At 55.7% G+C, this 138,617-nt stretch overlaps 5 protein-coding genes, 1 non-coding gene and 1 pseudogene across 12 annotated transcripts; 3 read left to right on the forward strand and 4 right to left on the reverse strand.

Moving 5' to 3' along the window:
- Positions 1–10,477: 10,477 nt before the first annotated feature.
- NRTN (neurturin) lies at positions 10,478–13,874 on the forward strand. The gene is made up of 2 exons (XM_075535661.1): positions 10,478–10,646; positions 13,450–13,874. The coding sequence occupies exons 1-2, from the start codon at positions 10,478–10,480 to the stop codon at positions 13,872–13,874; spliced, it is 594 nt and encodes a 197-aa protein (XP_075391776.1).
- A 21,044-nt stretch (positions 13,875–34,918) lies between these two features.
- On the reverse strand, positions 34,919–35,412 carry LOC142437336 (small ribosomal subunit protein uS12-like; annotated as a pseudogene).
- Positions 35,413–53,791: 18,379 nt separating this feature from the next.
- On the reverse strand, positions 53,792–58,963 carry NDUFA11 (NADH:ubiquinone oxidoreductase subunit A11). The gene is made up of 4 exons (XM_075545419.1): positions 58,792–58,963; positions 55,290–55,382; positions 54,932–55,054; positions 53,792–53,955 (listed from the first exon to the last, which is right to left on the reverse strand). The coding sequence occupies exons 1-4, from the start codon at positions 58,886–58,888 to the stop codon at positions 53,843–53,845; spliced, it is 426 nt and encodes a 141-aa protein (XP_075401534.1). The 5' UTR covers positions 58,889–58,963; the 3' UTR covers positions 53,792–53,842.
- A 2,230-nt stretch (positions 58,964–61,193) lies between these two features.
- On the forward strand, positions 61,194–65,170 carry VMAC (vimentin type intermediate filament associated coiled-coil protein). Of its 4 annotated transcripts, none has more exons than XM_075545433.1 (3): positions 61,194–61,471; positions 63,061–63,314; positions 64,770–65,170. In XM_075545433.1, the coding sequence occupies exons 1-3, from the start codon at positions 61,281–61,283 to the stop codon at positions 65,153–65,155; spliced, it is 831 nt and encodes a 276-aa protein (XP_075401548.1). In that variant the 5' UTR covers positions 61,194–61,280; the 3' UTR covers positions 65,156–65,170. The 4 variants fall into 4 exon arrangements, 3 of the variants coding, with proteins under 3 accessions (XP_075401548.1, XP_075401564.1, XP_075401555.1); XR_012783921.1 differs by having other exon boundaries at positions 61,199–61,471; positions 63,061–63,805; positions 64,770–65,077; XM_075545440.1 differs by having other exon boundaries at positions 61,200–61,471; positions 63,061–63,355; positions 64,770–65,077.
- LOC142438160 (U6 spliceosomal RNA) lies at positions 61,943–62,049 on the reverse strand. The gene has a single exon (XR_012782589.1). It is a non-coding gene; the product is annotated as a U6 spliceosomal RNA (small nuclear RNA).
- A 1,010-nt stretch (positions 65,171–66,180) lies between the features above and the next one.
- Positions 66,181–68,230, forward strand: CAPS (calcyphosine). Its single transcript, XM_075545512.1, has 4 exons — positions 66,181–66,448; positions 66,524–66,701; positions 66,838–67,044; positions 67,121–68,230. The coding sequence occupies exons 1-4, from the start codon at positions 66,366–66,368 to the stop codon at positions 67,220–67,222; spliced, it is 570 nt and encodes a 189-aa protein (XP_075401627.1). The 5' UTR covers positions 66,181–66,365; the 3' UTR covers positions 67,223–68,230.
- On the reverse strand, positions 67,565–119,687 carry RANBP3 (RAN binding protein 3). Of its 4 annotated transcripts, none has more exons than XM_075545465.1 (18): positions 119,546–119,687; positions 96,476–96,531; positions 91,376–91,561; positions 86,094–86,130; positions 85,927–86,013; positions 84,787–84,861; positions 79,654–79,719; positions 79,213–79,305; positions 78,137–78,249; positions 75,723–75,839; positions 74,700–74,806; positions 74,111–74,189; positions 73,352–73,448; positions 72,526–72,635; positions 71,201–71,321; positions 68,998–69,140; positions 68,698–68,881; positions 67,565–68,614 (listed from the first exon to the last, which is right to left on the reverse strand). In XM_075545465.1, exons 1-18 carry the CDS (start codon positions 119,565–119,567, stop codon positions 68,571–68,573), a joined length of 1,737 nt encoding a protein of 578 aa, XP_075401580.1. In that variant the 5' UTR covers positions 119,568–119,687; the 3' UTR covers positions 67,565–68,570. The 4 variants fall into 4 exon arrangements, with proteins under 4 accessions (XP_075401580.1, XP_075401590.1, XP_075401611.1 ...); XM_075545475.1 differs by having other exon boundaries at positions 84,787–84,858; positions 119,546–119,686; XM_075545496.1 differs by lacking the exon at positions 91,376–91,561 and having other exon boundaries at positions 84,787–84,858; positions 119,546–119,686.
- Positions 119,688–138,617: the final 18,930 nt, after the last annotated feature.

Below are 138,617 nucleotides of genomic sequence, written 5' to 3' on the forward strand. Positions count from 1 at the left end.
ACCATCCGCGCGTCTTCCCTGCCAGGGACCTCTGTTTTCAGGGACCGGGTACAGGGTCCCGCTTTCAAGAGTCCGGGACAGGAAAAGGGACCAAAATATTTGCAGCCAGGCACAAGGACACAATCCAGAAATTGTCTCAGCAAATGCTTGTCAAACAAACCTGGTGTGGCCTATTCTTTGGGCCTTCTGGGCTCTGTCCTTCCTGGGAGCCACAAAGACAGGAAGCTGGGGGTGTGGGCCCAGGGAAGAGCAAGGGTTCTTCTACCTGAGAACAGAGAACTAACTCAAGGAAAGTTTTCTGGAGGAAGGGCACTGGAGCTGGGGTTGTGCAGCATGAGTAGCAGTTTTCTAAGCGGGCGAAGAAAGAACCGGCATTCTTAAGGAAGGAACCGCACATACCAGTCTAGTGGCAGGAAGAAGCATGGTCAGCTTTTGAATCTTAAAGGTAAGCCCAGGGGTGGGGAGAGAAAAGTTGGTCTCAAAGGCGGAGAGAGAGTGTGCAGGGCTGGGGCAATCAAGGAAGGCTCCCTGGAGGTGGAGATTAGTAATAGAGGACACAAGAGCAAGTTAATGCTCCTGGTGTCACTGGACCCAGCTAGCTGCTTGACTGAGGGAATTTCATGGGAGGACCTTCCCTGGTCCCTCCAGGTAGGCTGGGAGGAGGCTTCAAGGGAGCACCTACAAGTGTTGGCCTGACCCCGCAGACCTGCTCATTGCTATTTGCAGCTGAGAAAAGCAAGGCTGAGGGAGGTTTCTTGCCCTTGCGTAGTTACGTTGCTGTGCCCCCCTCTGTTAGGGTGCAGCAAATGATGACGTGAAGGGATATTGATGGGACAAAGCGGGGCAGTAGAGACAGACAAGAGGCCCCCAAACCAGCCCATCAGCCTCCCACTTTCGAAGATGTTGAAATGGAAAGATGACCTGCTCCCAATTAGTGTAATTAGGCTGTGTGCAGGCCCTGGAAGAGATCCGAAGAATGGTCACAAGTAAACCCATCTCAGGTAGGCGGGGATGGCAGAGACCGGCTCCCCAGGACACCTGGGGCCCATGCCTCTGTTTCCCCTCTGTCCTGGCTGATGGCCGGCCTCTCCCTCAGGACCCACGTGCCCCCCTCGCCACCTGCCGGGCCCCATGCCAGCAGCTCGGCTGTGCCAGGCCTCATTAGGCTGATCTGATCCCATCATCCTCTGGGGAGCATCCCCCCCCCACTTCATCCTGTTGGCCCCAGAGGCCCAGTTGGCTTCCTCCTGCGCCAACCCAGCACGGTCAAGGTGGAAATTTTATGGGACAGCCGCAGAGGGCTGGCCGGAAATGGCGGGTTTGAAAAGCTGGCTGCCGGACAGCCCACACGCTCCCCAACCCAGCCAGCTCATACGCTCCCCAACCCTGCCTGCCTATTCTGCCCCAGAATTTGTCTGGTGGGAAAGGCCCGGGAAGAACCGGTGGGACTCCCTAAGCCCTTGTCTCCCCTCACAGTCCTCTTCCAGCCCCACGCGTGGTCTGGGTCAGGTCCAGCCTTTGCTCGGACACATCCTTCTTTCTGCCTGGAATATTCTCCCTCCTGCATGAGGCGCCTTCCTCCCCATCCTGCTGGTCTCGGCATGAATGCCACCTCCACTGAGAAGCCTTTCTTGATTGCCCAATCCCCAGACACGCCTGTTTCACTTGTTTGTTTTTGTGGTCCCTCTTGTCAACAGTGTCATTACCTCATCTCTCTCCTACTTTTGACTCCTCTCTCCCACCAGAGGGTGAGCTTGGTGAGGTGTGTGTGGTGGTGGTGGTGGTGGAGGGGGGCTATGGTGACCACTGAGCCCTCTCCCACCCCATTTCCAGCTCCCAGCAAAAACCCTGGTACCCAGAACTACCTGGCACCCTTGCTCTTCACCACGCGAACCCTTGACAGGACTCCCTGGTGGCGTACGCTGTGAACACGGTTGGCTGCTCACCGAAAGGTTCAGGTCGGTGCCTCAGAAGAAAGGCCTGGCAATCACCTTGGAGGGAAAAGCAGCCAGTGGAAAACCCTAGGAAGACCAGTTCAGTTCCCCTCTGACACACACGGGGGCGCGATGAGATGGGGTTGATGCACTGGCAACATATTTTGGGGTTTTCCTTTGAGGGGAGGGCGCCAGGGAAAGTTTTACTTGCTAATTCTCCCCTGCTGTGTGTCTTTGCAAATCCCTCTCTGAGTCTTAGCCCTTCTGTTTTCCCCAATCAGCGAGGAGGCTCACACTGCCCCAGCCCCTTTCTCCCCCCCTTCTCCTCAACCTGACCCTGGTCACCAAGAGCCAGAGCTATTTCAGCAGTGGTCAGGGTCACATCTGAGCTCAGTGCCTTCTTGGCTGTGTGACCTGGGGCAGTCACCTGCTTGTTCAGAGCCTAGGTTTGCCCACGTGGAAGAGAGGTGCTGACTGCGTTGGTTCGGATACCCTCCAGTCACATATGATGGAAGGAAAGAGCCATCCTCACCCCTGCTATGTCTGAACCCATGTTTGCAGCCACTGTGTCCACCCACCTCGCCAACGGGCTGCTCCCTCTTTTTCGCTGCCCCACTCTTTTGCCGAGCGGCATGCCCTTCTCCAGGGCCCAGTCTCTCCTGGTAACGTGCCTCGAGTACATGCGATGAAGTCTTGCCCTCCGTACGTCTTCCAAGACGGATCTGTCGGTTCTTTGGGCCATCCGTGGTACTTTGCGCATTCTTCGCCAGCACCGCCGTTCAAAGGCATCGATTCTTCCCAGGCCCTTCCCTCGTCAATGTCCAACTCACATGTGGTGGGAATTAGATGTACGGAAAGCACGGAGCTCATGCCTAGCACGGGACAGCCAACAGGGGTGATGGTTGACATTGCTGCTGTCGTTTGAGGCAGCTCCCTGTGGCGCCCATCGCTGCCCAGTCGATTCCAACTCACTACCACCCTGTAGGGCAAACGGGAGAACTGTCCTGTAGGTAGGACTGCCTCGCAGTCCTGCTCCAGAGTGGGATCTTTGATGGACGCAGACGGCCACATCTTTTTCCCGCAGAGAAGTCGGTGGATCTGCACTGCCAGCTGTTCAGTTTGCAGCCAAACTCTTAACCACGGGGGCCAGCATGGCTCCGTGTATTCCGATCCATGCTGCCCCGGTAGCACGGGGTGGAGCTGCCCCTGGGGGTTTCCTAGACTGACATCTTTATAGAGACTGCCAGATCTTTCTCCCTCTGCGGAGCCTGCTAACCTCTTTGCAACCCAGCCCTTAACCATTGCACCACTAGGGCTCCTGGCTACACACAATAGTCATTGAGAATGTGGACGAGCGGGTGTTGGGGCTGGGACTTTGAAGGATGGGTGGGAGTCTTCCTCGGTTCAAAGTCAAGTTCCGCCACGTACACAGTGCGAGTGACCCTGAACACAACCCCGCACTTCTCGGGGTTCACAGAGCAGTGTCACTTTGCTTTCTGTTTGTTTGTTTTTTTCCTGGCGGGGGCGGGGGGAGAGAGGAGGGAAGCCACATTTTCTGTCTCTGCTGGAAGCAGCCATCACAGACCCCTGGCTCCGAAGTCTCTAGAGGTCACTCCCTTGTCTCTGTCTGCTGAATCTTCCAGTTCAAATTGGCAAAGACAGACCCAGACATGCCCAGGACTTGGACTTGAAGCCCAGAAGTAACGGGGAGCCACCGCTGACTCTCCTGCTTGTGCAGCAGGTAGCTTCCAGAGTAGGGGGAACAGAAGAGGGGGTGCCCCCTCCCTTGCCGCCCCTGCTGTCAGGCGTGGAAAGGTCTTTGGTGGGGTGTGTCTCCGTCTGCATCCCCCCCACCCTTGCCCATGCCACACACACCAATGGAGCCACCCCACAGGCTGGCCCCGGCCCCTGCAGACGAAGCAGCATCGGAACCAGCTGCGCTCACCAGATGTTCCTGGTTTGCCCCCAGATGTGCGTCGTCACTGGCTGGTCGAGGCTGCCCCGGCCTCCCTGTCCCCCCATGGGGTGGGGCCTGGCCCTGGGGCCCTCCGAGGGAGGGGCACATTTTTGTGGGTTTCGGGATTCGTTTCTTGTTTGCACCGCCAGTGAATCCTGCCTTTAGAGAGGCCCAGGCCCCTGGCCGAGGCCTGCCTCTCGGGGCCTCAGTTTCCCCATCTGTGGGAGCCCCAGGGGTTCATGGGGCACCAGGAAGGGCGGAGGGCAGGGCTCCGTCTGCGCAGCGCAGCCTATCGGGAATCTGGGTGCCTCATTCTCAGAAGCAAGAGCGGTCAATACCTGGGTGCAGTCGCCACCGCTTCGGGGCCCATCGCCTGCGGGGCGATGAAATAGTGCCCCTCCCCCCGCCCGATACTGGACTGCTGGCCTTTTGGTAAATGCACCCACCTGTTCCACGAGAAAAAGACCTGGCGCTCTGCTCAGGCAAACGTGGCAATGGGAGGAAACTGGAGCGGGGAGGAGGGCGCACTGGGATTCTATAGCTCTGGAGCTACAATGATTCAAAACTACGACTCCACGTCACCCAGCCACGAAAACAACCGAATGCTGCCAGGTGCCTTGTATACAGATGGGGAAACTGAGGCGTGGAGAGAGCCCCAAAGAGGTCTAGCAGGGGGAGCTCAGCTTGGCCACCATGAGCCATGGATGTGACTGCATCCTGGATACGTGGGCCTTCCTCCAGAGGCAGATGGATCCTGCCTGCGTAATAAGCCTGTCCAGCTGGGGGGTAGAAACGTCGATAGCCAATAGAAGCTGCTCTTTGGTGCCCCACCCTCCCTTGACCTCCAGGACTGGAGGGCCATACCTGAGATACCCCTCCGCCTTTCTTGCACATCCGCAGGCACCTGCCTCGCACCCTCGCGCATGCCCTCTGGGTCCGGTGCCCACAAGCACAGCGGCAGCCCCAAGAGCCGCGCTCAAACTCCCCAGAGCCTCCCCAGCCTTCCCTGAGCTCCCCTGGGGCATGAGGCACCGTGCCCAGGAGTGAGGTGGAGAGGAAGGAGGGGGTGCACGACGGAAGGTGCCACATGGGAACCCATTCCTCTGGGAGCCGAGTTGTCAAAGTTGGTCCTGAACTTTGAGAAGACAGCCTAGACCAACCTTCTAGAAACCTCCAGCCCTTTCAAGACAGATGCGACCCAGGCACCACACCATCAGGGGCTGAACAAGAGAGAGAACCTGGGGCTGATGATCCGAGCTGGGGAGCAGGAAAGGCTTCCTGGAGGAGGGGCTGTGACCACTGGGGCTTTGAAGTATGAATAGGAGTTTGCCTGATGGTGAAGAGCCTGGATTCCAGGCCTCAGCCAGAGTGGAAGAGATGACTAGTGGGAATGGGCAGGGAGCCTTTCGAAGGCCTGGAGCTCTGGGAACGGAGGTCGCTGACCCCAGACCCAGGTATGCCTGGCAAGTGTCCCCTGGGAAGCCTGGTGGGAGGGGGGAGCCCAGGGTGCTGCCTGGGCATGAGACTGATGAGTAGCATTTCCTGGCACTGCCAAGGAAGCTGCCAGAAAGACCCCCATCCCCCACCCCAGCTCTCTGCTCCTGGGATCAGAAGGACCAGCCCAGCTGTGACACTTTGGGCTGCCCCCTCACCTCTCCAAGCCTGTTTCCCCCTCTGCCCCAGCACTGTGGAGTCTCTGCTCCTAGGGTCATTTTGCTGCAGTTCAGGTGCCTTACTGCACACCCCAAGGAAGGGATGTTGGTCCCTGGCTGGCAGGGAGGGCTCTCCAGGGCCACAGCATTCTCCCCCAAACTGGGGTGCCGGGGAAACCGCTGGTCAGGCCCCTGCCAGGCAGTGTAGGTGACATTGGAGATGCTGCCCCGAGGCAGGGGTCGGTGGTTGGACCTGGCAGTTCCCTCCTGAGTCACACTGCCTTCGCACACTTCATCTGTTCTGCTCTCCGTCATGGGGAAGTGTCTGCTGCTTTTGTGCCTGGACCCTGCCACCTCCCTACCCTTGCTTCTGCTCTTTCCTGTGAGCCCTTGTGCCTTATTTAGGGGCCTATGCCCAGGAGCGGTGTGTGTGTGTGTGTGTGTGTGTGTGTGTGTGTGTGTGTGTGTGTGAGAGAGAGAGAGAGAGAGAGAGAGAGAGAGAAGGGCTGCCCTGTGCACTGTCAGCATGCTGAGACAGAGAAACACCTGAGGAGATGCCTTAAGGTGTGTGAGTGTAACACACACACCCCCAAGGCATGAGTGTGACACTGTGTGAACGCTCCAGTGTGTGATGGTGGCTGAGTGTTAGCGTGAAAATGTCCAAGACAAAAGTGTGGTGCTGTGTGTGTATGTGCCAGAGGGTGAAAAAGGATGAGTGTGGAAAGGGCTGTGGGTCTGAGAATGATTGTGTGAAAGAGTATTGGCACTGTGTGGATGAGTGGGGCAAGTGTGTGAGCAGGCATCTGCACACGTGAGTGTGAAATGGCCACATGTCCAAGTGTGATGCGGTGTGGGTGAGTGTGCAATAGTGTGAGTGTGTGATAGTACTTCCAGGTGAAATTGTGGAAGGGATCATATTGCAATGGGAGTGTGATGTGTGCAAGTATGAGACTGCTCAAGTGCATGAGTGTGATAACATGAGCATGAGTGTGTGTTCTGTGTGTGTGAAAATGCTCCTAAGTGTACAAATCTGATGCTGGAGTGTGTGAAGCACAGAGCGTGTGTGTGTTCAAATGTGAGTGTGGAAGTACCCTGGTGTGCGGATGTGCTAGTCTGTGAGTAAACATCCCTACTGTATGTATGTGTGCAAAGACCTGAGTGTGGGAGTGTTTGAACCTGTGGGTGTGGGGACGTCTACATGCATGCCGTGCTGGTGTTTGAGCATGGACCACCGAGTGTGCAAACGTCCTAGCGTGTGAGTGTGATCCTGTCTGTGTATGTGGGCATATTGAAGCATGAGGGTGATTGTGTTTGGGTGGATGGATGTAAGCAGGTCCACATATGTGAGTGTGAGTGTGAACATCTGGATGTGCATGTATAATAGGTGTGGAGGTGTGAGTCTGGTCATGTCTGAGTATACAGTCTGAATGTGTCTGAGGATGAAAAAGCCAAAGTGGGGTGTGAAGCATGAGTGTGAAAATAGCCCCTCGTGTGAGTGTCCGTGTGTATGTGTGTGTACACATGAGAGTGCCCAAGAATGTGTGTGGAAGGGGTCAAATATGTGCAAGCCCATGAGTGCTGTGTGTGTGAGCCACCCCCAGCATCAGGAGCCTTGGCAACACACACACACACACACACACACACACACACATTGTGCACACCGGTATCAAGCTCCACCTTTCTGGTCAGTAGGTGCCAGAGACAAACCAGTCCGGTGACCCCCTGCATAGAAAGGGCCCATTGTTAGCAGATGCTTATCAGTGCTGGTGCTGGGCCCCTCCACAGATGGCCCCTGCCTTCCTGCCTGCACCATCTCTCCAGGGGGTCTGTGCCTCCCAAGGCCATCAGGGCCCCCTCCAGCCAGACCATCCCGGGCTGGGCACCTCCTCCACCTTTCCTGTGCTGTTGAGCCCTGGTAGCAGCCAAGAACCAGAGCCGCAGGCTGCATGTGCAGAACCAGAGCCGCAGGCTGCATGTGCAGAACCAGAGCCCCAGGCTGCATGTGCCGGTGACACTCACTATAACCCAGCTGGAAAACTGAAACATGCTTCTCTAAGAGTTGACGGAGGGCAGGTGGGGAGCTGGGAGGTGTTAGCGTCCCTGCGCTCTTTCCCTTCCCTGAATGGTGGCCAGGCTGCCTGGGCTCAACTCGACCCCCACTTCCGTGACCGTGAGCAAGTCCTTCTACCCCTTCGTGGCCTCAGTTTTCCTCATCTATAAAATGGGTGAAGGCCATGACCTGCCTCGTTAGCTCTCCTGGGAGTGTGGAATGACTCCGTACATGTGGCATGGGTGGAACAGAGCAGAGTCCTGGCTCGTTAAAAGGTAATAGGGGTGGATTTGGGCTCCTAGCAGGTCCCAGGCCTGACTTCTGCTTGCTGGTTAGCCTTCAGGAGCCTTCAGCTCTGAACACCCTGTCCCATCCTCTCCCTTCCCTCCCTTCCTCCTCACCTACCTCTCCCACTCTGCTCCAGCCACACAGGCCTCCTTGCTGTTCCCCCACCTTGCCAGGCCCGGTCCTGCTCCAGGGCTGTGCCCTCTGCCTGGGAAGCTGTCCCCACACCCTCCTTCCATCATCCATCATTTTTGTGACAAATACTTGACTTGAAGTCATTTTCTTCGGGTCTCTGTGCACAGGATCTGTTTCCCCACCAGGTAGCCCTGGTCTGTCCTGACTGGCGCCGTCTGCGGAGCCCAGCCCACCGTGGGTGCTCCTCAGAGGAGCGAGCAAACAGATGGGTGTGCTGATTGGGTGGATTTAAAAGGACAGATGACAACTGAGACCACAGGGTTTAGGATTCAGTCAGTGCTTAATCAGCAGGGGTGAGTTTCTTGAGAGGGGTGGTAGGAAGCTGGACCCCCCCCCCACTTTGGGATCTGAGTTACTAGTTGCCTCACTTCTGTGTGTCTGTCCATCCATTGCTAAGGAGCCCGACAACGCTTCATTAAGCGCTCAGCTGCTAACCCATAAGTCAGTGGTTCAAGACCACCAGCCGCCCCCCAGGGATAGCCTTCTTTTGTCCAGATGACCAACAACAAACCAAACTTGGGGCGGCAGAGTGGATTTGGATCTGCAGAGCCACACTGCAGAACCGCCCGAGGGGGTTCCACATCTGCCCGTCTTTATGACAGAAGCAGCCGGCCACGTCTCTCGTCCCTGGGGTTACCGGCTGGTTCCAAGCTCTAAGCCAAATTCTCCCAAGGCTGACTTTGATCAGAACCACCCCTACTCCCAGAGTTGGTTTGCAGCCCTCCCCCGTTCTCAATTCAGGGGACCCACTTCCTATGGACACCACAGGTTATCAGGGACCCCGTGAGTGCCCACCAACTCCACAGCTCCTGGAGACAGAGTGGGTCAGGGGGCAGAGGTAGTGTTGTCAGATGCCATCGAGTCAGTAGAGCAAAACACTGCCCTGTCCGACCCCATCCTCACAGTCGCTCTTATGCCGAGCCCGTGATTGCGGGCACTGTCAGTCCATCTCCTCCTGGCCTTCCTCCTTTCCACTGGCCCCCCACTAGGCCTAGCACGATGTCCTCCTGCGGGGACTGGTCTCTCCTGACAACGTGTGTAGAGTACCGGAGACCAGGGGGCAGAGAGCCTGAGCTCAAATCTCAGTTCTATTTAGTTTTTAGGTGCCCGTGGACAAGGCCTTATGCTCTTGGAGCCTCAGTTTCCCCAGGGGCAAAGTAAGAATACTACTGCCTCCCTAGGGGCCCTCTGGATGGAATCAAATGGTTAAGCAATCAGTGGGCTGTGCCCATACACCCAGCAGCGCCACCGAAGAACTGGCCAGTTTCTGAGATTTCGGTGGAGCAGTGCGTTCTGCGCTGCAGTCGTGGCGCGGCTGTGAGTCGCTGTGCAAACGATGACAAGACCAACTGCTTCCCTCCCATCCCAGCATCTGACCAAACCGGGCCATCACTAAGTCCCTGGTTTGGCTTGGTGGGGGGTGGCTGCTGGGCCCCGGTGGAGGCAGGGAGAGCGGCCAAGCAGGGAGAGCGGCCTGGCTCATGGAAATCGCATGCAAATGCAATGCAAACCCCACGCAAACGCGGGCCCATCGCCGGCGTGGGGGGGCGCTCGCTGACCCCGCGGGCTGTGTCTTGGCGGAGGCTGGTCGGGCGCTGACCAGCAGGAGAGGCGTCCGCTGGCCTGCAGTGCCGTGTCCATGTTTACAGCCGGCCGCCCGCCAGGCGCCCCGCGGCCGCCGCTGGGCGGGGAATGGAGACGCGGCTCGGGCGGGGCTGCGAGCGCTGGGTTATTAGGCGCCTACTGTGTGCGGGGAGCCCCACGCGGCCCAGCAGAGGGCTTCGGGGGCCCCTCGCCTGCGCGCGCCCGGGGAGGTTTCCTGCAGGAGCTGAGCGGGGAGAAAGGGAGGGGGAGGGGATGGACGGAGAGCGGCGTCGCGGTGGAAAGGCCTGGAGGTGGGACGCGAGGTCCGGGCAGCTTCACTCCAACGCGGCCCACTGCTGGTCATTAGTTTACCCATCCGGAGGGGAAGCCGGGGCCCCGGAGGGGCAGGCAGTCACCCGAGGACATCAGTAACTAAGCGACAGCGGTCCCGCCGCCAGACGCAGCTCAAGCACCGGCCCTGCCCCGAACCTTTGTCCCGCAGCGCCTCCTGCCGGTATGGCCTCGCCTCCCCGCACTGCGACCTGCTGCTGGCGGTTCCCTGCCTCCTGCCTCCGGGCCTTTGCACTGGTGGGCCATCCTGCCCATTCTAAAAGTCTCGGCTCCATGATCCGCGTCTCTCCCGCCGGGATTTTCCCGATCGTGTCGAGTGGTTCCTTGGTGAATCGTGTCTGCGTTATTTTTGACCATTAACCAGGAGTTGTTCCAGGTCAGGTTCCCCCATACACACGCCCACCCCCAGCTGTGTGCCCAGAGCCCCGCTTGCTGATGGACTGACCGTGCCCGCGCCCACAGGCCGAGGATGCAGCGCTGGAAGGCGGCGGCCTTGGCCTCGGTGCTTTGCAGCTCCGTGCTCTCTGTCTGGATGTGTCGAGATGGCCTATTCCTTAGCCAGCGCCTGGCACCCGCCCGGACCCCACTGCGCCGGCCGCCTCGCACCCTGGACGCCCGGATCGCCCGCCTGGCCCAGTGTAAGCTCCTCCCGTTCTCATTTAGGGTGGACATGAAGGAGTCTTGCTAGTGCAGTGGGTTTCACGTGGGCTGCTAACAGTCCAGTTAGCAATTGGATCCCACCAGCGGCTCCTGGGTTTAAAAAAAAGAGGCTTTTTATTCTAGTCAAGATATACAGCCTGGGAAGCCCACGATTCTACTCGTCCTGTAGGGCCTCTATGAATCAGCTCAACTGGTCAGCAGGGAGAAAGGGGTTTATGTATGTATGCATGTATGTATGTATGTGGATGGCCCAGCAGCATGGTGCTAACCAAGATTGTATGAACCCACTCAGCTCTAGGCAGAAAGCCCTGGCCCTCTATTCCCATGTAGATTCCAGAACCCCCTCGGGGCTGTTCCATTGGACACGGGAACTTGTAACATCAACACCAGTCATGGTGGAACTTGAGTTTGTGGAGTGGGGTGACCAGGCTTTCTTTAGCAGGAGGAGGGAGGGTGCAAATCCCCCCCAACGGCCTGGCACGTAGTATGGTGTGTGTGTGGGGCGGGGGTGCTGGGAACTGTGGTCTCTTGGCTCAACTGTCAGAAGGAATTAGGCTCTGAAGTTGAGGGGGGCCAGATGGAGATTAGCTCCGGGCAGTCTGTCTGGGTGCCCCCCCCACAGCCCCGCGGGAGGTGGGTGATGGGGGGTTGGGAGGTTTAAGTCCATGATGCACCAGGGTGGACAGGGACCAAGTGGAGTGAGGACAGAGAAAGATCTAGAGGCAGAGAGCGAAATCTGAGAGATGGTGGGGAGAGACACAGACCCGCACGCACCCTAAGGTGTGGCTCAGGCAGGGATCCGCCCAACACCTCACTCACCCCTGCCCCTGCCCAGCAGCAGGTTCCTTGGGGAGGCCTGATGCATAGGCCCAATGGGTGCGCGCGCGTGCACACACACGTGTCCCCGCGAGCGCGCTGGCGCAGGACTGGGCGTGAAGCAGGCAGACGCGTGCGGGGCGCCTGCAGGCGCGGGCCGCTGGAGCCTGCACGTCCACACCCGTCCTGGCGGCCCACACAATCCCTCTTTCTTGTCTTCACAATGGACAAGGGTGGCCCCCGGCGCGGGTTCCACTTCCGCCCCGCCCCCTACAGACAGAGCAGTTCTCCCCAGGACACTGGGACCCAAGGACCCAGGCGGGGCCCCCCCTCCCCAACCACCCTGAGCCCGTGTGTTGTGTGTTCCAGGACCCCAGGCGAAGCACGAGGGTGGAATTCCAGGCGGCTGGGAGGGTCTCGGCCCAGGGCGGGTGCCTGCCTGTCTGGTTTCCTGTCCTGGGCCAGCCCTGCTTCGGAGTGTGTGGGGGGGGGGCTGATCCCCAAAGCTGCTGGAGGGTGGCATTGCATCCTGTCCCTTTGCATCCCAGACCCCGTGCATGCAGCCAGCCCACTTTTGGAAGGGGCAGAGGACTGGGGCTCTGTTGTCTCTATCAACCCACCAGTGACCCCCAGACACACACCTCTGGGGTGGGAGCTCTGGGAATGATCTAGGTTGGCATCTACTTGCCAGAGGGCACTCCTGGTCAGCCCAGCCTAGTGGTCCTCCTTCTCCAGCTATGGCAGGTACTGTAAAAACCGCATGTACTGTCAGGAAAACTGAGGCACTGAGCAGGGCCAGCTCCTGTCTGCAGCTGCAGCCAGCCTCAAAGCCTGCATCTGTCTGGCTTCTGCGTCCAGCCTTAGAAACGATTCAACCCACTCCTGCATAGCGGGGAGCCCCTTCCCTTAGGCCCCTCAGGAAGCTCCCTCTGTGACAGCCAGGTGCAGTACCCCTGGGGCAGGTGGGGACCTCACTGAGGATTTCCTCTCCAAACCACAAGCATGACTGCCACCTGCCTGGTGGCTGGGAAGCCCTGTCTGCCTGGCGGTCTACCTTCAGTGCTGTCACCACCATTCCATTTCTCTTTCTCTCTCTCTCTTTCTCTCTCTCTCCCTCCCTCCCTCCCTCCCTCCCTCCTTCCCCTGGGTCTGTGTTGCTCCAGTCAGGGCTGCAAATAGACTGGGGCTTCTCTGGGAACCAGAGGGGAGCGGGGCTTTAGGCACAACATAGACTCAGGCTGGAGCCTTGGGAGGCCGCCTGCTGGTAGCATGGCCTTGGACTCTTCTTTCCTCACACAGGACCCTAGAGGCACAATGGTTACGCGTTCACCTTCAAACCACAAGGTTGTCCGTTCGACCCCATCCAGCAGCTCAGAGGGAGAAAGATCAATGTAGGAAGCCTTACAGAGCAGTTCTAGTCTGTCACATAGGGTTTGTAGCAACATGGAATTCTCTGAGATTAACTGCTGTCCCCTCCAGGGGGTGTCCCATCGCCACTCTGTATTCTCAGAGGCCCAACTCTGATTTGGTTGGATGGGGAAACTGCTAAGTGGTGGACAACCCAGGGTGAGGTGGGGGGCACTACAGAGAAAGTGAGTTAACGACTGACTTGGTACCTGGGGCAGGGCAGCACAGGGATGGGGTCCAGAGCGAGTAGTGGGGATCAGTGGGGAGGGGAAAGTGGGTCCCAGCTCAAAGGAGAGCATGAGGGAAAGTAGCTCCCCGACCCCCGGCGCTGAGAAAAGGCTAGTAGGGTGTGAGCAGCCATCAGGGTCCAGTGTCGGGGCTAGATCCGAACCCCAGGTCGGTGTATAAAGCCCTGGGAGACAGAGCAGCAGGGATCAAAGACGGTGCCGCAGCGTCCAGGGCGCCCCAGAAAGGCTCTGGTTTTGCAGATGAGCCTGGGAGGGTGGGGGGAACCCCCTGCTGACCCTGTCCCCCTTTTCTCTCTCTCCATCCCCGCAGACCGAGCACTGCTGCAGGGCGCCCCAGATGCGGTGGAACTGCGCGACCTGGCGCCCTGGGCCGGGAGGCCCCCAGGTGCACGCCGTCGGGCGGGGCCTCGGCGGCGGCGCGCGCGCGCGCGCTCCAGCACGCGGCCGTGCGGGCTGCGCGAGCTCGAGGTGCGCGTGAGCGACTTGGGCCTGGGCTACACGTCGGACGAGACGGTGCTGTTCCGCTACTGCGCAGGCGCGTGCGAGGCGGCCGCGCGCTTCTACGACCTGGGGTTGCGGCGCCTGCGCCAGCAGCGGCGCGTGCGGCGGGAGCGGGTGCGCGCGCAGCCCTGCTGCCGCCCGACGGCCTACGAGGACGAGGTGTCCTTCCTGGACACGCACAGCCGCTACCACACGGTGCACGAGCTGTCGGCGCGCGAGTGCGCCTGCGTGTGACCCTACCTCACCCGGCCGGGCGGGACGGCCCGCGGCAGACTGACCGCGCGCAAACGAGGCCGTCGAGGCCCGCCCTGGAGACGGACTCTCGGGAGGAGAGGATTGTCCCGACATAAAGTGTGGGAAAATGAAGCCAGGCTCGTGCTTCCGCGCTCCCCAGGGCTCCCCAGCGTCAAAGGAGCCGGTGGGGGAGAGGGGGTGATGGGTGTCATCTGCAGCGGGGTGAGGCTTTGGGGAGAGGGGAGGAAAACATGCATAGAGCAGGATCATGGAAAAGTGGGGGCAGTGTTTGGGGGAGAAGTGTTCCCACCTGCCCCTCCCCGCTAGGTGGGCTTGTGAGGAGGAAGCGCGAGGCTTGCCGGGGCAGAGGGAGATGAGACTGAGGTCTGCGTGGACCCAAGCTGCTTTGCCTGATGGCCCGTCCCATCAGGGTGAACTCCCAGCCGCTATCTTCTTTCACAGCTAAAAATACCCGCGCAGCCCACCTCCGGGGTGGGGGTGGGGGGAGGAGGCTGAGCCAACGCTTGTTGGAGCAGAGCTGAATCCCCAGGGACCTGGGTCCTGGACCCATAAAAGCCTTGGCTGGGCCAGAGGGGGGATTTACGACGCCCCCCAGGAGAACTGAAAGTACGCTGAGCTGTGTTTATATTCGCCTGCGGTGTCACCTTGATGCTTGACAGGCCGGCTGAAGGGCTGGGCTCTGGTGGGTCTCATAGTCTGGGAAGGGGGAAGGGTCCAAGTGTGTGTGTGTGTGTGTGTGTGTGTGTGTGTGTGTGTGTGTGTGTGTGTGTGTGTGTGTGTGTGTGTGTGTGTGTGTGTGTGTGTGTGTGTGTTAGAAGAGGGCCATCACGAGGAAGTCTCATCCTGATTCACGCCCCAGACTGGGAGCTCTGTAGGTTACCCCTAACCACCCTCTCGAAGGCATTCTCCTAAGGCCTGGCTCCACCCCTCCTCCCTGGTCCTGCCCCTTCCACTGACCAGGCTCCCACATCTTCCCACACGTCTGAGCTCAGGGCCACCCTTCCAGACCGGTCCTCATTCCAAAGCTGAAACTGTCCTCAGGGGTCCACCAGCCAGAATCCCTCCCCCAGGACTCTGGCTGCACCTGGAGACACTTGAAGGCAGCTAACAAGCAGGACTTCCAGGGAGCTGGGAACTCAGGGTTTGGAGTCAGGGCTGAGCCGGAACCTGTGGGTGGTCTGCTCAGAAAGCAGTTCCCGGGCCTTGGCTGGCTGGGGTCCCTGTCCACCCCCACTGCCTCTGACTGTGAGGTTTGAGGCAGGGGTGGAGGGGTAGGGGGGTGGCTTTCTCACCATCTTGGCTGGGTCGGTCCAGCCATGCAGAATGATCCGAGTCTCCAGAAGCTGGGCAAGCCCAGGTGACATTTGCTCAGAGCCTGAGTTTCCCTACCAGGAAGGACCCTGGGTGTCCTGGGGAGGCCTCTAGTTCCAACCTGTTGTGTCCAGGATGCAGAGCAGGGAAGCTGGTGCCTAGCCCAGTCAGGGGCCCCCTGAAGCTGAGCTGCCTCTGTGTATATGTGTGTGTGTGTGTGTGTGTGTGTGTGTATGTGTGAACTCAGCCTCCTTGTCTCCCACCCAGATCCAACATCCCAACCACAGGGCGCTGGCTCAGCCGCAGAGAATCGCAGTGTAAACAGAGCAGCCCCCGCAGACCCGAGGCTCGGGTTCCTGGCAACGCACACCACACACAGGATCCCGGTCCCCACTGCCACACACACACACACACACACACACACACACACACGTGTATACACACACAGTACACACCCTCAGTGCAGCCACACACATACAGTACAAATCATACATGTACACCCCAGGCACACACTTCTGTTCACACACAGTGCTCAGAGATGACCACTCCCACGGGGATCACACAGTTACGTGTGACTCACGCACAGCCTCAGCCCCAGACACGCACAGCATCATGTCCCTACCAGCCTACTTCTGTTCACACCCAGTCACAGTGTGTCCTCACCAAGCCTCGCTGCTGCCCTTTCAGGCTGACACGCTCAAGGGTCACATGCTGAGTGGGGCGGCCACGCAGTCACAGCGCAGCCCCGCACAGGGACACACAGCTACACCGGCAGCCACAGGCCATCACAGCTACCCTCACACAGTCACAAGCCACAGCGCACCCCACACAGCATGCACATGGATGGTAGCAACTACACAATCAGAGTCCTCGGCACTCACACCCAGCCCCGCGTCCTGCACACTGACCCTCACACACGCACTTAGCATCCCAACAGCCCCCACGCCCTCACACTGACCCTCCTCTCACACACGCAGTCACAGGAGCTGGACCCAGCCGTACACGCACCTTCGCTGACACACACAAACACAACCACACACTTGGCCAACAGCCGCACCCCTCACACACTGCCCTTGCCTTGCACACACTCAGACATGCTCCCAGTGACACACACACACACTCAGCTAACACTGCACACTGGTGGTCTTGCTCACCCCCATAACCCCCCACAAGACACCACCGCCCTCCACAGAGCATCCCCTGCCCTTCTCAGTGTCCCCGCCCCACCCCAGCATCTCAGTCAGGCACGCTCAGCAGCCCCCCCCTCACACACACACACATCCTCATGTTTAAGCCCTGCTCTGTGGGACCCGCAGAGGCAGGTAAGGCTCCAGCAGGTGAGGTCCCTGATAGATACACATCACAAATGTAGCATCCCAGCAGCCCCACCCCCCCACACTGCTCCTCTGTTACCAAGCGCTCCCCACCACCATACATACTCCCTTGCTGATACACAAACACAATCACCTTGATCCACAGCAGGCCCCCAACAGCCTCCAAGGTGAGATTCTGGCCGGGGAAGGCCTGGCAGGTGAAGCACCAGTAGGTGAAGTCCTGAAGGTATGCTCTCCAGCAGACGAGCTCCCCCAAAGTGAGGTTGCCCCTGGCAGGTGTAGTTCCAACAGGTTGGTCCCTCCAAGCCGGGAGGCCTCTCTTAGAGATGGAGTCTCCAGCAGGTGAGCCCTCCTGGCAGGGACCGGCTCATGTGAACCAGGATGCACTATGCACTACCTTGTACCTGCTGCCCCTCTCAGCTTCCAGCAAGCCTGTGCCTCCTGTAGCCAGCCAGGTCCCCGTCCAGAGCCTGCACGTGGCAGGCTGGAGCCTGGGGAGTCAGCCGTGGGCATGAAGGCATAGTGGGACCTGCGGGGACCCAGCACCACCAGCCTGTCCCCGGCCTGCAGTACGGTCTTCCCTCTGGTAGGCCAGGGAGAATTTGTGCAGGGTCTGCCCTTCCAGCAAGGCCGCTGGAGGCAGCACCCAGTGGGAGCAGTCATGCAGGTCCCCCTGGAGGTGGGGCCACAGCTGCTGGTCATCACACACCTGGGCCTGGGCCTCCTGCCAGGTGAACACCACCCAGCTCACCAGCTTGGTCTCTGCTGAGCCCTGGCTCCAGCCGTAGTGTGCGCAATGATGTCGGAGTAGCTGCAGTGGGCCAAGATCAGGTGCAGGTAGCCGTCCAGGGTCTGCCTGCCCAGGGTGTGTAACTGCCGGCAGTTGGAGCGGGACTGCAGGCTGAACCAGCCCAGTGCTGGCCTGGGGGTCGTGGGGAGGGCGGGGCTGTTCCCTCCAGCGGACGGCCTGGGGGTCCACACTGCAGTCAGCCATCGGTCCTCCAGACCATAAACAGGGACAGGTCCACTGGGATATGGAAGGGCCATGCCTGCAGCAGGATGACCAGGTCAGAGATGGGAGGTGCTGCTTCCCAGGGCTTCCCAGGCCAGATGGTGGATTTAATCAGTGGCATGGGGGTGGGGCCCGGAGCCACGTGCAGGTAAGAGAGGATGCCGCAGCAGCAGCAGCAGGCTCAGGAGCAGTGAGGTCCAAGCTCAGAAGCTGGGGGAGGGAGTAGGGTGGAGGCCTCACTGACAGAATAACAGCTCCAAGGCAGATGGAGGGGCACCCCTAGTCCTGGGGTCACAGTGGCTTGATGCCCTTCAGTTGGCCCCAGAGGACAAGCCCACCCCTACCCCATCAAGGGCTCAAACTGCTCCCTCAGGTGTTCTTGGAAGGAGTGCTGGAGGTATGCAGACGGTGATGCCCTTGGCTGCTACCCAAAGGTTAGTGGTTCCAGCCCACCCATCGGGGCTGAGGGAGCAAGGCCTGAGGCTTGAACTGTAAAGGCCACAATAAAACAAAACCACAGAGTTATTTCATGCTGTCTCAGGGGGCTGTCCACGGTGATTCAATAGCCCTGAACAACAATCATCTTTACGGAAGCAGACTGCCTGGCTTTTTTCCCCTCTGAGCCGGAGGTGGCGGGGGGGGGGGGGGGCCTTTAAACCGACACCTCGCTGGCCAGCCACCAAGTGCTCGCATTGTCCATATAATTTTCCAAATGGGAAAGCTGAGGCCAAGAGACTCGCCGCAAGGAATCTGCAGAGCTGGGATTTGGCCAAGGTGGCCGGCCCCAGACTTCATTCTTTCCCAGCCCAAGTCACTGGGAAGGGGGAGCAGGTGCCAAGGACTCTCAAGTCCCCCCACCCAGCCCCGCCAGGTCCCAGCTCCTCTGGACTCCTATCTAGACCAAACCAAACCAAAACCTAACTCCCTGCCATTGAGTCGACCCCACCTCACAGCGACCCTCTAGCACAGGGCAGAGCTGCCCCTGTGGGCTTCCCGGGCTCTGACTACTGGAGTAGACAGCCTAGTCTTTCTTCCCTGAATGGCTGGTTCTTTCAAAGTGCCAACCCTGCAGTGAGCAGCCTGTGCTGGCCTAGGTAGACTAGAGAATCAAGTTCATAGACCTTCATATGGGTATAAGAAAGAGCTTTGTATACAAGAGCAATTGTATATTAAGAAAACATCACAGCCAAGCCCAGACCAAGTCCATAAATCCCATATTAGTCCACATGTCCGATACCTCTCTGTAAATTCATCTTCAGACTCATGCAGCACATTCAATGATGCTGAGTGCAGGAAGATCACAGGCCAGTAGGTGGAAAGTCTTGTGGGTCCAGTGGCAATGGAAGCATCTCAACACTGGCGTGGGTCTCCCCGTGGCTCCTCCAGCTCCAGGGCTCTGGCTCCTTCAGCATAACTCCATGTGTCTTGTCAACAGGAATGTCTCCAGGGGGACAGCCTATGTCTGGTCTCCAGTGAGCTTTTTATCTCCTTTGAGCTTCCAAATAAGGTCACCAAGCTGCAACCTGACTGACGGGCTAGACTCACCTTCAAAAACCAATAGATTATGTAACTGTCACACAGCACCACATAACCATTACAGCGCCAGGACACCATCTCATCTGGACAGCCTGTTACAGAAGCGTCCAACCCCAGGAGGGGAGGTTGGAATCCAGGACTGTCTCTCCTTGGGAGGGGGAACAAAGCATTTGGGTTATGGAGGTTATGTAGGAGCCTGCCAGATAGAGTTGGGGCTTGGGGAGGGGCATCCTAGCAGAGGGAACAGCCATTGCAAAGCTCTGACCAAAGGATGGGGCGAGAGGCAGGACAAAAGGAGCTCTGCAGGCTCCACACTGAAACTTAACTGCTCGTCTGGAGAATGGGTGCAGTCAATGAAAGCGTGCAGGCTCAGGCTCACTTCGAGGCACCTCAGAAGAAAGGCCTGGTGATCTGACTTTCCTAAAGACAACAAGCAGGGAAACCCAGTGGAGCCATTCTGCTCGGTACCCAGGGGGTGGGGGATCAGGAGTGGGGTCTGCCGCATGGTTCTGGGGTTCTGGACACCAGGAAGACTTCGGACATGTTGTCGGGAGAGGCCAGCCCCTGGAAGAGGACATCACGTCCGGGACAGCAGAGGGGCAGGGAACGAGAAGGCCTGAGACAAGATGGATGGGCACAGTGGCCGCAACAATGGGTTCAGGCACAGGGACAGTGGCGAGGACAGTGCAGGACTGGGCAGGGTTCGCTCCGTTGGTCGCAGTCGGATTGCAATGTGTCAGAACCAACACAAAGGCCTTGGTCTGCCACCAAACCGTGGACAAGCTGAAGAAGAACCAAAACCAACCGCTGTGATCAGCCGAGTCCACGCCTGCCAGCCTGGGGGACAGAGGAGAGCCGTGCATGTGGGTGTCTCCCGCTGTCCTCACACAGGAGGAAGCAGACTGCCACCACCACCCCACCCCACCCCGCTCCCGCCGAGCGGCTCCCGGGTCCCAACTGTTGCCCTTTCCATGCTGAAGCTAGTGCTTAACCACTATGCCACCAGGACCCCTTTAAGCCACTGTGACCTCAAAGCCAAACCAGATCACCTGCCCTGGGGCCCGTTCCCACTCACAGCGACCTCCTCTAGAATTTTCTGGCTGCCACCCTTTACAGGGGCAGGCAGCCTCACTTTTCCCCCGAGGAGCAGCTGGGGGGCTTGAACCACCAACCTTGCGGTGAGCAACCCGATATTTACCTGACACCAAAGAAAACCAAACTCACTGCCTTGGTGTCAATGCCAATGCACAGCGACCCCACAGGACAGGGTGGAACTGCCCCTGTGGGTTTCCAAGATCATCACTCTTGACGGGAGTGGAAAGCCTGGTCTTTCTCCCAAGGGGCAGCTGGAGGTTTCAAACTGCCGACCTTGAGGCTAGCAGCCCAACATGTAACCACGAGGCCACCAGGGCACCAGGCAGCTCTGGTAGTGCAGTGGTTAAGCCCCACAGGCTCTGTCCCCACACAGTGGCCCTGAGACCTTCCAGCTCAGCTGTAATTAATACCCTCAATGGTGCATGCACAGGACTCGCCGGGTGCGACAAACAAAAGTTTGGAAGCCCAGGTCCACTGAGAGACACCTGTGAAGAAAGGCCTGGTGATCTGGCGCCGAAAGCTCTGCCCTTGAAAACCCTTTGGAGCGAAGTTTCCCCTCGGACCCCCATGGGGCCGCCATGGGGCCAAGTCGACTCCACAGCAACCAGATTTTAAAAGCCTCGAAGGGGAAGCAATGTGATAAGCAATCGTGATTTCAGACCTACTGACCCTGGGGCTTGGCCCAAATGCTCATACGCATGTGTATACCAGAGCACTTGGGACCAAGCCACCTTCCCATCCTTGGGAGGCTGGTTCAATCTCTGCAGTGGAATACTACACAGCTGGGGAAAATGAACCAGGGAGCCCTTGCCAGGCGCCGAAATCCACAGGCCCCGGGGGGCGTCCAGACCAGACCTTGACGTTCCCTCAAGTTGGGGGACCTTCTTTAGAAGAAGCAATCAGAGCTGAAATGTAAAAATAACACTGCCATCAAGTCGATGCTAACTCACAGCGACCTTACGGGCTGGGTCAACCTGCTCCTGTGTGTTTCCAACACGAGCCCTTTGGAGGAGCAGAAAACCCCGGCATTCTTCCCGCAAACAGCGGTGGTTTCGAACTGCTGGCCTTGCAGTTGGTGGCTGAACACGTAACCACTATGCCACCAGGGCTCCTTAAGAAGCAAACATTATTTTTTTAAAAAAGCACAGCTAAACTCCTTGCCATTGAGTTGACCCTGACTCACGGCAACTCTGTAGGATAGAGAAAAGCTGCCCCTGCGCACTTTGAGACGGAGCAGACAGCCTCGTCTTTCTCTGAAGGAGCAGCGGCGAGTGTTGAACTGCTGACCTTGTGTTTAGCAGCCCAGCCCGATGTCTTCCCCACAACGCCACCAGGGCTCCGTAATCTCTGTTATGAATCCAGAATCAGGGAAGACATCAAAGCCCTGAAGCTTAAGGGAGAAGCCCTGGATGGGACACCCTTGTGATCAGCTGCTAACCGAAGAAAGGTTGGGGGTGTCTGAACCCACCTGGCTGTGCAGCGGAAGAAAGGCCTGGTGATCTGCCATTAGAGGACAGTCAGAACACCCCGTGGAGCAGCTCTATGACACCAGGAGTCGGAACCGATGCCACAGCCACGCACTTGCTGCTAACATGACCTTGGTCTGATAAGAAACCGTTTACAAGGGAGAAAAGCCCCATCGCAACCAGTCAGTGGGTTGGAGCTGCTCCTGTGGGTTTCTAAGGCTGTCGTCTTTTTAGGAACGAGACTGGTCCACCTTTCTCCCCCAAAACAGCCCCTAGGTTCCGACTGCCGAAGCCCCCCCTTACCAGCCCACTGCACGACTTAACAGCAACACCAAAAACCCCTCAAACTCCCTGCCATCGAGTTAGTGCCGACTCCCAGGGGCCCTAGAGGGCAGGGTAGACCTGTCCCTGCGGGTTCCCAGACTGGGACTCTTAGAGGAAGAGAGAGCTTCCTCTGTCTCCCGGGGAGCAGCTGGTGGGTTTGAACTGGTGACCTTGCAGTTAGCAGCCCAACGCTCACCACCACGCCACCAGGGCGCCTCGTTGTACCGCTGGGGTTCCTTTAAGCCACGCCCACTTCAGTGGAATAGATTCCAACTCACAGTGTCCTTAATTCAGTCCTGCCCTGCCCTCGGGAGCCTGGTGGTGCGGTGCTTAAGCGTGTGGCTACTAACCGTGAGGTTGACACCTTGGGACCCCGCAGAGGTCCCGAGGGAGGAAGCTCAGTTGCTCTGACCTTGAATTGGGAACACCTGGTTCGCAGGAGTCTGCGGATGATAGTGGGGCCCCCAAATCCATTTGCAGGTTCCCCACGTGGATGAGGCCTCTGGTGAACCCCCTCTGGCCATCGCTGAAGGATGTGAACATCCCAGCTATGGGACAGAGCATCGTGAAGTCGATTACGGCAGACATAATTAGATTAAACTGTCATGCTGGGTCATTTGATCTCCCTTTTGATCCATGTTAAAGTCGTTTCAGTTGGGAAAAGAAAGTGAAGGAGAAATAAGCATGGCTTAAGCTTCTGATGAATTCCCCGTGACCGCGGCCCGGGACACGAGCAGCCTCACTACCACGCCGGCGCACTGGGAAGCGGGCGACGCAGATACAGTTAGGCTAAAATCAAACACCGTATCGCTTGATCTCCCCTTGGACCCATTTTACATTTATTCTAGTTTTTTTTTTTAATGTTTTCTGCTTTCTTTTCCATTGAGGTTTTTATCTGCTTTATCGTTGTCGAGGTTTTTTGTCTGTTTTTTTTTAACATGTTTTTTTCCAAATGGTTCTTTTGGGGGATGGCAGGGAGGTTGTGGGGGGAGTGGGGAGCTCATAGCATTGCGTGCAGAAGGAAGGAAATGGTCTAGAATGGTTGTGGCGATGGTTGTGCCACTCTTTCCTGGTGTGCCCTGTGGGTTCCATGTTCATACAGTGGTTTACAATAAAACCAGGACAACAAGAAGAAAAGCTTTCTACCTTTACCGGGACAGTTCTCCCCAACACGTGGGCTTGCTGAACACGCCATGGGCGACAACCTTGTACTGCTCCTGAGGGACCTCAAGACTCAGTTACAGAGGGCCTTCAAATGCTGTTTGGCTGTAAATACACATTTAGACAGGAGATGGCATGGGTGTGTGTGGCTTGTATGTGTGTGTGGAGGGGGCATGCATTGACAAGGGGAGAGTGGGTTTCTGTGGACGGCGGTAGCATCCTCTGGAAATGGATGCTTATGTCCTCAATGCCACTGGCTTGTCTGTGTTGGAAAACAAGCAAACAAACAAAAGTTGAGTTGGCCAATGTGGGACTTTCTCACCCGAAGGTGGTTAGAAAGTCAGAGAACCCGTTGCTTCTTGGCCGAGCTGCCATCTCGGTCCATGCCCTGCTCAAGGCTGTGTTTCCACCACCCTGCCTCCTCCTTGGAGAATCCTGTGCTCTCCGACTGGCGTCCCACGGGGAGGGACGTCTGGACATCTTTGAGGCACTCAAACCGGGTTCCTTGTCAGTGTCTGTGTCCGTCCGGGTGGACTAGAGAAACAAATCCAGAGACATGCATGTGTGTCTGAGAAGGAGCTTGATATCAAAGAATCATTGTCTATTAAGAAAACATCCCGGCCCAGTCCAGATCACAGTCTGTAAGTCCGATATTAGTCCGATACCAGTCTGTAAATTCCCCCTCCAGACCCATGCAGCCATGCCATGATGCCGAGTGCCGGAAGCTCACAGGTCTGTGGGTGGAAAGTCTTGTGGATTCAGTGGCAGTGGAAGCATCTCAGTGCTGGCGTGGGTCTCCACGTGGCTCCATCAGCGTAACTCCATGTGGCTTGTCAGCAGGAATGCCCCACAGGTAGACGAAGCAGAGTGGGTCTGACCTCCAGTGAGCTATTTATCGCCTCAGCACTTCCGAATGACGTCATCAAGCTGCGACCTGATTGACAGGCTAGACTCCACCCCTCCCCTCTTCATAGTCACAGGTTGACACCAGAAGATGTAAGGACCACATAGTCTCAGTGTTTGAGGAACAAAAAGACATTGGGAGGGACAAAAGCAGGGCTGGGAAGTGAATGGGGCTGGACTTCCCAAAGCAACTCCGGTAGCACAGCCTCCGTCCGTGTCCTCAGAGAACGAGCAGGTGTGTCACCACAATGGAAAAGAATTGTTCAGTGCAACTGCCCTGGTCTTTGTGCCCACCAATGTCCTTTCCAAGTATCTTAGAATTTCTTCATCATTAATTGCTGTGACCATGCTGTGTCACTGAGGAAACTCTGTCAAGGTGACTCCTTCAGAGAGCAAACGTGAAGATGTGTCTGATGGTGCACGTATAGCCCTGCTGACAAAGCCGGGCAAAGACATCCTCAGCACAGAGCATTGCAAATCACTATCCCTCGTGAACATCGGTGCAGCAATTCTCAACAAACTTCTAGCTAAGAGAATCCCACAACAGCATGACACGGTCACCGAGCGGGGCTCCTCCTGGACATACAAGGATGGCTCAGCACCAGAAGGAGAATCACTGCAAGCTGTCGTAGAACTAAGACAAAGATCTGCGTGATCATAGTAATCGGTGGAGAAGAGGCATTTGACAAAATCCAACACCCACTTCTGACCAAAATACTCAACTAAATAGAAATAGAAGAGAAGTTCCTTAACCTAATCAAGGCCCTACCTGCAAAACGAAAGGCCAGCATCTCACTCAGCGGGGAGAGACACGGGAGCGGTCCCCTGGTGAACGGGACCCAGACCAGGACGCCCCCCGCCATCACACTTCTTCAATATCCTGCTGGAAGTCTTCGAGCCATTAGACAGCAAAAAGAAAACAAACGCCTCCAAGTTGGTACAAAGAAAAGTAAAACGTTCTCTATTTGCAGAGAAGGCCTTGTGCGTCCAGTGGCGGTGGAGGCATCGCAGTGCTGGCGTGGGTCTCCACGTGGCTCCTGCAGCTCCAGGGCTCGGGCTCCATCAGCGTGGCTAATGCCCCACCGGGACATGAAGCAGAGAGAGTGGGTCTGGCCTCCAGTGAGCTATTTACCTCCTCAGCGCCTCTAAATGAGGTCATCTGCATCCACAAAACGTTCTCTGATGCTGTACGTAGAAAACCCCAAAGACGTGGGGAGAACACTTTTGGAACTAAGTGAAAGATCGCGCGAAGCGGCAAAGTCCAAGACCAACGCACAGATATCCACTGGATTCCTGCATCCAATGCAGACTCGTCGGAAGTACCACGGAGTGCTGAAAGGACAGACTGGTGTGTCTTGGGAGAAGAAGTGCCGCTGGAATCCCCCTTAGAGAGGAGGATGGGGAGACTGCGTGTCACGTGGTACTCTGGGCATGTTGTCCGGAGAGACCAGTGCTTGGGGGAAGGCATCATGCTTGGTGGCGTGGAGGACTGATGATGAAGAGGAAGGCGCTCAGCAAGATGGACGGACACAGCGGTGCAGCAGCGGGCTGGGGCTCGGGCACGGTGGCGAGGAAGGCGCAGACTGTGCGGTGTTTGGTTCTGTGGTGCACGGGGTTCCTGTGGGCCGGAACCGGCTCGACAGCATCCACCAGCAACATGCTCATGAAGCGAGCTCTGAAAGGAAAATCGGTAAAACAAGACCATTGACAACAGCCATCAAACTGTGAAATACTTGGAATAAACCTCACCAGGGGAACCAGAGACTCGTATAAAGAAAACTACAAAACTGTAAAACCGAAGGATATGCCATTGTTATCCCAATCCCAGCACAATGCCTCAAAGAAACGGAAACACTTACCACCAAGTTTATGTGGAAAGGGAGGAAACCCAGGCTAAACAAGACACTATTAAAAGACAAAAACAAAGCAGGGGCCCTTTTATTCCCAGATTTAAAATCGATTATACAGTCACAGTAATCAGCCATAGACATGAAGACCAATGGATTAGATTTGAGGCCCCCAAATACAACCCACAACTATAGGCACCTGATCTTTGATAAAGGACTAAACCATATTAAGGAGGGAAAAGCGATTCTTTTCAATAAGTGGTGCTGGAAAAATGGAATCTGCAAAGGAATGGAAACAGGTCCCATAACTCATATTAAAAAATGAAGTCAGGATAGATTAAAGACCTAAATTTAAATCCTAGAACCAAAAAGACCATCCATGAAAAACAGAGAGAAAGTTAAGGGATGTAATACAAAACATAAATACACTACCAAGCATAATGAAAAATATACACACTGTAAAAGACAAACTAGAGGACTGGGGCCTTCTAAAAATACATTTGTGCGCATCAAAAGATTTCATCCAAAGGGTTCAAAAAGAATTCACAGATCAGGGAAAAGCATTTAGCGATGATATATCAGATAAAGGGCTAATGTTTAAAACCTGGTGGTTTAGTGGCTACGCATCGGGGTACTAATCACAAGGTCAGCAGTTTGAAACCACCAGCTGCTCTGCAGGAGAAAGACCAGGCGTTTTACCTCCATGAACAATTACAGTCTGAGCAACTCCCAGGAGCAGTTCCGCCCTGTCCTGTACGGTTGCTACGAGCTGGAGTTGACTCGCTGGCAGTGAGCTTGGTTTTTGGTTTATAAAACACTATAACACCTTCATTACAAATATATAGATAACCCAGTTTTTAAAATGGGCACAAGACATGAGTGGACAGTTGACTAAAGATGATATCCACATGGCTCATAATCATATGAATTCATGTTCATTAGCCATAAGAGAAACAAACGAAGACAATAATGAGATACCATCTCACACCAACACTCTTAGCAGGATTAAAACAAAAAGAAATGTCGGCAAGCCACTCATACACGGCTGATGGGATTGTAGAATTGTACGGCCACTTGGAAGTCACTATGGCACGTCCTTAAACAAATGCAAGTGCAATACCGTGACCGTAGAGGAATGGATAGACAACTGGTCATTTGTACAATGGAATATTATGCAGCCTTCAAAAATAACGACAAGTCTGTTAAACATCTGAAGACACGGGCAGAATTAGAGAACACTATGCTCAGCAAAGTCAGTCAATCTCGTAGAAACAAACATTTCACGAGACTATTCTAGAAAGGGGGAGGGGAAAGAAAATATGTGTTTCACACTAAACGATAAGGTTTTAACGACTATGATGAAGCCAGGGTCTTGGCGTGAGAAGGGGAGAGGGAAGGGACACGAAAGTGAGGAGGGAGGGGGGCTGAGAAAAGGGGAAAATAAGAACTCCATATATGGGGGTGTGTGAATGGGGTACTGTTACCAATTTGGGAGAAAGACAGGGCTTTTGAATCCCATGAAGAGTTACTGTATTAGTCTGGGGAATTTAGAGAAACAAATCCACAGAAAAGCATGTATAAGAGAGAGTTTTATATCAAGGTTAAGTGTGCATCAAGAAAACATCCCAACCCAGTGCTGCCCAAACCCACAAGTCCAACACTAACCCATATGTCCAACACCCATCCACAAAGTCCTCCTCCATCTCACAAAACAGATGCAATGATGCCCACTGCAGGAGGAAAGCTGAGTCAGTGAATGTGTAAACATCTCAGCACTGGCAGGGGTCTCCAGCACTCAGGGCTTCATCGGGGTAAGTCCATGTGGCTTCTCCTTAGGGATGTCTTGCAGAAAGTGAGCCTTGCCAGCTGAACTGGCTAAGGCTGCTGCACCCTGGTCCGACCATCAGAGAGCAAGAGACCTGAGAACTAGAAAGGTGAGGCTCTCTGAGCCATTTATCCCTCTGCCCTTCAATTAACCTCCCATGTGTTTATCGGCCAGGTTGGCACAAGAAACTAACTCCATCAGTCACATTCTCAGAAACTCCCCTGGACAGTTCTACCCTGTCCTGTAGGGTGAGTGTGAATTGGCACTGACTCAGTGGTGGTGAGTGTTTGGGTTTGCTTCCTTGTAACAGATTTGATTAGATGAGGTGCATGACTGCGTAGACTGTGCCTTTCTTTGAATATAGTGTAGTCCACAAACAGAAGGAGACGTGTCTCTGTGTGTGTGTGTGTGTGTGTGTGTGTGTGTGTGTGTGTGTGTCTAGGTGTACATTTGAGAGAGAGGTCATGGTCTTTAAGATCCTCCAGGTTCCTTGCCCGTCAGATCTAAATAAAAGGAGGAAAAGTAAAAATGAAAGCAGACTTGGATTCTTTTGTGACATCCAAGTTGATTTCAAACAAACTCACAAGAATCCAAAGGAGAGCCACATACATGGGGCAAGATACCGCACATGTAGATAGGATAGATTGTGAACATGTCAATATTACCCACATGATCTATGAATACAATGCAACCCCAATCCAGATCCCAGCACCCTTCTTTAAGGACCCTTTAAGGCCAGGTCCCTTTTTAACCTCTTGACTGCTGCTTCCAAGAGCACTGATTGTGGGTCCAAGCAAGACAAAATCCTTGACAATGTCAATCTTTTCTCCATTGATCATGACGGTACCTCTTGGTCCAGTCATGACAGTCTGGGTTTTCTTTGGATCGAGTTGCAATCCACACTGAAGGCCGCCATCCTTGATGGTCACCTGCAAGTGCTTCAAGTCGTCCCCATTTTCAGGGAGCAAGGTTGTGTCCTATCTCGGGTGGTTGATAAGCCGGCCTCCGATTGTGATGCTACATCTGTCTTCACATAATCCGGCTTCTCTGATGATTTAGTCAACACCCAGATTGCACACCTTTCCTGATTTTACACCATGCTCTTGTTCTGTTTGCACGCCTGCCTCTTGATCCACGTGTGAGTGTCACATCCCCACAACGCAGTGTTCTGAAATTCCCGTTCCTCTCAAGGCTGTCCACAGCTCCCTGTCCGTGTCCTGCTGTAACCGTTGTTGGATGATCTTCAGCAAAATTCTTCTTGCATGTGGTCTATCCATGGTATTGTTCTATAATTTCAGCATTCTCCTGGGTCACCTTTTTTGGAAAGGGCACAAATATGGGTCTCTTCCAGCGAGTTGGCCAAGTCTTCCAAAGGTCCTGGCACAGAAGAGTGGGTGCTTTCAGCGCTTCGTCAGCTTGTGGAAACATTTCCACTGGGCATTCCATCCATGCCTGGAGCTTGGCTTTTGGCTAATGCTTTCAATGGAGCTGGGGCTTTTGTCCTTCAGCAACACGTTATTTTTCTTCTCCCCGCCCCCCCCCACAGTCTTATGGGCATATAGTTGACAGCCCATAAATTCCACAGTTCAGTCACATCGGGAAGAGGTGTACAATCATCACCACAATTGACTTTAGGACATTTCCTTCGTTCTAGTGCTCATCGTTCTCAGCCCCCATTCCCCTGCTACCTGCCCTGCCCTGCTCCTCCCCTCCCCGCCGCCGCCCCCCAGAAACCATTCATGCAGCTACTGTTACCTATCCTGGATTTCACATCAGGGAAACATTAAAATAAACAACCAAAAGACCTAATGATAAAAACAAAATGAAACAAATGAAAAACCTCAATGGAAGAGAAAACAATAAAAACTAGGACCAATTTATATGGATCACAAAAGGAGGTGAAACAATAAGATGTTGATTTTTCTTTTAAATCATTGGGGCTCTTAAAATTTTAAAATATTGGGGGCTCTCACAGCTCTTATAACATTTCATACATTGATTGTATCAATTCCATATATCAAATTGTATCATATTTGTACGTATGTTGCAATCATCTTTTCCAAACCATTTAAGGTGTTGATTTTTAACCTGACTGCTTTCTGCTGTTCACAACCCTTGTCCATGAGCACCACTGGTTCTTGCTCATCTGCTGCCTCCTTGTGGCAGTTACATCATCTCCTGTCAACTTGCGAAGGGGTGGAGTCTAGCCTGTCAATCAGGTCACAGCTTGATGACCATTTTTGGAGGCACCAGAGAGATAAATAGCTCACTGGAGGCCAGACCCATTCTCGCTCTCTGCAAGACATTCCTGTTGACAAGCCACATGGAGCTACTCTGCTACAGCCAGAGCCCTGGAGCTGGAGGAGCCACGTGGAGCCCCACGCCAGCCCCGAGATGCTTCCACTGCCACTGGATCCACAAGACTCCCCACCCACTGGTCTGTGATCTTCCTGCATTCGGTGTCTTGCATGTGTTGCGTGAGTCTGAAGAGGAACTTGTAGACTGGTATTGGACATAGGGGCTACTGTTGGCTTTATGGACTTCATCTGGACGGGGCTGGGATGTTTTCTTAAAATACAATGACTCTTAATGTAAAGCTCTTTCTTATACCCATATGCGTGTCTACGATTTTGTTTCTCTAGTCCACCCGGACTAACTCACCAAGACATGTGTGTGACGGAGAGAAATTGTCTGCAGCCTTCAGCTGCTCACAGAGACTTGTCTAGACATGTGTTTGGAATAAGGCTGTGTGTGGATGGAATTGTCTTCGTATTCCACAATCAAAACCCCACAGACAAACCCACGGCCATTGAGTGCATCCGGCTCACAGCAACCTTACGGGACAAGGTAGAACTGCCCCTGGGGGCTTCTGAGACTGTCACTGTTTATGGGAATAGAAAGCCTTCTCTTTCTCCCTTGGAGGGGCTGGTGGTTTCGAACTGCCGACCTTGTGATTAGCAGCCCAACAACTATGCCACCAGGGCTCCTTGATGTTCTTCCAAGGAGCCCCAGTGGGTTTGAACCATCAGCCTTGTGATTGGCTGTCCAGCGCTCACCCCAGCGTGCCACCAGGGTACCTCCGTATTAATTCCGTCTGCACAAATGCGTTTCGGCTCTCTCGGATGACATCACAGATATTGTCCAAATCGGTTTCCCTTGGATCTTTTTGTTCTTTTTAATGCGCCTGTCGGGACATTCGACATTATGCATTTTTAAGATTTTATTTTATTGTTGTAAACGTTCAAATAGCACAATGGCTGCCTATTCCACCCTTGGCAGGCACACAGTTCTGGAGGGAGGGCTCTGAAGGGGCACTGGGCCAACCTGGAAGGAGGGGCTGGGGGTGGGGGGTCTCTGTGCCCTGGACAAGGGGCTGGGTGAGGATCAGCGTTCACGCCCAGGTTTCTGCATAAAGACACCCTTTGTCACCCGTTACGTCTGGCAATGAGCTCACCCATGGGTCTGTTTTCAGACCAACGACAGTCAGGTCTCTAGAGGACCTGTTGGACTCTGCTCTGCGTGAACAGCCCCTTGCTGGCAGCGCGTGGATAGGGACCACAGCCGTGGGGAGGGTCCCACGACCTGAAACGATCAACCCTTTGGCAGCACGGACCCCAGGACGGAGCTGCAGATGGGCAAGCAGAGGCGCAGGAATGGACACGGGAGAGCCGGGGCGGACGCGAGAGGAGGCACGCTGCGCTGTGGCCAGGACCGCCCAGGCCAGGAGGCACGAGGTGTAGACCTGCCGGGGCGTGGCCGCGGTGGGCGTGGTGACCGGGAGCTGACCGCGCCCCCTCGGACTGCACCTAGATTTTGGCTCCTGTGAGCCCAGCGCCCAGAGCGGCCCGCCTGGAGCCCACGGGGCGGGCTAGTGGTCAGACGGGCGAGGCAGATGGTCCTGCAGGACGGGTGTGGAGCGCTGGTGGCGTCCGCAGTTAAGCGCCGCGCTTAGGCAGTTCGAAACCACCAGCAGCTAGCTCCACGGGCGAAAGACAGGCTTTCTACTCCCGTAGACACTCACCTTCTCGGAGACCCGCAGGGGATCACTATGAGTCCGCCTTGATGCGTTGGCGGTGAACTTTGAGTTGTAGGACAGGGTGGAACGGGCCCCTTGGATTTCCAGAGGGGCCCCTCTTTCTCCAGTGGAGCGGCTGGTGATTTCGAACTGCTGGCCTTGTGGTTAGCAGCCTCATGTGTAGCCTCTGTGCCACCAGGTCCTCAGTCCAATGCTTAGGACGCGGACTGTTAAGGAGGTCCGTCCTAGTAGTGCAACTGTTAGACGCTTGGCTGCCCCTGCACGCTCCCACCCAGCCATTCCTGGCAAGAAAGGGCTGCCCATCTGCTTCCATAAGGATGACAGCCCGGTGGGCCATCCCCTCTGCCTCCCGGGTCGCTGAGGACCTACGGGACTCCAGGTCACCCCCACCACCCAGAGGCAGGGGGAGAACCCAACCCTCAGCCACTTTTGCAGCAAATCAGTCTGAACCTCCCAGCACCCCTGCCCCAGCCCGGAGAGACCCTTGCCTGTGGCCAAGGGCAAGACTCGAGGCCACTCCAAAACCTGGTGGACGTGGACGGTCACCTCCCTGTCCCTGCCTGCCGCCACAGCTGGCTGTAAGAATGGAACCAGCAGGTGGGTGTGGGGAGGAGAGGCTGGGGAAGAGGGAGTGGCCAGAGGTGCTGGGGATGGGGGGAAGGTCCTGGGTAAGGGAGGGGCCTCACCTTGGGGTCAGCCGGCAGGAGCAGCGGGCTACGAAGCGGGGAGCAGGCAGAGCTGGCCTCCGGGGCGAGTGTCCCTACAACTTGAGCACATACAGCCTGGGCACAAAGCCCAAGTCAGGTGACCCATGCCACCTCCGGAGCTGGAAGACATTCCCGGGCCACGTGTGACTCCAGGCTGCTTGGCCTTGGACCCGGGGGCCCCCACCCTGGGTGTGGGGTGCTTGTGCCACCTCTGTTCTTAGCCACCGGGCCTGTGTCATCATCCACGCTGTCTGCTCCGGAGGGTTTCTGGGGGGCTGAGTTTCCTGGAAGCAGATTGCCAGGCCTTCCTTCCGGAGGAGCCCCTAAAGTGAAAGCCCCCACTGCCCTCCTCCACTTTGAGGGACCCCAGAGGACACAAGCAGAACTGTCGCCCACCTCCAGGCTTCCCTCCACCTCACCCCGCACCCCGGGCAGGGTTCTGAGACCGCTCCTCTTTCCAGAGCAGCTGGTGGGTTCTGACCTCTGACCTTTAGTTTAGTAGCTGTGTGCTTAAGTGGGGGAAGGAAGGTGGGCCTCTGGATTCCCTAAAGGGGTTCTTTGGGGGGCGGGGGTGGGAGCTGGGGGCTGGGGGGAGCACACCAGGGGTCCTTTATGGCGGGGCAGGACAGGTAAGTTTTCCAACTTCCCCCTCCCCTCTCTGCCTCTCCCCTTTTCTTTTTTCTTTTTTTTAACTTTTTATTTTTAACATTTTATTAGGGACTCATACAACTCTTATCAAAATCCATACAATCAATTGTATAAAGCATATCTGTACATGCCTTGCCCTCATCATTTTCAAAGCATTTGCTCTCCACTTAAGCCCTTTGCACCAGGTCCTATTTTTCCCCTCCCTCCCCACTCCCCCCTCCCTCATGAGCCCTTGATAATTTATAAATTATTATTTTGTCATATCTTCCCTATCCGGCATCTCCCTTCACCCCTTTTCTGTTGTCCATCCCCCAGGGAGGAGGTCACATGTAGATCCTTGTAATCAGTTCCCTCTTTCCAACCCACTCACCCTCTGCCCTCCCAGTATCGCCCCTCACACCCCTGGTCCTGAAGGGATCATCCACCCTGGATTCCCTGTGCCTCCAGCTCCTATCTGCACCAGTATACATCCTCTGCCCTATCCAGACTTGCAAGGTAGAATTCGGATCATGGTAGTGGGTGGGCTGGGGGAGGAAGCATTTAGGAACTGGAGGAAAGCTGTATTCTTCATTGGTGCTACATCGCACCCTGACTGACTCATCTCCTCCTCTAGATCCCTCTGTGAGGGGATTTCCAGTGGCCGACAAATGGCTTTGGGTCTCCACTCTGCACTTCCCCCTTCATTCACTATGGTAAGATCTTTTTTTTTCCTGAGGATGCCTGATACCTGATCCCTTCGACACCTCGTGATTGCACAGGCTGGTGTGCTTCTTCCATGTGGGCTTTGTTGTTTCTGAGCTAGATGGCTGCTTGTTTACTTTCAAGCCTTTAAGACCCCAGATGCTGTCTCTCTTTTTTTAAACATTTTATTAGGGGCTCATACAATTCTTATCACAATCCATACATATACATACATCAATTGTATAAAGCACATCCATACATTCCCTGCCCCAATCATTCTCAAAGCATTTGCTCTCCACTTAAGCCCTTTGCATCAGGTCCTCTTTTTTTTTCCCCTCCCTCCCTGCTCCCCCCTCCCTCATGTGCCCTTGGTAATTTATACATTGTTATTTTGTCATATCTTGCCCTATCCGGAGTCTCCCTTCCCCCCCTTCTCTGCCGTCCCTCTCCCAGGGAGGAGGTCACATGTGGATGACGCTATCTCTTTTGATAGCCAGGCACCATCAGCTTTCTTCACTACATTTAGTTGTTCACCCACTTTGTCTTCAGCAAAGTGGGAAGGTGAGCATCACAGAATGCCAACTTAATAGAAGAGAGTATTCTTGCACTGAGGGAGTACTTGTGTGGAGGTCCAATGTCCCTCTGCTACCTTAATACTAACCCTATAAATATATGTACATAGATCTATTTCCCCATCCTCAGGTATAAATATATTTTCATATGTACATGTCTTTATCTAGACTCTATAAATGCCCCTGCCTCCTAGCTCTTTCCTCTATTTCCTTTGACTTCCCTCCTGTCCCACTATCATGCTCAGTCCCCACCAGGGTTTCAGCCATTCCTCTTGGTTACATTACCCTTGATCATGCCCAAAGAGGAGGCCCACACCCTCCTCACCACCGATTTGGATCGCTTGTTGTTCCCTTGTCATTGAGTTTATTAACACCACTACCTTTCCCCCACCTCCCTCTCTCTCTCCCATGTCCCCACAGAACTATCGGTCCCGTTGTTTTCTCCTCCAATTGTTCAACCAGCCTATCTTATCTATCTATCTATCTATCTATCTATCTATCTATCTATCTATCTATCTATTTATTTCTGGCAAAGAACATTTATATTACGTATTCACCATCAAACTTATGATCTTGACCTTTCCTCCTTGCCTTTGTATAAGGCCAGGAGGGACACATTGGCTGCTTTGACAACCTTAAAGCGGGCTCCAGGAATGTCACCGCTGGCATGACCTTTGCGACCAAATCCAGCCACCAGAACTTCATCGTTTTCCTCAATAAAATTCAAGCACCCATCGTTGGGCACAAAAGCTGTGATTTTCTTGCCGTTCTTGATCAGCTGGACACAGGCACACTTGCGAATGGCGGAATTTGGCTGTTTGGCTTCCACTCCCACTTTTTCCAACACAATTCCCTTTGCATGGGAAGCGCCTCCAAAGGGGTTGGCTTTCAGAGCCGTGCCCAAGCGGGCCTTTGTGAACTGTTGATCGTGCCATTTCTGGTCCCGTCGTGGCTGCGGAGCTTCCTAGCAGTACGAAGACCCCGACACTTGCCCACGTTGGCGATGTTGCCACTCCCCCAGCCTGTCTTATTTAGACAGACCTGCGGCGATGGTAACATGCCCCAAAACAAGACAGCACAACCAAGCAACACTATACAACAAAACAACAAACCAATGCCAAAAACACAACACAACAAGAAAGAAAAGCTTGTAGTTAGTTCAAGGATTGTTTGTTGGCCTTTAGGAGTGTTTTCCAGTCCAGTCTGTTGGGGCACCACGTCCTGGCCCCAAAGTCCACCTTCAGCATTCCCTGGGGACCTTGCAGCTCCATTCCCTTGTTGTTCTGTTGCACCCTCCCCTTTTCACCCCACAAGTCAGACTACACACCCCCAGTGGGCAGCTCCCCTGGCCCCAGAGCCTCCCCTCCATAGAAGGCCAGCAGCACAGGGAGATTAGCAGGGGGAGGAGGCAGGCCTGGCCCCCCCACGAGCAGAGCTACAGGCCCCCAAGGCTTCTTGGAGTAAACAAGGGGAAAACACTGACAACAAACACCCACAAAATCTCTAACCCATAGGGGACCACACAGGCCAAAGGAGACCTGCCCCTGGTGAGACACCAATGCTGCCAGTCTTCCCGGGAGCAGACAGCCCTGTCCTTCTCCTTCAGAACGGCTGGTGGATTCGAACTGCCAACCCTGCAGTGAGCAGCAGCCCAGGGCTCCCTCCCTAGCAAAAGGTCACAGGAAATCCCAAAGGCATCCCTTTGCTTTCTGGTTGATTTCCTACACAAAGAGGACATGCCACTGATGTCAGGGTTCCCTCGCTTATTTGGCATCAACCAAACTCTTGGCCATCGAGCGGATGTCGATTCAGAGCGAGCCTGTGCCAGAGTACACTGTCCTTGTGAGTTACCCACGTGGGGACTGTTAACCGGAGTAGATGCCCACCTTGCCCACTGGGAGCAGTTGGTGGTTTCAAGCCCAATGCATAACCACTATGCCACCAGGGCATCTACCGTCCCCCTTTTTAGAAACAACCAAAAAATACCCTCAAGCTCAAGCACGCCCCCCAGCAACTCAAAACTTGCACTGCGGCCCTTGTGCTACACCACTTGGTGGTCAGCCATTGCCCTGGGGTGGCCTGTGTGCCTCCATGAGGCCGTAAGTTCTGTCACTGGTATTTTCAACACCGGCAGAGTCACCCAGAGTGATCAGGGCTGTGTTCGCCTGGGAACTTTAGAGAAACAAATCCACAGAAACTCACATATAAGAGAGAGTTTTATGTACAGGTTCAGTGCGCATCAAGAAAACACCCCAACCCAGTGCTGCCCGAGCTCACAAGTCCAACATGAACCCATTAACCCATATGTCCAACACCAGTCCACAAGTCTTCCTCCATCTCACAAAACAGACACAACGATGCCGACTGCAGGAGGAAAGTCGAGTCAGTGAATGTAAACATCTCAGCGCTGGCAGGGGTCCCCACATGGGTGCTCCAGCACCCAGGGCTGCATCGGGGTAGGTCCATGTGGCTTCTCCTTGGGGATGTCTTGCAGGAAGTCAGCCTTGCCAGCTGAAGCAGGAAACTGACTAAGGCAGCTGCACCCTAGTGTGACCATCACAAAATCAGAGACCCGAGAACTAGAAAGACGAGGCTCACAGAGCCATTTATCCCCCTGCCCTTCAATTAACCCCACCTGTGTTTATCGCCCAGGTTGGCTCAATAAACTAACTCAAGGTCTCAGCGGAGCTTCCAGACTGAGAACAGACAACAAGGAAGGAATCAGATGCCCACTTCTGAGGAAGGAGCTACTGAGAACCTGATGCCGGGGCGTGGAACGAGAGAGGAAGCAGATGGATGGACCTGTGGCTGCAACAATAGGCTCAAGCCCGGGAACCACTGTGAGGGCGGCCCAGGAACGGGCAGTGTTTCCGTCTGCTGTGCACGGGGTCGCTGTGGGTCGGAAGGGACTCAGTGGCCGCTCAAAACAACAGGGATTGCTGCCACAGCCCATCGTCCAGGCTAACAGATCGGGACCTGCTTCTGCAGCCCGCCTGGATCGTGCCATCAGCCCCCTCCCCAGCGGGCAGTGTCGCCTACTTTGCGAAACCCTACCCTAGGACAGTCCGATGGGAACCTAAACCTCACTGCCGCTGCTCACAGCAGCTCTACAGGACAGGGCGGAATTGTCCCCGTGGGTGTTACAAGACTGACACTCGCCGTCGTTAGGAGCCATCAAGTCAGCTCCGACCCATAGCGACCGTCCGCACCAGAGAACAAAACCCTGCACAATCCCACTGGCACTGGTCCCTGTGGCTGAGCCACAGTCGCGGTCACTGTGTCCATCCATCTCGTGAGGACCTCCTTCTCCGCTGCCCCTCCACGGTACCAAGCACGAGGTCCTTCTCCACGGACTGGTTTCACCTGACAACGTGTCTAAAGCGTGTAAGGCAAGATCTTGCCATCCTTGCCTCTAAGGAGCACTCTGGCCTGGCCGTACTTCCTTCCCAGACCGATGGGTTTGTCCTGCGAGCAGTCCATGGTACTTTCAGAATTCGTGTCCAGTGCCGCCGTCCAACTGCAGTGATTCCTCTACAGTCAGAGTTCCACGTCCACATGCAAATGATGCGATGGAGAAGACCAGGGCTTGGGTCCGGCTCACCTTCATCCTCAAAGTCACGTTCTTGCTTTTCAACTCTCTAAAGGCAGCAGATGGACCTAAGGCGATCTGACTTTGGGTCCCTTGATGGCTGCTTCCAGGAGCACTGGTGTGGACCCGGGCAAGACCGCACCCTTGACAATTTCTGCCTTCTCTCCATCATCGTGATGGAACCTCCTGGCCCAGTGGCGAGGCTGTTGGTGCTCTTGACACTGAGAGAGTCCTCATCCACACTGAACGCTAAAACCCTTCCTCGTCATCCGCACCAGGTTCAGGTCCTCACTTTCCGCAAGCAAGGTTGTGTCGCCCTCCCATCTCGGTTGCTAATTAGCCTTCCTCCAAGCCCGATGCCGCCCTCTCCTTCCTCTCACCCATGATTTGCTCCGCATACAGATTGAATCCCATGGTGAGAGGACACAGGCCTGGCGCACACCTCTCCTGATTTTCGACCATGCAGCGTGGCCTTGTTCTGTTCACCCACTGCCTCTCGATCCGGGTACGAATTCCCCGTGAGCACCATCGAAGCGCCCCGGAATTCCCATCCTGCGCAAGGTGACCCACAGTTTATTCTGCTCCTCGCTGTCCAGTGCCTTGGCATAGCCACTGACACACAAGCAGACATCTCGGAGTATCCTCTGCTGTGAGCCAAGATCCAGCTGACATCGGGAATGGCATTCCCTGCTCCCTATCTTCTTTTGAAGCCAGCCTGCATGCCGGGCGGTTCCCTGTCCATGTCCAGCGGCAGCAGTTGTTGATCTTCAGCAAAAATGTACCTGTGTGCCATGTCTCTCTGGCATTGTGTAAGCTGAGCATTCTGCTGGGTCACCTTTCTTTGGAATGGGCATGAGGATGTACCCCTTCCAGTCAGCTGTCCAGGTGGCTGTGTCCCACATGTCCTGACACAGATGAGGGAGTGCTCCGGGGGGGTCTTCTTCAGCTCTCTGAAACATTCCCGGGGGTATTCCACTTCGGGGAACTCTTGGGGCGGGGGAGTAGAAAGCCTCGTCTTTCTTCCACGGAGCAGCTGGGTGGTTCTGAACGGTTGACTTCATGGCTAGGACCTCAGCCCCTAGCCGCTGGGCCAGCAGGGTTTCTTACATTCTGACTTATCTAGGGAGTTTGAGGCTGTCCGTCTTTGGGGGACCAGGCAGCTTCATCTTTTTAGGAGGAAGGGCTGGGACGTGTGAACCACCGACTGGGCTGAGGCTAGCAGCCACTGCAGCACCCGCAGCTCGATGTTTGGTGTGGTGTTTTGGGGGGATGCTGTTGGGTGAGCATCCAGGAGCCCTGGAGGCGGCGTGGTTACGAGTTGGGCTGCAATCTGAATGGCTGGCAGTTCGAAACCACCAGCAGGTCCTCTGGAGGCCGACTGAGCTTTCTACTGCCGCCAACAGTGACTGTCTCAGAAACCCATGGGGGGGAGGGGGGCGTGAGTCACGTGGATGCCGTGGCTGAATGAGTTAGTTTTGGGCTCGGGAAGCACTGGGTTGCTAATGCGTGGTATGGTCAGTGGCTCCGACTTACCAGGTGTTCCCAGAAAGAGAGGAGGCAGCTGCTCCCATGAAGACTGGCAGCCGGGAAAGCCTGTGCAGGTTGCTGTGTGTCAGACGTGCTCCTGGCAGTGGGGTTTTAGGCTTGGCAGATTGGACTAAACCTGTTTCCCTAAGTGGGTGATACCATCCTCTGTGGGGTGTCTGGGGAGACACTGGAATGATCCAGGGGGTCTACAGAAACAAACAACCAGAAGCCTAACAACTCCCTGCCATGGAGTCGGCTCTGACCCACCGGGACCTTGTAGGACAGGGCAGAACCGCCCCCGTGGGCATCTGAGACTGTGACTCTTCATGGGAGTAGACAGCCTCGCCTTTCTCCCGAACAGCGGCTGATGGTTTCAAACTGCTGGCCTTGGGGATTGCAGCCTGAAAGGCAGCGGGTTTCTCGGGTCAAAGGCTACACTGAGTTCTCTCTGGCTGCTGTGGAGCAGGCTACTGGCGCAGAGCAGAAGCAGTGAGGCCTGAGGAGTGGGCTGCAAAAGGTATCTGCACAGAGGTAGGGCTGGAGACTCGAGTCCTGGGGGGTGACTGGGAACCAGCTCCTCTCTCTGCTGGGTCCTCTGTCCCCTTGGAGGCCTCTGGGGAGCCAGCAGGCCTCCTGCAGTGGAGGAGAGGAATGTTCTAGAATAGAAGGCTGGTTGTGCCTTGCTAATCCCACTCTGGGCACGCACGCTGCAGAGCCTCAGCTCTGGGTCCCGCCTCCGGGATCCAACCGATTTGTGCCTTCGCTGGGCCTGGCACCACCCCTCGCTCCCAGTGGGGGCCTGGAGGCAGGGCTGACCCCAGAGGGTGGGGTCCTCACCCTCAGCAGGGCACAGGCAGTCCAGGGAGACCTGTGCTAACTCATCATACCTGCCTGCGTCGGACAGGGGTGGGTGGGGGTGTCTGCCTGGTTGACTTGCCCAAAACCTCCTTCCGGAGGCTGAAGATCTTAGAGTCACAGAGTTCTGGGCCCAGGGCCAACCTTGGCAGCAAGTCTCACGGGACACCAGGGCCCAGGATGAGCAGTCCCTTGGAAACTTGGAGCGCCCACGCCCTGGTGGTATAGCGGCAGTGCGGTGTCCAGTCAAGGTCGGCAGTCAACAACCACTCGGTCGCTGTCCGGGAACACCCACCTGGTCATCTGCCATCTGCAGGGCGGAATCCACTGGACAGCACCACCACAGACTCCTCTCCTCCCCACATCCTGGACTGGCCAGCAACACCCTTCCCTCCTACTGCCCTCAAGCAGGCGCCTCCTCCAGAAAGCCTCCCTGGCTCTCCCCTGCCCACCATGCTGGCTCCCATCCTCCCTGGGGCTCCCAAGTCCGGCCACTCCACTTCCCTCCCAGAGGAAGGAGGAGGTGGGAACAGGGTCAAGGACTCGAAGCCCCCAGATCGGTCTCTCTCTCTCTCTCTCTCTCTCTCTCTCTCTCTCTCTCTCTCTCTCTCTCTCTCTCTCTCTCTCTCGATCACAAGGCCTCCCCCATCAAGTATCCATTTGTGATCCAAGTTAGGCTACAGACGCCTGGAGCTGGGCCAGCAGGTGGGCAGGGTGGGGACCATAATCCTGTCTTAATCACAGAGAGTTTGGGGTGGGAAGAACTAGGGACTGCCCCTCTCTTAGCCTCACTTTCCCTCCTCTGTAAAATGGGGCAAGGATCCCTGGTGGTGCCGTAGCTACAAGCTGAACCTACCAAGCTCCTCCTTAGGAGAAAACCGAGGCTTTCTGCTGCCTTTAGAAACTTATCGCCAAAAACACACGGACCGCGTCAGATACGCACAGGGGCAGTTCTACTGTGTTCTAGGAGGGCGACAGAGTTGGAGATGACTCAACGACAATGCATTTTGGGTTGTTTTTAATTTGTTTGTTTGCTTAGTCAAATCAGGTTGTGACTGCCAAGGGGAGCGTGCAAACCAAGTGGCTCTGTTGTGAACACAGCGTGGCTGGTCACAGCTGCTCCCAGAGGCCCCTGAGGAGCCAGGAGTGGCCTGACCCGCCCCAGGCTGGTCAAGAAGGTGCCAAAGAGACCTCTCTACCTGGCAGGGCCTGACAGGCTGGGACTGGAGCCAGAGCCCGAGGTGGCTGGCGGGGAGGCTTCCAGGAACTGCCCCCTTGGGCTGGCTTTCGGCTCCATGTCCAGGCCCGTGTGCCAGATGGGGGTGGGGTAGCGTTTCCCACAAGAGGTCCCCACACACTCACCACTTGGGAGGCCAAGACCCTGCAGTTCCCCGGAGCACCAGCCATCTGTCACCAGGTATGGGGCAGGCAGGGACTGGACTGCAGGGCTGGCCTGTAGGGGGTGCACCTGGGGGCCATTACTGCAACAGGCCAAGACCACCCATGAAGAAGCCCCTGGTCCCAGGCTGGGCCCCACCCCCCCGGGCTGAGCACTTGAACCCCCAGACTGAGCTAAGCCCAGTTTACAACAAAGGGGGGGTTGGTGATTAGGGCCCATGGCCCCCAGCCCTCTGCTCACACACCCCCTCCTTGGCAGCCCTTTCCCTCCACGGTGATCGGAAGAGAAACTCACCCCCAGCCCCCACACCATCTTGTCAGGACAGGAACCAGTGGCTAGAGGCTCAAGTCACTTCCCGCCATCCCCAATGTCCCCACTGCCTCCCAGCTCTGTCCAATATCAATATCTAGTCCTTACTGAGAACCCAACCACCCTGGCCGGAACCACGCTCAGGTCCCCTCTGTTCCCTCCCTGCCTGGGGACATCAAGTACTCCTCCTCTTCCCCAAGTGCCCACTGCTCAAGGAAGCGGGCTCTCCGACACTGGGCTTTTCTGGCCACTTCCCTTTACAGTTTCATGAACATTTCCTGTGTCCACCTCCCTGGATGTGGTGCTGCCTGCTGGGGGTTGAACCCTGGCCTCCAGCCTTAGACATGGACAGCTGAGCCAAATGCTGCTTCTACACACACACACACACACACACACACACCACCCCCTCCCCAGTGCTTGAGGAAGCTGCTCCTGAATTTGCTGTGTGACATGAGCTACTTCCTGGCCCTCTCTGGGCACAGTTCCTGGCCACGCCAGACAAGGCCTACCTGGAAGGCACTGAGCCCAGAGCCCAGAGTGAGGAACCTGAAGTCCCTCTCTGGGGCTCAGGACGAGCTGGGACCAGCTTTCGGAATGGGGTGGGACTTCTCCACCCCTAGCCCCAGCCAGGGTCTCTGCCCCCATCGGACCCCTGGCGCCTTGGCCTGGGCTGGGTAGGTGGGAAGCTGCCAGGCTGATGGAAAAATTTCCCCCCTAGGCCCCATGGGCTCAGTGCCAAGGGGCGTCTGTCAGGGGAGGTGGGTGGGGAGTCAGCCACAGGTGTGATTCCTGGCACATTGGAGGGGGTGAGGGTCCAGTGAGGAAGCCCCCACCCATCAGCATTGGTCATGCCCCCACCTCCATGGACCCCAGGAAGGTCCATACTGAGCAGGGACAAAGGACTGTGTCACTACCTCCATCCGGCCGGAGGTAACCGTGGTGGTTATCACCTTGGGGACCAGTCCAGACCCCCCTCCCCACCTGCACTGCAGCGTGGGCTGCCCCTCACCCAGGGGGGGTTGACCACCTCCCTGGACCCCTGGCTTGCAGCCAGGTGGGGGAGGAGACCCCAGGTGTGTGGTGTGGGTGGTGGGTGAAGGATGGCTTAGTAAAACCAGCTCATTCTGAGGTTGGCAGCTGAGTAAACTCACGCCAGGGCCCCCCTAGACCTGGGGCAGGGAGCCCTGACAGCCTGGCCTTGCCGGGAACTCAGCTGCTAATGGAAGCCCACATCGCTGCTTCCAGGGGAAGCCCTGGTGCTGTAGGGGCTAGGAGTTGGGCTGTTCACCACAAGGTCAGCAGTTCAAAACCCCTGGTCGCTTTCTGTCCCTGTAAAGAGCTACCGTCTCAGAAACCCACAGGGGGCAGTTCTACCCTGTCCTGTAGGGTCACTCTGAGTCAGCATCGACTCTACATCGGGGAGTTTGGTTTGGGTTTGAGCTACCTTCAGGGAGAAAGACGTGGCGACCTATCCCCCTGCAGGGAAACCCACCGGGCAGCTCACCTGCGTTCTGCAGGGTCTCTGTGAGCGGCCAGGCTGCACCGGGGCTCTGAGGTCAAATGGAGAGTAAGAGCAACAGGAGCTTCCCTTTACAGCACTTTTGAAGGCGGCTGGTATTCAGATAGTGTAGCTTTCATTTGTAAAAACATCTGGATGGCGCTCCAATAGCTTCTAAATTCCTGCGAGGGTCAGCATTGACTATTTTGTCTTAAAAGTTTGCTTTCCTCTGGGTGACACATCCTTCCCTGTCCCCCCCTCCATCTCCCCAGCCCGGGGACTTCAGACTGTTTCGGACCACCTGCTGTCCCTACAAGGCATGGTGCTGACTTTGAACCTGGGTGGGGGGTGGGGTGTCTCTTGTTCAGCAGAGTTCCCTAGGGTACTTTACCCTTGTGGGTGCTGTGTCGCCCCAGGGGAGTGCCCCTTCCTCTCTGGGCCTTGGTCAGCTCACCCACCAAATGGAGCCAGCGCCCACCCCACCCCACCCCACCCACGGATCCTTCACGGGTCTTCTCCCACAGCTGGCCAAAGGGCACAACTGTGGCACCAGGGCTCGCAGACCCCGCCAGGCCTTGCTTTCCCCTCCCATCCCCTTTAAGCACCTCTTCTCTCCCTTCCCCTGTCTCCGTGTGGATGAGGAGGGGGGGCTCAGGGTGACAGAAAGCTGGCACCCCGCGCGGGCGCCTGCCCCAGGCCTTTCCTCACCCCAGCCCCCCAGCACGTTGGGGTCTGCCTGCCTGTCCCGCCACCCCAGCTTGACCCGGTTCACGGGGCTTAAATTTCAGCCGGCGGTGGGTGAGGAGGCGGGGGCTGGACACGCTTCATTTTCCGATTTTTGGAAATAAAAGGCTGCGGAGGCCACCTATTGTTGAGTGGGGGTGGGGTGGGGGGAGAGCTAGTTGCAAAACGATGTGTGGAAAAGCACAATAAAACTAGGTGCACTGCTGCTGGGAGAGAATTCCAGGGCAGACAGGGGTCCCGAGAACAAAGGGGCCTTTCTCTCGCCTGGAAGGGGCGGGTGGACAGTGCGCCCCCCCCCCACACACACACACCCCACTGCCGCTGCTGCTTCCGCGGAGCACGCGCGGATATTGACAAGGGAGGATATTGATGCGGAAGAGATCCGGGCTCAAAGGTCTTTTTGTTGTTGTTTTGAGACAAGGACCTAAAAAGCTGGGGTGCAGGAGGCGGGGTCTTGTTTGTTTGCTTGCCGTGGGGGAAGGGGCGCCCTCAAAGACACCTGTGTCTCCATCAGCAACTACGCCAGTCCGGTCACCTGGGCACCAGGCCCGGCCCCGCGGGGAGCAGGTGGTGCTGCCACGTGCAGCAGCCGTGCCCGGAACCTACCCCCCGGAACCTCCTCTGGAGCCCGGGCTCGCCGGAAGCCCTCCCCTGGAATCAGGAGCCACCTGCAGCCTATGGAACGCTAGAAGAGCCTTTGCCTCGGGAGGCCTGGCAGCCTGGCATGAGTCTGTCCATGCCCAGCAGCGCCCCTTGCCCTCCGAGGCTGGGGACCCCCGCCCCCTAAGACCCTGCCTCAGCTGCACAGTCCAGCCACCCCTCCCCACTCCCTCTTCCTCTCCCAAGGAAGGCCTTTGCACATGCGGTTCCCTCTGCTTGGGAATACCTGTCCCTCAGGTACACCGCCCCCAAACGGGGGTCCCCCAAATGGTCCCCTCTCGGGTCACCTTACTTCTCACTGCACCCACCCCCAACGCCTCATCTCTCTGCCTTAATATTTCTCCAAGGCAACAGAAAACCAACCAATCAACAAACAAAAAACCGCGTGTGTCTAGAACTGCGTTTCTTTGGTGGTGTCGCTGGCTGGCAGGCTTTTGGGAGTAGATGGCCAGGTCTCTCTTCCTCCTCCGCCCCTCCGCCTGGACTTGCACCCCCAGGCTTGGCGGTAGCAGCCAAGCACAGTAAACTCGCCCCCCTGGGCGCGCAGTCAGCGGCAGCCGGGAGTCCACAGCCGGCCCGCTGACGCTTCGAAACTTGGAACGTTGGACAACTGCCTTGGAGATTCCTAAAGGCTGGGGCACGGGACGGGGGCGCCGAGCGGAGGCGCAGCCGTCAGCTGGTCCCTTCCCTCCCTATGCCCCACCCTGGCCCCCTTGGCCGTGAGGGCTCTGTGAGGCCGACCACCCTCACCTCCGGGGCGGTTGGGGTGCGGGGCGCAGGGTGCCGGCCGACCAGGAACACTGGCAACAGCAATTAATAAACAGGCTCTTCAGATGGCGGAGGTTGGGGGGGTGGGGGGAGGCCTTGAACCTCACGCTCGGCTGGGGATGTTTGGACAAGGCAGGCAGCCAGGGGGTGTCATCAGTGCTAAAATTAGACTCTGGTTCCCGCTCAGTCCCACCCCCGGGGCCGCGAGGGAGGCCGCGCGCAGTCTTGCGAGCGCGAACTAAGTGCCAAGCCAGTCCCTTCCACGCCTTGCGGCCTCTCAACAACCCCGACGACCGGGACTGTTACTCTTCTGATGGCGGGGCCCCCGGACTCCACCTGAGCCGTGGTGACCCCGAGTCAGCCGACAGGACCGGTCACCAGGCCTTTCCTCCGAGGAGCCTCCGGTGGGTTTGCACTACCTGTCGGAGGAGCGCTGTCCCTGGGGTTTTCCATGTGCCCTGGAGCAGAGCCTACATGTGGGCACTAGGTTTGCAGAAGGGCTGGCACTCCCTCCTTGCCATCCAGGGCATCCCCACTCACAGCGACTGTCACCCAACAGAGCTGACCTGCAGCCCTGGGCCTTCTTGATGGAAGCCAGGCCTTTCCGACAGCAGGGGAAACGCCTCTGCTCAGACACCCAGGCCTTCTGTCCACGAACAGGCCTTCCAGCGAGCCCTGGCAGTATCTGGGACACATTTACACGGAGACACGAGTCCTTGTTTATTGGACATTCCACGGGAACTGGACATGCCGTATTTTTCCCTGCTCCAGCTTGGGCCGTGGGGGTAGGGGAGTCTTCCGGAGGATGGGTGCTGGGAGCAGAGGTAGGTGATGAGGTGGCGGGATAGCCTTGCAGTCAGGGGTGGTGGTGGGCTCCTGATGAGCTTCCCAGGTGTGGGGGACCAGCCGAGGGGTTAGAGAGGAGGGTGGGGGTGGGGAACCTCAATCCCTCTCCCCCACCAGCCACCCTCTAGGCAGGCCCTGCTGGCTCTGTCTCATTTTTCATCTTAATAGTGGCCACTGGGGCAGACAGAGGGCTGGGAACACCTGCCCCCTCGACAGAAGGCTTCACTAATGGGGGTCAGAGAAGGAGGAGGGGGGGGAGGGGAGAGGTCCCGTCCACCGAGGGGCTACCTCCCAGTAAAAGGAAGTGTCCAAATTTGGGCAGAGGTGGGAGCCAGACCTGCCTGCCCTGCCCCACCTGGCCCTGTAACTTCCTTTCCGGGGACTTCACCTCTGACCCATTTGGACAGGGACCACTCCCACTCTGGCTTTATGAACCTTGAGGCCACAAGTAGCAGTAAGCACTGGCTGCTAACCAGAAGGGAAGGCTGGCTGTTCGAACCCAATGGCAAGATGCCAGGGAGAAAGGACTGGCAGTCAGCTCCCTTAAAGTTTTATTCTGCACCTAGCAATGCCAGATATTCCTAGAGCCCCCACCCCACCTCACCCCGTCCCTGTCCATCCCATGAGGAAGAGGGGACACACACACACACACACACACACACACACACACACACACACCAGACAGCACAGGAATCCCACAATTGACCCTCCAGCTCCCAATGCGCCCGGCTCAGCCGAGCATATGACCTAGATGAGCTTGCTGCATGCAGGTGGGCAAAGTGTGGGGCCGGGCTGCTCTTAGGACCCTGGTCCCCACAGGGGTAAACCGAGCCTCAGCGAAGGGACCGGCTTGCTGCTCCTTGTCGCTCACCTCTGAGCCATCACCCATGCCTTTCCTTCCCATGCCTGGGCCACTGGTCTCCCTTGCCCCTGGCAAACTCCTGTTCAGGAAACTCTCTGGGCTTCCAGGCTGAGCCAGGCTCCTGCTCTGGCCTTCCTCTGTCCATAGCGTTGCCGCAGGCCCGGTCAGCCTGGTTGGGTGTCCGTCTTCCCGCCTCGATCATGGGCTTTGGGAGAGTGATCCCCGCCCCCGCCATGGTGACGCTGTGTCCCCTGCGATGCAGTCGGTGGACCTGCCCTGCTGTCAGTCCCAGGGCTCTGGATCTACCTGTACCTTGGCTGCTGGAGGAGCTCTGATGGGGTAGTGATTACGTGCTGGGCTGCTAAACTCATGGTGAACAGTTAGTTCGAAACTGCCAGCCGCTCCTCCGAAGAAAGACGAGGCTTTCTGCTCTTGTGAAGTGTGAGAATCTCTGAAGTCCACATGGGCGTTCTACCCACAGCTGCGTTGCTCTGAGAGCCAATGCTGATTGTGCACCTGTCCCCGGGAGGGCTGCCACCCATGTCTGCTGCTCAACATAGGCAGACCACAGCCACAATGTGACTGTACTACACGCCGGTTAGAAAGTGGCTACAATCCAAGCTCTGACAGTGGCAAGTGTGGACGCAGCGGGGAGCAGCAGGATATCTCATTCACGCCTGGGGAGAATGAGCCAGGGTGCAGCTGCGTGGGAGGACAGTCCGCTCGCTTCTCACTGAGCTAAACAGACACTGTAGGGGCCAGCCTTCGAGCCCCTACGAGGTATGCACCCAAACGAGCCAGCTGGTCGATGGGTTCTGTTGGTTCTCTCAGCGATTCAGTGTGCGACCCGACAGAACACTCCCTGCCCTGCACCAGCCTCACGACTGTTCCCAGGTTTTCTACGGGAATCCATTCCTAAGGGATAGGACTTGGATCCCACCATGATGCGCTTCAGTCCCTCCCTGCAGAAGGACCTCACGCTGGTCCAGTAGAGGGGCAGCAGAGGAGGGGAGGCCCTCCAGGAGATGGATGGCCGCGGTGGCTGCTGCCATGGATTTGGGCGCAGGGCGGGGTGAGCACGGTGCAGGACAGGTGGTGTTCCGTTCCATTGTGCACGGGGTCACCAGGCGTTATTGCTGGCTAGAAGGCCCTTCCTAATATCGGCAAGTTGTGCGCCTGTAGAGCTGAATTGATAAAAGATCTATAATACATACATTTCTAACAGTGACCCCAAATAAAAGCAGCCGCGAGGGACAGCTTTCTGTTAGCAAACACCTCGTGGTTTCTCGGTTTACAGTGTTGGGGTCATGATTTTCTTTTCTTTTCTTTGGGGGGTGAGTCATGGTTTTATGGGACATCCAGTTCATTGGCCTAGTGACCTGTGTAACGCTTCAGTTCCAGCTCCTGGTGTGTGGAGTGGTCAGCCACTGCGATCTTCAAAGCAACCCCATCCAAGACAGGACAATGGGTCTCTTTCACCCAGAGCCACACAAGGCAGGAGGTGGGTCAGGAACAGGAAAAGGAAGTGGCGAATGTGTGGCTGATCCCCTCCAGGCACAACCACCTCTGTCACCATGAGACCAGAGGGACTGGATGGTGCCCGGCGCCCATGACTGGACCTCCCTGACCAAAGATTCTATAGAGAAGATGCCTGACCAAAAGGGGAGAGACATGCTGAGCAGAGCTTCACCTCCTTGTCACTTTGTGAAGCTGTTTTTTGGAAGAATGTCTGAAGTGATTGACCTGAGAGTCTCTTTGAACCTTAAGCCAAAAAGTATCTCCCGGAGGCTTCTGAGAACCAATCGTTTTACTAGCAAAGCATGCCGGCCGTGGGCATTCTAATTTGTCAAGAACTGCCCACTTGTGGCTATCCAAAGAAAGGTGGCAACTGGAAAAGTTAGGTGGGAACCTTAAGGGGGCAGTGCGACCGTGCTGATGGGGCAGAGACAACTCAGAAAAGGAGGGTGAGACTGGTTATCCGAAGAAGGCAATTGACGCCAGGAGACTGCCTGTCCAAACTGTGAACGGGGTCTGCTCTCCAGAGCAATCCAAGGAAAGGCAATCCCCACCCCAACATAAATCGACATGCTGGACGAGGCACACCCATGCGTTACGTTAGGTGCGATGGCTGAGTTGGTTCTGACCCACAGCAGCCCGATGGGCAGCCAGACGCCCCCCGCCCCCAGGTTTGTGGCAGCTACTTTGTCAACCCGTCTTGTGGGTCAGGGTCTTTCTCTTTTTCGAGGACCCTCTGCTCCATCAAGCATGATGTCTTTCACCACGGCCTGGTCTCTCCTGATAAAGTGTCCAAAGGACGTGAGATGAGGTCTTGCCATCTTTGCCTAGGGAGCCCTCTGGCTGCACTACTTCCAAGAGACGCGTCTGTTCTTTTGGCAGCCCGTGGTACTTTCCAGATGTCCTCACCAGCGTCATAATCCAAACGCATTCTCCTCCCCGCCCCCCCGCCCCCAGTCTTCCTTATTCGATGTCCACCTCTCTCATGTGCCTGGGAGGCGAATGAAAATACCACAGCTTGGGTCAGGTGCACCTTTGTCCTCCAAGGGACATCCTTGCTCTTCAGCATTCTCTAATTACTTAAAACTCCGGAGCCTGTGAGAGAAGCAGACACTTGCTGGGAGGACAGCAGGACGAATAGGGGACAGGGTGGGGACGGAGCATGGAAGGCATTTTTAGAGCCCTGAAGCTGTTGCATCAGATCCCTGCCATGGGAGACACAGGACAGTATGCATGTGTCAAGACCCTGAGGGCTTAGTGTGACACCGAGGTGGACTTCTGTAGCCAAAGGTGAGTGGGTAACAATGTATAACAATGTATCCGCGTGAGTTGCTCAATGTATCAGGCAGACCACACAGGAATGGAAGGTGTTAGCAGGAAAAACTGCAAAGGGGTGGGGGTTGGGGGGACACAGGGATAAATGGGCCGTCCTTGCATGTCCTGGGAAGTTTTTCTATTTAGAGTGCTTTGAAAAGGAAGTTTATTAAAGTTAAAAAAAAAAAAAAAAGCAAGGATTGCGGGTGTTTTCCCTCAGGGCTATAAGGACAGGTGGGAGGGGATCTTCACCTGCTCACTGATTGTGGTCGCGAACGTTTCAACCCCGGCTGCCCCACAGGGTGGTCAGTGGCTGCCTTTCCTCTAGGTGTCTACCAGCTTTTGCTTCTGAGGCACCTCTGGGTGGACCTCAAGCTCCCACCATTTTACCTGTGCACCAACCCAGGGATGTGCAGTTGTTCAGTGCCGTCGAGAGCCGGCCCGCACCACCCTCCCGGTGGTGGTTATGCCTGGGGCACGGTGTTCATCTATCTCCTTGGGTGGAGGGAGTGCTTTTCTTTTTCATTTCACGTGACCTAGCATGATGTTCTCTTCTTCAGGGACTGCTCCCTCCTGATGACGTGTCCAAAGTACAGGAGCCCCAAGCCTCGCCCTCTTTGCTTCTAAGGAGCCTGCTGGCCCATCTCCCTCCAGCGCAGGCTTGGTTCTGTCCTGCCTGCCGCCCACCACACCGTTAACCTCCTCCACCAGCTCTGGGGACAAAGGCCTTGACTCGTGTCTGGTCCCCGGACACGGATTCAGTGTCCAGTGTCCATGAGCATAGGGGACGATGGGAAGCACCATGCCTGGGGCGGTTGGCTCGCCTTGGTCCTCCAGGGCACATCTGCTTTGGCAGCCGATTTGCCCAGGCGATGATGCGTCCTTTCATCTGCTTCCATGAGCTTTGAGGAGGCAGGGGCCTCGGTCCTCTGTCAGCCAGGGAATTGCAGGCACACGCTGAAAAGGGTTCTTAGCCCTTCAGGAATGAATCGAGGATACATCGCTGAGAGGGCCCCAGAGCCCCCGGGGCCAGTGAAGGGCAGCAACAGCAATAGTTTGTGTGTCGGGGAGAGAAGACACCAGGCATACTTGTGGGGAACAGGGGACACGAGGAGCAAGGGGGCAGGCGGCCTCTGGGGACAGTGATGGGGTGGGGTTGGCATTTTTTCTAGAACATTTTGGGCTTTTGGGGGGTATAACGGTGGCCTGTCTTATCACAAACAATACATTCTAAGAGAAGTATTTTAGAAAGCCTCCCATTGGGGGGGGGTGGAATAAAAAGGACATCATAAAAGGATTTGGATGGTTTTACAGAAAGGGAAGGGTGGGTGGTGGAGCTGGCCCCGCCCCCAGGCATCTCCCTGGTTCACCCCTTTCCTGCTCTGGTTCAGTGACTGTATGGGGACCAGCAGGGCCCTGGAGGTGAGATGCAGACTGGGCCATGGCCAGGCCGACCACCCAGGTCCTGGAAGGCCCCCAGAGGGCTGGCTGGCTCTGAAGAAACCTAGAGCCCTGATGGTGGGCCTGTGGCCCAGCCCTGGTCCCCAGTGAGCCCCGGGCCTGTTCTGTGCCTCATTTTTCCTATAGGCAATGTGAATGTGAGGACCTGTGGCCAGTTAAGGGGGGTGTGGTATACTGTGGGACCCTATGCTCAGAAACCCCCATCCCTGGGCTTTGAGGAGGTATTGAGGGTAGTGGGGGTGATACCCCTGGCTGGAGCCTTTTCCATTGGGGAGCCTTCATACCCCCTTTTCTGAGACCGGGTCCCCTCTTAACACACTCCACACACACTAGAGGGGTTCAGAGATCCTGGTCAACCCCCATGATCTTCCGTGTTCCTGTGAAATTTTAGAAGCCCCCTTTGCATTTGTGTACGGAGCCCCACATGTCCGATATTGAGCGGCTGGTAGGTGTGGGGGGAAGCACACAAGGGGTAAGGGGCAGGTGGTGCTCCTATCAGGGCTGGGTCCACTGAATTCGGTGTGAGTGCCTGCTCCCCACTACCCTCCTTACCCACTCATACCTCAGGAGGTGACACGGGCTAAGGACCAGAGGTGGAGGGGCTGCGAGGTAGGGAGCAGGTCTGGCGTTAGCAAGGTGGCCATTGCAGACCCAGTAAAGCCAAGGGGAAGGACAGGGCGCCTTCGGGCTTCAGTGGGGATCACAGGCTGTGGAAGGCTCGGCTGCAGCCAGAGGCGACCTTGCTGGAACCTACCTGAGATGCACTTCTTTAAGCGTTCCTCCTCCACGAAGCCCCTCTCCCACTCCCCTCCTCCCCCACTCAGGCCTGGGAAGACCGGCCTCCATCAGGGCTGGAGAAAGCTGCTGATCAAAAGGGGCAAGACCAGGTTCCAGACAGAGGGTGGGGACTGGATGGCCCCCCTCCCCTGGAGGGGCCGTGATGATGTCAGCTGGTCCAACCTAGTAAATGTTTCCTGCCAGAGGTGAGGCTCCCTGGAGCCAGCAACGCCCCCTGCCTCCTTTTGGGGAGATGGGCCCCAGTGGGGGGTAGGACTAAAGATGGGCCAGCAGGTACGGCCTCATGGCTCCGTGACTGGTCAGGGGGAAACCGAGGCTGGGAGGTAGGAGGGGCTTTGAACTTCCGGCCTGCCCTCCCCGGCTTCAGTCAGTGATCTGTGGAAGGGCCAGGTGAGTGCTGCCCCCTCTGGCCGCGCCAGGAACGTGCCTGGCCGAGGAGGGCTGGCAGTTATCGCAGCCCAAGGGGCTTGGGGAGCAGGGCCTTGCTGTTCCCACTTGCCAGGTGTGGAGGCTGTGGCTCAGGCAGGGGCAACCATGGAATTCAGACGGGGGTATGAGGCCAGAACCTTGTTTCATCATGGCTTGGCTTGAGCCCCTCCTTCCCCTGGGACCTCCCAAAGCTGGAAAGGTACTTGGGCCTGGGTGACCCTGACTAGGATTGGTGGGGCATTTCCAGTCCCCACAACACCCAGCTTGGGCTCTGCACGTGCCTCATTTCAGCTGCTCACCCAACATCCAGGCATTTTCCAGTCCTGGTCTTGGAGGCCGGTGGGCAGGGGCAGCGGTCTCAGGTGAGGGTGGTGAAGGGTTGTGCACTGGGCCCACCCGCAGGGAGGGGCTGAGTCCTGATTTACACTCTGGGGCAGGCGGCCTGCTGGAGTGCCTTTCCAGCAGCTCCAAGCCAGGTCTGGAAAGCATTCTGGGGCCACCTAAATCACCAGCTGACAGGCGCGGCAGCCCGGGCTCCAGGCGCGCCATGGCTGGCCACCCACCTGCCAGCCGCCCAGGACTCAGCGCTCAGCGTGCAGGAACGCGGAGGCAGTGCTGGGCTGGGGGCCTGTTTCCACTTGCTCTGCTGGCCTCCGCCAGGGGATGGTTCCTGACCTGCGGCGGGGGCGGCCACTTCCAGGAATTTGCCCTGCCACAGGGGGACCCAGGCAGGGGCTGCTCAGCAGCAGCACCCCAGAGCCAGGGAGGGCGGCGGGGTGGGTCTTCTGCTGCCGCCTGGGTCCCGATCCTCCTGTTGCAGCACGTGTCCCCAGGATCAGATGGACAGGAGGGCGGACGCACACACACACATACACAGTTTATTTGCAGACGCGTCCACACGCCCAGGCAGGCGCCTCACACCCTGGGCTCCGGGAACACCTTCCAGCCCTCTAGCTGGCCCATCTTGACCAGGGCAGCGACTGTGCCCATGCACATGCAGGCAGTGGCGCCCACGCCATTGTTGTGCACTGTGGAAGCGAGAGGAGATGTGGTCAGCTAAGTTGGGGGGGACGACCCTGCTCCCTTGTTTCCAGGACTGTAGCTTCCGCCCAGGGCCCGCTGGAGGGTGGAGTCGCAGGAGCAGCAGCGAGCATAGCTGGGGTGGAGCCCCACTGCAGTAGGGAATGGGCAGGCTGCTCTCCTCAAGGGAAGCCCGACACCCATGCTGACCCCGGCTCGTGGTCTGAGAAAGGCCAAGGCTAGGCTGGTGCCAGGCACTCAGAAAAGATGGCACTCCGAGAGCAGAGAACGAATACCCGGGCCGGGTGAGGACACAGGGTGAGGCGGGGACTGGGAAGAGGATCCGTGGTCGGCTTGGTAGGCGAGGCTAGGTGCCCCCTCCAAGGCTCTGGTGAGTGGTGGATGGCAGGCCCTCGAAGGGGCAGTCTAGGGTCCAGCCTAGGGGCCTCAGCCTACTGTTGGAACCTTCCATTCCCATCACAGCAGCTGGCCTGCCAGCTCCACTTGTCCACGGGGGCAAAGACATGGACACGAGTCTGGGCAGGCCAGGGAGAGGGGGCGTAGGCAAGCACAGACCAGGGGTTTGGGGCCACCTCTGGGGGAAGAGGGCAAGATGTCCTTGTGCAGGGTACCTCAGCCTCCTGCCTGTCAGGGAGGTCCCTGCAGGTCATGGGCAGGGAGGGTGGGGAATGAAAGGAGGGCAGGGGTCCAGGTGAGCATGGCAGCCAGATACAAAGCTGTCCACAGAGTGGTGGGGACAGGGAGGGAGGGGGCCGTGCACACATCTGGGGAGGGCGCTCCAGGCAGAGGGCACAGCTCATGCAAAGGTCTTGGGGCAGGGGCCGGGAGTCGGAGGTACAAAGGGTAGCCTGTGTGGCTGGTGTGGAGGGAGGGGCTGACGGGGCCGAGCCACGCTGAGCACTGGGGGCTTGTGGGGCAGGGATACGGGGTGAAGGGCTATGGGATGGGGAGGGGCTCACTCACTGCGTGCCCCCAAGGTCAGGCCTCCAGCACAGCCTCCGATGAAGTAGTTCAGGGGGTCGTCCGGCTCATCCCGGACCTGGGCAGTGATGCAGGAGGACAGGCCGAAAACGGCGCCAATGGCAGCTGTGGGGCAGAATGGGCAGGGTGGGTGCCAGGGCCACAGCGGGAGGTGTTCCTGGATGGACTCCCACAGATGCATCCTGCCCAGCTCAGAGGTGATCCTCTGGGAGTCCCTCCCCCAGGGACCCAAGGCGATGGACAACAGCTGGGAGCTGGGGGCCAGACCAATAGCCCCCCCCACCCCCCCAAGCAACCAGAGTAGGCTGGATGGAGCTGGGGGGTTGGGCGGGGAACTCACCTGCTGTAAACGTGTACCGGCCTGCCCGGGCCAGCCCTTCAAAGAAAGTACCCGGAGGGTTGAGTGCCAGGCTGTAGGCAGAAGCAATCAGGCCTAGATGGGGGAAGGGTTGATCAGACACCAGTCCCGCCTCTAACGGAGAGAGGTGGGGCTGGGAGCTACCAGCTGGGACCTACAGTCTGGAATCTGACCAAGGGGAGACTTCATTCCACACTAAGGTGTGAGCACTCGGGCACACCACCACTCCCCCAACCCAGCGTGCATGCACACGCACATACCATACGTCTTGCTGCACACACCACACATCTTGCCGTGTTAAAATGCCCAGACCACACCCTGCTCTGATTCTCTCCCTACTGCCTCAGCGCGACGACCCCCAGTGACCCCTCCTGCTTTAATTTCCCCGGAGGCGCGGCTGTGCACCCCCTTGTCCAAGTTCTCATAAGACATTCTCTAATGACTATCGCAGCAGCGTTTCCAACAGTGTATGGTGACCCCGCGGCCCCGACCTGCCTCCCAGTGCTGTCCAAGCCCACCCAGCCGCTCCCAGCTTCAGTCTTCAGAACCGCCCCCTCGCCCTTCGCTCCCACCCAGCCCCACTCTGGGCTTCCAGGGCAGTGAGCACAGGCCCCTCCACACCTCTGAGAAACAGGGGCAGTAATGGCTGCGCTCACCAAACACCTGGGGGCTTTGTTAAGTACGGTGTGTGTGTGGGGGGGGGAAGGGGGGTACAAAAAGATAATGAGATTCTCCCACAATGTCTTGAAGCCCCCCACTCCCCCTGAACATGGTGGTGGTGATTTGTGGGGTGGGGGTGGTACAGAGGGGGAGCTGCTAGTGAGTTGATTCCAAGTCCACATGGAATCTCTGCTCCACGGAGATGCAGTGGTTGAATTTTAAAAAGTGGATAGCCAGGCCTTTCTTCAGCTACACCTCTGGTCGGACTTGACCCTCCAGCCTTCTGGTTAGCAGCCATCTGCACCCGAGGGACTCCGTGGTCAAGTCCTGCGCCACCTCACAATCAGGGCTTTGCCGCAGCCACTGTGTCAACCTATTCTGTTGTGAGCCTTCCATTTTGCGAGGACCCGCGACGTGTTGTATTAGGTAACCTTGCTGCATAAGTAAGAGCCCTTTAGAGTACTGAAAAGCAAGCATGTTACTTGTCCTATGCACGTGAAAGCCGGCCACTGGATAAGGAACACTGCCGTGAACGGATGCCGTTGAACGGAGGGGCTGGAGAATACTATCAAAGTACCGACCGCGGGCTGCCAAAAGAACACACAAATCCGTCTCCGAAGACGGACAGCCAGAGTGCTCCTCAGAGGCCAGGGTGGCAAGACTTCGTCTCCCATCCTTCGGCTGTGTCGTCAGGAGAGACCAGTCCCTGGAGAAGAACGTCCTGCTTGGTGAAGCAGAAGGGGCAGTGACAAAGAGGAAGGCCCTTGTCGAGGTGGAGGGACACGGGGGCCGCAACAACGGGCTCAGGTATCGGAGCAGCTGAGGATGGCGCCGGACGGGGCAGCGTTCCTACCGCTGTGCAGCGGGTCGCTCTGGGTGATAGCTAACAACCACTACTTCACGACAACCACTACTACTGGGACTGGCTGCTCCTGACAACATGCCCCAAACAGGAGGCCAGGGCTCGCCACAGCTGTTTCACCCAATCCAAGTGGCCCTCGGCAGAGATGGGCTCTCAGCCAGGAACCGACCCCGCAGCACATAACTAACTCTCTCCTCACAACCAGACCGGGAGACAGCACCGTGAGCAACAGAGAAAAGACGGCGCTGCCAACGATCCCATCCTACTATCACTTCTGCAACCAGCCCTCACGGAGGCAGGGGCCCAGCTGCCCCCCAGGAACTCCTGGAAGTGACCCCAAAGCACAGCAGAGCCGGTGCTCCTGACCCAAGGCCTCTTATGTATGCACACAGCTAGTCAAAAGACTGAAGAAGAACCGATGTGTCTGAATGAGTCCTGGTGAGGACGGCACGTATCACGTAAAGGGTCCAGGAGGAACACTGCGGCTCTCAGTCACAGCCAGCACCTCTAACCCCTTCTCCGTCCCCACTGAGCTGACACCTCGCCTTCTCCACCCTCTCCCAGAAAACTTCCCCCCTCTCTTCAAAGTTCTGCTGGTGCCATAGCCAGCCAATCGGGGACGCGCGGGCTCCTTTTAGACATGATCATTTATTTCTGTCCCCGAAGTTTATTCACACGGGATTCCTTTGTTCACGCTGAGTTTATCTTCTCCTGTGGCCACACGTCCCTCTGTCTCTTCCTCTCTCTAGCTCTCCCTTTCTTACTTTCGGCTACTCTCTCTTCACTCTGTCTTCCAGTCTCCCTCACCCTGCCCCCTTTACTCTCATTCCATTCCAAACAACGGGGGCAGATCGATAACGCTAATAAACCTGTTCATTAAAACCCAGGCTCTGGGTCCGCTTCCCTTTTCTTCCAGTCCTAACAGAATGGGCTGCCAGAACACTCCTTAGAACAAAGCCATTGTGCTTGGTAGAGGCCGTGAGAATAAAGACCAGGCTCCATCAGATGGCTGACATAGTGGCTATTATTGTGTCCCTCGAGTGCAGTGGTTCTCAACCTGGGGGTCGAACGGCCCTTTCACGGCGGTTGCTCGCTTCATCACAGTAGCAAAAGGACAGTGATGAAGTAACAACGAAAATAATGTTCTGGTTGGGGGTTCCCCACATGAGGAAGGTTGAGAACCTGTGCCTGCCTAGTGTATGTGCTCAGAGGCGCCTCAAGGGCAATGAAAAACAAGGTGACAGTGGGATGCTTGGGGACTAGAGGTCCTGGGGACTGTCTAGGGAGCCACTTTGGAAACCCCGCGGAGCAGTTCTCAGCACACTTGGGATCACCTGAGTTGGATCAACAGGTTTGGGGTTTTTGGGTCCCCATCAACCCCCGCTCCCCCTTCGACCCCCCCCCCCCCAGGCATCTACAGTAGCCTCAGGCGCACCTTCTACAGGATCTCTTGGGCCTCTCCAGTGGCTCCAATGAAAACTGCGGGTACCCTTGACCGCCGCGACCAGGGTACCAAAAAAACCCCCAACCTTGTCCCCATCTAAAACTTCCCTAACTTCTGTGCCCCTTGGCAACACCCCAATAACGACCCATTCAAATCTTGGGCACCTTGTTGGGAAGTCTCCTGACTCCTCATTCCTCTGACCACCAGCACTTTGGCCTCCTGACCACCTCCCCCCGAACCCCTCCGCACCTCCCGCAAAATCCCAGCACCCACGGGCCGCTCCGCCGCCGGTGATCCCCGCGGCCCGGCCTGCCACGGGACCCGTGACTCTCGCCCCCACGGCCACCTCACGAAAGGGCTCCCGAGCGTCCCACGGCCGCCGCCGGCATTCTCCTGACGCCCAAGTGCCCCCCGCAAGACCTCCCAGCGCCCCGGGGCGCGCTCAGACCGCCTGGGCATGACCCCGGGGCCTGTGACCTCGCCGCGGCCTCCGCCTCCGGGGCCCGGCGGGCGCTCACCGGTGGTGCCGGTGATGCTGGTGCTGGCAAGGGTCTTGCGGTGGCACGCGGTGCCGTCAGGGATGTCCCAGTACTGCCGAAGCAGGTACCGCGCCATGGCCGCGCTCCCCCGAGCCCGCACTGCAGCCCCAGCCGGCTCGGCGCACCCAAGGGCAGCCTCCGCTCGCTCTCGCGAGACTTCCGGGCGAGACGCGACGGCAACAAGCTCGCAACTTTATTGACAGCCTCACTCACAGACACCGGCACGGGCGCGCGGCCGGCGGCGGTGCCAGGGGTTCCCGGAGGGGCCAACTGAGGCTGGCTGAGTGCGCGGCGGGCGGGCGGGTCTCCGCTCAAGGGGGTCCTAGGTTAGCGAGGGGGTGCCCGCCGGAGGTGCCGCCCTGTCGAGAAGCGGGAGTGTCGCGGGAACTAGTTATCCCGAGGCGGGCTCCATTGTTAGGTGCCCTTGCGTCACCTCTGACTCGGTGACCCTGTGCGCAACCGAGCATCGCAGGCCCGATCCTGCGCCATCCTCCCCACTGTTGCTCTGTTTGAGCCTATTGTTGCAGCCACGGGGTCAAATCCACCTCCTCGAAGGCCTTGCTCTTTTTCAGTGCCCTTCTGCTAACCCACAAGATCAGCAGTTCGCCACTGCCAACTGCTCCGCGCGAGCAAGGCGAGGCTCTCCACGCCTGTAACCAGTCACACACTCTCAAAGTCACAATTCACTCCATGGCAGTCGGGTTTTTAAATTTTCTTTTGTATTTTTTGGGGGGATGGGATTGGTCTCTCCTGATACCATATGCAAAGTCACCAGTCTCAAAAGTTTCCACGCAAACGTCTCACCAGCCTCGCTTCTAAGGAGCATTCTGGCTGTACTTCTTCCCAGACGGATTTCTCGACTCTTCTGGCAGTCAAAGGCACAGTCCACATTCTGCACCAATGCCCGAGCCCCAAAGCATCCGTTCTCCCGGCTTCCCTTTCCTCTGCCCGGCTTTCACAGGCGTAGGAGGCGGTTGAAAATGACTGTCGCTGGGATCAAGTGCACGTATGTGAGACCTTTGCCCGTGAACCCCTCAGGCAGGCAGCCTCCAGCAGCAGACTTGTCCAGCGCGACACGTCTTATGCGTTCCCGACTGCCGCTTCTACTGCGGGTGACTCCAGGCAATAGGACATACCTGAGCACTCCCCTCTTTTCTCCACTTGTGGTGATGTGGGTCTATCGGTCTTGTGACGATTTTTGTTTTCTCTGTGTTCACATGTGACCCGTTCTGATCTTCATCAGTAAGTGCTTCTAGCCGCTAAACCCTCTTCACTTGTAGGGAGCAGGGTTGTGTCATTTGCCTGTCACAGGCTGTCAGTGAATCTTCCTGCAGTCCAGATGTCATGCTCAGGTTTTCAGACTCTGCTCAGAGTAGACGGCGTTAGCACGGTGAATGAATAATCCCCTTTCCTGAGTTTAAACTAAACATTCCCATCTTGCGATCGAAGGACCGCCTCGGGCTCTGTAGAAGTTCCTCATGTGAACGAGGAAATGCTTCGGAATTCCTATTCTTTGCAACGGTATTCGTAATTTGTTACGATCCATACAATCTAAGCCTTTGCCTAGTCAATGCAACACTGGGTGGCTGCCCCTCCCACCCTGCCTCCCTCCCTCCCTTCCGTCCTTCCTTCTACTCGGTCAGCAAGGATACCCCTCCATTTGATAGGAAACCGGCTATTAGAGGGCAGCACACAGGTAGCACGTGGCCACTCCAGGAACCAGAATCAACATGTGGACGTGGTCACGCCCCGTGGCCAATCTGAGTCTCGTGCGCCTATTCGGGGGCGTGGCTAGTCCCAGAGAAGGGGGCCTAACAAAAAAGTGGCCAATCCCGGTCTTAGAATTTAGCAAGACGTGGCCTGTGTCCAATGTACTCCTTGCTTTGGCCCAAACCCACAAGAAGTCTGCGTGTGTTTCGCGGGCGCGGCCACAACCTTGTACAACTTGGCCAATCCGCGACCACACGGATCAGTGAGAGTCGCGCCCGTGCCCGGGACTGCCCCGACAGAGACGTGGCCAATCGCCACTCCCGAATCGAACTCGAGACCCTCCCCCACCCTCGCCGGGGCGGGGGGCACACTGGTTGTTCCCGGAGTTCGGACCAATCCATGTGTGTGTTAGCTTTTGAGTAGGGCGGACCCTATCTAAATGGCGTGCCCAATCTGGGTGCCCGAGCCGCAGGGGAAAGGGGGCCATGCTAGGGGCGTATTCTACCCAGATTTAGCCAATCCTGGAGGTCTGTTGGGCTCAGGGCCGGAGTTTTAAGGTGCCGAAACAAGTGTGATTGTTCACGTTGGAGGTGGGCGCGGTCAGACCTGGGGGCGGGGCTTGGCGGATGGCAGCCAATCGAGCTTAGGTCATAAGGGAAAAGGGGGGTCTCGGGAGGTGTGGCCCGTCCGGAGGCGGACCTGTCGGTTCCGGGCCGCCCGGGGGCGTGGCCGGGCCTGGACCGCGGCCGGCCAGGGCCATGTCTGCGCCACCCGCCCTACAAATCCGAGAGGCGAACGCGCACTTGGCGGCCATGCACCGGCGCGCGGTGGAGCTGGAGGCGAGGCTGGACGCAGCCGAGTGCACCGTGCGCGCCCAGGCCGAGCGCTTGGCCTGCCACGACCAGCAGCTGCGTGCCGCCCTCGAGGAGCTCGGCCACGCCAAGGACTGGTGAGGCTCCCGGCCGGCCGACCAGGAGGACTTCCCGTAGGAGGGGGAAGGGGGGCCAAGCCGGCTTTGGAGAGGCAGGAAGGCCAAGGGAACTTCTTACATCACGTGGGATTGCCTCCAAAGCCCCCACATTGACACTATGTAACGTTCAACTGAATCCTGGTGCCACCGCGGTTAAAGCCCAGAGGTCGGTGGTTGGACCACCAGCAGCTCCCCAGAAAGAAGTTGGCAGCTTCCTTCAAGGTTACAGGTCTACTCTGCCCGACCTGTTCCCTGTGGGTTGGAATCTATTCCAGGGCCAAACCGAAAATCAAACTCTGCCATCCAGTTGATTCCAACTCAGGGCAAAGTAGAACTTCCTCTGTGGCTTTCCAAGACTAAATCCTTACTGATATAGAAAGCCCGTCTTTCTCCCTTGGCGCCACTGGTGGCTCCAAACCCCAGAGCAGGTTTTTATTTATTTTTATTTTTTAAAATATGGAACGCTTCACGAATTTGCGTGTCTTCCTTGCGCAGGGGCCATGCTAATCTTCTCTGTATCGTTCCAATTTTAGTACATGTGCTGCCGAAGCAAGCACAGTTTTTTATTATGACATCTGTTTTTATAGCGGAGCCCTGGTGGCGCAGTGGGGACACACTGGGCTGCTAACCACAAGGTCAGCAGTTTGAAACCACCAGCTGCTCTTCGGAAGAACAACGAGGCTCTCTACACCTGTAAAGAGTTAGTCTCGGAAACCCAAGGCCAGTTCTGAGCCATCCTGTAAGCTCCCTGTGAGTGGGAACTGGCTTGGTGGCAGTGAGCTGAGCGAGCTAAGGTTTGGATGTGGAGCTTAGCGATGATGTCACAGTGTGGCTTTCTGGCCCCTCTGAAAACAGTGGTGATTTGTCCACATGGCAAAATCGACTCTAGGGCCTGCCCAAGAGGCCCTTGGGAGCCCGTGCAGGTTCTTGACCTGATGGTTTGAACTTGTCCAGTGGTTCTGAGGGAAAAAGGCCTGGCTCTCCACTCCCTTCTGGATGACAGCCTGGAGCCTAATAGAGCAGTTCTGTTAATCACACTGGGTTGCCACGGGGGTTCAGCACTGACTCAGGCAACAGGAATAACCAGCCCAAGGAGCAGCTGAGGGTGGACGGAACAAGGGAGGCACCTAGGCAGCAGGAGGTGTGAGGGCCTTGGGGAAAGAATGAATTCAAGGGTGGATGGGTGGTTCATTCATCCATCTGTCCTGAGCTTCCAGGGCCCTGTCCTCAGAGATCCCAGTTTCGTGGGGTCTCACTGGGCAGTGATAGTGTGGGACAACCGAGTGTGGGACAACCAGGACTGGTTGTGGGCTGGAGGGAAGGCTTCCTGGAGGCAGCTGCTTATAAGGGAACTGACTCCCACAGAGGGAGGGGCACGGAGCAGAACCACCTGCTGGAGAAAGGCCTGGCAGTCGGCTTCCCTAAGGATCACAGCCAAGAAACCCCATACTTGGGGCTCACTAATGTTTTGGAAATTGGCTACAAGGCTCCCCGGGAAGGGAACCGGGAGCAGAGAAGCTGAAAGCCGAGTCCTGGGTGCCCACCCTCCCTGCCCTGCTTCCCCACAGTGAGATCGCCACGCTCCGGGAACAGCTGATGACCTCCGAGGCCGCCGTCCACAACCTGCAGGCCACCGTGCGCCAGAGGGACGACCTTATCGGGCAGCTGCAACTCCAGGCCGAGCTGCTGCGGGATGTCTGCCAGCATCGCCTGCCCCTGGCCAGACTGCTGGCCACTCTGGATGAGGCTGAGCGCCTGGGGTCCCTCCCATCCAGGGACCCTTGCGGGCCCACCCCCGCAATCGTCAGCACCAGTGGGGAAGGTGACGAGGACCACCTGCCAGCGGCTGTGTTGGGGACCACGGTGTGAACCTCGTGGAGTGTAGATCCCAGAGTGGACATGTGGGGTCCCTGCAGGGACTTCTGTTGTGGGCGTCCTGGGTGGGGGTAGGGGGCGGTCACCAGTATCCTGCAGGGACACCCCAGAGCCTTAATCCTGTCCACACATTGGCCCCAGCTAGAAAGCCATAGATCTCAAACAGGCAGCCCGAAGGTCAAGTGCAGATGTTTCACCCTCGCTAAAGAACTTGGCAGTGTTTACACAACAATCCAGGTTTCTAACTGCAGACTCAGTGGGGCTTGCGTGGGTCTGAGTCCAGGCTGCCCTCTGCAGTGTCAGTTCCAGTTGGCCGCCTTGCCACTCTTAGGTTACCTTACTGGACCTGGAAGCATCTAAGTGTGAGACCACTCCATGCCATCCCCTGGAAGGAACCCTGGCGGTGCAGCCACTAAGTATCCCTCTGCTAAACAAAAGGTTGGTGGTTTGAACTGACCAGCCACCTGGCAGGAGAAAGCTATGACCGCCCACACCGATCCAGAGCCACAGCCTCAGAAACCCCCAGGGGCAGTTCTGCTCTGGCCTGCAGGCTGGCTAAGAGTCAGGGTAGAAGTCAAAAGACTTTCTCGGTGGCACAGGCTCAAAACACCCAGGCCAAACGCACCGACTCCTAGCGACCCTACAGGACAGGGTAGAGCTGCCCCTGTGGGCCTCCGAGTTTCAGACAGAATCGAATTCCACATTACTGGAGACTGCCTATCCACTGTTTAAATTTCTTTTTCATTCTTGTTCTTGTTCCGCCTGAACATGCCCCCTAACCCCCCCATATCAGACTTAACACTTTAAAAACAACAAAAAAAGTTGTAGCCAGACCAGAAAGGGGAGCCTTTCCTCTGCCCCTCATTTTGCACTGGGACGTGGGGGCATACATATATACATATATATATATGTATATATATAGCAAACCCTGCACCTCCCTGGACCTTTGGTCCAGAAGGGAGGGCGGGGCGTGGTGCTGTGGAGATGCTAACCTCCAGGCAGACCTGCCGGACCATTACTGTATGGTGGTGGACATGCGGGCCTTTGCCCTGGCCAGTTTCCCCCCCAGGGACAGTTGTTACTTGGCCTTGACCTTCATAGTCAGCTAATCTGAACTATTTCCCACCTCCAGTTCCAGTTCCTGACCAGCTTGCTTATCATCATCCCTTCTGCCTGCCTGCCCCCCACAGCCCCCTCCCCATGCTCTGTGAGGTTTCCTGGTGGACAGGAGGGACCTGTAGGTCCTGAAGGCATCCAGGGACCCTCAGCACACCTGATCGATTCTGGCGAGGTCCTTGTGTTCCCTAGAGATCTGTTATAATGCCCCTGTTTTCCACCCGCCCCCCCCGCCCCCCCACTGCTGCGCCCCAGACACCAGACTTGGTCCTTTTTGTCAAGCCAGGGAGAGGACCGGTCCCGAGACATCTTCAACTCCACCCAACTGCCCAATCTCGTTGGCCACCCGTTTCCAACCGCCTCAGGGAATTGTCACGTCGGGAGCTGCTGTGGGCCAGGGTTCCTGTCGGCTGGGCAAAGCCAACGGCCACCTGCAGCGCTCCGGGTAGAGCCACCTGCCTGGCACCTCACAAGCGGCTGCTCAACATCAGTCACTACGACCCCGTTTCCTCGGCAGAAGGGGGCTGGTCTCTGCAGGGGAGGATCAGCCGGGGCCGGTCTGTGCTAAGGAATAAACCAGAGCCCTCCGCCTTGGCCTGGCTCTGTCTGACATCCTTACCCCCTGGCGTGGGGTGGGGGCGATGCTTAAGGGGATGGGGCTATGCCAGGTAGTCCACCTATGTGCACTACGTACTCTACAACCCCAGCCACCCAGGGAAGTCACCCCATCTTACAGCTGTGGAAACAGAGGTGAAGGGGAAACAGGCAGGCTGCCTCTGGTTTGGGCAGGGGTGTTCTTGTGGCAACCCTCCTCCTCCAAGCGGGGAAAACACCAAAACGGGGACATGGAAGTTGTGGTTCACACACACGACAGCAATGCTTACCACCTTTTAGACAATGCAGTTACTTTTCCTCTGTCCACCCAAGGAATTGTGGGTTGCAGCAAACCCTCTGAATTTTTGGAGCCAAGTAGAGTGGACCTGCAGATCTGAGGGCGCCACAAGGGTGGTGGATCGAAGCTGGGGAGCAGGCTGTTCAGCTGTGGCCTGCAGATGGTTGGCTGTGTGAGTTAAGCCGGGGTTTGGAAAGCTTGCAGGGGGAAACAGGACATTGCTTTGATCCCTGCCTGCCTGAATCCACCCCCACCCCTTCGCGTGGGCCGTGATGCCCATGTACTTTGGTGACTTGGTTCCTGTTTTGTGTTGGGGTTGGACCACCCTCGGTTGGTACTGCTTTTCACTCGAGATGGCAAATTATGCCAGCGACCCAGGAAACTGCCAGCCAAATGTGGGTGACGATACCCTGACCAGCTCCTAACCCTGATGAAATGGGCTTAATGTTGCCCTGTCAGACTCAGCCACAGCCCGGCTCTGATCTCACTGGGCAGTATGTTGCCGTTGCCGTGGGTGTTGGAAGGAGCTGTGGGTTCCCTCGGCCACTTGCTTGCTGTCAGCCCTGGCTCCCACTGAGCTGATCTCTGAAGTGGGGAGGGGCCCAGGAGCCCAGGGGAACTCAGGACAAGGCACTTTGTGGCCGGAAGGGGGGCGCTTGCCCACCTGTCTGGCTCCATCCCAGGCCTGGCAGTGCTGGGTTCGTACTCAACCCAGTGCCAGGGCAGTAGCCAGCGCCCCCCACCTCCACGTGATTCTTCATTGGCCTTGGCCACTGGCACAGTGATGGTTAAAGCGGGGCCCCACCCAGTCTCCAGAGCCACGGTCCCTTAGCAACAGGCCTGCCTAGCTGCTGTGCTGGGACAAACGGGAAGCAGCAGGGACCGGCTGTCAGGACAGACTGAGGCCAGGTGAGCAGGTTGGGGTGGCCAGCAGGAAGGACTTCGCTCCCGTCTCCCTCTGGGAACCACGCATCCTTCCTCCCTCCCAGCATGGACTCGGCAGACGCCACCGTGGAACAACTCCGGGCGCAGTGCCTGGCCCGCGGGACCTCGGGGATCCAAGGCCTGGCCAGGTGGGCGTTCCCTCCCCGCTCCCGGTCAGCTTGTCCCCAGCCCTCGAGGTGACCCTCCACCGCGCCCTCACCCAGGTTCTTCCGCCGCCTGGACCGGGACGGGAGCCGGTCCCTAGACGCGGGGGAGCTTCGGCGGGGCCTGGCCCAGCAGGGGCTGGCACTGAGTGAGGCTGAGGCTCAGGCCGTGTGCCTGCGCTGGGACCGCGATGGCAGCGGGACGCTGGACCTGCAGGAGTTCCTGCGGGCGCTGCGGGTAGGGGCGGCAACACACCCCGGGGGCCCAACCCGCCTGGAGCGCCTGGGGATACTGGCCGGGGGGGGGGGGGGGCGTAGGGCGTAACCGATCTCCCAGCGCAGCACACCTCCAACACTGCGTCCTGGTACCCCAGCCCCCCATGTCCCAGGCCCGCGAGGCGGTCATTGCAGCCGCTTTCGCCAAGCTGGACCGCAGCGGGGACGGTGTGGTGACCGTGGAGGACCTCCGCGGGGTGTACAGCGGCCGTGCCCACCCCAAGGTCCGCGGCGGCCAGTGGACGGAGGAGGAGGCGCTCCGCCACTTCCTGGACGGCTTCGACTCTGAGAACAAGGATGGGCAGGTAGGCCCCGCCCCATATTCCCTCCCCCTTCTCCCTCCCCCTCCCTCTCAAGGCCGGCCCTGCCCCCTCCCCGCAGGTCACGCTGGCCGAGTTCCAGGACTACTATAGCGGAGTGAGCGCCTCTGTGGACTCCGACGAAGAGTTCGTGGCCATGGTGACCAGCGCCTGGCGGCTGTGAGCGGCCTCGCCCACGGGCACTGACCCCGACGCCAAGCCCAAGCAGGCGGGGGAGGGGTCGAGCTTGAGCCCAAAACCTGCTTCACTGGTGTGACCTCTGGGCTCAAGGAGACAATGGTTCCCGCTCAAGGCTCCAGCAGAGGGGCCGCCACACCCCCTTTCCGCTTTGCCCCTCTCCCAGTGTAGCCCCTGCCCCCCACCTTAACCCTCAGCCCCTTCAGCAGGAGGAAGACAGGGCTGGGCAAGGTCTTGAGATGAGAGCCCCGTGGGGGCACCCTGGAGGGAGGGTCGAGTGTCCAGGGCGCTGAGTGTCCTGTGGCCCCTGGCATGCAGGAGGCTGGGGTTTTAGTTAAAAGTTTTAATGTCGATCCCAAATACATTTCATAGGACGATCTTACATAAATGTTCGAGACACGAGGGCATGGTCTGGTTTACTGGTCACTAGTTGGCTAAGGCTGAAAGCAGAGGAGTGACCGGCTCTCTGGTCAGGGCCTCTGGAGTCTTCTTGGTGCTCGGCCAGCTGGGCAGTGAAGGCCCCGCTGAAAATGCAGCCGCTCCGGGAGGGGCCAACTGGCATCATCTGTGGTCCTTTGGAGCCTGTCCACGGTGGGCACTATGGCCTCCCCAGTGGCTGTGGGTGGCAGAGTGGAATCGCCGGTGTGGGAGTCACCTGCTGTCAGGGACCGATCCCCACCTGATCCAGGAGGCCAGAGCAGGCGGGCTTCCAGCAACTCCCAGGCCGGGTGAGGAGTGGCCGGGCAAGAAGCAGGCTGCGGCCAGATGGTGTGCGCACCACGTGATGTGCAGGTGGGAGGGGGTTCCTCGAGGGCCCAGCAGTCTCTTTAGAGGCTTCCACTCCAGGCCGGCGGGCAGGTAGGCTTGCCCCAGAGCAGCCTGCTGCCCCCCAGGTCCAGGAGCTCAGGTGGGGAGCGCGACGATGGGGGAGGGGGCTTCCTTCAGCTGAGAAACCAAACCCCTCTGAAAATAAAAAACGGTCTGCCGAAAGAAAGTGTGCGCCCGGGAAGGGGCTCCCGGGGCGGGCCCTCGGGGAGATGGCGACGCCCGCCCGTCCCAGTGAGAAGCGTGACAAGTCTTGGTGTGCCGTTTCAATTCAGGGGCGTCCTGGGGTTTGCTCATCAATATGATGAGGTCTGGAGCCCAGGCTGCAGAGGGCAGTTCCGAGTCTGCTTGGGGACAGGACAAGCGGGTCCAGACTGCGGTCGCCCAGTGGGGGTGGGGCCCAGTCCGCGCAGACGCTGCCGCGACGCTGCTGCAGGGAGGGCGAGGGCGGGCGGGCGGGCGGGCGGACGGACAGAAGGACGAGCAGCGGCTGTGTGGTGGCCCGGCTGCTATGTGCCCCCGGCCGCAGGCCTGTCCCCTTCATCACCGGTACCTGTGGAGAGAGGGGGCCTCAATGCAAGCTACTGGGTCTCGCTAAGCCACGCCTAAGCCGCCCAGGCCCAAGACCCAGCTTACCGCCCCCTGTGGCCCCTGAGGGAGCCAGCACGTCATCATCGCTGTCGTCCTCCTCGTTGGACGGCGCCACCCCTGGCTCCGGTGCGGCCACCTTGGCCTCCTGCTCCTGCTCCACGTGGCTGCGCAGGGCCAGGATTCGGTGGTGCAGGGCCGCATACAGCTGGCCCGTGTCCTTGGAGCTGGCCTGGGGGAAGGGGAGTCTGTGAGGCTCCTGTCTGAGATGGGGGCCAGTGCCAGGCCCCCTCCATCCTGGCAGAGGGTAGCCCCTCCCACCCACTGCTCAGGTGCCCCGGGTCTCACCGAAATGAGGAAGACCTTCACACCCTGATCCTCGGTGTCTGTGGCCGTGACGCGCACACTCTTCTCACTGGCCTTGTCGATCTGCATCTGCGCCCACAGCTTGGTGTTGAGGATCAGCCGCAGGCTGCCCTGGGTCCGCATCACTGCAAGGGCAGGCAGCGCCGTCAGCCCCAGGCCCAGGCCCAGCCGCAGCAGTGCCTCAGAAGGCTGCACAGGCGGGGTGCACACTGACCTGAGGTTGGGGCTCTGCCTGCTCATCAATCAGGTGCCAAGAATGGCGGCTCCCTCTGGGGAAGGGGGTGATCAGGGAGGAGGAGGGGGGGTGTTGGGAGAGGGTAGGAAACGTCCACCCTGGCTGCGCCCCTGCCCCATCCTCTTGGAGCCCGAGGGAGTGACTGGGCTCAGCCTGCTGTGGGGACTGAGAGATGTGATGTCCGCAGGGCCCCGGCTCCGAGTGCCCACTTCCCTGGGGGACAGGACTAGAAAGGGTGCGGAGGCTGGGCTGGGGTTTCCAACGCCTCTAGGGATGTGGGAGCAGCAGAGGGTCTTGGGGTCCTTCTGGGTCCTGGCTCTCCCGTGGCCACTCCTCTGAACCAGCCTCTAGGGCTCGCCAGGTCCCCTCAGAGGCTGGAAGTCAATCTCTGGTGGTAGGTTGTACAAATGGAGGGAGGGGGAGTGAAAAAGGGAGAGTCTGAGGGGACCCTCAGCCATAGGCACCTGGCCCTCCTGTGGGAGAGGGGAGGGGAGTATTCCCATCACAGCAAATGGAATGTAAATCCAGAGGGCAGTCCTTGGCTCTGTGCCAACTGCTCCTGCCGTAGGATCAGCCCCATTGCTGTGCTATGGAGACAAGACCCATGCAGACTGCCTCTGGAGGCCACCTCTCCTGAGCTATGAGCAGGGACCATGACCATCAAGGAAGAGAGCCACGAGTGGGATGTGTTCGAGATGCCTGCACAGAGAAGGTGTCACAGCATGGAGACCAGGGCTAGAGTGGCCGCCTTTCTGGCTGCAGGCTGACTTGCAGAATGGGGTGTTCTTCTGTCATTTATTGTGCCAAAAGAGCCTTTTAATTCGTGACCGAGCAGTGTCCAAGGGGCCCTGTAGCTGAGGGCAAGGACTGGAGAGAGGATGTCACAGTAGGCGTGGCTGAGAAGAGGCACTGCGGCCCACACTGTAACATTTCTGAGCCTGCTAGCTCCTTAACGATCCTGAGAGAACAAGCGAGCAGAGCATGGTGGGGAACGTCCACACAGAACGCATCCAAGAATGGGAGTTGACGAGACAATGACCCCCCACAGTCCCCCCCCCCCCCCCAGCAGAGCTGGGCCTCCGGCCTCCTAATCTACGAGCAAGAGATGCAGTGCGTCCAGAGCCAGGCAAGTGGTGTGAACCCATCAGCTGGTCTTGGGGAGAAAGATGTGGCAGAGTGCTCCCACACAGATTCACTCTCAGAAACCCCAGGGCAGCGGTTCTCAGCCTGTGGGTTGAATGGCCCTGTCACAGGGGTCACCCATTCATAACAGGAGCAAAATTATAGTCATGAAGTAGCAGCGAAAAATAATTTTATGGTTGGGGGTCACCACCACATGAGAAACTATTAAAGGGTCGCAGCATGAATAAGGCTGAGCAACCTGGCCTCAGGGTGGTTCTACTCTGCCGCAAAGGCTCACTATGAGTTGGAATTGACTTGAGGCACTGGGATTGGGTTGGAAGCTGTTGAGAAAATAAATGGTTTTTGAGACCACCCACCCACTGTGCACTCCAGCAGTGCTAGGTATCTAACCCCCCCCCCCACCCACCCTGGGGAGTTCCTGGTAGTGCGGATAGGTCATGTGCTCTTTGGTTTAAGGAAACCTGAAACTGCCTCAGAAGAAAGGCCTGGAAACTTACTTCCTAGTGAAAACCCTGGGGGGTAGGGGTGGGGGTGGGGTGGGACAAGACTGCTCCGCATGTGATGAGGTCAGCATGAGTCAGAGCCTGCTCCCAGTGGGGGTGTGGCTACATGTGTCCAGGCACAGAGACGGTTCCATCGGCGGCACACTCAGGAGTGGGTCTTGTGCATTCAAGACAGCGTGTGCTGTGTGCATGCACGGACTACCATAGTGGGAAGAACAATGAGGGTGGCCCCAGGGTGGCGGCACCTGCTGCTCCGTGGGCCTAAGGAGTAGTTGGCTGTCCCACCCGCCCCAGGGCTGCTCACCTAGCCGGGACTGTAGCGTGCCATCATCGGCAGAAGCCATGTCGTTGAGTCTGAGCAGCCCACGGCCTCTCTCCACCCAGGACTGGGAGGCCTTGTCAAAGACAAACAGCTTACACTGGATCTGAAACAGACGCGCCTGGTGAGCAGAGGCCCACCAGCTACCACCAGAGAGGCACAGCAGCCAGTGAGGGGAGACGAGGGCCCTGGGGCCCTCTGGCATGGCTGCTGGAGATGCTGAGGGCCCACCCGCCATGAGATTGCTCCTTAAATGGCTCAAGGTAGAACCTCCATGTGACCCAGGAATCCCACTCCCAGGGGTGTGCCCACGAGAAGCGACCGCACAGGGCCACCCAGAGCACCACCCCTACAGCCCAGTGTCCGTCAGGAGATGGCCCCGATGCGCGAGGGCGATGACGGATACACGCCGAGATGAGACACAAAGCTCACTGAGAAGAGCCGGACACACAGGGGCACGTCTCACGGGCTCCATGGTGGGCACTTGCCCGGAGGAGGCAGGCCCAGATAAGGGAGTCTGACCACTGTGTGGCAGGAAGGACTGCTGAGGGGCATGGAGTGTGTTTCTAGGAGAACAAAAACGGTGACGGTGGCAGAACTGCACACGTGTTGAAAACTACCCAAAGGGTGAAAGTGGACCTCAATGAACTGTTATCAAAAATAGACAACACAAATCCAAACGCCCGGCACACACACAAAGCCAGCAATGAAGACTTCTGTGACAAAAGGCCACACGTGGGCCGCCACGGCAGACAGCTACCATTGGTCCTTTACACAAAAGCCTGCAGACCCTGGACGGCGGTAAGTTTAAGAAGGACACACGGCGCAGTCCCTGGAGAAGGACACGGCAGAGGGTGGGTGCAGAGCAATAGGAAGACCCTCAAGGACGGGCTGACCCAGTCATTTCCACACTGGACTCAAACCTAACCACTGTGAGGACGGTGCGGGGCTGGGCATGTTTCCTTCCGAACATTCTGCTGCGCACGAGCTGGTTCGACCTCTCCCCCCCCCACCCACCCCCTGCCATCACCATCAATGGGAATTACACACACCTCGTGCCCCGGGAGAGGGAGACAGCGGAGCAAATGTCTGGCTGGAGCGGTGGCCCGGTCCCCACCCTAAAACTTGAGATGTCTGGGTGCCACCATATTTAGTTGTCAGTTTTGAGAGAACTCAGAGAAGGGGTTTAGTCTCTGTCATTCACTGAATGACCAAAAATGATTCAAAATAGCTCCCTTTGCTCAAGGAAATTCACCACCCCCCCTGTAAGCTCTGAGAAAGTGGCTGCTCCGGCCCCATGGCCCCCTCACCTGGAGCACGTTGCTCTCCGCCTCCTCCCCGGTGATGACTTCCACCTTCTCCAGCAAACATTTCCGGGCTGTCGCCTTGGTGTAGGCGGCTGCGGACTCGGCCAGCGACTCTGAAAGGGCACCAGGTGAACAACACTGTCTCGAGGTCACGGGTGCCGGCTGCCTCTGTGAGGCAGTCTGAGGAGGATGGTATTCCCTAACTTATCACAGAAGGACTCTGGAAAGCTGGTATTCCACGGTAGGAAAGCCTCCACTTTGGTCAGTTCGATGTAAGTAAAGTCCAGGTACATCATCCTGCTTTAAAAATCAGTCCCCCAGATTCTCCCTTTAACCACGAAGCTGCCTTAAAGTGAGCACGTGGTTGATTACAAAAGCAGGGTCTCTGTTTTGCACTCTTCTCGCTAGGACACCCCAGCCCCGCTCCTTCCCCCACGCAGGCATGAGGGCTCCTCTCCTGCGAGCTCAGGGACCCACACTCTGCCGCGTGGACCTACTGACTATGCTACTGACCCCCTCACGTCTCCCAGTCCCACGGGGGCCAGCAGGAGGAGCTGAGGTGAGCGTCGGACTCCCTTTATTTTACTCTCTCTCCTCTATGACTTTACTGTAATCCTTGTATATCATCGCCGCACATGTGGGAGACCAGGATGCCTGAGCTCTTGCCTCCCCACCCACCAGTCCTGAGGAACATATCTCCCCAGGCTGAAGTCTTCTTCTGTCTACCACGGCGGCCTTTAGTCCTTGGTCTGCAGACAGCGCTGGCTTGGCATGGGCCTCTCCCACACCTCCAACCCCGCCCGCGGGGGACAGGAGGACTCAGACGCACCTTTCTCAGGGGTGGCCTCCTGGGACGAGGACTCTGAGCCTGACTCGGCGTTTTCCCTGTTGGCATCTGTGCTGGCCTCGTTTAGCTTTGGCGGGCTCTGGGGGTAGACAGAGGTCATGGGACCAGGGGTCCATGGGTTCCTGGCAAATGGAGGCCCCTACACGAGGACATAGCTTGGCCTGGCTCTGCCAAGGGCCAGTAGCTTCTCCCTTACAGCTCAGAGGACCCACTGGCCCTGGGGATGGTTGGGAGGCCCCTGCCAGCTCCCCAGCCACAAATGCCACTGACTATGTGTGCTTCCCCAGATAGAACCAAGAACCAAAGGAACATGGTGAGCACCTCTAGCACCTGGGCCGGAGGGTAGGCTAGAGCTTCTGGCGAAAGGCGGGTCCCTGGAGCACTGGATGAGTGGGCACAGAGCAGGTAGTCCTGTTTGAGGGAGGGCTAGGGATGGCTGTGCCCATAAAGCACCTCCTGGGCCAGGATGATCCAGCAGCCCCGGGTGGGAGGGCTGCCCCAGAGGCACTGTCCTTCCAACTGAGTGGGAGGGCGCAGAGGCTCCAACAGGCGGCAGACTGTGGGTGATGCTGACAGAGGCTGGCAGATTTGGGGAACAGACAGCTATACGTACGCCAGCTTGTACTCCGTGCCTCTCCGCCCCTCTTTAAGCTGAGCCTGGCTGGGCCTTCTCTTCCTGGTTTGGTTGGTGGCCATGTTTCACATGTCACCTCAGTCTGGGTCCCCACCAAAGGCACTCACCAACACTCGAGCGCTCATGTTCTGGCCAAACACGAACTTGTTGCTGGCGGTGTCAGCACTGTTGGTCGAGTTCTCTACACTGGAGAGAATACGTGTGTCTGTGTGTGTGCATGTTGGGGTGCTGAAGGGGAGGTCTTGGGAGAGCACCCAACATGCACAAGCTGGGTGTGACTAGTAGCCACGCCTTCCCCAAAGCCCAGAGGCAGAGTTACATCAGTTAAGAAGGGGGTGCTGGCCACCTTGGGGACAGAGCCCAGTTTCACGCCTCAGCAGCAGACTGATCTTTCTGTGGGAGCTCCTGATAGCCCCACGGCAGCTCGAATGCAGCTCAGCCATCACTTATCACTTTAAGACATTATCGATCCCAGTGCCTCCCCGTGCGGGAGTGCTGACATGCACAAGATGGGTGTCATCAAGACAGGGGGCTCTCTACGGGCACCTCGGTCCACCCACTCACCCAGACAGGCACATGGTCCAGACACACCACTGGCTCCAGGGGCTGCCACCTCTTGGCCGGACCCTGAGGATTCCCGGGGCCTGGGTCAAAGGTTTCTGACAGCAGCCCCTCACTCCCTCTGCCCGCCCGCACCTGGAACTACTGATGTACTGGAGGAAGTAGTTTGTCGCAGTTGGCGTTTCTGAGCTGGGGTGCCCGGCATTCTCCACGTCAGGCACGTCTGCATTCTCGTTTATTAACTGGGGGAGAGAGGGCGCACTCAGGACCCAGTGCACCACCATCCCACCCAGAGTACAACTCCAACATGTCACCTTCGTGTGTGTATGTGTGTGTGTGTGTGTTGAGGAGAGGGACAAAGTTCCCTGATTAAACAGACACCACTCCGTCTGAACCCCCACCTTTCCAGACGCCAGGACCAGCTCCCGCCCCACCGCTTCGCCCTCATTCGACACAGCCCAAAGGCTTCATTCTTGTGACGTAAGCCAAATGAATATACACCCATTCCTGGCCTCTCTCACACTTGCCCTCGTGTGCTGCTTTGCTCTCAGGCTCCTCTTTCGGTAGGGCATCCTGTGCACTACCGGGGGCTGTGCTGCGCCCGAGCCCCACTCGATGGCAGGAGCTGAAGTGATACTGACAAGTCTCCAGATGTCCTCTCAGGCTTCCAGGGAAGCTCGTGAAGGCCACAGAAGGCTGTGGCCCATCTATAGCAGTGCCACCCCTGGTCCCCACGTGCTGAAGCTGAGGTTCTCAGCTAGGGGCAATTCTGCCTCTGAGGAATACAGGGTGGTGCCTGCAGTTGTAACTTTCGGGTGGAGACCAGGGACTGTGCACAGACCCCAAGGACCCTAGCACCCACAGTGCTGGAAGGCACAGGGAGCCCCCCCTGAGGGCCAGGCTCTGCTCATCCCATCACTGACACGAGGGCTGGTGTCAACAGACTCCACTGAGGCCGTCCTCGCAGGGTGACAGCGGCAGGCCCAAGCCGAGCGCAGGAGCAAGTGCTCCCTCAGCCTGGCCTCAGGGCACAGCAAGGCAGTGGCGGGGACAGGTCCTGACACCATGCCAGTGGCACGGTTCTTTGCTTCCCCGCCCCCAACTCTTCAAGGAAGTGAGGCCTTCCCAAGGGTACGTGGGCTCCTGCACCCCAGGCACCTTCACTCTGTCCCTTAGGTTCTGCCCGAAGACAAATGCCTGCTGGGCGGGGTCTTTCTTCTCGCAGCTCTCCTCCATGGCAGGGCTGCCGGACTCGCTTCTGGGGGGCTCTTTCTCCTAGTTGAGACACAAACAAGTGACATGTTTGCCTGGCCAGCAAGGGGCTGCTCCACACCTCAGAGCACATGCGCTGTGCAGGAAATCCCAAAGCCTTGGCCAGAAAACTCCTGATGTACGGGAAAGATCCAGCACAGGAGCAGAGCGGAGGGCCGACACAGACACGAGTCAGAACCCTCTGTGCTGAGCAGGGCTTTGATAAGAGCGAGATGCTCGGGAATCAACATAACCAGAGAAAGCAAAGACCCACCCAAAGACGATGGCAGGACACACCCGCAGGAAACCCAGAGACTTATAGACGTGAAGAGCACAGCACGCTCGTGGACAGGGGGCTTAACATGGTGAAAATGCCACTACCACCCACGCAGATGTACAGGCTTGGTGCGATCCCCAGCCCGGCTTCGCTGGACCTCGCTGAGGAGCGCAGGGGGAGCCTCCCTCTCCCCGCATTGCAATCATCAAGACAGCTCGATGGGGGTGGGAACCCAGAAGAGAAAAAAACCCAAACAAGAGACCAATCTCCAGAACGCGTCAAGACCTCGAGGTAAGGACAAACAGCATAATTAAAAAATAGACAGAGGACAGGAATAGACACTCTGCCAAGGATGACACGCATGTGGCCAAGAAACAAGAAGAAATCTGCAGCCACTGGCAAGATGCAAATGAAAACAGTGAGGTACCACCTCAGCCAGCCTCACAGTGCAGTTCAACCATACCACCTGCTGACGAGGGAGCTGGAAGAAGGGACTGCTCATACACGCCAACACTTTGCCAAGTGGTAGGTACAGCTGTCCTCAAACATTGGGAATGGAAGTACTGCGTGTCCCAGCAATCCCACGACTTGGTGTGTGGTCTACAGAACTAAGAGCCACAACGCACATAGACGTGGGCACAGTATGCCCACCACAGCACTATTCACAATAGCAAAAACAAAGGGAAACAACCCAGATGGCCATCAGTGGAAGACTGGATGGGTATCAGCTGTGGCACACCCTCACGGGCATCACGCCAGGGTAGAGAGTAAGGAGGAGCTCCAAGGATAACCGGAAGGACCTTATGCTGAGTACAGGTAGTTTGTTCACCACCGGCAAATGCTGCGCGCAACAGCTGCTGTAGAGTCCGGAAACGGCTCTCCGTGTAAAAGAACCCCCCTTTGGAAAAAGTTACGGGGGGAGGGAGAGAGAGGGGGAGAAGACGGGGAGGCTGTGGCTGAAGGGGAAGGCATGGAGATACAAAAATTCCGATGTGCTTTTCCTACACAAGGAAAGCTGCCAATTAGGGAAAATAAACAAAACAAAAGCTCCAGGCGAGCTGGGAGGGGCTGGTAAAGAAGCTGCCATGCTGAGTGCCCCTCGAGGCATTTCCGAGGGACCTGTGGAGACAGAGGCCCTGTTGGTGAGACATCCACTTGGCCCTTGTTGCTGCGGCAGACTGGCAAGGAGCTGACACCAACTCGTTTCTGACCCACATGTCCTCCAGAGTCCGCAGCCATGGATTCCCCCCGGCAGCCTTTGAAAACTGCACGTCATGCTCACTGGATCCCTCAAGCACAGCCTGGTGCCTGGCCCTGGTGGCCTATAGGTGGGGAAGCCAGGCTTCAATAGCAGGACGGAGAGGATCCATGTGGTGAGCCTGGCAGGTCCCCTAGGGGCAGCTGAGGGGCATGGCGGTGTGTGTGTGTGGGGGGGGTGCACAGGATCTCCACTCCAAGTAGCTCTTGGAGGGTGGGACCCCTCCTGTTGTGAAGCAGCCTGACTCATGTCGCTGCAAGGCTTGCACAGCGGCTGGGAGAGCAGGGATGGCAGTGGGGGCTGGAGACCATACTGCTTGGGGGTCAGCGATGGAAGCAGCTACAGCTGGTACTGCCCACACTCAGAGGCATGGAGAGGCTGAGGCTGGATCTCCCCCAAATTCAAGACGACACAGCTGACCGAGTGCCCGCCCAATCCAGGGACCAGTGTCAATGGGCAGGCAGCACGCAGTGGGACAGCTCAGATCTCCATACCAACAGCGGTTGGAAGTAAGCCTCCTGGGGGCTTACATTAACTGCAAATGCTCCTGGAGCCTGCACATCTGCACGTGCGGTGTGTGTGAGTGTGCTCGGCTACTGCAGGAACCCTCACAGTGACTTGGGGCCAGGCAGACCCTGATTCCCACAGAGCCGAGGCTCCACCGGCCTCACAAGCAGGCTCCTCACTGCATGGTCATCTTAACGCTGCCGAGGGAAACACACGCCTGGGGCCTCTGCCTTCCCAGGGCCCCAAGGGACTTTAAAAAAACAAAACCAGCAGTCGCACCTCATCAGCAGGTTCTGAGGGACTCCTCCGCGCAGGGTTGTCAGGCGACGTGGACGTAGCGGCCCCCGTGCAGTCTGCTGGGATGCTGAGCCCGTTGGTGCCGCTGCTTGGGACTGGGTGGGAAGACAGCAGGAGTGCTCAGGGTGGAGGAAGGACCTGCCCCGGCACATGCACCCTGCAGTCCGACTCCTGCCCCTGTCTGCCAATCATCGGGCCAGTCCAGCTGGCAGTGTCACTTTGAGAGAAGGGCCTACTTGTGACCACTGTCCTTGCTGTGGTTCCGACTCCCGGTGAGGCCAGTGGCAGAGCAGAGCTGCCCTAGGGCTCCCCTGCTCCCCGAGACAAGTCTGCCATGACACCTGCACCGCCAGGCTCCTGAGCACCATTACAAGCCGGAGACTTGGGGTGGGAGGGAGGGAGAGTGTCTCACAACAAGGTGACCATCTGACTGCTTATGTCAAGAAGCACTGGGGGGGATGGTCAATTTGTTGGCTTGTTTGGTGCTGCCAATTAAGAACAGAAAAGGGAGAGAAAGAAAATCTAGCTTGTGTATTTTTAATCTTCTGCGCTCTTGAGATCATGACTCTCATAACCGACACTCGGCCTTCCATTCAGTACGAGACTACAAACGCTTTACCGTGTTGGTGGAAAAGGGTTGGGTGGTGTGTTTTGTTATGATTTTTCAGTAACAAAAAGTCTATTACATACATTGAACCACTGAATGTCAATAAAAATGTTTTTAAAAACTTAAAATAATTTTAAAAACTTTTTAGAAATAAAAAATAAAGTGAATTATTATAAAAATGCCAAAAGTTGGCCCCAGAAGGGGCAGTGCTGGGCATTCTGAGGGGCCTGGAGGCCCCGAGAAGAACAGGTGGGTTGGTGGGGTGCGTGTGCACATGCGGTTGGGGTAGAGCCACCATCTATCTGTTGGAGACAGCGGGAACATTGCTATCTGGGGGACTCCGGGCAAAGTGGGGACTCCAAGGGTGCAGGGCTTCTGGTGCCCACAGCAGGCTCTGGTCCAGGGGTGCTCATGGGCAGAGCATGGCCCCGGGCCGAGGGCAGCTCCTTACCAGTCTGGGAGGCTGCCTTGGGTTGCGGGGCCTGCAGCACGGCTGGGCGGAGCACGCTTCGCTGCTGCTCCTTGGGTTTCTGGCTAGGCAGACCTGGGAGGCAGGGTGGAAGGCCAGTTGGGGGCCCAGACATCTCTGGCTGCACCCACTGAGGTACAGTATCCTACCTTCTCAGCTCTCGGGCCCCAGGTGCTCCCCAGGGACTGAGGACTTGGCCTGGGGGTACCCTGAAGGCACCCTCTGCACCTGGCTTTTCTAAGTCGAGAAGTGGGGGTACAGCCAGCATTAGGAAGGCCAGCAGGGCAGGGGGCAGGATGCTCTGGGGAACCCTTCCTGGACTTAGGCCCCCACCCCCAACTCCACGTCCCACTTGGCCTACTAGCTGGGGGCAGCCTGGTGGGGTCTTTTGTTTGGCTCCAGGGTCCCCCAGGCCATGCATACCTGCGCTGGGCGCCTGGCCATGGATGAGCGTTGGCGGCTTCAACCGGAACCCACTGCTCTTCTCCTCTGAAAGCACAAGACAGCAGGAGGGTGGATGAGGGGCTGGGGGAACTGAGCAGTGAGCTCTCTGAGTCCAGCACGCTGTGGGAGCCCAGGGTCAGGCTGGACGGGAGGGTGGTGGGCTCCAGGAGGGGCGGTGGGCCCTTCCGGCTGGAGGCGCAACATTCGGCTGACAGCCATACAGGCGGCCACTGGGCGGGGGGCCTGGCTCTCAGCAGTCAGAGCAGACGTCGGGGGACGGGCGGAGGACAACTCGCTTTCCAGATGTGTTGCTGAGCTCCCCTGCTCCCAAGAGAGCCCTGAGGGCCTGGGGTCAGGGGCTCCCTGGGACGTGGAGGCTGAGTTCCAGGGACAGCAGAGGCCCGGAAGCCTGACTTTAAGCCAGCTAGCGCCCCATTGCTCCGCAAGGGCCTCCTGGCCTGAGGTGGGGAAAGCAGGGCAGAAGGACCATCATCTGGGGGCAGCACAGGCAGGGAGTCTTCGCTTCTGGGTGGGTGGAGGCACTAGCAGCCTTGCCCAGGAGCTGAGGTCCAGCCCAGCTTTCAGGGCACAAACCCACTCTATGTCTCTACACTGAAGGACGAGGAGGAGAACCCCCTGCTGAACATCAAATCAAGAGGGACCAGCACTACAGGGAGCCAACAGGACAAAAGAGGCACCACCCCAGCCCCATGAAACTAACAGACATTGCTGACAGGCCTGGAGGGTCACCAAACAATCTCAAAAAAGAAGTACAAGGTGTGGGTGTGTGTGTGTGGGAGGGTGCTTCAGGAAACTCAACCCAGAGCAACAGTAACCCAGACAAGGGGTGTTGCTGACAGAGCGATGAACCCACTGTTCTCGGGTGCAGAACCCAGAGGGCGGCCAGCTGATTCCACAAGTACACACACCAACCCCAATCCCAGTGACAAGTTGTCCCCTGGGGTTTCCTGGGCTGTGACCTTTAGGGGAGAAGATCCCCGGAGCTGTTGAGGGTTCAGAGTGGTGTCCTTTTAGTCAGCAGCTGCATGTTTAAGTGTTGTCCCACCAGGGCAAACGTGCACAAAGGCCGCCACACGAACTACCCGGGTAGACTGAGTCCACAAAGACAGCAGACAGATGACTGGTTCTGACAGGAGAGGGGAGGGGGGAGAATGGAGAGGGAGCCAAAAATGGTCTCGATTGGCAAGTGATGGTCCCACTACTCTAGGGAGACACAACGCCAAACAAGTGTGCCCACAAAGCCCCAGCCTTAAGACACGAAATCCGATCGGAGGCCAGAGTGGAGGGGCGGGCGGGCCCTCTCACTGCTCTTCGTGGGCAAGGGCAGGACGACAGGGCAGCTCCTGCCCAGGACTGGGGCAGGGCTCTACCAGCCTGGAAAGGAGGCCGGGCTAGAAGGGATATCACAACACACAAGGAGCCCTGGGGCCACAACAGTTAAGTGCTTGGCCATCAGCCAAAAGCCAAAAAGCACGAGGAAGAAAGGGCTGATGGTCTGCTTCCAGCAGGCAGCCAAGGAAACCCTCTGGGGGAGGCCTGCTCTGTCACCCGGTGCCTGGAGTCAGAGTCCAGCTCCAAAGCACCGAGGGGGAATCCCCCAGCACAACAGCATTCAGAACCCGGAGGGCAATTTGGAGAACTGCTTCCAATTACGCTGACATTTACAATCCACACCATCCTCAAAGGGTTCCAAAGCGGACTTTGTCTACAGATTCGTGAAACGCAGCAAGGACGGCAGACCAGGCCGGCACCCCAGGAAGCTGGGGCGGGGGACTCAGAAGCCCCTTCCCAAGATACCATGGGCCTGCCCCATTACAATAAAGGCCTCCTCTTCTCAGTTTCCAAACTCTTGCACCTCCTGAAACCGTTCAAGTGCAGTGCAGAGCAGCACCGCGCGGCCAGACTGACTGATGCAGGGCTGACACAGCAGGGGCAGGAGGGAGGGGTCACTCCTTCTCTGGCAGCTTCTGCCCTCCAGGGAGGGAAGGACCAGCATGAACCAGAACAGAAGCTGGCTGGGAGCACATGCTGAAAAGCGTCCGGAGAAAGCGCTGATGGTGAGTAGGCAAGAGCCAGGAGTAGAGACAGAGCCGGTGCTCACGTAGGAAAGGACAGAGCTGGGGCGGCACGCATAGGGCTCGTCAGCTGCTCTAGATCCGACGTCTTTGTGGGAACCCTGCTCAGCTGGGGACAGGAGGAAGCAAGGCAGAGAGGTGCAGAAACACCCAGATGTTATGTGCACACACCTGGAGGCTGAGATCCCCAGCTAGCACCCAACACCCCATCTAAGTTTATAAGTACCTCTCACCCCTAAAAAGGCCCAGGGCTTGCTTAGGAAAGGGTTGATTCCAGGCAGGGCTAGGGTAAGACTAGGAAGTGCCAGGATGTAAGGTAAAGGAGAGCTGAGGAGGGTGCACGTGCTTGCACCGCCACCAACAACAGATCACCTACCATTGCAAAAATGCAGTTGCGGTCCCCCAGTAAACACGACTCATAGTGACACCCCTCCCTGCTGGACAGAGCAGCCGTGCCCAGAGCGGGGTCCTAGGCTGTACAACTTCACGGAAGCAGATCTCCACACCTTTCTCCTGCTGAGCTCAAACCCTGAGCTAGCTGCCGAGACTACTACTATGCCAGCAGAGCATAAAGCCAGAAGCCCTAACTGTGGCGAGCCCCTTCTCGCTCCTAGCGACCCTACAGGAGACCAGAGCAGTCCAGAGTGTTTTCCAGGCTGTGAGTGCTTATGGAGGAGCCCTGGCTGCTACTAGTTCGGCTGCGAACCACAGGGTAAGCAGTTCAAACCCTCTATCAGCTCCTCGGGAAAAAGATGAGGCTATTTCTGTAAAGGGTTTTAGTCTCAGAACCTCACAGGAGGGTTCCCATGGTGTCAGCTCAAAGGCAGTGCGATCTTCACAGATGCAGACTGCCCCATATTGCTCGGTTGGGGCTGGTGGTGGATCGGAGTGTCTGGGTTGTGGGTCAGGTAAGTGAGAAAGTCAACAGGGAGAAGAAGGAGCACGCCCTGACAGGAGAACCAGGGAACTTGGGTTTGTTGGGGGGCCCGGCGGACAGGGGGCGAGAAAACCACTACTTGGCACCCTGGCCCGAGGATAATTACTTCCAGAGCTGCAACCAGCGGGGTAATTGGGTCCCCACGTCTCTCCAGAAAGCATCAACTACAAAGCAGAAGCACAGAGCCTGGCAGCCACCCAACACATGACCAGTGAACCCCCCCCCCCACACACACACACACCCACCCCTGGGTGAGAGCCGCACCCAGCTTACTCCTGAGGTCTTCCAGCCACAATGTGGCCCAGCCTGGCCTAACCACGAGGGAGGTCATGCCAAACCAACGTGATGGAAGGTTAGGAGCAAGTGGCCTGGCTGGCAAACAGACTAAGGGTATCCGAGGCATGGAGTAGCCACCTCAGCCCCCTGCTCTGCAGGGACGGACGACATCCCTGGGACCACCGGCCACATGGAATGAGGTCTGGAGGTAAAGCATATTAGAAGCAACTTCTTCTAAATATCTTTAAAAAATACGAAAAGCTGAAAGGCAGGAGATGGGAAGGGAGAAAGGAGAAGGGGGGGTGGGGCGAAGCTGCTAAATCTTCCTCCATAGATGGCTACACCCAGCTGCCCAGCAAACCCCCATTCCACCCAGCTCAGGGCAGCCCAGCAGGCTGGGCCTGAACCACCCCCGCTCCTCAGGACATTCCTGCCAGCACAGAGGTTCCAGGGCCGAGGGAGGGGCGCCCGAGACACACACTGCAGCTCAAGGGGCAAAGGGAAAATGGTGCCAGCCAGCCCGCCCAGACCCAGGAGGGGGTCTTGGCATGAGGCTGTGCACAGACTTCTACCTGCTGGGCCAGGGTCCGGTCAACCAATGGACTGACCGACCGACCGACTGACTGACTAACCAACCAACCACCTGACTCCCACAGACCTGACTCGGGTGGGCAGGGAGGGTGGCCCCAAAGAGCTGCCACTCAAGAGCTGAGTGGGGAGTGGGCTGGTGGATGACTTCACAGGTCAACCCGTAAAGTCTAAAAACTCGCCTGGTCCCAGGATACCACCAGAGGATGGGCTCTTTGGCCACACACAGGGCTCTGAGTCATCTCCCCTTCCCCCCAAGGAGACTGAGCCCAACTACATTTTAACAAGCTCCCCAAGCTTATGAACCCCTCACCTGGGGATCTGCTATAAGCTTCCCATGGGGACCTTGTTAAACTGTAGGTTCGGATTCAGCCAGTGCGGGTGGAGAGGCACCTTTACAGCAGGGGGGCAGGCACTGGCGCGGTGCCCTGGCTGTGTGTTTGAAGCCAACAATGGATTTCTATCCCGAGGGCTGGGTTGCAGAACCTGGGCTGTTACAGGCGCTCATGAAACTCTTTATGAGGTCTTCAAGCCCCAAGGGAGAGCCGGTCAGGAAGTCTGGGAGCTGGCCTCTAGCGAAAAGACCAAAAAAGGCAGGCCCATCAGCTTCAGCGGGACCAGCTGCTCTCTGCAGCTCTCAGACTGCCATCAGATGGTTTCTCTGAGCAGAGCTCCACAGTTTCATCACGGTTAGAATTTAAAACAGAACGGGGGCCGGGGGGACAGGTCCTCAGCAGCGCTGCGTGACACCCTGGTGTCTGGCCCCCACCTGGATGTACCTCAGAAGGTCGGCCTCGGGCTCTGCTCCTGAAAGGTCAGTCTCAAAGCCCTCTGGAGCAAAAACACAACAAGCCCTCGGGGGCAGTTCTGCCTCGCACACATGCCGAGTGGGGTCCACCACCATCTTGGGGAGAAGGGGGCCTGCTGCAACGAGGCCTTTGTGATTTCCTTCTCAGCAAACCTGAGTGTGAGCCTGCATTTAGGTAGGACTTTGGGAACGGGGGTCGCACACCTATCTGTTTGTTTTGTAAATGAGCTTGCACACTCCTTGCATCCAAGCCTTGCTGACAGAAACAGACTGAAGGGCTTCTTCAGCCTCATCTCCCCTGCTCCCCTGGACCCCAAACCCTCAGGAAGGGAAGGCTGGATTTCACCTTCTGTACAAGGCCTGTGTCGTCGTCGAGGGGCAGGGGAGGGAGGGCGGGCTCAGCTCACCTGGTTCTGAGTCAGAATTGCCTGCAGATGATTCACAGAAGGTGGACGGCATGAAGACATTGTTTTTTGATACTGCTGGCCAGGTGGTGCAGGAAGGGGTGGGGACAAGAAAACAGAGGTAAATGAAGGGGACAGACACTCCAGGCCACCTTTCCACAGCAGTCTCCCCTCCGGCTCTGGGCATCCCCAATCTCTCTCTAGCTTGGGCCTCAGCCTTACTACCCTTGTCCACCCAGTGCCACTGTCGTTGAGTTAGAGGTCGGTCAGTCACCCTACCTGGGACGCTGTTCTTTACAATACCAACTCTGGCCCCAGCCCACCAACAGGCTCCTACGAATACAGTGGGCAGGCCAGCACTTCAGATTCTTGGGACCACCGTTCCCCGGCTGCAGCCCATCTTCCACAAAGCCACAGAGCACCAGGGAGGCGGGGTTCCAGTGGGCCCACAAATCAAACGGGCTGGGCCTTGTCCCACCCCCCCACCCCTGCCAGACCTCTGAAATGCTGAGCAAGCTGGAAGGACTGCAACCCATGATCAGGGACTGACAGCTTGCTCTTTCTGTGGGACAGTCACCTGAGCACACAGGAGTCTTTTAAAAAGCTGCCCCTGCCTGGACTGCCAACAAATAGGACGGTCCCACTGCCTGGTCAGTGAGCAAAGCAGCAGTCTCTTAGGCGTCTCAGGAACAGGGCTCTCCGCCTGGGTGGCCTCCTCCCACACTGGACTCCCACCCCAGGCCTCCAAACGTCCTCCAGAGGCCTGGTCAGACTCAGCCGTCAGGGACCCACAGGACTTGCTACTACTGCCAGAAGCACTGCTGGGGGTGGTGGTGCTGCTGCTGCTGGTGGTTGTGTGTGTGTGTGTGTGTGTGTGTGTGTGTATGCATGTGGGTGCACATGTGTGAGCCTGGGCTGCTCAGTTGGGAGACTCAATGCCAGGCCTGTGGCTGGCCAATAAGAAGTTAGGTGGGAGTGCTACCGTGTATCTATCTGAGTAATAGGGGGCTCAGTACTCTCCAATATTGACCCATCTTTGCAGTCTCTCTGCGCGGGTCACTAGTTTGTGTGTGTGCGTGTTGCAGTGATCGCTCAGCTTGGAGTGGTGAAAGGCATCGGGGTTTGGAGGCATGTCTGCTTTACCTGACTGGGCAGGTGGGAACTGGGTTAAAGATGATGTCCTTTCTCTCTTGACTGGAGGGCAGTAATTCCCATCTTCTCGGTCAGAATCTGCAGAGAATGGCAAGAGAGGAATCAGACTGTTCCCGCGTTGACACCGAGCGGGCCAAACGTCTGCAGGCTGCCCTTACCTTCTCCCCCTTCGGGACTGGAGCCGCCGGCTGACCTCTGAAACAAGAGTGGAGGCAGGGTGAGAGGGGGTCGGGCCTCCAGCAGGAATGTAGGAATGCCACCTCCCACCCTACTTGCTCCACACCCACCCCACCTACCACCCCCCGCCTCAGAACCAAGGAGGACGAGCTTACACCAATTGGGTCACTCCCTATCTGCACAGGTCACCCTCACTGGTGTGCTGCACCTGACCTCCCCTCCCCGGTCCTCCAGCCCCAGCACAGCCACATGCTGGGCTCACATCTGCTTGTCAAGGACTCATTCTGCACAGCCTTGTCACACCGGACCCTGGTGGTGGTCTTTCCTGGCCTTGGCGTGCCCTGCTGGCTGACCTGCCTTAGGACGGGTTCATCTTTATGGACAGAGGAGAACCGGCTGTGGTGGGCCAATGTCCAGAGGAGACACAGCCAGAGGGCAACTCCAAACGCAGGGGCTGCAGACACCTCTCAGCTCACAGAATATCTTGGCCTTGATTTTGGAACTTGAAAAGCTAGCAATTCACAATACTCCCCAAAACCAAGCAGTCCTTCCAGAGGGACACATGGGTCTTCAGAACCTGGGCTTATCAGCAGACCCAGGGGGTGAACTGCCCTCCTCCTAGAACTGTCCACCTGGGAGCAAGCCGAGGAGCCAAGTTTCCACCGGGCACCTGGGGAGTCAAAAAGGGACCAGCTGCCTTGAGGAGCTGGTGGGATTTAGGACGAAGCTCTGTGCCACTGGCAAGCCCACAATAACAAGCCCACAAGCCTGGAGCCAGAACCTCTGAAAGCAGGGCTGCCACGGCTTTCTGGGAAGGGTCAAGGGGCCATGCCCACACCCGGCCTAACATGGGTCTCTGCGTCTGTTCTTTACAACCTTTCCGATGCTCACATGGGCTGCAGAAGCAGGGACAGACTTGTCCTGCTGAGGCTGGGAACATCCGAGAAGGAGGGTGCTCTCAGTGCAGCCGGGAGAAGGGGGTACCACTAGCTCATGACCAGCCCTATCCCCATGGGTTGGCAGGGAATGTCTGCTGCATGGGGCTGCACACCTGACACTTGGCTCCCAGGCCACCTGGTTGCTGCAAGAGGGGATCCTTGGTCCCTGATGGGTCCTCTGCCCTAGCTTCTGCTACCCTAGGGACTGCTTTTCTGAACCCAATGGGCCACCACCCCTGTTGGAACCCTGTTGTGGCTCACAGCCCACTTCCTCTCTTCAGCCCTGTATGACATGAAGTAAGCTAGACGCCTGAGCAGTCGGCTCCCACATCACCTGGTGTCTCCTCCCAGGACTGCAGGCCTACTGCCTCCGCCTCATCTCAGTTGCTAAGTGAAAAGTTGGCCCTCTAACCCATTAGAGGCCGTGGGAGAAAAACCTAGTGACCAGCTGCCGACTCCAACACGGGAAACCGAGGGGTGGCTCTACTTGATGCGGGGGCTCCTGGGCCCAGAAACCAGACCTCTCTCTTCAGCTTTCATTCCAACAAGCACCATCTTGTAATCACACGTATCTCTGCGTGTCCTGGTCAGAGCTCTCTTATGTGTTTATACAGGGGCACATGGCCCCAGCCCCCACCAGTCACACAGCAGCATCCACCCAAAGGAGGCCTGCTCCACCCTTGCTGTCAGAGGGTCCCCTCCCCCAGACCAAAGCTCTGAGTCCCCCTGTGGCATCAGCCTTCAGACCCACTTGCTGTGACCCCCAATCTCAATCAGCACCAGTCCTTCACCCTGAGAGTGGCTCCCACCACTTCCTGCCCCGCTCTCCTGATACAGTGGGACCATGGTCCTGCTCCTTGTCAGGTCCCCGCTGGAGGGGTGCTCGGCCAGACCAGAATCAGGCTGCTCCCGAGTACCACTCCACAGATGTGGCCTCTGGGAGCACTGGTAAAAGCACCCTAAGAGATATCAAGATCTGGTACTGGGGACCTCCCAGGTCCAAACGAGTAGGGCAAATTCATGAGAAAGTGCTGCCAATCACAATGGGCACCATTTCTAGAATCCCACCCACCTGGGGGCAGCCTCAAGGCTCAGCCCCACAGACTCGGCTGCGCGGTCAAGGCTTTCCCAGGGCATTTGGAGCTGCCCTTAGCCCCGAGCAGGAGCGCGCGTTGCGGGCCACGCCTGGGCTGCATGCTGAGGCAGAGAGAAGTGGGGGCTGGGAGGCCCACGTCCCTGACCATCTTTCTCAAAAAAGAATTGGTCACTGTAGGGTTGTGATGGGGCGCCCCACGGAAACCTTAACTCAGGTGGCAGAAGAGAGACGGCCCTGTGCCACAGGGAGGGGCGAGTCCCGGGAGAAGCTGTGGCAGGGTCCCTGCTACTGGGTGAGCAGCTGAGCTGTGACAGGGGCTTCAGGGGCAGCTGTGAGTCCAGGGTTGCATCTCACAGATGGACGATGGCCACGAGACCTTCCAGTCCCATGCAAAATGCAGGGTGCAAGCCAGCTCCCTCCATCCCGTGGCCCCAGACCACCATGATTCCATGAGACAGAGGCCAGGCCCAGGCCCATGATGCCAGATGCTCTCATGCTCACCCAACCCCCTCCTGAGCAGGACAGACAGACAAGAGACAGACAAAACTGAGCAAGGAGGAAGGTTGCAGCTTCCTGGGGCCCCAAGAAGCAAGACTAAGACAGAAAAGTTCAGTGTGGAACACATGGGCCCCTGCCGAGGCAGTGTGGACACTGGGGAGGAGTCGGGCTGGGCCGCTGCAGCAGGAGGATGGGGCAGGAGCACCAGTTGGGAGTCGTGCGGAACAAGCAGCACTGCAGAGAGCAGGGGCCCACTGGAATAGTCTGTCTGCTAAGGGATGAGAAGCTAGATGCTGAGTGGGGTCCAAGAGTGCAAGGGAGCTGTTGAGAGCCCGCCTAAGCGACCTAGTGGGTCTGATAAGGCCAAGTTAGCTCTGGCCAAGCCGGCTGGCCAGTCAGGCCCCTCAGGCCAGGCTGCGAATACCCTGTGCATGTGGCTTGGTCTTCAAACTGTCTCCCAGAGCCAACAGTGTGTTCCCGGCCCTGAACAGTCCCCAGCCAGAGTGTGGATGAGACTGGAGGGTAAGAAGGCTTTTACAAGCAACGAAAGAGTTGATGTATAGGACATGACCTTGGGCTTCCTGTCCCAGGGGACCTGGGAGAAGGAGCAGACGAGATGTCCAATGAGGCCTGCTGGGTCACATGCAGGCAGAATCCACCACTTGGGTGTGGGGTGACCCCAATGTTCTGATGCCAAAGACAGGCCAGGCTGAAGAGGCAGTCGGGACCAGGTTCCGTCTGGTTTGACCTACAGCTTAACTGACCTCAAAAAGGCTTGCCGTGCCTTCCCCTCCACAGCAAGGGAGAAGGGCAGCTGATGAGACACCTTTCCACCAATCAGACACCACTCTCCTGGAGCAGAAAGGGCCTCTGTGGGGAGCTCACAGCTGTCACACAGTAGTGTCAGGGGCTCCGTGAGAGACTGGATGTGTCAGCAGCTACAGACGCTACAGCCACAGACAGCATGCAACAGTTCCAGCCTCATACTGGAATGTTCCACACACTTCCCAGTGCTCCAGTGCTGCCCTCGCCCCTGGTGACTCAATGGCTGAGTCTGAGGCTCCCTACACTCACTCTTTGGCACCCTGGTTGATGCAGTGGTCAAGCTCTTGGCTGTGAGTCAAACCTACCCAGCAGCTCTACAGGAGCAAAGGCCTGGCAAGCCAGTCCCGGGAAGACGACAGTGGAGAGAGCTGTCACACGAGGTAAAAACCACCTTAACAGCACCTAACAATGCTGCTGTAAACATCCTCCAGTTTTCATTTGCTGTTCTCCACCTGCAGCATGTCCCGGCCGAGTGCCCTGCCCAAAGCCCACAGGGCCAGGAAGCAGGCTTCTAGTAGACCCAGGCTGCTGCCGAGGTTGCGGGCCAGAGTCCTGGGCATTGCCTGCACAAAACTCGATGTAGAGTGGGCAAGCAGCCCTGACAACTCTGGCAGGGTGGCTGTCACAGTGAGCTCAGGATCCTGTGCTTCTGCTCCCTGCCCACTGCATTCCAGCCCCCTTGACTGCACGTCCACTGATAGCCGCTCCTACTTCAGCTGTGGCCATAGGCAGAGAACTGAGAACAGAGTCTTCCTGTCCCAGCTCAGGTCAGAGAAATACTACCCCCTAAGGGGATACCTCAGTACCCTGGGAAGGTTGAGCCGAGTGCAGCGGCAGATCACTGGCTGGCTGGGGGTTTTGCTAGAGCTTCTGCCCCAAGCCCACAGTGGGCCGGCAAGGGCTGCGGGGGTTCTGGAGACAGATGCTGTCTTCACCCCGCTGTCACACACTCGTTCCCCAAATAGTAGTAGTAGTCTGACTGCAGAGGGAGACCCAGGGTTTGTGGGGGTGACCTTTAAAGGTTTCCTTATGAATCCAGCACTAAGGGTCTGGCTCGGGGGTTGAGGCTGTGGCTCCCTGGAAGGTTGCTTGATACTCAGTATCCTGTAAGCAGCTGCTGTCACACCGACCGACCGACCGACCGACCGAGACTCACAGTGACCTCATCATGTGCCGTAGGGAGTGGCTGTGCGCCATAGGGTTTTCAACGGCTGTGATCTGTCAGAAGCAGATTGTAGACTGCCAGCCTCTGGGTTGGTTGCTGAGAGCTGAGCCACCTGTCTGTGCCCCTGGGGTCTGCCCTTGTCCCACAGCAGGCCTTGGGCAAGGGTAGAGTTTGCAAACTTCAAATGCCCCTAAACCGTTCTTGTCCTCCAGAGGCCACTATCTTCTCCAGCAGCCTTGGTAAAGATGGGGATAAAGAGCCTAGGGGCTCCCACCGGCACAAAGGACCCTTTTACCTCCCGTCTTACTTGGGTGGAAGGCAAGCAGTTTGCCTGATCACAGCAAACACAGCCACCCATGCCAAGCACTCGGCAAAGCCAGCCAAGCGCTGCCGCCGCCAGACAGCCAGTTTCTAAGACACAGACTCTGGGCAGGGTGGAAGAAAGGGCTGGAATTGATCTGGAAGGATCTACCCCAAACCCCAATTCTGCTTTTGCCCTTCAAGTCTCTTGCGGGGAACCGGGCTGGGTCTCCTCTCTGTTTCTGGTTAGGAAAGTCTAGATGTAAAAGGTGCGAAGTCTGGCCTGATTTTGGAGCAAAGTGACTGTGCATCTCTGTGAGCCGCCCCCTCTGTCTTGAGCTAGGACCTGGGTGCTCTATGGTGGGGGTGGGGGCAGGGAGGTGGCTGAGCTGGGTGGGGCAGGGCCCAGGCAGGAGGAGTGCCAGGGAGGTATGCACTTACCCCTGCCAGGTCTTGCGGGAAAGGAAGGAGCGGGGCCTCAGCAGCGGGATGCGGAGGTGAGCTGGCTGGAGCACTAGCGGGGGCGAGAGGTTCTAGGGCACGCTCACCCGCTGACTCAGGGTGACCCCTGCCATGGTGGGGGGCCTCAGCCTCCCCCTGAGGCTCCTCTCCCGAATCTGCAGAGGACTGGGAGCAAGAGAAACAGTTTTTCTTCAATGTAACGGCCATGATATGGGTGGGGTGGGGTGAGGTAGGGGGCAGGGACCAGGGCTGCTGTCCAGGAGGCTAGGACTGGCCTTATGATGTCAAAGAGGAAGAGGGCGGTGGGCGTGGGCTGCTGGGCTGCGAGGTGCAGCAAGCCAGACCGTCAGGCGGCCCTGTGTGGAGTCAAGTGTGCTCTCAGGCCACCCTCCAGGGGGAACCACTCTAGTGACAGACCAAGCAGTGCCCATACGAGAGCCCGTGGGCAGTGTCCCCACACTGGGAAGAGGACGGGACGCTTGATGAGTCCTGGGCTAAAAGATGCCTCTTCAAGAGTGGAGCGGCCTACCAAGGCTGGGTCCCCAGGTCCACTGCCTAACATTGGGATTTCTCTAACACTGCCCAGAGTGGAAGGCGGCTCTACTGCCTGAGTGCATATGGGCCACTGAAGATGAGGAACTGGGGGTGGGTGGTGGGAGCCTTCGGTTCTAGGAAGTTTTCATCCCTCCAAAGCACAAACTGCATCTGCCATGGGCAGGGGGAGGGGGAGATGGGGAAGGTCAGAGCCTTGTCTGGCCTAAGAGCTCTGAGGCATGACCACCAGGAACCTCTCCTTGAGAAACTGGCTCAGACCCCATGTGCTCCAGGTGCCAAACCTACTGCTCAGCATTTCCCACACTCAGGGAGTCGTCTTGTTCTCAGTGTGTGACCTCACCACAACAGGGGCTATTGCCCTGCCTCCTTCAGATGTGACTGACTTGTCAGCTGGAGTAACAATGTCAGATCATGGGAAGTAAGCATGTGATGTAAGGGAGGTGGAAGAGCATTCTCATCAGGAGCCCTGGTGGTACAGTGGGTAGGGTAGGCACTGGGGCTGCGATCCATAAGGTCAGCAGCTTGAAAGCATCAGCTCCTCTGAGGAAGAGACTGGGTGTCCTACTCCTATAGAGAGTTACGGCCTTGGAAACTCACAAGGGCAGTTCTAGCCTGTCCTGCAGGGTGCAGTGAGTTGGCAGGGTGCAGTGGGTGGCAGAACTTTCAGTAGCAACCCCATGCTTGCTTGCTCATCTGCACCCCTGGAGAGTCACCGGCAATGACATTCTCAATAGGAGGGGGGAGGTTTGTGGGCTGCCAGCCTGTCCCCTCTTGCTGATCCTTGAGGTTGAAGACTCCTTCAGAGAGGCCCACCTCTAGGGAGAACAGCTTGAGTCCCCTTCTCTTTCCAAATGCCAATGTCCAATGCTTCTGTGACAGCCCTGGCATGCAGGGCGAAGAGAGAGCAGCAAGATGGAAGATCCAGGGAGGCCGTCTTCTTCCGTCCCTGAGAGACCCACTCCACCCTTCCCTGGTGTTCGAGCATTTTCTACTAGGCTCTGTGGGCTCCTCTTGGGCACGAAGTTCCTGCTCTCAGGAACTGATGTGGGGCCTGCTGCTTGCCAACATCAGGAACACGTCCACCTTTGAACTCACCCTGAAACACACAGGATACGCTGGGCACCCCAAAAGCAAGCTCTTGCTGGGTGCCTGTACTCATCCTGCTCCAAGCACTTCCCCACCTGCCTCCCCTCTCTTAGCTCAATATTCATCAGGGCATCCTGTTGGCCCAAACCTCAGGGCCATCTGCCTTCCCTGAAAAAAAACAAAACAAAACAAAAAAACCCTCCAACATTAAAGAAACAAGAAAGAAATTATTATGCTAGACAATGAAAGTATTTAAATTCTTGGGACTCAAAGAGAAGAGCAGTCTCCACATTGACTTTTGCTGCTGAGCCCTGAAGCATGAATGCGGGCATGTGAGGAAACATCAGACCAGGTAGCCAGGGAGGCCAAGGGAGCCCCTGCCATTAGTCTGGCCCCGACTCATTTCGGCATCTGTGGTTGGGAGGGTCCAGAGAAACAGTGCCCCCGGATTTCCTAGGGGTCAGCTCATGTTCATGGGAGCTGTCAGTTCTCTCCTCTTGCTGAGTCAAGAGGTGGATTTGAACCACCTGCCTTTTGGTTAGCAGCCAAGCAGTGAACCGATACATGGCCAGGTACTGCCAACCTAGAACAAGAGGCCAGGATATTGCCCCCAATCTGTGTTCTGCATGTCACGGGGACTGGAGCGGGCAGCTTCGCGCACTCTTTGACACCTCTACCTGGTCTCTCTGTCAAGTGCAGGCTGTTACAGGCTCGCTGCTATTCGGACTGTCCTCTAACTCAGAGGACACCTAGGGCGTGGAGCTCATGCCTTTGTAAATGGGGAGCCGGGCTCTTGCTTGGGGGTTTGAGATATTTCCTGAAAGGGAACTTCATTGGTCCTATAGCTGATAATCATTTTCTTTGAGGATCAAGAATTTGCTCCAAAAACTACTGTACAAGGTATTTTGGGGACAATATAACCATGGATTATACTAGGTTGGGGGGCGGGGGAGAGCAGCGGCAAAATATTTAAGGAAAATTCTGTGATCTTTTCTTTCCAATCTTCCAGCTTTCTGACCTCACTTTTGGGCGAGGCCATTGAAGTTCTGATCGTGATGATGGCATTGGGGTCACAAAGGCTGAGAGGTGGCCATAAATTTCAACACCCATGACAAAACGCCAGCCAGCAGTGAATCGAGGTGCAGTGACATGCAAGCCTGCTCCAGGGATCTGAATGTTTTCAGAGCGAAAAGGCAAAGAAGAAAGAGGGGCACCCTTTTCTCAGAAGAGACCACCTGGCTGACACCGCCGTGGGGAGCAGGAACCACCTGGAAGGGTCTTAAAGGCCAATGCTTTGGGGAGGAGACCTGCCGGAGGCCCAAGTAGTGACTATGCAGACTCCCCACCTGACTGCTGGCAGGCCAGGCCAGTAGCAGCACAAGACAGATGCTATCCCAGCTGGGACACCCCCCTCCCCCGGCTCCTGAGTGGCTCCAGCTGCATGGGAGAAAGACGTGGCAATGAAAACCAAACCAGTGCACGGAGGCCCAGGGAGCACAAGAGCTGCCCAGAGGACTTCTTTACAGAGGCCGACTGCCACCCCCCGCCCCTCTCTCTCTCTCTCTCAGACCCTCTAGTGGTTCTAACCATTGGCCCTTCAGTTAGCAGCCAGGTGTTTAACCTTGGTGGCACCAGAGGCCTTAAAAACGAAACAGAAACCCCACTGACTCAGCAGCCTTCCACAGGACAACATACAACCGCCCCTTGGGTTTCTGAGGAACAATGCCTGGTCTTTCTCCAGGGGAGCAGCTGGTGACCCCTTAACCCCTGCACCACCAGGGCTCCCCATAAACACCACAGCCTAGAGGGCACACGGAGAAGTCCTACTCTGCAGCATGTGGGGTGGGTCCCCAGGGCTCAAAACCGATGCAATGGTCCTAGCAGGAGCAGCAGCAGCAGCAGCAGGCAGCTGCCCAGTAGCTGAGGCAGCAGCTCTTCCTGCATCCCAGGCAAAACACAGGGACATGGTCCACCTGCCCTTGGACAGTTATTTTTAGAGCTTCATTTGGGGTTTGGCTCAGAGTCACTATTTTGAGAAGAGCGTGTGCACTGCCTGAAAGACCGCAGAAGGCCGCCACGGTGCACCCCGCTCTGAACGATGCACTCGGGGAAGCACTGTGCACAGGCCTTCCTTCTGGTGGGGACATGGTCAACGGGCAGCAGGGCTGTCTCATCTGGACAGCAGGCATCTTAGCCTCATGGGAGCCCATCTGCTCTCCCCACAGTCCATCCATCCTGCTGGCGATTTCCTCAGGTCTTCCACAGTGAGTACTTGTGTAACTCCCAGCACATCAGGGCCGGCTGACAGATTCGCTGTAAAGGGCCTTGCTCTCACGGGTCACCAGGGCTCTGAAGAAACCACCCACTCTGCTGGCGTGGTGTGAAGGGCGGATGGGAGAGGCTGGGCACTGACCAAGCCATATTTACAAAAACAAGTGTGTGTGTATATGCGGGGGGGGGGGGCACGCGCGGGGGCTTACCTAGCTTGCCTAAAACATGGCCCCCAAAATGATTCTCATAAATGCCAACTTTGGGGAAAGTTCTGACATTACTGACAATCTGAAGAAAACAGACTAATACAACTGATGACAAAAACAAAGATCCTGTTGCTACAACTAAAGGAACTGCAGCGGCCCCTTTGTCCTGGAACCTTCCAGGGCCTGTCTCCGAAGCTCACGAGCTGTCAGGGTCAGGCAGAGCAGCAGTGTGACGGACCCTGAAAACGTCACCTGGATGGTGGCCACAGCAAGACTGGAAGGAAACGTGCAAGGGGGCTGGTGCTCTTTCCTTAGCAAACAACTCGGAGGGAGTACAAATACAAGCCACACAGTAGCCGCCCAGGGCGGGTGGGGTCAGTTTAGGACAGCCACTGCTCCCTCACGGCAGACCCCCTCCCACTCCTCACACATTCGCTCCCTGGTGGAAGATGTGAGTGTTGCCCAAGGAAACAGAGCCAAGCCAGCTCTGGTCTCTTCTCAGAAGAAGGGGCAAGGCTGGCTGGTGAGAGCTGGCTTTCATGCACCGTGATTGTCAATAAGCAGCATATGCCTCTGAGGACACACAGAATCCGGCACAGCCTTGACATGGGGAGACTCTGTGCAGCGTACTGAATGACCAAAGGACGAGTAGTGCCACGGCTTTCCAGAGAAATCCACCAAGTCCTCACCTCCAGTGGGAAGTCACTGCTCAGACCCCACCCTGATGGGCACGAGAGTGGAACCAGTGATGCCAGGCACACATCTGCCACCACCATCACATCACAGGATCCCTGCTGCTCCCTTCAGGCCTGCGACAGGCTGCAGAACCCCTCAGACCTTCACCACTCCCAGGGCAGGGGCCAGTAAGGTGTGGCCGGAGGCTCAGCACTGCTCTCCAGCCTCTGCCCACTTGCTGTCACCAAGCCACTGGAGGGGCCTCCTCCCTGCAGGGACCCCTTACCTTTTGTCCTTTATCCTTCTGAAACACAAACACAGGCGGAGCAATGGCAGGCTTTTCTGCAAAGAGAAAAATGGTTTCGGTTTGTTTTGTTTTCCCTCAGCTAACACTGTACACGTTAAAGGCAGTTAAACAAATAAACATCAGTCACAGCACCCCAAGCCCTGGGGCGGGGGGGGGGGACAGCTGCTGGCAGAACTGGGCTGAGTGGGGGTGCCCATGACACAGGAACCAGGATACGGGGCGGGGGTCAGCCCCACGGGCACTTGGCTCACAGGTGATCAATCCTCTCTCAATTTCCAATGGTGGAGACTCCATAAGGCTTGGTTTCATTTATGAACGCACGCCTGGGCACAGCCAGGGGCCGGCGTGCATCCCAGAGCACATGCCTGTGCTCTTCAGAGCACTGAGCCCGGCAGGGGCACTGACATGCCATTTGGACCTGCGAGTGACACAAGTGCATCGTGGACAGTTTCTGTCTAGGAGCTGTCCCTGCTCTGCTGCTTCACCCCTAGCCGGGATGTGGGATTTAGGTGCTGAGGGATCTGTGGGGCCCTGGCTTCCTTTGGGGCGAGTGTGGATAGGGAGCCACATGGATTAATAGGTGCGGGTGTGTGCTGCCTCCCATTGCCCAGAAACACTGTGAGACCAAGGATGCTGCTTGTCCTCCATGCTCCCGTGAGTCCAGAACAGCACCCGGCACACCTCACAGACTTGAAGGCAGGGCACATGGAACTAGGGATGAAGGAAGAACTGCCAGGCCAGCACCTGGCAGTGGAGGCGGAGCTTCTGGGGATACACACAAGTGCTGGGCTCCTTCAAGACCACAGGCTGGGGAGGGGGATGGGGAAGGAGAGGGGACCGGGGCACCCACAACAAAGGGAGGGTTGGTGGGGTGTGAGCTCTGAACGCAGGCACTCTAAGTACAGGACCGCCAGGAATGATCCCAGAAGACCCTCCCACAACACTGTCCACACTGTCCCACTGCCATAGTCAGACCCGCCTGCTCTCTCTGTGGGGCTCTCAGCTGGACTCCCAGAGCCCCACAGCCCAGCCAACCCGCTCACGCCCCCTCCTGGGCGTCTGCTGCTATCAGGCCCTCACTAGTCCACCAGAACCAAATCAAAACCAGACAAACCAGTCCGACTCTCTGGCGACCTCGTGTGTTGCAGAGTAGAACTGAACCCTAGGGTTTGGGGGACTGCGGTAGTTACCAAAAGGAGCCCTGGGTGGCACAAAGGGACAAACCAAAAGGTGTATGTAGGGGTGGGGGTGGAGGGCTTGGACCTGAGATAGTACAGGAGACAGGCCTGGCCATCTTCTCCTGTCAAGATGTTGGCCTAGGAAACCTCTGTGGGGCAGTTCTACTCAGTCCTCTAGGGTTGCTCCGCTCAATGAGCAGCTGCAGGGTCACAGGCCACAAAGCCTACCCCTCTGGGTGAAATCCGAGCCCAGCACTAACTTCAGCCTGCACATGGTCAGACCTGGTCGCTGATCACAGAGTGGCCCTCGGTGGCACCAAGCAAGCTGGGATGGGGGCAGGGAAGAACCTGAGGAGCAGGGGCACCCAAGCTTCTCGAACCTCTGTAATTCCCAACCCACAAGTAAGGGCCATCAGCAAGACGCCTACTGACCAAATTCAGAGCCACTGTTGGTTCTGGCTCAGTGACTAGCCTGAAAGCGAACCTCATTACAGAACAGACAGCTTCATCTTCCTCTGGCAGAGTGGCACAGTCACCCAACACTCAACTCCCAGCCCCACTAAGAGCTCAGTCACCACAAACGCGGGGTTGTTCCGGCTGGTGTTGTGGGACCTGGAGCACAGAGACCCTCTGCCCACACAGCAAATGCTAGAGTGCACAGCAGCAGGGGAGCAGAGTTACTCCTAGAATGGCCCCCCTTTCCCCTTTCAAGCCCCTACTCTACCTCTGGCGGCTGAAGCATTACTGCCAGGGCAGCCAGGGGCCCCTCCCCAGCTCTTACAACCCAGCCAACACCCCCACTTGAACTCAATTGTGATCCATGTAATGATCTCAGACCCCGGCTCTCAGCAGGCCGGGCGCTGCCCTACAGCCTGTAGCCCAGCGTGAGGGTTGGCCCTTGTGGTGTCAGAGATGCTCCCAGATGGGCTGAGAAGCTAGCAGCCCAGGCCCTGGAAGGCGGAACTCCTGCTCCTTCCCCAGAGATGGCCATAAGGCTCACTGCTACATGGGGCAACCAAACCCCACAATTCTAGGCAGAGGCAGCAGAGAAGACAGTGTCCAAGCCGGGTAACCAGGAACAAGTAGGAGCACCAGGGACACTGAAGGACCTTGGCAAGAGCTGGGTGGCACATGCTGGGGGCCGGGCACTTTGCTGGACCATCCGATAGGGAGGGTATGACAGTTCTTTCTCTGAGGAAATGAACCCAAGACTCAAGCAAAGGTGGCGGGGGCCTGCTTTAGGGGCCAGTCCTGAGACTAGGCTCCCCCTGGACCCAGGAGGCCTAAGACTAGTGTCCCGGTGAGAACTGGAGACTTGGGGGTGGGGGGTGCCTTTAAAGAACGACTGACCTGGACCCAGGTGTGTCTGCAGGGTCCCTGAAGTCAGCCACTCTGTGTGGACCCCATAATCCTAACAAGGGTGCAGGACCTGCCTCCTCTTGTAGTGGGTGCTGTTGAGATGCATCTGACTCCAAGTGCCCCCACGCGACAGAGCAGAAGTGGCTGTGGCACTGATCAATTTTCTAAGCACTTAACCTCTGCACCCCCAGGTACCCTGGAGCAGACAGTGGGGTAGGTGTCTCTCAGGAGGGTAGTTTCCAACCACCCAACAGAAGGAAGGTGCAGGCGTCCACCTTGCAAAGGCGATGCGCCTTTTTGTCAAGAGACTGTTTGGTGGCAAAGCTCTGACAACACAGCTGCCGAGCATGGCTATGGGGAGGGGGTGCTGCAGGGACCTAACTGCAGGAGAGCTCCCTCAAGAGGGCAAAGGTAAGATGTCCCCTTGAGGGCTAAGATGTGCCTTACCCACACCTCAGTGCTTTCAATCACCTCCTGGGCACGTGCAAGTGGACGAGGAATAAGAAGACTGAAGAGCTGATGCCTTTTCATGGTGCTGGCCAAGAATACTGACCACAGACGGGATGGCCAGAAGATGCGACAGAGCTGTGCTGCAGGAAGTGGGATCATTACAGAAGAGAAACGCCTTCATGAAGAGATCACTAGACATAGTGTGGTGAAGAAAGTCAAAGTAGATGGTGCGTGGCTAGCAGTTACAATATTCTGTGTCAGGAGTCTTAAAGGCTTGTATTCAATAAGTAACCATCTTAGTGAGGCATCAACTAAATCCACATGGAAGAAGCACACCAGCCTGTGTGACCCAAAGATGACAAGAACAAAATCCAAAGATGGTGAAAGGAAAAGTATCAGTGCTTAATCGTGCACACCCAATTTGTTGAAGGCTATGGAGGGCAGTGGGAGCCCAAAATCCTTCTAGAGGATCTAGTCAGATGAAGCCTCTGCTTGATCCCCTCTGATCACAGGCGAGGGACTCACATAGCTTTGGTATCAGAGATTATTGTAAACTTGATTATGCTGGATCAAACTACCACATAATATGATACCTGGTCAGTTGACCCCCCTCTTGCCCCAACCTGAATTTGCTTTAGGCCAGCGGTTTACAAGCTTCCTGGTGCTGCGACCCTTTCATACAGTTCCCCATGTTGTGGTGACCCCCCAACCATACAATTATTTTCGTTGCAACTTCATCACTGTCATTTTGCTAATTATGAATTGGGCCACCCCTGTGACAGGGTAGTTTGACACCCCCCCCAAAGGGGTCATGACACACACATGGAGAACCGCTGCTCTAGGTCTAAATATTTCTTGTTTCATGATAGAAATTTCTTCTTTGCTTTTAAAATATTTTTGGTGATCTTTTCTTACTGTTTATTTTTATCTTTGTATTATTCATTTTTTCTCTTTCACTTAAAAAAATAGTTTCTGCTAGGTTTCCCCATTTATGAAGCAGAAGGAGTGGATGCATAGACAGTAACAATAACTGATCCAGTGGTTTACTGGGGACAAGAGGTGGGGGGCAGGAGAGGGTGAGGAGAATTGGGGAGCAAACAATGAATGCAGGAGGGGGAGGGAGTGCTAGAACTGACAGCGATGACGGACATATAACTCTTTGTAAAAGGGACTTAACTATGGAAGTGTATGATATGTGAATTTATGTCAATAAACCTACTAAAAAAAGTTGGCCAATGGTTACCTTGCTTAAGGGACATTGCGTTTATGTTAAGGGTGGTAGAATAATTTGGAAAATGATATCAGTAACGACTGCACAACACAAAGTATATAATCAATGGGACTGAAGTATACATGTATAAGTTGTGGGAGAATGTCTTGTGTCTTATTTATGCCACAATTTAAAAATTACTCTATTAATAATGAGTACAAGAAGAAAATGTTCTCAAATGGTTTGTGTCAATGACTGTACAACTCTTTTTGATATGACAACAGAACTGTGTATGTGGAGGAAGTGCCAATAAGACTGTTTAATAGAGAGAGAGCCCTTTGCCTCACGTCCTTCGAACGTGCTGTCAGGAGACCAGCTCCTAAAGGAAGACATCAGGCTTGGTCTAGCAGAGGGGCAGCAAAAAAAGGAAAAACAAACCCCAAACCTTAAAGATCGACACCGTGGCCTTAACAATGGACTCAATATGGGAACAATTATAAGGATGGCACAGGACCAGGAGGTGTTTCATTCTGTTGGGCATGGGAACGCCATGTTCTGTGGCCAATAAGAAGCAAGTTGTGTAGTGTGGGCACGCAGGTGGGTGATGACCAATGCCTTGATGGGAAGACGGGAGCCTGGGCCAGAGTCTCCCAGGAGCAGGACAGAGTTCCCCAGGCACCCAGGGGGACAGGCTGTGGAACCCTTTCCCAGGATTCCTCCCAGCCTCTGTCACATCAGACACAGTGTAGACTTTCCATTGGGGTCTCTTGGAACCCCAGATGTTTTCATATTTGGTGTCTGTGCTCGCTCGCTGAGCTCACTCACTTGTTGCAGGCGGATGGGCAGAGGCAGTGTCTGCGCCATCTCACTGAATCAGAGACCTGGGTGGTGCAAATGAACAGCACACTCAGAAGCAAGCTCTGGAGCTCGGCTTCCGGAAAAGCCATTGGTTAAAACCCCATCACGGCAGGCACAGGAACTTGAGGAGACCCGATGACACCCAGTATTTTAGGAACAGCAGACAGAGAATCAGAGAGACTGAGTAACACGTTGAGGCAAGGCTAGGGCTCACTCCCAGGCCAGCTGATTCTGATGCCCAACCTCCTGAGCCTCAGGCAATGCAGTGGACCAGGCACCCCAAGTGCTCCACGGAGGCTCCTGTGAATGCAGTCCTCGCCTTCCACCAAAGCTGACCTCAACAAGAAGTAGCAGAAATAACGCCAGGAAGGAACTAACTAGTCAATCTTCCACATACATGCTGTGGATGAGCACAGACAAAATTCAGGGCTAGTGATCATGGGCTCCGGGCATCTAAGTCACATGAGCACCTGTTTCAGAGACCCCACTGCTGCCAAGACAAGGCTGATTCATGGTGACCCCATGTGTTAGAGCAGGAACTGCTGCTCCCCAGGGTTTCCTTGGCAGTCATCTTTACAGAGGCAATGAGCCAGGCCTTTCTTCCACGGTGCTGCTGGTGGGGTCACACCACCACCCTTTATATTAGGTTGTTATTAGATTCAATTGTCAGTTCCCACTCACAGCAACCCTGTGTACAACAGAACGAAGCACGTCCCTGTTACCATTCTTCTGTGTGAGCCCATGGTTGTAGCCACTGGGCCATCCATCCTGACGAGGGGCTTCCTCTTTACCAAGTACGGTGTCTTTCTCCAGGAACAGGTCTCCTGACAACACGCTGCAAGTACACGACAAGAAGTTTTGCTAGTCTTGTTTGTAAGGTGCGTCCTGGCCGTACGGCTTCCAAGATAGAAGTTTGTTCTCTGGGCAGTCTGTGGCACTTTCAATTTTCTTCAGCACCATGATTCAAATGCATTCATTAATTCTTCCTCAGTCTTCCATATCCAATGGCCAGTTTTCACGTGCACATGAGTTAACTGAAACTATCATGGCTTGGGTCAGGCACATCTTAGTTCTCAATGTAACCTCCCTGCTTTTCAACACGTTAAAAGGTCTTATACAGCTGATTTACCAAATGGAACGTATTTTTTGATCTCCTGACTTATTTCCATGAGCATTGTGTATTCAAGCAAGATGAAATCACCGACAGCTTCCATCTGTTCTCCTTTTATTATGCGGTTATCTCTGGATCCAGCTGTGAGGCTGTAGTCTTCTTTACATTGACTTGTCCTCCGCACTGAGGGCTGCAATTCTTGGCCTTCAAATCCTCCTTACTTCAGCAAGCAAGGTCGCGTCATCTGCATATCACAGGCTGTCAATAAGCCTTCCTCCAATCCTGATGCCACCTTCTCCTTCATGTAAGTATACTGAGGATACAACCCTGTTAGACATTTTGTCTGACTGTACGTCATCCAGTGTTGCCCTGTTCTGCTTGCACAACTGCCTCTTGATCCACGCCCATGCTATCACCACAATGGCATGTTCTGGAATTCCCATTTTAGATAAGGAGCAGGTTACAAATTACTTGTGCCTTCCTTGCTCTTTGTCTCAGGGGGAACAAGAACAAGCCCCACGCTGAACCCAGCCGGGAATTAAATCCTTAAAACAATAAAAAATTAAAATTAAACTCACTGCAGTGGAGTTGGTTCCGATCCCATAGGACAGAGTGGAATTGCCCCTGTGGGTTTCTGAGACTAAATCTTTGTTGTTGTTATCAGGTGCCACTGAATCAGCTCCAACCCACAGCGACCCTAGGCACAACAGCACGAAACACTGCAGGGTCCTGTGCCATCCTCGGCCTGAGCCCATTGATGCAGCCACTGTGTCCATCCATCTCGCCAAGGGCCTTTCTCTTTTTTGTTGCCCCTCTACTTTACCAAACATGATGTCCTTCCCCCGGGACTGGTCTCGCCTGGCAACATACCCAGAGTATCTCAGACAAAATCTTCACATCCTTGCCTCTAAGGAGCCCTCTGGCCTTCTTCCAATATAGGTATCTGTCCTTTTAGCAGTCCATGGCACCTGTAGAGCATGTTGTCCAGCTCCACAATTCAAATGCATGGCTTCTTCACTGGTCTTCCTGACTCAGTGTTCAACTCTCACAAGCACGCGATGCAATGGAGACTACCACGACTTGGGTCAGGTCCTCAAATTAACACCCTCGACCTTCAATACTCTAAAACAGACTTTATCTAATGTAGTTGGTCTTTTGATCTCTAACTGCTGCTTCCATGAGCACTAATTGTAGATGCAAGCAAGACAAAATCCTTTACAACTTCAACCTTTTCTCCATTATTCATGATATTATCGAATGATCCAGTTGTGAGGATTTGGGTCTTTCTTACACCGAGTTGTCATCCACACTGAAGGCTCCAATCCTTGATCTTCATCAGCCAGTGCTTCAAGTCCTCCTCACTTTCAATAAACAAGGTTGTGTCATCTACATACCACAGGTTGTTAATAAGTCTTCCTCCAATCCTGATGCCACCTTCTCCTTTGTATGAGCCAACTTCAATGACGAAGTGCTCAAGTCTATAGACTGAACAAGTATGGTGAGGGGATATAATCCTGACGAACAACTTTCCTGATTTTAAACCATGCAGTATTCCTTGTCTTGTTTGCACAACGGCCTCTTGATCCGTGTACAAGTTTTGCGTGAGCACAGTGAAGTGTTCTGGAATTGCTGTTCTTCTCAAGATGATCCGGTTTATTATGCCTTTGCAGAGCCACACATGAAGCACAAGTTTATCTTTCTGGTATTCTCTGCTTTGAGCCAAGACATTAGCAATGATGTCCCTTGTTCATGTCCTCTTCTGACTCCAGCCTGAGTTTCTGGCAGTTCGCTTTCAATGTACTGCTGCAACAGTTGTTGCTGATCGTAAGCAAACTTTTTACTTGTGTAGGACATCGATTGATACGGTTTTGTAGTTTGAGCTGTTTGTTGGGTCATCTTCCTTTGGAATGGACACAAACACTGATGTCGTCCAGGTCGCTGTTTGCAGTACTGTGGTGGCTTGTGTGTTGCTGGAAGCTATGTCAGAGGTATTTCCAATGCCACAAGGGTCACGCAAAGAAGAACAGGCTTCAGTGGAGCTTCCAGACTAAGAACAGACAACAAAGAAGGACCTGGCTCTCCACTTCAGGGGAAGCAGTCACTGAAAACCGTATGCAAAGCTTTGCGACTGAATCTGTATACGAGCAGAAAACTTCGTCGTTCTCCCGAGGAGCAGCTAGCACTGCTGACCTTGCCAGTAGCAGCCCCAAGCATAAACACAGGGGCTCCGTAGAACTGATCTAGGGAAGAATCAAAGGTACATTCCAGAGCCCACATTCAGTGTGGAAACAAGTTGCAAGACTGTATCTGTCAAATCCATCATGTGCAACATGTGCAGAATGCTTTAGGAACCTAAGCTGAGAGCAAAAGCGCCCTCTAGGCACTGTGGGCTAAGCAGTGGACCGCTAACCACAGGTCAGTGGTTCAAACCTACCAGTCCCTCAGAGGGAGAACAAGGTCCTCTTGTCTCCATGAGGATTTCCCTCCTCGGAAACCCTGCGTGGGCGGTGTGAACACACAAACGGGAGGGCAGAGGCTTGCTGAAAACATGCTAGACAGGTGCCTTCCAGGCCATTTTGGCTCATAATGACCTCTCAAGTGATTAAAAGTGGTATGCTCCCCATAGGGTTTTCAAGTCTGCAGACTGCCAGGTCTTTCCTCCAAGGTTCCTTGGGGAGGGGGAATTAGATCTTCCTATGGCAAGCTGAGCACTTAGTGCCCCTCCCCGGTCCCTCCGAATCCTGTAAACACAGGTGCACGCGTGCGCACACATGCGCACACGCACACACACACAGAGCAGGTTTGCTTGTTGCCAGCTCTAGCAGTCCCTGGAGCTGAAGCATGCAGGCCCAGAGAGAGTCTGGATCATCTGGGCCTGCTCTGTTTAGTCCTCTAATAACTGATGACTCAACTCTTGCCAGGAAACTGTCCTTCCTGGACAGCCCTACATAATGAACGTCTCAACAATCCATCACTGAGGAGGTGTGTGGAGATCTATGTCACTGAGCTGATGGGTCTTAGGCTTCTAATCTGTGGAAAGAACATAGCAAGCCTTGTACCCACACAAACAGCGGCCTGCTGGACCCTGTTCGCCAATCGTCTCCCCAAGAATGATCGTCAACAGGCCTGCTGCATCAGTCATGTGTCAGAGGGCTCTGCTGAGGGCTGGAGAGGCTCTCCTTGGGCAGGCTGCTGTGGGGCTGGACCCTGAATCTCTACGAACTGTGCAGCCAGGGCATTGCCACTGTCCGCCTCCCACCCCACCACAGAGCTCATCCCTCTTTTCAGAAAGGAAGCACAAAAAAAATCCTGTATTCTGGGCACAAGTGAGCTGGAATGACCGAGACTGGCCACTCTGAACAAGCATATGGTCTATGTTAGGAATGACATGGGAAGAGAAAGGGTGTCAGTCATCCTCAAAAAGCACATCTCAAGCTCTATTCTGAAGTCTATCGCTGTCAAGGAGGGGAATATCCATATGCCTCCAGAGAAAACCTGTTAATACGACTAATATTCATACCTAGACCCCAATCACCAAGGCCCAGGGAGGAAATGGAAGGTTTCTACTCACTCTGGCAGCCTGAAATTCTCCTGACATGTCTGCAAGGTACACAGTGAGTGGAAAACAAAGGAGGATCAGCAGCTGGAAAACAGTGTCTTGAGGTGACAGAAATGGTGTGGGCGATCACAGGATAGAATTTCAGAGGACTGAGGACCCATTCATTGGAAATACATCTTAGTCAGCAACATGAACTGTCACTACCCTTGTGGACCTGGCCAGGTGGAACGGACAGGAGTCTAAGCAGCTCCACCTGTGGAAAGCAACAAGGGGTGGGGGGGGGGGCTCAGTATCAAGTCAGAATAAGGCTGGGAGCTGTGCAGAACAGACCAACAACTGTTCCCACTGAAGCTGGAGAAACTTTCAAATCCTTGAGAGCCATAGTAGGACCCTGAGAAAATCCAGCTGGGATTTAGAGACCGTCGCAGGGATAGGTTTATCTACCAAAGGGCAGTGTGAAGACACCAGGGACATAATACACAATGCAGGTTAACGGTCACTGAAGACAGGGTGAAAGAAAAGACCACAACATGCTGAAACTTGGCTCTTGGATACAGAGTAGCAAAAGCAAAAAGAAGAAAGTAGTAACAATAGCTGGACAGATCCCAGAAGCAGCTGAGAAGCCCAGGGGAGTATTGTAATGAATGGTGCAAAGACATAAAGTTACAAAACCTAAAGGTAAGCAGGAACATGCTCAGCATACTTTCGAGCTGAAAAAAAAAAAATTAGGCCTGAAGCTGGAATGTTTTTTGTTTAACTGCTGGAATTCTACGGGCCAAATACTGAACGATGCAGGACCCACCAAAAGATGGAATGGAGTCACTGTATCAAAAAGAACTGGCCGGCATTTGGCCCAAGCTGCACTGAAGGCATTAGAGTCCAAACTGACAGGGACTATTGCAATGTATTCACTGACTGTGGCCCTTCCATCCCCAATTCCTTCTGTGATGTATTATCCTTCTGGACTCTGCCTGTGGCTGCAGTCCCATTTAGGAAAGAATTCTCTGCAATGTTAATGGGCAGGATTAAGGTGAGATTAAGTTTTGCCTTTAATAGAGGGAGGAATGGTGGTGGCACAGTGGTTATAAGGTCTAAGTTCAAAACCACCAGCCACTCGAGGGTAAAAGATGAGGTTTTCTACTCCCGTAAAGAGCCCCGGTCTCAGAACGCACAAGGATAGTTCTACCCTGTCCTACAGGGTCCCCATGAATCGGAACCTCCTTGATGGCCTTAATAGTAGAGGGTGTGAATTAAGTTATACTCTTAGTTTCCTTTGGGATATGGGCTTCTGAAAGACAAAAACCACAATGGCATCAAAGCCATGCCTCCCTGTGGAAGAGCCATCTAAGACTCCAAGAGGAATCCCAGAACCATCAGAAGAGCAGCCCCTTCTAGATCTGAGTGGTGGACGCAGAGCGAGAGCAGAGGCACAGAGACTGTGGCACAGAAGCAGCACTGAGCATGGGACTGAGGGAGGGCAACAGGTATGTTTCCTGGTCTATGGAGGCAGGGGCCATGGGACCCTGCAGGCAGCAAAGAGGCCGATAGGACCAGACAGGACTTGGCTGCTGATGTGGACCACTGAGTGTATCCTTACTGATCCTGACTTGTGATAACCTGTTAACTCTCCTAATGTTATCAGGTGTTGAGTCAATTCTGACTTCTGTACGACAGAACAAAACCCTGGCCCATCCCGTGCCATCCTCGCAATTGTTCATGTTCTAGCCCATGGTTGTAGCTACTGTGTCAATCAATCCATCTTCTCAAGGGCCTTCTTTTGCTGCCCTTCCACTTTACCAAACATGATGTCCTTCTCCAGGGACCGGTCTCTCTTGACAACGTGTCCAAGGCATGTGAGAAAAAGTCTTGCCATCCTTGCTTCTAAACAGCATTCTGGCTGTACATCTTCTAAGACAGATTTGCTGGTTCTTCTGGCAGTTTCTGTACTTTCAATAAACACCACCAACACCATAATTCAAACGCATCAATTGTTCTTCTGTTTTCCTTATTCAACGTCCAACTTTCACATGCATATAAGGTGACTGAAAAGACCATGGCCTGAATCAGACTCACATTAATCCTCTAGTTCCTTTCCAGAATGTACCCATCTTTGGTCTTTTACCAAGGCTTTATTGGAGATGGAACTATCCTGAGTTATAGACCTCCCTAATAAACCTAACGAACAATTGTGAGTATCGTCTGTGAGTCCCGTGTGGCTGCTGCATGGGAGGCATAACTGGTGAATCGTGGAGGCATGTCTGACCCCTGCCTCAAGGAAATAAGGAAACCACAGGTTATCAGACAGGGCCGCCCTCCGGACCGTTTTACAAATATCAGCTGAGATGTTACAATTAGATGCCATACTAAAGTGCTTGATTCCAAGAAATTTGGAAGGCCAACCATATTTCCATTCCAAAGAAAGATAGCCAAACAGAATGCCGAAACTACAGAACATCAATGATACAACATGCAAGTAAAATTACAATGAAGATAATTTAAAATGGTGGAAGCAATCCATCGGGAGGGGACGTAGAGAAATCGAAGCTAGGTTCAGAGAAGGGTGTGGTACCAAACAGCGCTGCTGGTGTGAGATGGACTGAAGCAGAAGACAGACGATACTAGGAGAGAGGCCCTTCCTGTAAGTCCGTGGATTCTTACAAATGAGGGATGAGAGTGTTCTTCCGGACTATGAGGTTGGAGTTGTATCCTTGTATAACATCTTCACCTGCCCAAAGGCCCCCTTTTCTGATACACACCATGCCTACTTCCAAGTTTATCTAGACCAGCGGAACGACCCTTTCACAGGGGTCGCCCGCTTCATAACAGTAGAAAACTTACAGTTATGAAGTACCAACAAAATTAGTTTTATGGTTGGGGGGGGTCACTACAATATGAGGAACTGCATTAAAAGGTCACGGCATCAGGAAGGTTGAGAACCACTGATCTATACTCTCCTTTGTTCCTACCTTCCCCAGGAGTAAGGGGAGAAATAAAGTCCCCTTCTCGATGTAGCTAGTGTGGAATATAATGCAAACCGCACAGAGACAGAGATCTGGTCTATTTCCCCTGCAGTGAAGAGCTAAACAAAAAGACTGAGGACCTCGGTGCTGCTTCAGGTTAGGTATCGGAGTGACTCAAGTCAACCCCTGGTGCGCTAACGATGAAGCTGTCTGCCTCTGGCGAGGGTCGCTACAAGTCGGGACAGTCCGGGCTCTGTACAGAAGGGACACTGTGGAACACTCAATTGTGCTCAGTTGGAACCTGCCCACAGACCGTTTGAACAGATGAGTGGATGATGACGGGCTTAAAATCAGGAAAGGTGTGCACCATGAAGGTGTGCATCTTTCACTGCACTTGTTCATCTGTATGCTGAGCACATAACCCCAGAAGTGAGATTATATGAAGCATGTACTATCATCAAAAAGGAAGGCTCACTAACAGCCTGTGATCTGCAGTTGACATATCTCCTCCGCCTGCTCCGAGTGAAGAAGACTGGAGTACTTACTGATGGAGATCAGACTGCAGCCTTCAGCAGGCTACACACACTTCAATGCAAAGAAAACCAAAGCCCTCGCTACAGAACCAAAAGGCATTGTGAGCAACAGAGAGGACTGCCATTGCTACAGTTTCATTTCATTTGGCTCCACAATCAATGTGTGCTATGGAAGCGGCAGTCAAGAAAAAATCGAGAGATACAGTGCATTGAGTACATCTGCTGTGCAAGACCTCTCCCAAGTCTTATGGAGCAGAGATGTCACTTTGAGAATGAAGGTGCTCCTGACCCGAGTCAGGGTGCTTCAACTGCCTCATATGCAGGAGAAAGCTTAAGAATGAAGCTAGCAAAGGGACAGATGCCTTACAGCTGGGTTACCGAGGAATGCCGACTATGTCGAGGCCATCATGTTTGGTCAGTGAACGCGAGGTGGGCCCTCAGGAAGATGGAGCGACACCACGGCTACCGCAATGGGCTCAAAGAAATGGACTGTGAGGAAGGCACAGGACCGGGCTGTTAATGGAGTCACTGTGAGTTAGAACGGACCCCATGGCACCACCACACCCAACAAGAGGTGTCACTTGCAAACAATGAAACCGAGACTGGACACTGGGTGCCTCACCCAGGCACAAAGCTCCTTAAAGGCAAATTGAGACCAGACCCTAATCTGTCTGACTCGCCAGCAGGACTCTGCCGCCTCTTTGACCTCCAACACGCCGGCCACCGCCAGCCTCCTTTATTCCCATCCTTGCAGGTCTTTCCTCCACTGCCCCTAGACTGCAGCCCCTGGGGCAGGGCCTCTACTTGAGCTCCTCTGGGCTTTGGATCCAGTGGCAACCCTGTAAACACATTACACAAAGTCAGCCGCCGCTCCACTCACACTGCTGAAGAAATTCTGTTATTCAGCGCTAGCCGCACTTCCCTACTCTGCCACCAAGTGGCGAGAGACACCAACTACGGGACAGAAGTGAAAGTGGCTGAAGGGGGAAAGTTATTGTCCCACATGTCCTCCCCCTCTTCAAAGGCACTAGTCCAGAGACGCGAGACTTTGGCTAAGGCTTTAGACCCAAACTGGTGGCACTAAAGTCTGTGGTCTCCATATGCATTCAAAGCAGCCTTAAAGCCCTGGGCAGGGCTGCAGGCCCTCCTTCCTTGTCAGCAGGATGGCACCGAGCCTCCACCCACAGCCCGAGTGTCTCACTGCCATGGCTATACTTTGAAGTCTGCGGGGCACAAATTATGAAGCCAGCTGCCCTGTGGGCAGTGAGTGCCTGCAGCCTGGCCCTTCCCAGGGAGGGACGGGTTGCACACAGGAGGCACCCAGATGCCAGGAGACTCCCAGGAGCCCTTGGAGATGAGCTCTCTGGCTGCACACTCACCAGGTGCCAGTCTGGGGGCCAGGCTTGGAGACAGGACTGCCCCCATCCCCTGGGGAAAAGGGTGCTGAGATAGCTGGCATGAGTTGAGGGTTACATAAAGAGGGGCTCTGTGTGAGTGGTCCAGGGAGGCCTCTCACAGGTGGCATCTGGACTTGACACAGACGGTGAGGAGGACAAGTTGGCTGAAGGTAGGGGAACCCCAAATCCAGAGGTTCAAGTGTTGCTGTGATGGTGGTAGTACGGCACCAGCACCTCAGCAATATGCCAAACACCATGGTGGACAGGGCTCACAGGTAAGACAGATCAGGAAGAAAGGCCTGGTGACTGACTTCCACAAACCAGCCAATGGAAACGCTGAGGACCATACCAGAGTACTGTCTGGCCCCAGGCTAGCAGATAGGCCCCAGGCTGCATGACACTGTTCTCTGTGCTGTGCCAGGGTCACCAGGAGGTGGGGTCAATCAGCAAGGACAGGAGGAAGGAGGATGTGCAGAGGCAGGAGGGTAGGAGAGAGGGCCATGGTGAGGACCCTGGGTTTGTTGGGGGTAAAGGGAGGCCAGAGGAGGGCCAAAAGCCAGGGAGAGAGGCGAGCTGGTTTCTATTTTCAGAAGTGCCATGGCCACGGTTCTTGTATAACTCCTTACATTTGGGTGATTCAAGAGTTTTTGTACCTCAGAAGGCAGGCAGGAGTTGTGAGTGAGCAGTCTGGCAAGGCCCTTCAGCAGGTGTTTGGGCAGCAAGTGGCAGTGACAAGGACCGCGGGGCTGCCTTAGTGAATGGAGTTGAAGACGCTGGACCTGCAGCCTCAGTGTGGCAGACCCACTCACTCCCGCCTGCCTCCTGAGACCTGCTGTCTGAGTAGGGGAGCCCTGCTCTTAGGGGCAGGGTCTGCAGGGAAAACCACTGCACTGATCTGATGGGTTTTGGGAGCACCCCCAAGTACGATGGTTAAGGGCTCAGCTGCCCAGTTCAAACCCGTCCAGCAGCTCTGCAGGAGAAAGGTTTGGCGACCTGCTCTGATGAAGACAACATGACAGAGTAAAAGTTCCTAAGGGCCAGCTCTGTTGTCACATGAGGCCACTGTGAGCCAGAATCCCTTCAATGGCTTTCAACAACTGACAACAAGATCCCACACTTGGGGTTTGACGGGACTGGTGACAACTGACCAAGCCTCTCTGGTCCCGAGTGGCCACTACCATCCGTGTTGCGTAACCTCTGTTCTCCGAGGCTTTGTTGTTCTCGGCACCTGACCTCCTCTCACAGGTGCAGTGCGGGAACTCATTCTGGTCAAATGATGTCTGGTGAACCTGGGGGAGTTTGCTTAGCAAAGGTGTTCAGGCTGGCTGAGAGGGGCAAGACCTGCCTTCCAAACCCATGCCTAGAGAGCCCGGGACCTGCTAGCTACTGTGCACACTATGTCCTGACAGCAAGCACGGCACCTGCACTGGCTCACTGTGAGTGTCCACTACCAAGAACCAGGGAGGCCACACTGCAGGCAGGACTCAGGTCCCAGCAGGCCCTTGGGCTCCAGTGTCTGTCTCCCAAGGACCTGAGTGTGCAGAGGGGGTTGTAAATAAAGATGGCCTAGGGCAGCGATTCTCAACCCGTGGGTCGGGACCCCTTTGGGGGTCCAGCGACCCTTTCACAGGTGTCGCCCGATTCACAACAGTAACAAATGACAGTTATGAAGTAGCAATGAAGATGTTATGGTTGGGGTCACCACATGAGGAACTATATATATTAAAGGGTCATGGCATGAGGAAGGTCGAGAACCACTGTCCAAGGGCTTCCCTGGCAGCAGGTCATGAGGTCTTCTCCCCAGGAATGGCCGGCTGGGGTTTCACACCAACAGCAGCTCCACCACTGAACTACCATGGTGCCCACCGCTGATTCAGTGACCCTCCACAGGGTGTCGGAAGCTCTAACTCTTTCCAGGAGCAGACAGCCTCCCCTTTCTCCCTCGGAGCAGCTAGCGGTGTTGAACTAAGGACCTTGAGATAAGCAGCCCAGCACTCACCCAATGGCACCACCAGGACCTCTTATAGTTACCACATTAGAAAATTAAAACAGCTCATTTCAAAACACTAATTTCAGATAGCAATAAGCTCTCATAAGGCTTATCTCATATCTTCATTAAGAGTAACTGAAAACCAGAGGGCAGTAAAGCGGATCCACTCCTCAGATACAGCTGCCAACCCACCCAGCACATGATGGTCACTGGATGAGTACCTCATCAAAACGCCACCCAGTGGTGATGCAGAGCACTGGAGTGGAGCTGGTTCTACCGGGCTTTCAGAGGCAGATTTCTCAGAAGAAGGTTGCCAGGCCTCTCTTCTAAGGAGCCTCTGATTGGACTTCTCTCTCCAACATCAGGCTGTCAGCTGGGTACCTTAACCACGATGCTACCCAGGGATGACACACATCCCATGCTGCTGCTGTTGTGTGGTGTCCAGTGACTCATGATGACCCATGTACAAGTCACTAATTTTTACAGTCACAGATCACTGGCCATGGGTCATTCTTTCATGACACCACTGGCTGAGTTCAACCCGCCAACTGCAGTTATTAAACACCAACCATTTGCAGCATATTGGTGAGAAGAATGAGGACGTTCCTATGTAGTATGAAATAGGGTGGGACTTGCAGTTCCCTGTGGCTCCTGGACCATATGCTACAAGGCACCTGGCCTTCCCAGGACACCGATGGCTGAGCTGAACACAGCCACGACTTTACACCAAGGTACCAGAGCACAGAAGGCTGAGTCTGAGTGCCACGTTGAAACTCTTGCAGCAATCCAGGTCAGCGAGCCGCAGAGGTGAGGCAGGCCAGGACTCAGATGACAGGGCAGGGTGACAGGGAGGGCACAGGCTGGCCATGTGTCTGGCGTGGCCGCACCTCGGCCCTCTAAGTCATTACTCTAGCACAGCGGTTCTCAACCTGTGGGTCACGACCCCTTTGGGGGTCCAATGACCCTTTCGCAGGGGTCACCCGATTCATCACAGTAGCGAAAGGACAGTGATGAAGTAGCAACGAAAATAACTATGGTTTGGGGTCACCGCCACATGAGGAACTGTATTAAAAGGTCGTGGAATTAGGAAGGTTGAGAACCACTGCTCTAGCAAAACACAGTCAGAAATGTGGATGTCCACCCCTCTCTGGAATCTCCAAATTTTTAAGTGATGGCTTCTAATTAAAAACAAAGCTCTAAACGGGCCACATTAAGTCTGTCTGCTTGCCCCCGAAGCGAGCGATGTCTGCCCATGGTTTCACCATGGCTGCCGTGGGGCATGCCCACCGCCACTCCAACCTCCCCAGCCGACTCTGGTCTCCCCTCCACGAGCCCCTGGAGCAGCACAACCCAGGAGAAGGAGCATGGAGTGAGTACCAGGGCTAAGCAAATGGTGCTGCCAGGGGGCCTGTGCTAGAAGGTTCTCCACCAGGAAGTGCAGACATAAGCACACAGAGCTCCCCGAGACCAGGCGCAGAAACCAGTGATGCAAACGCGGTGGTCTCAGACAGACCGCTGGGAGTACCATGGAGAGCTACCCCTGCCCAGCCCTCACACCACCAGCTCCACCCCAGCCAGCCCAACTCTGCTGAGTCCACCACCAGCCATTCCTGAGGCTACAATTCATTCTGTAACAAAAATGTCCCCTCTCTAGCCAACACTGCCCCTCCCTCCAAGTGCCATTCTAAGTTCACCTACTCATGACACCTCACCCTATGTATCACAGTGGATCTCCTTTTTCAATGGTTGTACTGCAGAAAAGAAATGGCCAGGCCTTTCTTCTGAGGCACCTCTGAATGAATCCGAACCACCAAACCTTCTAGTTAGCAGCTGGGTACTTAAGTGCTTATAACATCCTGGTGCCCCACTGGGCCCGCACAATGGGTTACGTGTTGGGCTGCTAACAGCAACGTCAGCCATTCAAAACCAAGAGTTGCTCTGCTGGAGAAAAGTGAGGCGGTCTGCTCTCACTAAGATTTGGTCAAAATAACCCACAGGGGCAGTTCTACTCTGTCCTACAGGGTCACTGTGAGTCAGAATCGGTTTTGCGGGGTGAACAGTGCTGAGGCTGAGAACCCTGGCCAGATGGTCACCAAATAAAAGGCAAACAAGCTGGGAGGGCTACTAGTCTCGCCACCTCTGGTTTCCATGGAACCTCTCCCAGCACCCACTGTGGGCAGCAGCTCCTCACCCTCTGCTCTGCTGGCCACCTGTGTGCCCATCGTTGCTGCTGCTGGGGCCGCCCAGGCTTGCCAACCACAGTGAGCCCAGGTGCTTCAGGGGAGAGCTGTCCCATAAGGTTCTCTTGGTTGTTATTCCGATGGGAACAGATTGCCAGGCCTTTCTCCCGCACGAGTGGATTCTGTCAACCTTCCTTTTAGCAGGCAAGCTCTTAACCACTTATGCCACCCGGCTCCACTACCCTGGCAGCTAAAAATAGCTTCTGTGTATTGAGTATGCCACTTGGAGCAGTAGCAGCAGAAGCTGCAGAGGAACGAGTGTGCATTAACTCTTCAAAGGCTCCCAGCCCACAAGAGGAATGACGAGGAAACTGAGTATCAAGGCCATGAGTGATCCACCCAAGCCACTCAGCGCCCAAACCCACACCCAGCTCTCTGAGCCGAGCTTGCGTCTGCACCGCCACTTTATATTTATACTAGGGGGCTTCCTTGGGGGACACCTAGCTGTCTTCTTAAGCGGGGGAGAAGAGCACCCTGGGATCAGTGCAGAGGGCTATCAGGGCGGCCCCTCACACCACAGGCTGGCCCAGCCCAGAGAGTGAGCCTGTTCTGTATCTGCCACTAAGCTAGTCAGTGGTGGCCAAGAAGGGTAGGGCAGCCTCCGGTTCAGGCACCTCGTGTTTGGCCTTTGCTACTGTCACCAGAGGCAGACAACTACTTCGTGGCAGGATCAAGCCAGAATTGGGAGGGCAAAGGAGTCTGAGGCGTGACAACAGCAGGATGCTGAGCTAAAGAAGCCAGTCGTAGAGAGTATCTCTTTCCCAGCCCACCGGGCCATGATGTCAGAGATGACAGAGGAGGGCTGGTAGCACTGGTCACCATCCCTGAGAGAGGGCCACCAGGATGCTGGTGAAGAGCGCTTCCCTGCTCATGAGCAAACCCCCTCCCCACCTCATTGAAGGGCAAGTCCTGATGATGCAGCTGCTAAAGAAAGCGCTCAGCTGCCAATCAACGGGTTGGTGGTTCGACCCCACCAGTTGCTCCGTGGGAGTGTGATGAGGCTGTCTGCTACAGTAAACCATACAGCCTTGAAGCCTGGAGGGAGCCGTTCGACTCTGCTCTAGGAGGCCACTCTGAGTCGGTATTGATTCAACGTCAGTGAGTTGCTTTTGCTTTGAAGGCGCAATGGTTAAGCGCATGGCTGCTGACTACAAAGTCAGCGGATCGAACACTGCTCAGGAGAACAGGTTGGACACTCTACCCCTTGAATGCCCCCAGCCTAGAAACCCGAGGTACAGCAGGAGCTTCGGAAGGTGGACTCACCTTTTCACTGCCTTCCCCCCTGAGCTTTGATGCTCCCTGTCAGGCTCCACTTGACAGCTACCCACAGCCTGGCGCTCAAAGCCCTGTGGCACCCAAGTATGACTCAGTACAGGCTGCTCAACAGCAGTGGAGCACCGGGAATGGCCCTGACCAGGCAAACCCTCAGGTCGAAACACGCCATGTTTGCTTCCCACTTGCGCGCTCAGTGGTAACTGGACTGACAACCGACAGCTGCCATTCCCAGTGTACACTACACACCTATTCCCACAGCCTCCCCGCTGTGCTCAGAGGGTTCCGTCCCAATGAGGGGCCCCTCTTGGGTGGGCTCATCCACTTACTCATTCCTTCAAATTCACCCAACAAACGAAGCGTGCCAGTGCCTACTCAAGTGCCAGGCACTCTTCCAGCTGCAAGGGCTCCCTCCAGGCTGCACAGATTCCCAAACAAAATAAAAACCGCTGGCCTCACAAGCTCATCATCCAGTCCAGGAGCACTCAGACCAGGAAGACAAAGCACACCAGAGGGCGACAAGAGCTGTGGGGCAAAATCCATGAGGAGAGACGTGGGTGCACCTTCAAATGGACAGAGAAACTCCTCAACCACCCTGGACCAGCTGAGCAAAACTTCGTAGGAGGTGGGAAAGCCAGCAGGGGGGCACATCTGGGGGAGTGGTTTGAGGCAAAGGAAACACTGGGTCTAAGAGCCTTAAGGGAGTGTCTGCAGCACCCAGGAAAATACAATAGAGTTGGGTTCGCTGGAACAGTAAGGGGGTGGGATGCGAAGGGGCGAGGGGCCCCTCTGGTCTGGCTTCTGGACTGAGTCGTTGCTGGGTAGATTATGGTGGGAAGACAGGAGCAGCAGTGGTGGTAGCAGGAAATGTTGTAGATCCAAACCCAGCCCACTGCCGTCAAATGGAACCCCACTCACAGACACCATCTAGGACATGCTACAACTGCTCCCTAGGGTTTCCAGGCTGTCAGCCTTCACAGGCAGAAAGCCTCGCCTTTCTCACTCAGGCTGGTAGCTTCAAACTGCTGAGCTTGGAGTTAGCACCCCAACTTGTCACCAAGTATGCTGGACATGTAGGGGGGGAGGGGAGCTGAATTTGCCCTCCACAGAACGAATTTGCCCTCCACAGATGGTGTGGATGCAGGTTTTTCAAAGGAAAAGTCAGTATTTTGTTTGGGACATGCACTTGAGTATAGCCTATTGGACATCCATCTAGATGTCAAACTGGCTGTTGGGTAGGAGTCTTGAGTTCAGGAAACTACCTGGGTCTAGGCTATCCTAAGGCCTTGGTGGAAATGTTGGATAAGCATTGGACTAACTGAAGGGTCAGTGGTTCAAACTCATCAGCTGTTCCACGGGAGGAAGAGGCTCTCTTCTCCCAGAAACATTTACAGAAACCCACAGAAACTCTGTAATAGGTTGCCATGGGTTGGAAATGAGCCAATAGCAGGGGGTTTTAAGTCACACTGGTTTTCTCTTACCCAATCTTCCTTCTGCCTCTAACTGGGTCTTGTTAGGGAAGGGAGTGCGCTGGTGGCATGAACTGCTCCCCGAGCTGCTAACCACAATGTCAGCAGTTTGAACCCACCAGCCACTCACTCAGCAGGACAAAGATGAGGCTGTAAAGATCTTCAATCTCAGAAAGCCCAAGGGGCAGCTTGGAGGGTTGTTGTGACTCCTTGCGGACTCTGTGGCAGTGAGCCCAATTTGGCTTTTGTTCTGTGGTGCCCAGCAGAGGGTGACTTGCCCTGGAGGGTTTTCTTGGTTGCAATCTCTCCAGAAGCAGATTGGCAGGTCTTTCTCCCTCCAAGAGAGCTGCTGGGCAGGCTCCAACTGCCGACCTTTCCATTGGCAGCCCAGCACTTGACCAGGCACCGCCAGAGCACCTAACTGTATCTTGCTGAGTTGGAAGGTCCAGTTCAGAGGTTCCACATCAGATGGTCAAGTTGGGGGTGGGAGGTGCTCTGGAACCAGACACCCCCACCCCGCGGAATCCTGCTTCTTACAGGCTTGTGTGACCCACAAACCCACCCTCACTCAGTTTCTTGGCCCAGAGGATGGGGTGATCATGGGACTGTGGGTGAGCCTCTGGGCATTACCAGTGAACGCAAAGCTGGGTACGCCCCAGGGGTACCACCACCGTGAGCTTTTATTCTGACACCCTCCAAGAGCAGGGACCATCACGAGGCGGGCCAGACAGGTGGCTGGTCGCTTGACTTTCGCTCCCCACAGGCAAACTCCCCGCACTGCCCCGGTATCAACGTCTTTGGGGACCTGGGACGCAGCGGCTTGACTGGCTGCTGCTCTGGGGAGCTGGGCATCCCCAGCCTCTCTCGGAAACGCAGCACAGGGAAGATGCTAAAAGATGGGAGCATGGGGCTCAGTTCTCTGGTCGCCTCAAGGATCTAAGGGGGCTGGCGGGAAGTGGGGGGACGATGGGAGCGGGGAACCCGTCGGGCTTCCTCCGACCGCGGCGTGGGGGCTACGCTCATTGGCCTTGGGGAAGGATCGGCTCGGGGTGGGGGAAGCCGGTGTAGCCGAGAGCCAGCGGGCGGCGGAGGGAGCGGGGTGCGCTCAGGCCCACAAGCAGGCCGGTCTATTTACATCCGAGGCCGGAGCACTGAGGCCCCACCTCCCGCCCCCTTCGGCCCCGAGCTGGGTCTGCCGGACGGCAGGGCCTCACCCCAGAGGCCTCCGGGCTCCGCTGGCCGGACGGTGGCGGGGGCCGTGGCAGCCGGGGACGATGGGCCGGGCCGGTGAGCCCAGCCTGAGGGGACGCAATGGGGGGCGGTTGCGGGGCCCGCTGGGCCTCTGGCCCAGAGCCGATAAGATCTCCTCACGTCAGGGGGCTCATCCCTCGGGCCTGCAGCCCCTAGGCCTCCCCAGGCCCATCCCCTGCCCACCAGCTGGCCCCCGACGGCGCCTCCCCTACCTTCGTTCGCCAGGTCCGCCATTTTACTTCCTTGAGCCCTCCCACAAGGCCCCGCGCCGGCCCGGGCTCGCCAGCTTTCTGCCAGAAACTCCCGCGCGTGCGCACTTTCAAGCCGACGCCGTACGAGGCGCGCCTGCGTGCAGAGCCCGTCGCGGAGACGCGCTCCCAAGCGCACTCCCCGCCTGGCCGCGCGCCAAGCACGCGCCTGCGCACTAACCGCCGCCGCTGCCACCGCCTCCTTTTCCCGCCGACCGAGGGGGCGTGGGCCGGCTAGAGCGCGTGCGCGTGCGCGGCGGGCCTCCCGCGCGTCCCTGGCGCGACCCGAGCGGATGCCCTCGTGGGAGTAACCTGCGGGAGCTGGGCTCCGACGGCTCGGCTTTGGCCGCCGCTCTGGAGGTCCTCCTCCAGGAAATTCCTTGGGCCTGCGGGGCTTTCTCGGGAAAGGGGACATTCCGCGACGTTTTCCCGGGCCCACGCGCGCAGGCGGCCAGATGGCAGAGGGGAGCGCCGAGTTAAAGAGCACCAGCCGCAGGGGTCAAATGGTGGGGACATGGCGACAGGGACTTGCCTTCTCTGAACACGAGCACGGGAGCGCCACTGCAAGCCAGAACCCAACACTTCACCACGAGTGCTTTCATCTGGATGATGGGGTCTTTCTGAGTCCCTGACACCTTGGACTTCTAATCACAAGGTCAGTGGTTCGAAACCGCCAGCCGTTCTGCGGGCTAAAGATGAGGCTTTCGACTCCCGTCAAGTGTTCTGGTCTTGGAAACTGACAGGGCAGTTATACCCTGCCCTAGTATAGGGTCACTGTGAGTCGGCATCGGCTCGCTGGCAGTGAGTCGAGTGTGGTTCGGGTGCCCACACACACTGCCATCGAGGAGATGCAGACTCAGAGCCAGCTGATAGGACCGGGTAAAACGGCCCCTGTGAGTTTCTGAGACCGTTTACTGAGTAGAAAGTCGCGTCTTCTGTGGAGCAGGCTGGTGGTTTTGAACCGCAAACCTATATGAGAACATTTTAACTCTGACAACACAGCTTCAAACTGTGTCTGGCTGCATGTAATTCTCTGAAAGAGCTCACAGCTAGTTACTACGCTATTTGACATTTTTTTTAGTTTTTCCCTTTTAAGAAATCCAGTTTCTCAAAACTTCAAGTTCCAAAGATCTAAGAACAATGGCTTGGGAGGGGGCCCCCTCCCCATCTTCCACTAAAACCCACCACCACTGACACATAGTGATCCTCTAGCGGGGTTCCCAGACTAATGCTTGCAGAAACAGACACCTTTCTTCGGTGGAGTTGAACTTGGATTTGAACTACCGGCTTTGTGGCTTGCAGCCCAAAGCTAACCCACAATGCCACCTGCTCTCCTCCCCCCAAAACCTAAACCCACCGCTGTGGAGTCCATTCTGACTCATAGCGACCCCGTAGGACAGAAGAGAACACCCCCTGTGAGTTTCAGGGCAGAAAGCCTCATCTTTTGCCTTCGGACGGGCTGGTAGATTTGAACCTTGGTGTTGGCAGCCCAACTCAGAACCCACTTTGCCACCAAGGCTGCACTGGCTCTTCCAGAGACCACAGAACTCTGGATTATAGGAGGAGAGAAACATTCCAAAACCTGAAACCAACCTGGAGACAGCTGGGAAGAACAACAATTTAAAACGTGTCTGCTGTGAACATCCTTCTCTTCTACGGGATGGTGGCTTCAGGAGCCGGGCATTTCAGATGCCGGTGGAGGGGATCATGTGGAAGGGGACTGAGAAGGGTAGGGGAGCTTGGAGCCTGTACCCCGTGCACTGCATTGTACTTGTGGAAAACCTTTGCCTCTCAACTTTTCCTCAATAAACTCAAAAGTCCATCCACTCAGACACCCTGGACTCCATGCATGCTTCAACCCTCCCAGCAAATCCTGAGGTTCCCCCATCCAAACAGCCCACTTCCACCCTGGGCTTGCCACCTCGGTGTCACCACCCTTGGCCAGACCAGCCTCATTTCACTCTAGGAGAACTGGGACCTGTGCCCTCCCTGCCCTCCCTACTCCCATTCTTGTGGAGCTCCAAGAACTGCTGGGCAGCAGACAGGGATCTTTAATAAACCTGATCAAGGGGGCCAGCTTGGTAGCTTACGGGCTGTGGTAGATCATGTGCTTGGCAGCGAACCCAAAGGTCAGTGGTTTGAACCTAACAGGAGAGAGATGGAGCACTCTTTAAGATTTATGACCTTGGAGCCCTCAGGGTCACCGTGAGTCAGAATTGGCAGGGGTGGGTGTGGGTTTTCGTGTCATCTCTTAAGGGCAGCAAACAATCACACTGGTTGTTATAGGATCGATTCCAACTGGCACGAGACCCTTCATGTGTCTAGAACTGTGCTCTGTCAGGCTGTCAGGGCTCTGGGTGAACCTGCCCCTCTGGACTTTCCACTAGCAGCTGAGCCTGTTACCAGTCTGCCCCACCCAGGGACTCCCGCCACTCACAGATGAGGACACTTAGGCTGAGGGGTGTTTTACCAAAGTCTCTACAACTAGATGAGAACCCACCCTAACCCTAACCTTCAAGGTCAGCGGTTCAAAACCACCAGCCGCTCCTCAAGAGAAACATGGGACGTTTACTCCTGTAAAGAGTTACATCTTGGAAACCCACAGGGGCAGTTCTGCCCTGTCCTGTGGGGTCAGGATGGACTCACAGTGAATGTGGACTTCTTTCTGCCCATTAACCAAGAATGTGGACCGTCTTGTCCTCCAGCAGAATGCTTTCGAAAATGGGTTACCAATCCCTCTGACCAGCTCCCAAAGGAGCATTGGTCATGTAGTGTAGTGGGTTGTGCGTTGGGCTAAGGTTAGTAGTTTGAAACCACCAGCCTCTCCTTGAGAGACAGGAAGCGTTCTGCTTCTGTAAAGAGGTACAGTCTCAGAAGCCCACAGGGGGCAGTTCTACTGTTGCTAGAAGTGACTCCATGGTGGTGAGTTGAGAATTCAGGAACCAGCCCCTTCAGGAGGCTTGCCTAGGTATGTCCTTAGTGGGTACTGGGTCACACAGTCATGAGGCACGCCCTCACTGCCTTGGGTCAGAGGACCTCAGACCGGTTTTGTAAACTCTTCTTTCCAGCAGAATGTGCATGTCCCAGTCATAGCCCCATTCCCGTTTCTGTGGTCCCACCTGTCACTGTGACGTACTGATCTGATGCCAGTCATGTTTCTGGGATGCTTTCTTTTGTCCTCTTGTGTCTTTAGTCAAGCTTCCAATCCTCTGAAAACCCTTGGGTGGCATCATGACCTTGTGCTAAAAGTCTTTGTACCCCAGGAGGATGTGCCTTTGTCCGGTTGAAGACTTCACAAACGGGCTCTTTTGGTTATATTTGCGATTTGGGCTCTCTGTTGTACCCTAGGAGTCCTGGTGGCATAGAAGGTTATGTGTCGGACCGCTGATGGCAAGGTTGGCAGTTCGAAAACAACGGTCGCTCTGCAGGAGAAAGACGAGGCTTTCTACCCCTAGAGAGAGTTACAGCCTTGGAAACTCACAGCAGCAGTTCTACCCTGCCCTCTAGGGTCGACACTGCCTCAGAATTTGACGAGTTGCAGTGATTTAAAAAAAATTTTTTTAATTATACCCTGCAAGACAGGATAAGAGCAAAGATAATTCATCAGGTGGGAAAGCCCGTCAGCATGAGGTGTCTCCAACGCTGCCACTTCAGTGGGATGTGGACTGTAAGGGAAACGGCTACAAAGCAGGATGCGGTGGCCAATCCGTAACGTCACCCTTGTAGGCTGGGATCTGGCCTTGCTCTAGAACCGAGTACTCGTCGTTTGGGAGTAGAAAGCCACCTCTCTCTCTCTCTCTCTCTCTCTCTGAGCTGCTAGTAGTTTCCAAATGCTGATCTTGTGATTAGCAGCCCAACACACAACCCACTCCACACAGAGCTCCGCACAGACTCTTATCCCACAGGGTATGGTATGAGTTTGGAGGGGGGGGAGCCCCCCACCATGACCCATGGATTCAGTAAGCACAATTGCACGGTTGAGATGTATATATATATATTATATTAAAGTCATCGAGAGCATGAGCGGTAGGAGAGGCATTACAATAATGCAGTCAGACACATTACATGGAAGCATTGCTCACCTCAGCCCCACTTGATGGTCCACATGGAGAGAGGGGGAAGGGAAGGAGGGCAAGGGGAAAGGGAAACAGGAGGAGAGGGAGCTAAAGAGAGGGGGGAGAGACCAGCCGGAGACCTCTATTGCTAACCCAGGCTTATATATCTTTGGGGGCAGTGCAAGCCCCCTAATTATAGGTGAGGACATCCGTCACAGGAAGGGGTTGCACTATGTTACACAGCACTGAGAGGGGGTGGTCTAGGGATGTACACGCAACAGGAAGAGGGGGGATTGGGGGTATACATGAGACAAGATGGGCGGATCCTAGATTCAGGATGGCAGCCTAGCCTTAGTCATCCTTGGGCTTGTTGACCTCTCTGGGTCTCCTACAAGGAAACAGACAACTACTATCCTTATCAGAAGGAGTGGACCTTACTTGTGGGATAAACAGTGGTGTCTGCTTGGTCTAGATGGCTGATAAGCCTTAGGGAGAATAACTCTGACCTACTTCTGATGACCTCCAAGTGTATAGACACTCTCAAGCAGCTAAGTGGCATATATTTGGGGAGACAGCTTGGGAGAAATCCACAACAGGGCATGCAGGGCACACCCAGGCAAGGTGTGCCCCTCCCTGCAGTGGCTCGTGAGTGGTAGTCATCTGCTTTCCAACACTGAGGGCAAAGCTAGTTAGTCGTTCTCCTCAAGGCTTAGGGCTCTGGCTGTCTCTCTGTTAGGTACCTGCAAGTCCGTCCCCCCTCACAGAGGCCTTACAGGACGCCAGAATGATACATTGTCTCGTCCTGCGCCTTCCTCACAACTGTTCTCATGCTGGAGCCGATGGTTGTAGCCACTGTGTCCCTCCCTCTCATCGAGGGCCTTTCCTGGTGCTTTCACTGCCCCCCTACTTTACCAAGCGTGAGGCCCTCCTCCAGAGTCTAGACCTGTTTCTCCTGAAAACATGTACAGAGCCTGGGAGATGGAGTCTCACCGCCCTTGCCTCTAAGAAGTAAGAGTTGGCTGCACGTGTTGTGTTCATGTGCCCATCGCCTGGTGGGCATTTAGGCTGGCTCTGTGGACACTGGTGGACAGGCTCCGGTCTGATCCTGTTTGCATCCAGGTGTACTCGTCCACTGAGAATGGGGTTGCTGGGGCCAAAGCCTTGCTTGATTTCTGTTTCCTTCCATGCAACAGTTATTTCCTGTTACCATTTAAAAGGGAAAACCAGTAAGCCAGGAGGAAGAAATCATTGTAAAAGTGAAACAGAAAGATGAAACAATGTTTTTAAAAAATTGCTTCTGCCAAGCTTTCCCCCTGAGGCAGAGAATACGGAAGCAGTGGGCCAGAGAAAAGGTTGAAGTTGACAAGGAGTTTGTCCTGCTTGGACCGCCATACAGGCTCATGGGATCAGCAGTCGAGAGATCAAACAGCCACGGTGGCCAGACAGCCTGGCAGAGACCCTGACTGGTGCCAACGAGACCCACACACCATCCTCTCTGGGGAAGTCTCTCGAAGGTCCCCGTGGTGGAGGGCTGCTCACATCTGCTGCGATCAAACTGTCAAGGGAGGGGGAGGGGATGCTGACCATCGGGGCTTCCATTCAAAGTTAGGACGAAGCCCCTCCATCCCCACCCAGGAGAGATAGACATCCCTATCAGAGCAATGAGAGTCCCTGATGGGGAAGCCAAGTCAGGAGAGGGGCACGGGAACAGACAAGTGCATGTCTGTTGGTAGAAAATGGGAAGGACTGACCTCTAAGTGAGTGTATGGGGGGCGGGGGGATGACTAAAAATACTTTTAAGAATCCTAAGGGCGGGAGTATCCCTGGTAATAGGCACCAAATAAGCCACGCTGGTCTGAGCTTGTGGACACCCCCGGGGATCAAGGCCAAGTGCCATAGCAGAGTTGAACACTTGGGGCACTGAATCCTGGATCTGAGAGGCACACTAGAAAGGCCACACCAGAGAGATCCGATGCTGAAACTCCACCAGGTGGGCTGGACTCTGCCTCAAACACAGCTGCAAGCTAAGGACTTGGGAGTGAAAATTCATGGCGTTTGAAGAAGCAGAAGCCAGCCATAACCACGAAAATTGAACTGTCCATAGACACCAACGCTCATCGACTTACTCTATCAATAGGCTAGAACGAGATCGATATTATTCTGGGAAACCTGTCACTTCCATTCTCCCCTGACAACCAACTCCCATTGTTTGTGTAAACACCAGCCAGCCACGCAAGGATCCATTCCATGCAAGGTCAATCATTCGGGTTTGGCGATATGTAGTTAGCCCATCGATGCAGCTGATGTCCGTCCATCTCATCAAGGGCCCTCCTCTTTTTTGCTGCCCCTCCACTTGACCAAGCCTGATGTCCTGCTCCAGGGGCTGGTCTCTCCTGATGACATGTCCAAAGTACGTGAGACAGAGTCTCGTCATCCCTGCCTCTAAGGGGCGCCCTGACTCTGCTGACTCCAGGACAGACGTGACCCTTCTGGTGGCAGTCCCGTGATCCTGTCCATGTTCCTGCCGGCACCATTCAAGGACGTCGATGCTTCTTCGTCTGTCCTTCTCCAATGTCCAACTTTCATGTGCGTGTGAGGTGAGTGCAAAAGCACCCTGGTTCAGGTCGGTGCTCACAAGGACATTCCGGCCCTTTGTCACCTTGTGCCTCCAGTGTGCAGGGATAACCCGTCTAAGTTAGTGTCACTTTAGTGCCAGGTTGGCATATCTCTGAAAATCATTCCCCTCACCACGTGCATCCTGTTCTTTTGGGAAACTCCCAGCAGCATGCGGGCCCTGGTGAGTCTAACCTTCTTGTGGTGTTTAAAGGCACCGCAAGAGTCGGATGTTCATCACAGTCTGAGGAACCCACGCACGGTTTCCAAGGCTCTGGGATTCCCATCACAGCCTGTATGGCTGTCAACACCATGTCCGTCCTGCCTGCCACTGCCTTTTTTTTTTTGGGGGGGGGTATCTGGTCTCTTCTATCAAATTATCTTCACCACCATTCGCTCCATACATGTCTTGATGACTTAGGGGTACTGTCCCCAGGACACACTTCTTGGTTCTTTCGGCATTCATTCCCAGGAAAGGCAACATCCCCTGTGGCCCCTCTTCATGGTCCAGCTTGCAGATGCCAGAGGCGATCAGAGAGACCATGGTGTGGGTCAGGTACCCCTCTGTCCTCCAAGGTACAACCGTGCTTCTGAAGACTTGAAAGAGGTTTTTGACATGTGGGACTTTGTTTTAAATGTAAAGTTTAACGTTCTCGTTGTGAATTAGGTGGAGGTTTACAGAGCAGACCGTCAGTTCTGCATCCGCAAGCTGATCAACTGGCTTCAACATCTTGTTTCAACCCCTCATGGCCACGTCTCCCCTGTGGCACCTGTTTCCATCCCTCCCTCTTTCCCAACTGCCCGTCCTTGGGGGAAACGCTGCCCTTTGGATCTTAAACGGCTGGTCATTTGATCTTGGGGGCGTGGGGGTGGGTGGGAGCGTTCAGTTCCAGACCTGAAGGGTGACTTAGGGGCTCCTACAGCCTCCGACCCATCAGCTTGATCTCTTTTAAGATTTTTGAGTTCTATGTTTGTTTGTTTGATGGCCCCTGTTCTACTTAGGACCTGGTAGTGCAGTGGTTCTCAACCTTCCTAATGCCGCGACCTTTTCGTACAGTTCCTCATGTGGTGGCGACCCCCAACCATCAAATTACTTTTGTTGCTACTTCATCACTGTAACTTTGCTACTGGTATGAATCGGGTGACCCCTGTGAAAGACTTATTCGATCCCCCAAAGGGGTCACGACCCACAGGTTGAGAACCGCTGTGCTAGGGATTCTGAAAGAGGTTTTTTTGCAGCAGATCTGCCTCGTGGAAAACGTTTGCTTGTTTGAAGTAAAACCAGAATCCCCATTAGAAGTGAGGATTTCATCTCACGTACTTTGGACATTGGGATGGACTGTCTGCAGAAACAAAACCAGGGACCCTCCGCTATGTATAAGAAAGAGCTTTATATCAAGAAGTGATTTTAGTTGAAGAAGGCAACCCAGCTCAGTCCAGCTCAAGTCCTTGGGTCCCCTGCTAGCTGGTGCCCTCTTTGGAGTCACCTGGCTGCAGGCCAGTGATGCAGAAAGGTGAGGCAGGAAGCAGGGAGCTCGCAGGCTGGTGGGCGAGGGTCTCACGGATGCCAGGCCAGACATGCTGACAGCACTCCAGGTTGGCAGTCCACATGAAGCCATCCCTGGAGGCAGACACAGAGCCTCAGTGTATTGTCTTCTTAATTAAAAATATTAATGTTTTATTAATAAATAATTTAATTGTGGGCTCTTACTGCTCTTATAACAATCCAGACATCCATTGTATCAAACACATTTATACATTTGTTGCCAGCATCATTTTCAAAATGGTATCAGCTCCTCTTTTTCTTCCTCCCTCCCCCACCCTCCCACCCTCATGGACCCTTGATAAATTATAAATTATTTTCATATCTTACACCGTCGCCCTGCACCCATATTTCTGTTGTTTGTCCTCCTGGGGGTGGGGTTGTATGTCGATTATTTTGATCAGTTCCCACTTTCTCCCCCCATGGGATCGGGTCCCCCTTCCCCCTACCATCATGATATTGCTACTCTCATTATTGGTCCTGAGGGGTTTGTCTGTCCTGGATTCTGTGTGTTGGGGGTTCTTACCTGTACAGTGTACAGGTGTGTATGCTCTGGTCCGGCCAGATTTGTAAGGCAGCACTGGGGTCATGCTAGTGGGTAAGAGGAAGCATTAAAGAACTAGAGGATGATTGAGGTGATGGCTGGGCATCTCTTATAAATGTGATTGAACTGTTCAAATATGTGATGTGTGAACTGTATATTGGAGAAACTTAAAAACAGACAAATGAAGAAATAAAATCATTTTTTTAAAAGCACCCATCTAAGTGCGGTGTCAGCTAGGCCCACACAGAGGAAGCGTATCAGCCTGTGTGATCCGTGGGTTGTAAATAACAAAGCCCGAGATCAGAGGAGGAGGGCTAAGAAGACAGTGAAACCCCAAATTCATTTTCAGAGGCTCCACAGAAATTAAGTCTCCATTGGATTCCCTCAGGTCATTGACTGAAGATATGAAACGTCTGACCCTCTGATAGAGTTCATCAGAAAGTGAATTATTACAGAGATAGGTCACAATTTAACATATTTGTTTTCCCTTGTGACCTATTCTTGGTTTGGTCTAGTTTTTGTTAATTTCTGCTTTCTTTTGGATCGGGGCTTTTCTGTGTTTTATTTTGTTCCTATTGTTGGGCTGATGCTGCTGCTGTTGTTCTGATTGTCTTTACATGAAATCCAGAATAAGCAAATCAATAGAGGCAGTAACCAGCTGATTGGTTTCTTAGCGTTATGTCAAGGGCAATTGGGGGGAAAAGAAAGCAAATGAGAATGAGGAAAATGTTCTACAACATTTGATTGTGGTAATGATTTCGCAGTTCTTTTAAAGTATATTAAAACCACTGTATTTCATGGCACATGAATGGTATGTCAAAAGGTTTTGTAAACCACTAGAGGTGCACACACCTTAAAGTAATCAACTCTTTTGAGATGAAAGGGGTAGCATTTATTTGCCCAAAGACAGAGTGCAGAAGGCAGAAAGGATTAGGAAAGGGAAACAGGAAACTCAGGGAATTGGGATGGATACATTATGTAGGGATTGCATGATTGCCAGGCATGTCATGAAACAAACTGTGTACGACCTGTTACATGATTTGCTCTGCAAACCTGCACTCAATTTACAATAAAAATCAAAGAAGAACTAGAGGAATGTTGTGTGTTCTGTTGGTGCTGTGCTACACCTGGCTGCCTCCTTCTTTCCTCGCGACCCTTCTGGGGGGGAGTGTCCAGTTATCTACAGATGGGCTTTGGGTCTCCACTCCGACCCCCAGCATTTGCATCAATATATTTGTTTGTCTTGGGGTCTTCTGATGCCTGATACCTGATCATGGCGACACCTCGTGATCACACAGGCTGGTGTGCTTCTTCCATGTGGGCTTTGTTGCTTCCCTGCTAGATGGCCGCTTGTTTAACTTCAAGCCTTTAATACCCCAGAGGCTATATCTTATAATAGCCGGGCACCATCAGCTATCTTCACCACATTTGCTTACCCACCCATTTTGACTTTGGCGATCGTGTTGGGGAGGTGAGGATCACAGAATGCCAGGTTATTAGAACAAAGGGTTCTTGTGTTGAGGGCGGACTTGAGTGGAAACCCAATGCCTGTCTGCTACCCTAATACTTAACATTTAACTATATGTACAAAGACCTATATCCCTATCATTATATATTAATATATTTACATCGGTGCAGGCCAATATTTATACCTCTATAAATATCTTTTGCCTCCTAGTTCTTTCCTCTATTTCTTTTCACTTTCCTCCTGTCCCACTGTCCTGTTCGACCGACCTTCATTCGACTCTCAGTACTTTCTCTGGCTACTTTGCACTTGCTCACACCCCATCAGGCATTCTAGCCCCCCTCACAATCGACTTTAGATCTCTTATTGTTCCCTTGTCCCTGGCTTTGTTGGCTCCCCCCTTCCTTTCTTCCCCTTCTCCTCTCTCCTGCCCCCCACCCCACCCTGGAGTCATGGCCCCATTGCTTTCCCCTCAGGATTGGTGACTGTGTGAGTCTGGGTCGACTAGAGAAACATCCACAGAAACTCATATGTATAAGAGAGAGTTTTATATAAAAGGTAAGTGTACATCCCTACCCAGTCCAGTCCAAGCCCATGAGTCTGACATTAGCCCATATGTCTGACACCAATCCACAAAGTCCTCCTCAATTGCAATACACGCAATGACGCCGACTGCAGGAGGAAAGCCAATCAGTGAACATGTGAACATCTCAGTGCTGACAGGGGTCTCCACACGGCTGCTCCAGCACCTAGGGCTGCATCGGGGTAGGTCCATGCAGCTCCTCCTCAGGGATGTCTCCCAGGAAGTGAGCCTTGCCAATTGAGGCAGGGAACTGGCTAAGGCAGCCGCACACAGATCTGACCATCAGAGAGCAAGAGACCCGAGAAGTAGTGAGGTTCACAGAGCCATTTATCTCTCTGCCCTTCAATTAACCCCACATGTGTTTACGGGCCAGGTTGACACAATAAACCTGAACTATCACAGTTATCCTATCTTCTATGGATAGACAAGAGAAAAAGAAAAAAGAAGGGGGGGGGGAAGCCTATAAATAGTTCCAGGTTTGTCTGCTGACCCTTCCGAAGTGCCCTGCCCTGCCCACCGATCCCAACGTCTATTTTTGGAATTCCTCGGGTACTTCACTGCTTTGCTCCCCTCGATGCTCTGTTGTGCTCCCTACGAGTTTTCGCTCCTGTGGGGTGTGTGCGTGTGTGTGTGTGTGTGTGTGTGTGTGTCAGACTGGACACAATTCCCACACTGTCTCCAGTGCTGTCCCCCATAGAACTGGGGGGTCAATGACTGGGCGTCATGGTGGGTGGGCCTCACAGTCCTCTCCGTGCATTGGCTGCTCTGAGCAGGAATGTCGTCCTCAAAACTTGGTGGGCCAGGATGTGGTTCTCTCTCTCCCTCTCCCTCTCCCTCTCCCTCTCCCTCACCCTCTCCCTTTCCTCACTCTCTCCCTCTCCCTCTCCCCCTTTCCTCTCCCTCTCCCTCTCCCCCTCCCTCTCCCCCTTCCTCTCCCCCTCCCTCTCCCTCTCCCTCTCATTCCCTCTTAGTTTGCTAACTTGTGGTCAGGGCAGACCCACCCCTCTCCCCAGGCTGTACCTTTAGTGCTGCCCTCTGTAGTGAATTCTTCTGGGGTGGGGTGAGGGTGGGTAGATGGACGTAGCTGGGACTGGGGCTGGTCCCGCAGACCTCTGCTAGTCTGTTGCCCTCAAGGCGAGGCCCCAGTTTGAGGTTTGGCCCCTTTCTTACTTTCCTGTGGAGGCATGAGAAACACCCTCCCCGTGTGTGTGTGTGTGTGTGTGTGTGTGTGTGTGTTAGCGCTCTGGTCCCCACCGTCCACATCCTCCTTTTCCCCGGTTCCCCTCCTTTTTAGTTGGCTGCCACCCGCATCCTCAAGGTATTATTACTGCCACCAAATCGATGCTGACTCGTAGCTACCCGAGAGGACAGGGTGGAACTGCCCCTGTGGGTTTCTGAGGCTGTCACTCTTTGTAGGCATAGAAAGCCCAGTCTTTATTCTGAGGAGCGGCTGGTGGTTTTGAACTGCTGGCCTTGAAGTTAGCAGTCCAATGAGTAACCACCGCACCACCAGGGCTCCTCATTGTCTTCTGGGGTTCTCTCTAACTTACCTTTCTAGGAGCCCTGCTGGCATAATGATTACGTGGGAGATACAGAAAAATTTCCCCCAAACAGATGCCAAGCCCAAGATGCGGCTGGCTACACATGGTAAATGACTGTACACTACAAGGTCAACGAAAGCAGGTCAGAGGTTATTCTCCCTAAGGGTTAAAAGCCACCTGGAGCAACCAGAATGTATAGTCTGACCCCCCTAAGTAGGCCCCAATCCCCTCTGATAAGGATAGTGATTGTTTCCTTGAAGGCGAGCCCAAAGGCAAGATCAGGACCACTCAAGGACGGCTAAGGTTAGGCTGCCAGATTGAGTCTAGGGTTCATTCATCTTGCCACTTATGGACCCCTATTCCCTCCCTGTACTATTGCGTGTCCACCCCTAGGTCATTCCCCTCCTATTGCTTGTATTGCCTATGTTACAACCCCTCCTATAATGTAGGTTGTCTGTCATCAGGAGGCCTGCATCCCCCAGAGATATATAAGTGTTGGTTAGAAATGAATTCACAGAGCTCTCTTCCCCCCTCTCCTCCACCCAAGCTGGGCTGGGACCTGGCTGCTGAGGTCATGGCCGCCCAGGTGAGCATGCTGCGGTGACATGTGTCTGACTCCTTTATTTGACCTTCTCCCTTATTCTCTAAGACTTCACGATCATCTTTATATACCATAACCGGACGATTGCGTCTACCGAACCCGTGATTAGTTGTGGGGGGCTGGTTTCCCCCACAATTACCCATTGGGCTACTAACTGCAAGGTCGGCAGTTTGAAACCTCCAGCCACCTCTGAGGAAGGAAGACAAGCTTTGGACTCCTGTAAAGAGTTCCGCTCTCAGAATCTCACAGGAGCACTTCCCTCCTGCCTGTAGAGCCCCCACGAGTTAGAGTGAACTCTTTGGCACCCTTCTTATTCTTTTTTTTTAAAGATTAGTTTACCTCTCTGGGATCTACTATCCAGCACAATGTCTACACAGAACCTAAAGGCAAAATTCGTGATAGAGGGCTTATGGGGGGGGGCAGTGTAACACATTGTGATGCTAGTGAGACATGCTCAGGGTGGACTTGTTTATCAGATCAGGACATGGTACAGAGTTCTGGCCCGTCTACTACTCATTGCCCAAAGAGGGGTACCACTGGGCTTTGAACCTCAATCCTATGGCATTCAGGTCAAGCCCTGTGGGTCAGGAAACCCCGCTCCCTGAGTTAAGTTCCCGGGGGCACCCCACTCCATGAGCCAGCCTCCTGCACAAGAACACTCAGCTGTACTTGCTCCATGGGCTGGGGCATCCATTCCATTCCTTGCTCTGGTTCCGGGTTTTGCGGCTCCTCCTACTGGGGTCTAGCGGTCACCTGCATCCAGGAGCTTCCCTGAACTGGGATCTAAGATCCAGAGGACGTGCTCCGCTCCAAACTCTTGCCTAAGGAGATTTCACATAGCAGGATACCACTGCACAGGACCCTGTCCGCAATTGCTCACTAGTGAGTCTCTCAATACCTCCCCCCACCTTCTTCCCAGAGCCGTGTAGGGGTAGGTGGTGTGGTGGGAGGCAGAGATTTTGGCTCCAACATTTTCCTGTCCCTGTACCTAGGAGTCTGACTCATGGTTCTGAGCTCCGACACCTGTCAGAACACTCCCTAAGTTTCTGGTGGCGGGTTTTTCGGATGTGAACAGCTGACATGGATCCGATCCATGTGCCCTTCCTTCCACCAAGGCCCTCCTCTGCTCTCAGGGCTCCCCATTAGGCGTCCACTCTGCATTCAGACGCCAGAGGGAAGACTCCTTGAATCCGGGCGGAACACTTCCTCAGTCTTTAGAATCTTGCCATTTCTTTAAAAAGTATTTTCTGGATGGCAGTACCAACTCACCGGAACTATCTTCAGTGCACGAGTTGATGGTCCAGTTATTTCATTGATCGCTTTGCTGTTTCTAAGTGGCCAGCTGATTTTTTTAGGGTGCCCCTTAATCTGGGGCTTGAAGTTTCCTCAGTAGCTGAGTTTTGGCCGTAATGGCGTGGGGGCAGGGGGAAGTGGTGGTGAGAGAGTGAGGCGGCCTGCTCTGTCCACGGTATCAGGAGGCACGTGCTGATGCTATGTGTCATGGCTGATGGGTCACAGAAAGGGTGGTGGTTGGAGGCCACCCACGGTGCCTCAGAAGAAAGGCCTGGCAACCTCCTGCCTTCCAACAAAGATGGGGGTGGGGGGACAAAAACAAAAAAAAACTTCACGAAGCCCAGGTCATGGTGTCGTCGTCAGTCGAAGACCACGGTTTGGGTTTTGCCAGGTTTTATGAATCATTGTGTCTTTTTTTTTTGGGGGGGGGGGTCAAGGAGAGGAGAAGGAGCCCTAGTGGTGTAGTGGGTTATGAATTGGGTGGCTAGCCGCTAACTGCAAAGTCAGCAGTTCGAAACTGCCAGCCGCTCCGAGGTAGAAAGGTGAGGCTTTCTACTCCCGTAAGGAGTTAGTCTCGGAAGCCCACAGGGGCGGTTCTACCCTGTCCTGGAGGGTTGCTATGAACCTGAATGGACTCCAGGCAGTGAGTTTTGAGTTGAAGGAGGGGAGGCGTACTGTGAGACAGTGGAAATAGAGAAGGCTGCTTGTGGAAGATCGGGAGCCCTCATGGTGTAGTGGGTTATGAACTGGGCTGCCAACTGCACAGTCAGCAGTTCGAAACCACCAGCATCTCTGAGGGAGGAAGGTGGGGTTTTCTACTCCCAGAAAGAGCTGCAGTCTCAGAAGCCCAGAGAGGCAGTTCTATGCCGGAATCAACTCCAGGGCGGTGGGTTCGGTTTTGGTTTCAGGACGAGAAGCAGGGAGGAGGGGAGGAAAGCAGTTTCTCCCTCACTGTGCGTCCCTGGGCAACACTGTAGTTTACCAAACAACAGTTGCAGTGAGCTCTGAGCTTAACTCTTTCCCATGGAGGAACGGGAGAGGCTGTGACATGCAGTGACCACATGGGGTCAGCAGAGGACCGGGACGCAGGGAAACCCAGCTCCAGGTCTCTTCGAATTCATGAAGCAGGCGAATCAGGCATGGCAGGGACGGGTCAGGTGTGGGGATGCCAGGGCTGCACCCCACTAGCCTGTATTGAGGGCCCCCCTCTAGCCTGCTGCTGTATTCCCTTGACCCTCCAGCCGAGCTCTGGACCCCCAGGTGGGGCAGAGTAGAATTGTACTCCAGGGGGCTTTCCGGCTGGTTCTTTTTAACAGTAGCTTGCCGCCAGGCTTTTCTTCGGGGGCACTTCCGAGAAGGGGACTCCAACCTCTGACCTTTCAGTTCACAGCGGAGGGCATTCACCGTGTGCACCACCTAGGAGCTCCCATCTCTAAAACCAACCAACAAACCAAACCAAACTCACCGCCACCGGGTTGATTCCGATTCAGAGCAACCCGAGAGGACAGGGTGGAGCTGTCCCCTGTAGGTTTCTGGGGCTGTCACTCTCGATGGGAGTGACAGCCCCGTCTTTCTTCTGAGGAGCAGCTGGTGTTTTGCATGGGCTGACCTTGTACTTAGCAGCTCAACATGTAATCACTTCCCCACAAGGACTGCTTCTTCCCGGTGCACGCTCTCAGTCCTGGTTGGGCTTCAGAATGGCAGTGTGTGTGTGTGTGTGTGTGTGTGTGTGTGTGTGTGTGTGTGTGTGTGTGTTTCCCATTGAAGCAACCACTCTCAATGCATCGGGTTCAGGCCACCTATTTTTCACACTCTCTACCAAGCAGTCTGTGCCAGGGACTGGTCTCTCTCAGTAACATGTCCAAAGTACATGAAAGGAAGCCCCCCATTCTTTTGTCCAGGGAGCATTGTGGCTGTGCTTCTTTCAAGATCAGTCTGTTTGTTCTGGCAGTCCAATGTGCTTTTCATCCTTGTCCCAAACCGCATAATTGAAATTCTTCCCTGGTGCTCCTAACCTAACTTTCCCGTGCATATGAAATGATTGAAAATACCATGGCTTGAGTCAGGCGCCCCTTACCTCAGTCCTCCAAGTGACCTTTTTGCCCTTGCACACCTTAAAGAGGTCTGGTGCACATCTGCGTGAGGTATCAGTTAAGTCCACACAGAAGCAGTCTGTGCGATCCAAGGATTGTTAACGAAATCCAAGACTGGAGGAGGGGATTGTATTAGAGCTTCCATTCTGAGCACCCAGTTTACAGAAGGCTAGGGATGACAGTGAAAGCCCGATATCTATCTACGGAGTTCTCACACGAACTAAGTCTCCGGAGAAACCCCTCTGAAGGGAAAGAGCAGTTGGCCTTGCAGAGAGTTGAGGGACGTGGTTCCCGGCAGAAAGAACAGAGAGTGAGTGAGTCTGGCTGCGTGGGAGAACAGTGAGGAGCCCAGTGGGGCTGGTGGCAGAGTGAGGGTGTAGGGGGGAGGAGGAGGGACTTCCATTCATTAAACTGGAGAACACTGGGAACAAGCAATAGTACTATTTTGGCCATTATCAGGTTTGAGACGGTGAATCGTGTGTGTGTGTGTGTGTGTGTGTGTGTGTGTGCATAAACTGACACAGTGGCTTTGACAATGGGCTCAAACACAACGATCGGGAGGATGACACAGAATCAGGCGATGTTTCCTTCTGCTGCACGTAAGGTCAGTGTGAATTGGAACTGAATCAGGGCATCAAGCAGCAGCAGCAGCAGCATTTTATCGCTGACATGGAGGGTTTTATTGTTTTTGAATTGCCTACCACCGATGTGCCTTGTGGAGGAGCCCTGGTGGTATCGTGGTTTCACATTGGGCTGTGATCCACAAAGTCAGCAGTTCAAAACCCATCGGCCACTCTGCAGGAGCAAAATGAGGCTGTGGACTTCCGCAAAGATTTACAGTCTAGGAAACCCCCAAGGGCAGTCCTACCCTGGGTCTCTGGGGTCGCTCTGAGCCAGAATTGACTTGATGCTGTGAAAGTTGAGTTTGGGCTCATCAGTGTGGGTTCACAATGATTCACTTGGCATCTGAATTTAAGACAAGTGAAGACATTTTTGTGAGACCCTGAAAGGGTCTTGAGGGCACGGGGATGGGGGGGGTGGGCTTAGAGGTAGAATCTGCGCCTGCTATGGGAGCCCTGGGTCCAGCTGCAGGTCAGCGCAACTCATGCACCGGCACCCATCCTGCCTGTGGAAGAGGTGCCAATAGGGCTTCCAGATAAGGCAGACGAGGGAGGGAGGGTCTGGGCTTCGGCTTACCACATGTGCTATTGTTGGTGCTGACCCAGAGCAACGCTGTGCACGACAGAATGAAACCCTGCCCGTCTCGCGCTGCCCTCACAACCGTTCTTGTGCCCGAGTCCACAGTGGCAGCCATGTGTCCATCCATCACGCTGAGGGCCTTCCTCTCGTTCTCTGGCCCTCCACTTTACCGAGTGTGATGTCCTTCTCCAGGGATGGGTCTCTCCTGGCAATGTGACCAAGGTCCGTGAGACAAAGTCTCGCCATCCCTGCCCCTAAGGAGCATTCTGGCCATCCTTATTTCTGGACTTCCATCCTTTAGCGGTGTGCGGTCCTTTCAATGTATTCTTTGCCAGCTCCACACTCCAATGCATTTGATTCTTCTTCAGTCGTCCGTCCTTCTTGAACATCAACTAGATTTAGTCAGCGCAAACCCCAAGGGTGGCAGTGGTCGCCTCCAGAGTTGATTAGGGGGAAAGGTGCAGCAGCAGGCAGGGTTTAGTGCTGGTGGTCACTGCATGTCAGGGGCTGGCCGGACAGCCGCTAACGACGACGAGGACAGCAGCAGTGTACTTGTACTATACGTGAGTTCACTGCCATCGGGTTGGCTCAGTCTCACAGGACAGGGTGGAACTGTCCCCTGTGGGTTTCTGAGACTGTGACTCTTTTCAGGAGTAGAAATCACTCTCAGTGCAGCTGGTGGTTTCGAACTGCTGACTTGTGACCTCGTGGTTAGCAGCCTAACCGGTCACCCATAATACCACCAGGGCTCCTACAAACCAGCTCATGCCCCTCAGGTGTTTTGTGGTAACTAGTAGCCATGTTCAGTGACTCCTCCCCAGGATCTGTGCCCTCCGTCCTACAGATCAGGTGGCTGCCTCCTGGATCAGACCTGTCCAAGCCTGCCCAAGGGCTCCATTTAGGAGGGCGGGATTAGGGATTGGCCAGTTTGGGGCCAGTTCCCAAGATGAACCCCTGAGTCCCTGAAGATGCTACTGTATCCTCAGACCCCACCCTCAGCCACCAGGCCCCTTCCTCTTGCTCCCCTGGGCTCTGCCTTCCAGCCACTGTTTGAGCTCTGTTTATCCTGACCTAGTTCTGGGTCTACCTCCCCCATCTCTTCCCCCGTGGGCCTTCAGCTAAGTGACCCAGGTAGAGATTGGGGTGCAGTGGTGGGGGGAGGGGAGTGGGACCTGAACTGTGGTTCTCCCAAGCTGAGGGACCCAGGCAAGTTCCTGTGCCTGGCTCTGTTTGCCCATGTGCAATGGGGATAACACCCACCTTAGATGATCTGGGGCAGCCCTGGTGGTGTCGTGGCTACATGTTGGGCTGCTAACAGCAAAGTCAGCAGTACAAACCCACCCGCTGCCCCTCGGGAGAAAGATAGGGCTTTCTACCCCCATAAAGTTACAGTCTCAGAAACCCACAGGGGCTGTTCTCCCTTGTCCTACAGGGTTGCTACGTCTCGGCACATCACCTCGTTGGCAGTGACAGATCATTCAGATCAGACTGACAACACTAATTTG

This window comes from Tenrec ecaudatus, chromosome 1, assembly GCF_050624435.1.
Source record: "Tenrec ecaudatus isolate mTenEca1 chromosome 1, mTenEca1.hap1, whole genome shotgun sequence".
NCBI lineage: Eukaryota > Metazoa > Chordata > Mammalia > Afrosoricida > Tenrecidae > Tenrec > Tenrec ecaudatus.

Bases quoted from the DNA above. Each gene is read 5' to 3' on its own strand.
- NRTN (XM_075535661.1), top strand. From the start codon at position 10,478: ATGCAGCGCTGGAAGGCGGCGGCCTTGGCCTCGGTGCTTTGCAGCTCC. The intron at 10,647-13,449 runs GTAAGCTCCTCC...CCATCCCCGCAG, and splicing joins GATCGCCCGCCTGGCCCAGT to ACCGAGCACTGCTGCAGGGC.
- NDUFA11 (XM_075545419.1), bottom strand. From the start codon at position 58,888: ATGGCGCGGTACCTGCTTCGGCAGTACTGGGACATCCCTGACGGCACC. The intron at 55,383-58,791 runs GTGAGCGCCCGC...TCCCCCATCTAG, and splicing joins CAGCATCACCGGCACCACCG to GCCTGATTGCTTCTGCCTAC. The intron at 55,055-55,289 runs GTGAGTTCCCCG...TCTGCCCCACAG, and splicing joins CCGGTACACGTTTACAGCAG to CTGCCATTGGCGCCGTTTTC.
- VMAC (XM_075545433.1), top strand. From the start codon at position 61,281: ATGTCTGCGCCACCCGCCCTACAAATCCGAGAGGCGAACGCGCACTTG. The intron at 61,472-63,060 runs GTGAGGCTCCCG...GCTTCCCCACAG, and splicing joins CTCGGCCACGCCAAGGACTG to TGAGATCGCCACGCTCCGGG. The intron at 63,315-64,769 runs GTGACGAGGACC...TTGTCAAGCCAG, and splicing joins CGTCAGCACCAGTGGGGAAG to GGAGAGGACCGGTCCCGAGA.
- CAPS (XM_075545512.1), top strand. From the start codon at position 66,366: ATGGACTCGGCAGACGCCACCGTGGAACAACTCCGGGCGCAGTGCCTG. The intron at 66,702-66,837 runs GTAGGGGCGGCA...CTGGTACCCCAG, and splicing joins AGTTCCTGCGGGCGCTGCGG to CCCCCCATGTCCCAGGCCCG. The intron at 67,045-67,120 runs GTAGGCCCCGCC...CCCTCCCCGCAG, and splicing joins CTGAGAACAAGGATGGGCAG to GTCACGCTGGCCGAGTTCCA.
- RANBP3 (XM_075545465.1), bottom strand. From the start codon at position 119,567: ATGGCGGACCTGGCGAACGAAG. The intron at 91,562-96,475 runs GTAAGGGGTCCC...TCTTGCTCCCAG, and splicing joins AGAAGGATAAAGGACAAAAG to TCCTCTGCAGATTCGGGAGA. The intron at 74,807-75,722 runs GTGCCTGGGGTG...TCTCTCCCCCAG, and splicing joins ACCTAAGGGACAGAGTGAAG to TTAATAAACGAGAATGCAGA.